The sequence below is a fragment of the Chenopodium album genome, chromosome 12 (assembly GCF_948465745.1).
Source record: "Chenopodium album chromosome 12, dcCheAlbu1.1, whole genome shotgun sequence".
NCBI lineage: Eukaryota > Viridiplantae > Streptophyta > Magnoliopsida > Caryophyllales > Amaranthaceae > Chenopodium > Chenopodium album.
Genome location: NC_137845.1, coordinates 3,697,142 through 3,840,863, shown reverse-complemented (window position 1 = coordinate 3,840,863; position 143,722 = coordinate 3,697,142). Strand labels below are relative to the sequence as shown.

The 143,722-nt window shown below is 34.6% G+C and overlaps 13 protein-coding genes, 1 long non-coding RNA gene, 3 other non-coding genes and 1 pseudogene across 27 annotated transcripts; 11 read left to right on the top strand and 7 right to left on the bottom strand.

Moving 5' to 3' along the window:
* Window positions 1-25,069: 25,069 nt before the first annotated feature.
* Window positions 25,070-28,234, top strand: LOC145570080 (uncharacterized). The gene is made up of 2 exons (XM_081629074.1): window positions 25,070-26,797; window positions 27,358-28,234. Exons 1-2 carry the CDS (start codon window positions 25,524-25,526, stop codon window positions 27,599-27,601), a joined length of 1,518 nt encoding a protein of 505 aa, XP_081485200.1. The 5' UTR covers window positions 25,070-25,523; the 3' UTR covers window positions 27,602-28,234.
* A 12,343-nt stretch (window positions 28,235-40,577) lies between these two features.
* LOC145571660 (GDP-mannose transporter GONST2-like) lies at window positions 40,578-47,176 on the bottom strand. The gene is made up of 10 exons (XM_081630686.1): window positions 46,960-47,176; window positions 45,574-45,777; window positions 44,676-44,889; window positions 44,347-44,486; window positions 44,034-44,163; window positions 43,355-43,453; window positions 43,058-43,212; window positions 42,836-42,952; window positions 41,132-41,229; window positions 40,578-41,045 (listed from the first exon to the last, which is right to left on the bottom strand). Exons 2-10 carry the CDS (start codon window positions 45,765-45,767, stop codon window positions 41,002-41,004), a joined length of 1,191 nt encoding a protein of 396 aa, XP_081486812.1. The 5' UTR covers window positions 45,768-45,777; window positions 46,960-47,176; the 3' UTR covers window positions 40,578-41,001.
* A 1,977-nt stretch (window positions 47,177-49,153) lies between these two features.
* LOC145571659 (uncharacterized) lies at window positions 49,154-52,358 on the top strand. 2 transcript variants are annotated; one of them, XM_081630684.1, is made up of 4 exons: window positions 49,154-49,378; window positions 49,767-49,840; window positions 50,943-51,006; window positions 51,149-52,358. In XM_081630684.1, exon 4 carries the CDS (start codon window positions 51,152-51,154, stop codon window positions 52,109-52,111), a length of 960 nt encoding a protein of 319 aa, XP_081486810.1. In that variant the 5' UTR covers window positions 49,154-49,378; window positions 49,767-49,840; window positions 50,943-51,006; window positions 51,149-51,151; the 3' UTR covers window positions 52,112-52,358. The 2 variants fall into 2 exon arrangements, with proteins under 2 accessions (XP_081486810.1, XP_081486811.1); XM_081630685.1 differs by having other exon boundaries at window positions 49,154-49,676.
* A 662-nt stretch (window positions 52,359-53,020) lies between these two features.
* LOC145570685 (uncharacterized) lies at window positions 53,021-57,957 on the top strand. Its single transcript, XM_081629847.1, has 6 exons — window positions 53,021-53,024; window positions 53,151-53,241; window positions 53,317-53,381; window positions 53,477-53,548; window positions 53,642-54,523; window positions 54,632-57,957. The coding sequence occupies exons 1-6, from the start codon at window positions 53,021-53,023 to the stop codon at window positions 57,955-57,957; spliced, it is 4,440 nt and encodes a 1,479-aa protein (XP_081485973.1).
* Window positions 57,958-61,573: 3,616 nt separating this feature from the next.
* On the top strand, window positions 61,574-63,982 carry LOC145571658 (uncharacterized). Its single transcript, XM_081630683.1, has 5 exons — window positions 61,574-61,807; window positions 61,886-61,997; window positions 62,099-62,277; window positions 62,358-62,478; window positions 62,990-63,982. The coding sequence occupies exons 1-5, from the start codon at window positions 61,737-61,739 to the stop codon at window positions 63,575-63,577; spliced, it is 1,071 nt and encodes a 356-aa protein (XP_081486809.1). The 5' UTR covers window positions 61,574-61,736; the 3' UTR covers window positions 63,578-63,982.
* A 6,815-nt stretch (window positions 63,983-70,797) lies between these two features.
* On the bottom strand, window positions 70,798-72,582 carry LOC145571657 (uncharacterized). Its single transcript, XM_081630682.1, has one exon. The coding sequence runs from the start codon at window positions 72,397-72,399 to the stop codon at window positions 71,203-71,205; it is 1,197 nt and encodes a 398-aa protein (XP_081486808.1). The 5' UTR covers window positions 72,400-72,582; the 3' UTR covers window positions 70,798-71,202.
* A 6,689-nt stretch (window positions 72,583-79,271) lies between these two features.
* LOC145570079 (sodium-dependent phosphate transport protein 1, chloroplastic-like) lies at window positions 79,272-84,775 on the top strand. The gene is made up of 10 exons (XM_081629073.1): window positions 79,272-79,778; window positions 80,655-80,762; window positions 81,018-81,173; window positions 81,250-81,465; window positions 81,596-81,805; window positions 82,751-82,888; window positions 83,137-83,238; window positions 83,649-83,714; window positions 83,862-83,946; window positions 84,215-84,775. The coding sequence occupies exons 1-10, from the start codon at window positions 79,386-79,388 to the stop codon at window positions 84,310-84,312; spliced, it is 1,572 nt and encodes a 523-aa protein (XP_081485199.1). The 5' UTR covers window positions 79,272-79,385; the 3' UTR covers window positions 84,313-84,775.
* A 1,288-nt stretch (window positions 84,776-86,063) lies between these two features.
* On the bottom strand, window positions 86,064-87,997 carry LOC145571656 (cytochrome P450 86A1-like). Its single transcript, XM_081630681.1, has one exon. The coding sequence runs from the start codon at window positions 87,896-87,898 to the stop codon at window positions 86,312-86,314; it is 1,587 nt and encodes a 528-aa protein (XP_081486807.1). The 5' UTR covers window positions 87,899-87,997; the 3' UTR covers window positions 86,064-86,311.
* A 4,327-nt stretch (window positions 87,998-92,324) lies between these two features.
* On the bottom strand, window positions 92,325-99,153 carry LOC145571654 (uncharacterized). 3 transcript variants are annotated; one of them, XR_014096605.1, is made up of 9 exons: window positions 98,314-99,153; window positions 97,697-97,777; window positions 97,299-97,383; window positions 96,915-96,996; window positions 96,543-96,708; window positions 95,383-95,452; window positions 95,173-95,210; window positions 95,003-95,053; window positions 92,325-92,927 (listed from the first exon to the last, which is right to left on the bottom strand). It is a non-coding gene; the product is annotated as an uncharacterized LOC145571654 (long non-coding RNA). The 3 variants fall into 3 exon arrangements; XR_014096607.1 differs by having other exon boundaries at window positions 95,383-95,434; XR_014096606.1 differs by lacking the exon at window positions 92,325-92,927 and adding an exon at window positions 94,003-94,074.
* Window positions 99,154-100,581: 1,428 nt separating this feature from the next.
* LOC145571653 (eukaryotic translation initiation factor 3 subunit F-like) lies at window positions 100,582-104,987 on the top strand. Its single transcript, XM_081630679.1, has 6 exons — window positions 100,582-100,901; window positions 103,056-103,135; window positions 103,759-103,988; window positions 104,119-104,240; window positions 104,335-104,448; window positions 104,667-104,987. Exons 1-6 carry the CDS (start codon window positions 100,683-100,685, stop codon window positions 104,754-104,756), a joined length of 855 nt encoding a protein of 284 aa, XP_081486805.1. The 5' UTR covers window positions 100,582-100,682; the 3' UTR covers window positions 104,757-104,987.
* Window positions 104,988-105,840: 853 nt separating this feature from the next.
* Window positions 105,841-106,499, top strand: LOC145570078 (uncharacterized). The gene has a single exon (XM_081629072.1). It carries the CDS (start codon window positions 106,003-106,005, stop codon window positions 106,309-106,311), a length of 309 nt encoding a protein of 102 aa, XP_081485198.1. The 5' UTR covers window positions 105,841-106,002; the 3' UTR covers window positions 106,312-106,499.
* Window positions 106,500-107,117: 618 nt separating this feature from the next.
* On the bottom strand, window positions 107,118-109,921 carry LOC145570076 (josephin-like protein). Of its 3 annotated transcripts, XR_014096378.1 has the most exons (3): window positions 109,753-109,921; window positions 108,767-109,611; window positions 107,118-107,756 (listed from the first exon to the last, which is right to left on the bottom strand). XR_014096378.1 is itself a non-coding variant. In XM_081629070.1 (2 exons), exons 1-2 carry the CDS (start codon window positions 109,837-109,839, stop codon window positions 109,135-109,137), a joined length of 564 nt encoding a protein of 187 aa, XP_081485196.1. In that variant the 5' UTR covers window positions 109,840-109,921; the 3' UTR covers window positions 108,641-109,134. The 3 variants fall into 3 exon arrangements, 2 of the variants coding, with proteins under 2 accessions (XP_081485196.1, XP_081485197.1); XM_081629070.1 differs by lacking the exon at window positions 107,118-107,756 and having other exon boundaries at window positions 108,641-109,611; XM_081629071.1 differs by lacking the exon at window positions 107,118-107,756 and having other exon boundaries at window positions 108,641-109,594; window positions 109,753-109,885.
* Window positions 109,922-111,859: 1,938 nt separating this feature from the next.
* LOC145570075 (large ribosomal subunit protein uL4c-like) lies at window positions 111,860-114,592 on the top strand. 2 transcript variants are annotated; one of them, XM_081629069.1, is made up of 2 exons: window positions 111,860-112,824; window positions 114,290-114,592. In XM_081629069.1, the coding sequence occupies exons 1-2, from the start codon at window positions 111,966-111,968 to the stop codon at window positions 114,313-114,315; spliced, it is 885 nt and encodes a 294-aa protein (XP_081485195.1). In that variant the 5' UTR covers window positions 111,860-111,965; the 3' UTR covers window positions 114,316-114,592. The 2 variants fall into 2 exon arrangements, with proteins under 2 accessions (XP_081485195.1, XP_081485194.1); XM_081629068.1 differs by having other exon boundaries at window positions 114,287-114,592.
* A 699-nt stretch (window positions 114,593-115,291) lies between these two features.
* Window positions 115,292-115,371, top strand: TRNAL-UAG (transfer RNA leucine (anticodon UAG)). The gene has a single exon. It is a non-coding gene; the product is annotated as a tRNA-Leu (tRNA).
* A 79-nt stretch (window positions 115,372-115,450) lies between these two features.
* Window positions 115,451-115,522, top strand: TRNAP-UGG (transfer RNA proline (anticodon UGG)). Its single transcript has one exon. It is a non-coding gene; the product is annotated as a tRNA-Pro (tRNA).
* A 356-nt stretch (window positions 115,523-115,878) lies between these two features.
* On the top strand, window positions 115,879-115,950 carry TRNAP-AGG (transfer RNA proline (anticodon AGG)). Its single transcript has one exon. It is a non-coding gene; the product is annotated as a tRNA-Pro (tRNA).
* A 530-nt stretch (window positions 115,951-116,480) lies between these two features.
* Window positions 116,481-134,309, bottom strand: LOC145570074 (phosphomethylpyrimidine synthase, chloroplastic-like; annotated as a pseudogene). Its single transcript, XR_014096377.1, has 15 exons — window positions 133,151-134,309; window positions 131,539-131,604; window positions 131,302-131,436; window positions 131,154-131,219; window positions 130,358-130,543; window positions 130,194-130,280; window positions 130,002-130,115; window positions 129,780-129,904; window positions 129,584-129,696; window positions 119,749-120,061; window positions 119,352-119,479; window positions 118,197-119,023; window positions 117,375-118,051; window positions 117,169-117,279; window positions 116,481-117,002 (listed from the first exon to the last, which is right to left on the bottom strand). The product of XR_014096377.1 is annotated as a phosphomethylpyrimidine synthase, chloroplastic-like (transcript).
* Window positions 134,310-137,658: 3,349 nt separating this feature from the next.
* Window positions 137,659-141,458, bottom strand: LOC145571651 (superoxide dismutase [Fe] 3, chloroplastic-like). 4 transcript variants are annotated; one of them, XM_081630676.1, is made up of 9 exons: window positions 141,347-141,458; window positions 141,081-141,203; window positions 140,277-140,357; window positions 139,455-139,646; window positions 138,803-138,974; window positions 138,550-138,623; window positions 138,423-138,449; window positions 138,163-138,186; window positions 137,659-138,077 (listed from the first exon to the last, which is right to left on the bottom strand). In XM_081630676.1, exons 2-9 carry the CDS (start codon window positions 141,171-141,173, stop codon window positions 137,952-137,954), a joined length of 789 nt encoding a protein of 262 aa, XP_081486802.1. In that variant the 5' UTR covers window positions 141,174-141,203; window positions 141,347-141,458; the 3' UTR covers window positions 137,659-137,951. The 4 variants fall into 4 exon arrangements, with proteins under 4 accessions (XP_081486802.1, XP_081486804.1, XP_081486801.1 ...); XM_081630678.1 differs by having other exon boundaries at window positions 140,277-140,354; XM_081630675.1 differs by having other exon boundaries at window positions 141,081-141,232; window positions 141,347-141,417.
* Between the last annotated feature and the right edge of the window lie 2,264 nt (window positions 141,459-143,722).

Genomic DNA, 143,722 nt, shown 5'->3' with positions numbered 1-143,722 from the left:
AGTTAATGGAGGTAGTATATATACGAAGTAGATTATATAATATATACATCGAAATTTAATTTTCGAAATTTTTTCCTTCATTTATTTCTGTGTTATACACTTATACATTAATATATATCCTCCATATATGTATACATAATCAACAATAATACCATCAAATCAATTGAAAACGAATGTTCCATAGATATACTACCTCAGTTACACATTAGTTGCAACTTTGGGGTAATATTTGTGAGATACAAAATATTCCAAAGTTACAACTAATATGTAACGGATCGGAGGTAGTATATACCATATCTACATTGGCCTCAGCTTGATGTCCATGCAATTGATGCATCAACATCAAGGGTTACAACAATGTAGGGTTAAGAGATAGAGAGAAAGTGTGACTTGTGTGTATGTGATTAACGAGAATTTTATTTTATTTTTATTTTTTAGAGAACGACGGATGTGAAATTAGTTTGTTTTAACTAGCTAGCTACAATTTTTTCATTTTCTAAAGCGATGTTATGTATTCAATTCTAAAATAATAAATTAAACAAGAAGTTAACAAAGAAGTGTGGTATATGATGATTATGTAGATCGACGACTAGACGTTTTAACATATAGTCATCCGATAGACCGACAATGCCATCTTAATTACAAATTTACAACATGACATACAAATATACAATACACATTTTGATAAATTTTAAAATGTAACGTAAGTAAACATTTTATTCGTCGAAATAAAATTGCAAGACACCCATCTCATGAGATTACGAGCTGAAGAGTCATATGCTAGCTATAGAATATAGAAAGATAGAATCATAGGAGTGTAGAATGCATGTGAACGTCGAACTCATTAGAACGGTACGTTTTATTTTGGAACGTTAATGTCCCTATAATTCATCTAAATTTTCAGCCTCAAACTAAAAGGAAAATAATACAATCCAATAATGTGTTGAAACAAAATCGAATTTGTAACTCACTAATAATTATTCTCCGCATAATCTATAAATATAACTAAAGTAATTACCGCTGATGTCATTACTTTCCACATGTCAACTTCTTATAAAAAGTTTTCCCGCCAAAACTAATAATGACATCATTATTTTTTTTCAACATAAATTTTTTTTTTTTTTTTTTGAGGAAAAATATAAATTTGAAAATGCTAAATATTTTTCTAATAGATTTTATAAATTAAAGAAAGGTCGGACTATTTCATTTTCTTAAAAACATTATCTTTTTCTCCTACTACGTATATTTTATACATATTATATGAATTGGGGTGTCTATTCTTTATTAATTTATCAATTTATTAGATTTTTCTTAAATTATTTCTACTACATACATATTACACACAAATAAGCTAAAAAATATAGTTAAAATCGTAAATAATTGTTAAAATCGTGCATTGCACGAGCCTAAGCTAGTAAGTTAATAAATAATTGAACTTCGTTACTATAAGCTAAATGAAATTTGCTGTGGTCCAAATTTCATAATGACGAATATAATGTGCTGCACGAACCAAGATAGAACTTACTACGTGTATACGATAGAGCTGAGCATACTACGTGTGTAATCCAAGTAAGAAGGAGAACAGGAGAGAAAATTGATTTTGCTGCCACTTAGTAAAGCAGTAAATCAATTTTTTTTAATAAATAAATAAATTTGGCGGCATCTGTAATGTGATTCACGTTTTGCTACTGTTTGGCTTCGTGAGTTTGCTTATTAGAGGTAGAAAGTTGAAGTGATTTTAAAGAAAGTGGGAAGTGTGCTTTAAGAAAGTGGATTAATTAGCAACATTATCATAACAATAATTATGTCAAATCCTTGATTTCAATAGTCGTAGGACATACTCACATACTTCGTATCATACGGGGCATTGGGGCCGAAAAGAAAGTGGGTACTCCGTATTATACTTCCTTTGTCTCTTATTGATATATAATCCTTACGGGTAATTTTCACGGGAATTAATAACATAAATAAGAAGTACAGTAATATTGTACATTGAAAAAGTAAATTTACATTGCGTATGTAAAAAAGTAGATAGAGAAAGTAATAAAAATGCACGGAAAAGCAAAATTTAGATGGAAAAATTAAATTTGCACAAATATTATTGCAAATTAAAGTGAACTTTAGTAAAAAAAATTAAAATTCATTGTACTTGAAACAAGCAAATGGGACTATTATTTTGGGATTTAAAATTGGCCATAAAAGACTATCAATATGAAACGGAGAGAGTATTTATTTTTGTTTAAAATAAATTTAATTAAAATAAACTCGTACATAGTAAAAAATAACTCAATTTGAAAATGTATTAATAAATCCGTTAATGTACCAATATAATGTTCGTTCTCGGCCCAGACAACATTTAAAAAAATTAAAAACAAAAATCGTAATTGTCTATTACTACGTAGTAGTGAAATAGTGCATGAACACCACCCTAATTCTTACATATTTTTTCTTTTAAATACGAAGTCTACTAGTCTGTTAGTACTGCATATAATAAATTTAATAAAATTTAAAGTCATTCTGAGTATAGGTTGCATAAAGTGAGATTGGTCATGTAATTGAATAACTGTGTACTGTATTGCTCAATATTCTTCTGGTCTTATTCAATCACAACATCCCCTCACTCAGCTCATTATAAAGTCATAGCCCACCTGATCTCCATACCGAATCCCTGACCACAAGAAGTCAAGGTTTATTTGTATATCATACTATCATTCATTTTACAGCTTGTTTATATATTAACCAATAACAAGAACTATACTTGAGCAAACAACTCCGTAGTATTTAATTCAGTAACATTTCGGCAATTATTAAGGAAATTGATTTTGATACACCTTTAATTGATTTAAACACACTGTATTATATGCACATGCTGGTCTTAAGAGTATATCATAGTAAAATATTTTCATACAATAGGTATGCCTAAATAATTTCTCAATAGATATGCCTCCGTTTTTAAATACTTAGGCCCTGTTCTTTTGAGCTTATGGGCAGAGCAGAGCAGATTTCAGCAGTGTAGAGCAGATTGAAGCAGAACAGTGTCGAGCCAAGCAGAGCAAATTTCATTATTATTATTAGCAGAGCAGATTTCATTATTATTATTATTATTATTATTATTATTATTATTATTACTACTACTACTACTACTACTACTACTACTACTACTACCACCACCACCACCACCACCACCACTACTACTACCACTACTACTACTACTACCACTACCACCACTACCACTACCACCACTACCACTACCACCACCACTACCACCACTACCACTACCACCACTACCACCACCACCACTACCACCACTACCACTACCACTACCACTACCACTACCACTACTACTATTATTATTAGTACTACTACTACTATTATTACTGTTATTAATATTATCGCATTATTATTATAATTATTAAATATTATTTAATTATTATTTTTATTATTATTATTAAAAATTAATAATTAGTATTATATTTAAATATTAGTTATTATCTTTAAATATTAATTTATATTATAAAAAATCAATTATTATTATTATTATAATAAGTATTATTATTACTATTATTCTCATTATTTTTTTTTGAGAAAATATTATTATTATTATCATTATTGTTATTATTTATTATTATTATTAAAAATTAATTATTATTATTATTATTATAATTATTAATTATTTATTATTAAATATTAATTTTTAATAATATTATTATTATTAAATATTATTTATTTATTTATTATTATTATTAAATATTAATTATTATTATAATAATTCAATATTAAGTATTATTTTTAAGCAGAGCAGCTGTAAAAAAACGGAGCCTTACTCCCTTTCTCAATTTCAGCAAGTATCCATAAGAATATAATATTATTTTGTATATAAATTACAAACTTTAGTCAAACTAGAATCAATAGTACAAAAACTAAAAATGAAACAAGGAGGATTTAAAAACGTACAAAAAGTAATTTTTAATGCAAAGAGGAGTACCTAAAATAAACGACGACAAAAACACTGAAAATGCAATCCACACTTGGTTAAAAATGATGGGCTTGAAATACGCATCAAATAAATACACCATACACAGCTTAAGAACACGCCGTGTGGGCCCGGTCCCAAGCTTAATTATATGTCCCTTTGCGTCAAAAATGATAGGGAGTTTAAATTTTTATTGACGGTCCAAATTCATAAGCACCATGTGAACTCTGCAACCTCCCCATACTCGTGGATCCATTTCAACTACTTTCTTGTATTAGGTATGTAACTATGTATTCGTGCATGCCTTCATATTTTGTTCTTTTTTGGCTTATTTTACAAGTGTACGTACTTCATCAATTATGCACTCATATATAGTTTCAGCAAACTTCCATATGAAACATATGGTTTTTCATGCACTTTTCATGCCACGTATCGTAATTTAAACCCTAGATATTTTCTCCGTCTAAAAGTAGATCGTGAAATTTAATTATTTCAAGAGCTAGTATTGTCAACGTTAATTAAAAATTTGCTTAGCAAACTAGTAAATCAAGCAAACACGTTATATATCTTTATTTATTTATGACAATAACTATATATACATTGTATGTTCTAAAGTATAAATCATTCTTTAATCATCCAATTTATGATTTGTCCCACATGATTAATTCACGGTCGTTTGTACTTAATATAAATAGGAAATTTTCTGTAATAAAGCAAAGATAAGATAAGTTATTTGTTTTTTTTTTTTTTTTTTTTTGGTGCAAAGGAGGGCCAAGCCCAATACAAACTAAAATTAAATAACAAAACGAGGAGTAGTAACTCCTAAACAGTCCTCCCTAAGGGTCTCACGTATTTCGATCGGGGGGGCATCAAAATACATGGTTCCCTCAATTCGGACGACACCTACATTAGCCAACCTATCGGCTACTTTATTACCCTCTCTATAACAATGAAAAATACTAATATTACTACCAAAGGAGCTGATAATGTTTCTGCAAACACTCAGCAAGTGGACACATTCTCCACCTAGAAGTTGGTCATTTAGAAGAGCTTCAATACAGGCCTTGTTATCCATCTGAAGTACTAGCTTGGTTATGCCTTGCTGTTGTGCTAGTCGAAGTCCCAGTTCCAGAGCTAAAACCTCAGCTCTGTAAGCATTGCAGCGACCAAAGTTTGCAGCAAATCCCTTGATGAAAACACCTCTGCAGTCTCTTAATACCCCTCCTCCACCAGCTAGCCCAGGTGACCCACGTGCTGCACCATCCGTATTCAAGGCAACCCATCCAAATGGGGGGGCTTTCCAGCAAATAAGCACCTCCCTTCTGGCAGAAATGTGGGAGTTAAGCACATCAGAATCATCTTCCCCCATAAATGCCTTCCAAGTTTCTTCAACTTTGGCTTTCAAGTACCCAGCAGTGTCAATTGGAATTTCAGCATTTCTACCAAATGTTGCAAAGTTTCGCCATCTCCATATCCACCATAATGTGACAGCAAAAGTAGTCGACCATTTTTCAGAAAAAATCAGGCCATCAGCTTTGAGATTACGAGTGATCCAGCTCTGCAAATCTCCCTGGTAAAAAGATAGATAAAATGCAGTCCCACCTACACTTCTCCGGATGCTTCTTGCTATGGGGCAGTCACGAAATAAATGCAGCAGCGTTTCTTCATGATTTTTTGCACATCTCAAACATCTAGGGTCATCAGTGAGGTGCCTTAGAAGCTTATTAGCATTACATAGAACCCTGTTGTGCAGCATTAGCCAAAGAAAGACACGGACTCGTTGCTGAACTGGAGCAGTCCATGCTAAGTCCCATTTGGGGTCCTTTTCAATATGCTCATCATTTTTCATTATAGACAGAGCATATTTGATAGAGAAGCCCCCTGTTTTTGATCCTTTCCAGTAGCGGAGATCCCCCAAATTAGAATTTTCCATTACCTTGTGAGCTGCTATGAGTTGAAGGGCGTTTGGTGGGAGCAAATCTGCAAAGCTATCCCATTTCCACCCTGCCCCTGGTTCCCAAAGCTCCTCAACAGTTGCTCCATCTAACACTTCAGGAATGCTGCTGATTGTGAGCTCTCGAAGTGGCACCTCAGATGCCCAGCAATGATCCCAAAAAAGCGTGCGCTTCCCATCTCCAATAGCAACAGCAGACCCCTTTGCAACCCACTTAGCATTTTCTGTAATTCCCCTCCAAACATTCGACATGCTTGAGGATGGTTCAAACATGTCGATATCACACCTTCCCTTACAATACTTGTATCGAAGAACACGAGACCACAAAGAATTTGGCTCCGTAAGCACCCTCCACCCCAACTTTGTAAGGAAAGCCGAATTGGCTTGACGAGTCGATCTAATTCCAATGCCACCCTTATTTCTAGGAAGTTGCAGAGTTTCCCAAGAGATAAGATGAATTCGAGCTCTCTCCTCATCCCCTCCCCAAATGAAACGCCTTGCCTTTCTATCAATGTTGTCGCATATCAGACGAGGGATCTTTGCTGTCTGCATAGAGTAATTAGCAATAGAAGTAAGAGTGGATTTTTCCAAAGTTATTCTACCCGCAAGTGAGAGATACTTGGTTTTCCACCCCGTAAGCCTCCTGTCAATTTTCTCACAAAGGTAAGCATAGGTTTCCTTTGTGACTCGGCTTGTAATCGTAGGCATCCCTAAGTACAACCCCAAGTCCTGAGTTGACTCCATTCCCAACACTGTATTGATATCAAGCTGATGTTGTTCTGTCACATTGGAAGAATAATACACTCTTGATTTTTGTAGAGAAACTTTCTGTCCCGAAGCTGCACAAAAACGCTCCAAACAATCTCTGACCACCGTGGCTTGTTCTAGGGAAGCCTCTGCAAATAGAATCAAATCGTCGGCGAAAAATAAATTTGATAGTAGAGGGCCACCTCTACTAGCATAAATTGGTTTCCACCTCCCATTAAAGATTGCCTCCTCAATTACTTGATTTAAACGCTCCATACAAAGAACGAACAAATATGGTGATAGGGGGTCTCCTTGTCGAATGCCACGAGAGGGAGAGAAAGGTGTTGTCTTTTCCCCATTCCATAGGACTTGCATTGTGGGAGAGGTGACACATTGCATTATCACTTCAATCATCAAATCTGGGAAATTCATCTCTAGGAGGGTATCTCGTATAAAGTTCCACTTAAGGCGATCATACGCCTTTTCGAAGTCGATCTTAATAGTCATATACCCCTTGCCACTCCTTTTTCTCTTCATTGTGTGTAGCACTTCTTGCACGATAACTATATTGTCAGTTATTTGCCGGCCTGGAACAAAACTTGACTGGGATTGCGAGATAACCAAAGGCAGTAAAGGCTTGAGACGATTTACTATAGCCTTAGTGATTATTTTATATGAAACATTGCACAATCCTATGGGTCGGAATTGAGATGGGAGTTCTGGATTATCAACTTTAGGGATGAGAACTAAGTAAGTTTCATTCAAAGAATCAGGTAAGCCTTTACCTTCTAGCACCGAAAGCACCATCTCATACACCTTAGGAGCAACTACCTCCCAATTTTTCTGGTAAAATAGTGCTTGAAATCCATCGGGTCCTGGGGCTTTGAGGGACCCCATATCTTTAATTACCAGATCAATGTCACTGCGAGTGTAGGGTCTGCTCAGTTTATTTCGATCAGCAATAGACAATTCAGTGCAAACCCGCGAAGGAATATCATATTCACACTCAATACCATCATCAGTGAATAAATTTTGGAAGTAACCTGATACCAAGTTCTTGACTTGCTCCTTATCATGAGTCCATTGACCATCTTGCTGTTTTATTGCCACAATTCTATTCTTCCACCTACGAACAATAGTACTAAGGTGGAAAAACGTTGTGTTCCTATCACCATGTTGCAGCCAATCTACTCTGGCTTTTTGATACCAGAGTAATTCTTCTTGTTTAAGTACTACATCAAGCTCTTTGCGCAATTTCGCTTCCAATTTAATCAACCCCGAGTCACGTCTAGTTGAGAGCGAAGTCTGGACACCTTTGATTCGAGCCATCAATCTCCTTTTTTCACGAAAGATGTTGTGAAAAACCTCCCTATTCCAAGATTGAAGGTCTTCAGAGAACGAGTGCAGCAGAGGAATGAGAGGAGTGTTCGAATCCCATTTATCATGGAGGAACTCAGAAAATTTTTCGTGGGATAACCAAGCAGCTTGGAAGCGAAAGGGACGATCCAAGGAGTCCAAAGGAGCAAACCCATTAGAGGAGATAAGAATAGGGCAGTGATCCGATTGAAGAGCAGGGAGGTGTTTAACTCTAGCCTTGTCAAAGTTTAAACTCCAATCCGAGTTACAGAGGGCACGATCAAGTCTTTCACTTTTCCTAGTTGCAACAGAATTTCCCCTAGCCCAAGTATGAGAAGGACCCGAGAATTCCACTTCTATGAGTTGGTTGCTTTCCACCCAGTCATTGAATTTCTCACTTCTTCTTCTAGTGACATTAAAACTTGAACTCCGCTCCCAATTGAACCTTGTTTCATTAAAATCCCCTGCTAGCAACCAGGGTTTGTTGTTGTTTGCAGCAAAATTGGTGAGATCTCTCCAAAGTTCTTGACGTTTGGAAGGGTCGGGGCTAGCATAGACTGTAGTAAAATACCAAGGAACCTCTCCCACTCGAGAGATCGTCATAGTAATGTATTGGTTTGATTTTACAATCGGATCGATTGTAACTAACTCGGGTTTCCAATACACCCATATCCCACCACTAAATCCTTGGGCATCTACTCGAACATGACCATTATAGGCTAAGATCGAAGCAATTTTCTGGGCTTGTTCTCCCCCCATATGTGTCTCAACAAGTGCAAACACACAAGGTTTGTGAATTCTGATAATTTCCTTCAAAACAGATAAGAAATCATTACTCCCTGCACCCTGAGCATTCCAAACCATGCAAGTGATGGGGAATGTTTTGAGGTTGAGATTTTGTGTATTATTCATAAAATCAGTAAAGGTTGGATAAATTGCTTCATATGCACTTGAGATGATCCTCAGCAATTGCATAATTTCATGTGGTAGCTTCAATGTGATCACTAGCTCTGGTGCTTCCATCCTCGGAGCTAGCCATGAGTGAATCTCCATTATCATCTTGTGTGTCAGGGGGTTTGCTGTGCCTAAGTATGGATCCTCCATCGGATAGTTGGCACATATGATCTTCTCCGGTAGGATTAGCAACATGATTGGTGATGGGATCAGGTGAGACATGGTTGAGTGAGCTAGAAATTTGGCTTAGTGATTTTTGCTTGGAGAGGTCAGTGAGAAAGGTCGTAGAATTGGCTTGGTTGGATGCTTGGGGTACGGCTTGATTAGTAGCTTGGTTTACGGCTTGGAAACTTCCAGGAATATTCTCTTTGCCTATTATGTCGGTTTGCACGATTCTAGGAGGTGTACTAATTTCCAGCTCATTTGATGTATCTTTTAGGATGGATTTGGGAAGGGAATTATTCTGTTTCCTTTGATCACGACCTTTTTTAGCTCCAAAAGATTGCGAAATCTTTTTTGAATTGATCGTATCTTTTCCAGAATTGAATTTCAAAATTCTGGTAACTTCCTCTGGATTTTGGGAAGATTTTCCCAAGTCAACAGTTTCCACGTGAGATGCGGAAATTTCCAAATTGTTTCCTTCCAAATCTATCAACGGAATATCACCCTTAACAAAATTTCCCTGATTTTCCTCTGTTTCCAAGATTGCAAATCTTGAACCTCCAGTTCTCCCGTTTTGACCTTGGTCAATTTTTGAATTTTTTCCCTGGTGATCCTTCCCCGCAGCCTGTACTCCTTTTTCCGGCCTCGGCGGTCGTTTCCTTGGTGGTGGTTTCTGGACAACCATCCAATCCCCATAGTCCTGTTTCTCTACTGTTGACATGATTTTTACATTGGCATTACCTTGAGGATTTCCATGGATAGTAGAGTCAGAAAGGTCCATGTCTTCCTTTTCTTTTCTCGGGCACTTGTCATCCTGGTGACCAATTTTCCCGCAATGAAAGCATATCATTCGTATTCCTTCATATTGAATTCGCCACACATGACCTTTCAGCCAAAACTTCGAAAGCAGAGGTTTTGTGAGATAAGGTTCCACACTCAACCTGGTGAATTGTCCCCGTTGAGCTAAAGCAGTGTTATTGTCTACTCTTACCACCTTTCCAATCTTACTTCCTAGACTATGTAGAAATTCCTTGTCGAAATATTCTACTGATAGGTGAGGGATACGAATCCAAGCAGTGAGGTACCTCAGTGGGGCATCATCTGGGATGAAGTTAGGAATCCATTTGCGAATAGTTAGATAGTTATCATCTAACATCCAAGGGCCTTGTGTAAGGACATGATTGTAATCAGCAATATTGGAGAACCTAGCTATGAAGTAATCATGTCCAATATCAGTTAGGACTAGGCCTGTACAAAACTATTCGAGAACCCGAAAATCTGAAAATCCGATCCGCAACCGATCCGAATTTTAGGATATCCGATCCGAGTTTTTCATTTCGGATCGGATATCCGATCCGAAAAATCGGATATCGGATACGGATTCGGATACTGGTTTTCAAATTTTCGGATATCCGATATCCGAAAATTTTCGGGTATCGGATATTGGATATCGGATATCCGAACTAATATCCGAAATTAAAACTTAGGTGGTCTTTTGATAATTTAATTTGCAAAAAAAGACTACAATGCTCATATATATTGTATAGGAACGTCAGGAAGGCTTAATGTTACAAAATTGATATAATTAATGAGATTTATTAGATAAGCATAATCAACTTTTTAATATTATTGGATAATGGATATCCGAAATATCCGATCCGAATGATTTCGGATATCGGATATCGGATATCCGAAATATTCGGATCGGATTCGGATATCAATTTTAGATATCCGAAGCTTCGGATATCCGATCCGAAATCCCATTTCGGATCGGATATCCGATCCGTGAACAGGCCTAGTTAGGACTAGACCTCCAGCTAATTCCCATTTCTTCTTGAGTCTTTTCATGAGTGACATGTATCCAATTTTGCTATTAAACATCTTAATAATAAGAGTGTGTTTCCAAGGGCGCCTTAGCCTTTGTTTTTCTTCTTTTGACAGTAAAATAACAGGGCATTTTGGATCATCAACCATTCCCTCTGGCATTTCATCATCATCAGATAACTCATCTTCTTCTTCTATTGACTGATTAATGCCTACATTGCCTAGCATCTGGGTAGAATTAACCATATCCTTAAAGGAGAAGTTGTTAGGGATCGCAGTATTCCCATTCTTGTTTGGCAGAGGAGGAAATTGTTGTTGCTCCTGTGAATCAGGAACAATTTCTCCATTGTCTTTTGAAAAGATTAAGTGGGTAATTTTGCGTTTGGTCTTCTTAGTTGAATGATCATATTGATTTTTGGATTGTATTTGGGGGTCATAGTTGCGAGCGTTGAGAGGATTTTGAGAGAGCATTTTTTAGTGGGGTAGGTTGTCTCTCTCTTAGATAAGTTATTTGTTAGGTATCATAAATGTAATATTTTTCTTTCTCTTAATTAAGTGAAAAAATAATAATTACTACAGCTTATATCCTTTAATAAAAAGAGGTATGCTTTGTATTACGGAACAGATATTAGTGTTTTAATTTTTATTTTATTTTATTTTATTTTTTACTAGTAAAGTGCACGGGGGAGCCCCCTCCTATCACAGGAGAGGGGGATGAGGTTTGAACCCCAGTTACTCCGAGGGGGGGGGGGGTGGAGGGACTAATTATCCCTTCATCTCCTAGATCCTAAGTTAGAGTTTCAAGTGACAAAAGTCCAATAACATACTTTTCAATTCGTTAATAATTTTGATAGGAGACAGAGTATCGAGCACAATTTTAGCAATGTAGTATAAAATTACGATTAACAAATTGAGCAACTAATGTTACTATTGCAAGAGGTTGCGCAAGATTTGACCCTAACAAAAGTGGGGACAATTGGACAAATGATGAAAACTATATAGTGCAATAATTGTTCATAAATTGCTATTACAACGACATTACACAACAAGTTGTAACAAAATAATCACCAATACTAAGTAGAAATGCAGAATATCTGAAATAGGAACATGGCCCAAAACATTGTTTGAAATTGACGTCTTATAAAGGGGAAACCGTAGATGTAACACTCAATTCACAAGCAAATGGTGATATAACAACATCATCAATCGTTCGTTGTGCTTGTGCACGCAACTGACCATCATACTAAGGGACCTCTTAAGTCTTAAGCATAATTAGTGATGCCTGACTGTTCCCACTGCCTTAGGTTAGGTATTATTGATATCGTACTATGATTTAACCCGTCTAATAATTTCAAACATTAATATTCAAAAATCGATAATTATTACTTTTTATGCACTTGAATTACCTAGATCGGATATTAGAGTGTAAATACGAGGTAATATAGAGTATAGATTGGCTAATAAGTATGTAATTTTAATTTAAAAGTGGGTGAAATGAGCCTTATTAGTCTTCTCAATTCATTAATATCTAACTTGACGACTACAAGTGTTTAGTAAACTTAAAACGGAATACATTGCTTAAATTTTCAAGCTATATGTGTTTAAGTGATTGGCTAAAATTTGTAGCTTTAAATTTTATGGTGTTATCATTGCTATAATGTAATTCTTAAGAAATCAAGAATTTCAGCATAGTAAAAGTACATATAACACCTTAAAATTAAATAAATGACAGATTTGATTAACAATTGCCTTATAAAAAAACTTCATATGAAGTAATACAATATGTGAGTTAGTACTAATTTGACTTGAAATTTACTGATGCATAGTCGTTTGAGTAAAAATACTCACGAGGTCCTCTATATTCTTATGGAGATCATAAAACCCTAAATCTATCTTCGATCAATTCTGCCATACAAACAACAAAAAATGAAACTAAACACAAGTGAAAAATCATCATCTTAATGATGAGGCCTATTTATTGAAAGCAATTTAAAGATTTTTGGGATTTACCACCGATAAGAACACCAGTGAAAGCCCCGACAAAGATTCAAAACTAAGACAAAGAGGAAAAGAGATGGTAGGTATGGAGAGAACAGGAATAAAAGAGAAGAAAAACCTTTAAAAAATTAGAAAAAAACCTAATAATGAAAGTTAGGAAAACCCTCTCAAAGAAGAAACCCTAAAAGGAACCATATATAGCTTTACTCAAGCAATTAAACATTATGGTTACAAAAATTGTGATTTTTTTACTTAAAAATACAAGTAATATATCTAAATACAGAGTAACTAAATAGCTTTACACTAAGACAAATTGGTAGATAGAAAATTAGAAAATACGTTGTAGATCATTACTAACCCTAAATTTGAATGGAATATAAATCGAATCAATTCCTCTAATCTCCGAGTCCGATGTGGCAAAAGGATCTGCACAAGTGAGAAGTGATCACTTAATTCCGTTACTTCACTACTTTAGTCACATGATGTCAACATGCTCATAGCCTCATAGGTCATCAACTCATCACTCACTTAGCTAGCTACACGCCTGACTAACCAAGTTAAAATTTCTTCTTTATTACTTTCTATGTTTTTTAATACTTGCAACACTTTCCTAAAATAAAAATATCACAATACTTACAACACACTATAAATGAAAAGTTAGTTTAGAGAGAAACTATACTATTTCCCTTATTTAAAGCACATGATCCACTAAATTACACTCCTAACATATACTCATCTCATTTTAAAGTATATTATATCATGTGAACCCCACATTTCTTAAATACCGTGAAAAACTGTGTGTTGCAACTATTAAAAAACGAAGAAAGTGTTATTTTTGTTTTAAAAAATTGTTTTTATTAATGTATATAAAAATACAGTATAATTATATAGATATACTACCTCCATTTCATATTTTTTGTAAAGTTAAAATACTCTATATCTTACAAATAATACCTCAAAATTGCAAAAAATATGAAATCGAGGTGTAGTAGTAGCTTTTTTTTTTTTGTGGGCATGGTTACATCATGTGACCTCTTTTAAATGAATTGAACAACGTAACTCTTATAATATTGACCGATTAATCACTTATAACACTAACAAAGTAACCCATACAACGCTGACCAAGTAATTCTTATTTTTGACATCTTGTAATTTGTATGAACAACGTAACACTAATCAAATAATTCTTATAATACTGATAAAGTAACTCCGATCCTGTAAGTCTGTAACGCTGACATAGTAATTATTATACTTATAACTTTAAATACTCTATAAGTAACATCCATGACAGTTGGCCACACCATGTGACTAGCCACATAAACAATTTCTGTATAATTATTGTTAATTATTTGTTATATTTATCTTCATGTGTATTCATATAATACCCATTAATTTTTTTTAATTTTAATATGAAGTGATAGAGTATGTAAATTAACCTGGATTTGATGTGTGGATGCAGCATCAGCCCACTTCATACCTTACACTTACAAAGTCAAAATAAGAAGGAAAAAAAAAAAAAGTACTCATATATACGTATTTTAATAGAATTATGCAGAGTAATTTAATTTATTTATTGATTTGTACTGTGCTCAGTTGCTCAATATGTTTGGTTGAAAGTTTTAGCCCCACGACCCAGACCCTGACATACCAGTTACAAATTAATTCTCCACCGTTAGTTCCTTAGCAGCCAGCTGCTTAGATTTTATTTTAGTACGTACTGTCTTTTATGACTGCCTAACATTGCGTATATTTCGTCAGAGGAATACCAAGACAAAAATATAAATGGGAGGTTTGGAACGAATACATTTAAGATTCTTGCCTTTTTTTATGTTTCTTTTTTTTGTTTCTTATTATTTTTTTAGTTATATACACTCAAATAATTTTTTTTTTTTTTTGAAAACCGCGGGAAAATATTATTAAAGATCAAGATCCGCCAAAGTTTGAAAACTTTGGGGAAAAAAGCTCATACATATACGTTCCATATTAGTACCCGGATCCCATCTAGCCACATAATGGGCAACCGTATTTCCCCCCCCCCCTTCTAACATGATTGCAATCAAAAAACGTAAATGAATTCGACATCCTATGAATATCCTCATACAGGAGATAAATAGGAGCTGCACCTTCCTGCTTGCCTTTGATAGCTCGAACAACATTGATAGCATCAACTTCAAGCACTACCCTTTCATAGCCCATCCTCGTTGCAATTTCAACCCCAAAACGAGCAGCTGCTGCTTCTGCCACCTCAGATGACCACGCTGCACCTGCGTTCCTCACTGCAATGAGCAGCAAAGAACCTTGATCATCCCTCACTACCACCCCCAATCTGACAGAACCTTCAGCGGGCACATAAGCATCAAAATTTATCTTCACACAGACACTCCTAGGGGCACTCCAACTCCTACTTGACGGTACAGCAGATGCACCAACACACCCCCCAACCTTCGCATTATATGTGATATAATCCTCACACATACGCACATAACCAGCAGCCAGACCAACAACATCCAAGCTATCCACACCATCGAAAATCTTCTTGTTTCTACAGGACCAAGCAGCCCACACTAAACATGAGAAAGTTAAAAGCTGTTTGCTATCCAATTTACTCGCCATCCATTGGAAGAGATCCCTAAAAGAAGCTTTTGGGGCATCATTAATAACATCACAGAAGGTACTCTGCTGCCAAATATCAGAAGCAAACTTGCAAAAGAAAAGGGAGTGGATAATTGTCTCCCTGTCACTCCCACAAACAGTGCAGGTGGAGGAATTGCGTATATGCCTAGAGAAGAGGACATCCATCACCCTCAGAGAATTCTTGCAAGCTCTCCATAAAAAGTGACATAATTTTGGCGGGCCTCCCAACCCCCAAACTCCTTTCCAAATATCCTCTTCCCCTTCTTCATGATATAATCTCCAAGCATTCACACACCCCAACCTACCAAGCCAATATGCCGATCGCACAGTAAATAAACCATCCGAGGTCGGCCACCAAAATCTCCTATCACAAACTGCTTCATTTGACAGTGGGATATTAAGGATTTTATCACGATCCTCCATCCCAAAATTCGCTTCCACGACCCCACTGTTCCAGCTCATAGTCTCAAAATCAATAAGGTCGCAAACACGCAGCTCTGCATCATGATTCAGCAAAGGTGTTGGAACAAAATGCGTCCCTTCCCCAGGCAACCATGCGTCTTCCCATACCTTAATCAAGCTTCCATTCCCAACCCTCCACTTTAACCCCTCTAAAAGCAAGGACTTTGCCCCCCAAATACCTCTCCATGAGTAGCTCGGATCGAAACCTCTAGCAGCCCCACAAAAACCAGAATTCTTGTTGTACTTTGCCTTCAAAACCTGTTGCAACAACGAATTATTCCCATTGCACAACCTCCACCCTTGCTTTGCTAGTAAGGCTTGATTGAAACATTTAAGCTCTCTAAACCCCATTCCACCCATGGATTTGGGTAAACAAAGAAGGTCCCATATGTGCCAATGAATCTTTCTTTCCGAACCCCTTGCTCCCCACCAAAACCGGGCTAAAATTGCTTGAATTTCATCAATTAAACCCTCCGGAATTTTGAAAATGCTCATCATGTAAGTAGGAATTGCTTGGGCAACGACTTTGATGAGTACCTCTTTCCCGGGACGAGAGAGCAATTTTTCCTTCCACCCAGTTAATTTCTTCCAAATACGCTCCTTCAAACAAGTAAACACAGCTTTTTTGATCTCCCAATCAGAGTAGGAAGACCAAGGTACTTCTCATGCCTATCTACCTCCCTAACACCAAGAGTTTCCACAATCACCTTCCTTCTTTCCGAATCGACACTTTTGCTAAAATTAAAGCCACTTCAGTTTTGCCTAGATTGACTTTCTGACCGGAAGCTCTCTCATACGTACTGATTATATCAGCAATTTTAGAGCATTCTTGCAAATTAGCTCTAGCAAATAAAATGCTATCATTCGCAAAAAACAGGTGAGAAATTCTTGGTGCTCCTCTACATACCCGCGCCCCATGAATCAGTTTCTCATTTGCCGCCTTTGTTATCATACTAGAAAAAGCCTCGGCACAAATCAGAAACAAATATGGTGAGATAGGATCCCCTTGCCGGAGGCCTCTGGAGGGAATCAAAGAACCTGATATCTCACCATTATATTTAAAAGAAAATGAGACACTAGACAAGCATCTCATAATCCGATCCACCCATGCTACACGGAAGCCCATCTGTAACATCACCTTTTCAATAAACACCCATTCAACTCTATCGTACGCCTTGCTCATATCCAGTTTTAGAGCCACATTACCATCCTTACACTCACCCCCTCTTTTCATCCAGTGGAAAATTTCGAAAGCAATAAGGGCATTGTCAGTAATCAACCTTTTCGGAACAAAAGCACTCTGATTTTCCGAAATAATAGAGCATAAGGAGGGTTTTAGTTTATTTGCAAGTGTTTTAGATATTATTTTATAAAGCACATTGCATAAACTAATAGGCCGAAATTCAGACATACGATGGGGAAAATCACACTTTGGGATCAAAACAATGCAAGTACGGTTTACCTGTGCCAAATCAATTTCCCCACGCCGCCAACCTTTCACAAAACTGATCACATCATTACCTAGAATTCCCCAAAAATTTTGGAAAAATAAGGCATGCATTCCATCCGGACCCGGCGCCTTGTTTGGGTGCATTTGGAAAAGCGCCTCCTTTATTTCTTCCCCCGCCGGCTCCTGGTCAAGACAATCACCCATCTCTTCAGTAACTCTCACATTGATCCCCCTCAAGAGCGCTATCAAAATCTGTCGGGGAACTAGTAGCAAAGAGTTCCCCGAAATAATTCGAGATAATCCCATTCATCTCCGCCCTCGAGCTTTTCCATACCTCCTGATCATCATAAAGACCTCGGATTTCATTTCGTGCTTTTCTTTGGCTAGCTTTGTGATGGAAATATTTAGTATTTTTATCGCCATCCCGAAGCTCATTCGCCCTTGACCTTGCGTGCCAGTATGATTCCTCAAGCATTCGAAGTTCCTCAAGCTTGTGTGCAATATCATTGCACATTTTCAGCCTTGCTGCATCTAACCGTTGCCCTTGAACTTCTCTAAGGCGACTTTCTGCTTTTTTAATTTTCTTTTTTAAAGCACCAAAGGTGCTGGCAGCCCACGAAGTCAGACCTTCTGCCACTCTCGCAATTCTCTCATGCATTTGTTCATTACTGCTCACACACCAAGCATCAGATACTACTTGGCCACACTCCTCCCGTGACAACCACAATGCCTCGAATCTAAACACCTTTTCATGTTTTTTCTTCACCTCCTTATCCCCAAACTTTTGAAGAATTGGGGCGTGGTCAGAGTAACATAGTGGCAAATGTAGAACTTCCGATTGTCAAAACATAGCACACCAGCCACCGTTTGCAACATATCGATCAAGACGTTCCCGTACAACCGTGTCCATCGAGTTGCCTCTTTGCCAAGTATGAATATTTCCTTTGTAACCCAAGTCACAACAAGCACAATCATCCAAAGCCTCACGAAAATCATCAATCTGTCTTTCCCCTCGAACAGCCCCACCTTCCTTCTCGTGCATCCCAAGGATATCATTAAAATCTCCAAACATCAAAAGAGGGAGGGAAGAGGATGCATTTAAATTTCTCATAAGATCCCAAGTGAGATGCTTATTTGAAGCCTCCGGCCATCCATAAATCCCCACCGCTCTCCAAATTGGGGTGTCATTATTATCAAGAACCTCTCCATCAATATGGTGAGCCGAGAAAGATCGCACCCGAACAACTATATCCTTCCACCAAAACCCCAAACCACCCGACCGCCCCTCACTACTAACACATACACCATTAGCATAGCCACACCGATTCCTTATCAACTCAAGTCTTTGTGCATCGATTTTTGTTTCCATTATGAAAACAATATTTGGCCGATCCCCCCAACATAAATCTTGGAGGGCATTCACTCGCAATGGGTTGCCAAGCCCATTGCAATTCCATGCTAAGGTTTTCATTGTTGTTTGCGGGGTTGGTGTACTCCAACCTCCGCTACTTCATTTTCAAGAGCAAAATCCGACATCACACCACCAAACTTCATTTTTTTCACATCCCCTTCACCCTCCACACCATCCCATATCGCACCAGGCCCTCTGCCCTTCCTCTTAACCCCACTCATATCATCAACAAACATAGCATTATCAGGCACTTTATTAACTAAGGGAGGTTTGACTTTCTTTTTTATTTTTTTCCCCTGCATATTTTTTTGTTGTCCTTCCCATCCCATACTAAAACTGATGGAAGCATCAGCCCCACCATTATGTACAAACCCCTCACTCACTCCCTGCAAACCCACACTACAATTATTTCCACTCACAATAATCCTATCATCAGTTTAAACACCCACGCCTTCTTCAATAGGTGGCCCATCCTCACTACATTCTCTAGTCATGATCTGCCTCCTGATATCAATCGTTCCAGAGTCATTCTCTTTGGTTACCTCACTAATCCCCTGCTCCCCATCCTCATCAGAAATTTGCTTCGTTACAAAAGTAATCTTCCTCGCCGACTTAAGGACAAGCAGCTCCTCAGTATCCTGCTTCTTGCCCCTCATAGGTGAGGCTTTCAGCCAAGTCCCCCATCCCATCCCTCTACTCTGCACATCCTCCGGAACATTGATACAATCCTTCTCACTATGTCCCATCACACCACACATAAAGCAAAAGAAAGGTAGGCGTTCATATTTGAGGGCAATTTTAACAACATTCCCCTCCCTGTTTCTCACACTCTGAAATCTGCGTAAAGGTTTACCCACATCCAGTAACACCTTCACTCGCCGATTTTTCCCAATCCCCAAAACATCATCTTCCAATTCAATAACCTCACCAATTTTCTCCGCAATTGCAGTCACATGAGCATTGGTTCTACAATTAAACGACAAGTTCTCTAATCGAACCCAAAAAGGTGAATGAGTAAGTTTTACCTCGTTTGGTTGTTCGTTACCAGAAATACTGTTAAGAATCAGAAGATTCTGTTCAAAGCACCATGGACGGCCAGTCATCACTTTCTCCATATCTTTCCAGTGAAAAAATTGGAAGACAAACAAATTTGCCCCAATTCCACGAATAACCACTTTCCCTTTCATCATCCATGATTGAGTCATTGTGCGTCTAAACGCATCCAGATTAACACCTCTGTCCGTTAATAGTCTCCCCACCAACATCAGAGAAACCCTAGCATCCTGTTCGGTAGAGTCCACGGTACCAAATTCTACAATTTCGCCTTCCTCCTCTTCAATGTTTAGGTTAGAGTATTTTTCAATTAGGTCATCAGCCATGGCGGCCGGAGAAAAACCACGATAGCAGTGGTAGTTCGCCCTTTCTCTCGAGGTAGTTCGCCCTTTCTTTCAAGGGAGTATGGGGTTTTTTGTTTGCTACTAATAAGATTTTTATCTTATACTTTACACTCAAATAATTAATGTAATGTTTCCTCAAAAAATAAAATAAAAATAAAATACTGTAATAAAATGTAGAATTGATAAGAGAAATCAATAAAATTGACCCATATATATATATATATATATATATATATATATATATATATATATATATATATATATATATATATATATATATATATATATATATATATATATATATATATATATATATACTCTACTACTTCAATTCAATCAAAATTAATTTCATTAAATGTCTAAAGGTGGTATATACCATATAAGTACGTCTCTAGAGTTGATTACTAGCTACCAATAACAATGACTATTCTGTAGCAAAGCAAACTACTATTAATTGGTGTTAATTACTAATTAGTGATTATTAAGTACCTATTCCTAACCGTTAAAGATGTGATTTAAAGTGTAATTAAGTTCTTGTATGTTAACATTATGAAAAAGGGCCAATGATCATTCCTAATTTAGGAGAGTTACATTTTTATGGTTGTGATTATATAAGATCAACTCAATCTCTCCCAAAACAGGAAAAGAAACAATCGTTTTGCAAAAAGAGAGATCAGAATCAAGCAAGAAAAGTAGAAAACTAATATACGTCGGACAAGTTTATTTCCCATGTTTTAGCTAAACAAAACCAAATTGAAGTGGAAATCACACTAGATTGCAGAATCAGACTTCAACAACAGAGAATCAAAGCCATATGCAACGTTAACATGGTTAATTATTCTTCACTTACATGTACAACATTAAGGCTATGTTTAATTCGCCCTTTACTTTCGTATAATATTAAGGCTATGTTCAGTACTTCCTTTGTCCCTTATTTACATTCTTACTTCCAGCATTTATTCCTCACGCAATAGAGAGAAATAGAAATCTAATTAAGGAACGGAGAGAGTACAACATTAAAGATGTGTATTGGATCAGGCGTGATAAACTTTAGTGTATTATCATAATGATTTACATAAATATATTTAATTGTATTAATATTAAATTCTACGAAGTAAAAGTTAATTTTCACTTGCATTTAATATCTTATTTATGTTAATGGAAATATATACAAGTATAATATGCGTGCAAAGGTCAATATGAAAAAAATAGAAAAATAAAACAAAGAGAGTATTCATTAGACCACTACCGATCTGGTAAGGTGATACGACACTTGATAAAATGAGAACGACAGGGCTCTTCGACCTGTAAGCGTGTTACTTTATTTCTGGACAGAGGCCTTAATATGTGTGTGTTGACTTGCCAGTATCTTCTTCCTTTAACACAATATGGGTTGTCTAACTTCATACCTGGTCGTGTTGTGTTGGTTGTGGCTAAACGGAAGCAGGATAAGTATGAGGCACGTTGTACGGATATGTTTTTCTTCCTTTCTCCTTTTCTTCATTGGGGGAATTAGAGAATGAGGCTGTTGCATTAGTAAAGTGAGTTCAGGCGTTCGCTAGGAATCAGGATATTGGTGCTCTTGCAGCTGCTCACATTTTCAGCAGGATCGGGTTCGCTATAGCTAATTAGAGGGGTGGGGGCCCACATTGTCTCTTGACTCCCACACTAATTTATTGTAAATTGGTTGACTTTGTAGGTTTTTGTTATTTATAATAATAATAATAATAAATAAATAAATAATAATAATAATAATTCATATCCTACTTTTTAAAAAGTCTGAAATAGCTCTTATAAACCGTGTTTGAACAATTATACCCTCAAAAATGTTTATTTATTTATTTATGTGTCTTCATTATGTTAATTATTTATTTTACTTTTAAGAATAATGTGCATATATTTATACCAGTAAGATATTTATTTACATATTTTCCCGCGTTAGGCACCCTAGTAATAATAATATAATAATCATGAGTTGACGCCAACTTAACTTAAATTAAACATGAAAAGATTGCCTTTGGATCAATTAAAAAACTTGGATATATTAACTATAGAGGGTAGGGACATAACCAGTAATCACATACAGTAGTTAATAATTATACAATAGTCCAAAATTATTTGACGAAGACAACCAAGGATAATAGTACCACATAAAAAATGAAAATTCTAAACATATCTCATGTCATTCCACTCCGTATTATGTTTAGCATAATTTCTTAAATGTAAAAATTGCAAAAAAACATTTCATTATCTCTATCAATATAGAGGAATTTCTAAAAAAAAAGGATTTCGTGATAATGGAACTTGAAATATGATATATAATGGAACTTGAAATATTCTAGATCAATTATCTTGTATAATTATGCAAAAAATATAATTACGTGATTATATTATTTTTATACATAACACATACGAAGGAAATAACTTCCGTCTACATATAAAAAAGAAAGCAAGAAGTATAAAAGACTAAAAGTGCATATGAACCCAAGGGTTAGAAGTTCCACAAGGATGAGGTTGCATGCATTGATGCAATGATGCATGAAAATAATTGGAAGTTGGAACAAGCTAAGCATTAGCAAAGAACAAGGTCGGTAAAATTTTTGTATGTAAACCGCCGTTTGTATTTTATACCAACAAATTATGCACATACATACACTTCAATTGGTAACTCATGTATGACTAGATCCATGCATGGCTAATTCCGTCTTTATTGTGATAACCTTTGACGAGTTATTACAACATAATCTAGTTAACCGATTATGAAGACATGCACTTATACTATCTTTGTCTAGAAATAATAATGAATAATCATGTATACTCTTAGTTATCTCATTTTCAAATTTTATTTCAATGATTTGGAATTGATTTTTCTAATTAGAAAAATATAATAAAATTAAAAGATCAAACATAGGCCCATATATTTTTTTTTTACTTGAGCTTGTTGGTATGTACTCCATTATATATGTTTGATATGAACACAATAATTATTAGAAGAAACAAAAAAAAAATAAAAAAAAATAAAAGGAGGGAAGGTGGAAAATAGGTATACCCCAAAAGAAACTTGAGATGTATGAATCTTAATATCTATTTTCTTTTTTGTGTCTTGCTTGCAACTTTTTTTTTTTTTTTTATGAGAAGTTGTGTAAAGTAATAAAAGGCTGAAAAATCTCTAGAGTTTATTTTTTTTGGCTTCAATGCCTTGGTATCCTCTCCCATCTCTAACCTCCTTATGTGTAAAATGATTAACATCATTAATACTTTGTTATTCAAACGTAATTTTGCTAATCAAAACTTATTTAAATAAGGATCTTGCTAACGAACGCCCTGGGGCTTTAGATAAACATTTAAAATGTTACCTAAATTGATATTAATTTGGGAAAGTATGACAAAATCACACGTCGATCGGTGTAATTAATGTTAATTTTAATTTAATCTTTCTAATTTTAGTTAGCTTATCCAACGCCCTCGGAATGTTCATTAGCTTTTGCCTATAAATAAAGGGGAAAACTGCAAGATATATTTTATGGAGTACAATTGCTTATTACTTAGTATAAAATATGATTCAATCTTAAATTTGTTGAATGGGATTATTGACTTTTACTAATGTATTAACTTATTTATATTAAATAGAGTTGCAATATACATAAATTTTCGTACGTTAATATATTTGAAAAAATATAGTTATGTGAGATCTTGTTGTAAGCGTTTTAACTAATGTATACATATATTTTTTAACGCTCAATTTTTTTGATTAAATAAAAGTATTGAAATGTATATATTCGCAATTTAAATTATAACTTAGGTACAAATTAAAGTTAATTGGAACAATCTTTAAGGGATAAACAAAATATAATAAATTTATTGTAAAGTAATAAGTTTAAGAGAACATAACTACAAAGAAGTCTAATAGCAATTTCAAAGAAAAAAATGGAGTAGGTAATTTTAGGCCACCTTTTTTAGCAACAAAATTTGTGAATTTGAGCATTCATATTAGCACTTGATAGCTACTCCACCAATCTTGCATTTGATTTTTCCAAATATACTTATTAACAAATAGTACAAATACAATTAATTTGACAAACAAGTCAATAAAATCATAAAATATACGGAGTATATATGTAACAACAATGATTAAGTAGAACCATCAAATATTGTTCCAAAACAATTTTCAAGAAGCACTACAATATTGAGTGTATTTAATAGAGATGTTTTACCTTAATTTTTACCTTGAATAAGATCCCTAATCCACCCTCCTCTTCATCTTAAGAACCTAACCTGTGTAGTTATGCAGATTCATCTAAAAAGGTGTCGATTTACTATAATCGTTCTTACTTAAAAAGAAAAGACACTTCTTAAAAAATTTAAAAAAAAAAAAAAGACATGTGTAACTTGGTAGATTCATCTACTACGTATTAAAGTTGTTGATTCATTAAAATTGTTCTTACAATAAAAAAAAAAAAAAAAAAAAAAAAAAAAAACAATATAAAAAATACACCCATACACTTTACCAGTTTGCCTATGCTGTACGGTATGGTCGGTATCAAAATACGGAGTACAAAACCTTATACACATCCTTCTACGTACTCCGTAGACAACACTTTGTCCTTTTTTTCATTTAATCATTTATTTACTTACGTAATTAATTTAAATAATTTATTCCCCTTTATATTTTATTCTTCGAAGATTTTTATTTATTTCGTCTGTATGTTTGATATACCCGGATACCCCCCTATAAATACCACTCAAAGATTCCTCTCTCACTCCAAAGTGTTCATAAATAAAAATTAAATTAAAAAGAGAAAGATCCTCTCTCTCTCTTCCCTTTCACTCTCTCGCCGGGAAATTCTCACCGACTTTTACCTTTCGCCGACTTTCCATCTTCTTCTCTCCTCTCAAACTCAAAAATCATAAATTAATTTCAAACAATTCAAATCTCAATTTTAATCTCATATTTTAATTTTATTTTCGATTTGTGAACCGCATTGAACTGCGTTTTTCGATCCGATTTTCCTGGCTTAACTAATGATTAAAGTGCCAGCATAATTTTTTAATTTTTATCGATAATCTTACTCTTTAATTTTGTATATTATTCCGATTTTTCTTTCTCAAATTTATTTGATTTTTAAGTTTTTTTTTTTTTTTTTTTTTTAATCAGCTTGATAAATATTGTTATTGGTTGAGAGAGAAAATTTACGGCGGAGATGGCGGTGGCGACGCCATATCTGCAATTTCCACACTCACCGAGAAAACTAACATCATCAAACGACGCCGTTTTGCTATTCCGATCTACCTTTCTCGGAACGACGTCGTCTTCTTCAAAAATATACAGAACACGTTCTTTTGAGTTCAAACCAAAACAGAGACCTTCTCTTCCTACAATCCGTCGAGCTTGTAGCGCAAACTTCGATACATTTTCCGACGAAGATTTCTCCCGGAAAATCCAGGAATTAGCCAAAAGTTTTCAAATCTCCGACGAAAATTTCGCCGAATCTCAAACAAATTTTAATTTAAACGATGATGAAGAAGATGACGAAAAATCGTTGTTGAAATCGCCATTAATGGAGATCCAAAGCGTCGAAATGAAGGCGAAAAGCTTAGATCTACCTCTATCTCTTCGGATGATTAAGAGGAAGAAGAAGCAATTGGAGGATAGTTTGATACAAGCTGGAGAATCAGCTTATTGTTCGGTGAAAACAGCGTTTTCATCAATGGTGTTTATCATTAGAGAGCTCCATAGTTATACTCTTCAGATGAGAGAGATTTTGTATTTTGAAGATTTACAAGGTATTTTAGGGAGAGTTCAGAGTGAAATGCATGCTTCATTTGTATGGCTATTCCAACAAGTATTCTCTCATACTCCTACTTTAATGGTGTATGTCATGATATTGCTTGCGAATTTCACTGTTCACTCTACGTCTACCTCCGCCGCCATTGCCGTTTCTCCTCCGGCTCCGGTTGCCACCGTGGAGGAGAGAGAATTCAGCGGCGGCGGTAGTCGTTTCGAGTTTGACGGTCTTACGACAAAGAGTTTTACAGTTGGTTCATCTTCTAAGACGACAGCGGTTGGCGGGAACAATGGTGGTGGGAATACCGTGAGGCCGGTAGGGAGTGGGATGGACGGTGATAGTTGGATGAATAACAATTCGGGGATTGTACACCGTCCGATTGTTCCTGATGGCGTGTCCTCCTCCGTGAGTACGCGGGAGGACACGCGGCGGAACGAGGATGAGACTTGGAATAGGATTGTTGATGAAGCTTCAAGAATGCAGAGTGGATTGAGAGATGAGTCTCTTGATAATGAGACTATGCAGATGTTTGTTTCTCCGGTTTTGGCCAAAATTGAAGCCGATGATTATGTCGATTACTTCAAAACTGAGCTTCATTATCAGAGTATTGTTGCTCAAGACCCTACTAATGCTTTGATCTTGGCCAATTATGCTCAGTTTCTCTATCTCGTTGTTCATGACTTTGACAGGTAAAAATTCTAATCCCTCTAGTATGTTCGGATTTGATTTACTATTTCTTGATTTAGATATGTTTTGTTTAATTTGTTTGTTCTTTAGTCAAATTCGACGATGGCATGTACAACAACATAGCGTAGATTAGTGGAAATTTCACGGTAGTAGAACAATGTTAAAAGTTAAAACGTCAGCTAATTGTGAGGTTTTTGTGTGAATCGACGTGATTAAGTCATGGTAATTCATTACTTTGGTGTGATGATTGTATTGATGAATGTAAAGTGTTTGAATTTTGTACCAAGTGTTTTATATACAATTACAAAAGTTATAATTGTAGTGTGAAAGTAGGGTACAAAAGTAGAAATAATTTGTCGCATACTATATACGGCTGGAAAAAAAACCAACTTTATTATGGTATGAATTGGTATCTATGTATGATAAAAGGTTAAATTTGAATGAATGTGGACATAAAAGTAGCTTGGTTTCTTATTTAAATGTTTGCAACAAAATCTGTACAGTACTAAATTGAACTAGTAAAATAACAAATGTGCACATTTTTGGTGTTTGTTTGTAACAGAGCTGAGGAATACTTCAAAAGGGCTACAAAGGTGGAGCCAAAAGATGCCGATGCACATAACAGATATGCACATTTCTTGTGGCAAGTAAGGAACGACTTATGGGCTGCTGAAGAGACCTTCTTAGAGGCTATTTCTGCTGATCCTGGTAACTCTTTCTATGCTGGTAGTTATGCCAGTTTCCTGTGGAACACCGGCGGTGAGGACACATGTTTTCCTCTCGATGATGAAACCCTCGACGAGTAGAAAACAGTAGATAAAATCACGATTGGGTTGAACTTGGAAAAATAAAGGACGAGGGGGATAGTAAATTAGTAATAGTAAGAGGTATAGGCACAACACAATGTGTAGATTTACATTCGAACATCTTTTGGAAGCTTCTAGAGCGGACTGTGTTGGGTTTGTTTGACCTCGTTACAGTAGTAGTGGGCGATAGTAAGGTGATCGCATTGCCTAGGCGCCCACCATTTATTGACATGATTGAAATTCCTCCATTTGGTAACTAATGTTCATTTGGAAGGTGATAAAAGTTGTTGGAAGAATTGAGAGGAAGAAGAGAGAAAATATGGGTGAACAATTGCAAATGGCGAAAAAGTTGGGATATAAACATGCGACATAAAGATGGCAATCGTCAGTGTTCGAAGAAACTCTAGCCTCAGAGTAAAAAGAGGGCCAATTTTTAATGCACATAAACCTTTTCCTTTAGACATCATATATGTTCAATAGTGGACATGTAACTAGATTTTCTTTTGTTTTTGTTCATAGGATACTATATGTAATGACATAATATTCTGCTAATCAGAAACAATGTTAATTAATTACGAAGTTGTATAATAAAATAGAGAAATTGAATAAATAGTAAAAAAAGGAGTTTTGGAACATGGGAACTATATGCTCTATAAGAGAATTGTCTTTTTTTTTTTTTTTTGACACATGAATTGTCTCTTAATTTTATGCTTTTGTTTTGGACTTTGCTTTTAATTAATGCTTAGTGGCGTGGTTTGATTTTTCGTATGGCAACTTGCAATTTGTTTGATAGCTCTAGTTTTGTGATATTTTGTAATTTGTACTTGGTTATTAGTTGAAAGAACACTACACTATAGTCCTGTCAAAACTTTGTAAAAAAAAAAGGGAAAAAAAAAAATAGTCCTGTCAAAGAAAAAAAAAAAAAAAAAGTACACTATGACTATACTACTATTCCACAAGTTGAACTTTCATTTTGACTTGTAGTACTTGACGCCTCGAGAAACCCGTGATTGAAGGGATCTTTTTGTAACTTGATTGGTGTTACCCGTGTATAATTTTATTTGGGAGATGCAAATTTTTTCAGTAGTATAGAAACATTTAGTTTTCTTTTTTAATTCTTCGATATATGTATATGTATATGCAAGTATTTTTGAAAGGCAAATTTTGAGGGTATACATAGATAATTAGATACATAGTTGAGTGTCATGGTTATGGAATATGGAGTAGAAGGTACAAAGGACAAATTATTGTGTAAAATTGGTTAATACTATACACTAATATTGCTTTGAGGAAGTAAGAGATAGCTCAAGTTCTTAGAGTTTTCCTATTAATTTCAGAAAATTCTAAGATTGATTCTCATCACCTATCTTTGTTGCTCTTTAAACACCAAAATAATAAAAATAAAATCTTAAAGCTCAATTATTTTTTACATAGTATTTGTAACATACATAGTCTCTCAATTACCTATGTATTATTGATACTTCTATTATCAAAAAAATTACTCCGAGATGTTACTTATAACAAGTGTCATTGTAGAGTCACGCCCATAAATTAGAAAATGCATTAATGCTTATTTGGTTAAATGAGTAAATACCTTTAAAGATAAGGGTAGGCGTAAAATTGATTTATCAAATGTGTAGGCATAGAGCCATAGAGTACTTTCTACAAATTTGGTATGGAACGTTGAAATTTTCAAAATATTGGTAAATAGTTAAATACAAGTCACAATCTTGTAGAATTAGCAAACCTAGCTTATAGAATATATCCTTATAATCCGTCCATGTACACAATTGTTATTGACATTTGACAACACCACACCATAGAGCTAGTACTTACTTCAATCAAGCCCTATTCAACGCTAATATGCTATAGATTGTCGATTACGGAGTAATATTTTCATACTTCGACTCTTGATGTAATTCATTTAAGCTTGGAACATTCGAAAAAATTTTGATAGTTTTAAGATTTTTCTCGTGAGATTGATTGGTTCATCAATATGCGGCTTATTCTCCTTTACCTAAAAAAAATAGTCAGTCAATTAGTTGCGTGTATTGCTAGATCAATATCACTATCTCACCAATGCTCCACAGAAGTAGGATGCTACTCTTATATGTTTCTCTTGGCAAAATCACACTTAAATTCAACCAAAAAAAATCTGAAACAAGCATGTTATTGGAGCATGATTAGTCGAAAATTTTGACAGTATTAATTGTGATTGAGACCTTAATTGTTTGGAGGTTTAATCTTGTCTAATCAAAATTTTTTTTACATAAAATTATTATTATTGGTAGTAAAATGTGACAGGGACTATTTTGAGGTTGTCAAGTTGTACATGGAATTTGGTGGCAGTAAAATACACACTATACTACTGTTGTTATTATTATCTCTTAGCTGTCTCTTAGCTTATCGCATCCAATAATACTAGAGTTCTTGTATAAAATCGAACAAGAAGAATTATTTAATTGATATAATATACAAACTAGTTGTTGCCGTAATTGTTACCTATTTAAGTACTGCTCAATCGATTATAGTAGGAGTAACAAATCAAGAAGATACACTTCGTTTAAATTAAACTACGGGTAATCAACAAGTTAGTTAGAATTAGGGGTGTCAATTTAGATGATCGGATCAGGTCTGATATGGTCGGGTTGGGTCAATTTTTAAAGTTAAGTCATATTAAATTGTTATGTCCATGCAATTTAAAATCTAAATCGGATATTTTTCGGATCGAATCGGGTATTCTTTTGACACCTCTAGTTGGAATTGACAAAATAATAGAACACGTAATATAATCAAGCTACAAGTATAAAGTAAGGGCCTGTTTTGATTGACTGAACTGAGCTGAACTGAACTGAACTAAACTCATTAGAGCTGAGCTGAACTGAATTGAACTGAAATGAATATTTTATAAGAGAAGGAAATTATGAGCTGAATTAAACTGAACTGAACTTATTAGAGCTGAACTGAACTTATTAGAGCTGAATTGAAACTGAACTGAACTTATTAGAGCTGAACTGAACTGAACTTATTAAAGGTGAACTGAAACTGAACTGAACTGAACTGAAATGAAATGAAAATAATCGTATCAAAACAGGCCCTTAGTTATACTATATTTTGTGAGGGAAAGTAAACCATAGTACTTAAAAAAAAAAAAAAATGCGCCAACGAGAGAACGATGCGTTATCACGTGTCACCATTCTTCCTCCATGCTTGATTGCTACCGTTTTCTCTCCTCTTTATTTTATTTGACTTGTTAGTGAGTCAAACGTACATTGGATTATCTTAGTATAAGGTCAGTTGTTATCGTTGATGTCATAAATACACCAACGAGGTTGTGAAAAAAGAATATGTGTTTCGTATTTGATTTCGAGTTTTGAAGTATCTAGCACTTTGAGAGCCACAGAATAGAATTATATTGTTATTAGTACAACTCAAATTCTTATACATGGTTGATCACACCGTGTGACCAACCATAATGGGAATTACTTTGTTAGTGTTATTGCAGTTACTTCATCAGTATTCTAGAGGTTATTCGATCAGTATTATAGGGATTACTCAGTCAGTATTACAGGGCTAACTCTCATTTTTTACAGCCAGCCACCACATAGTGTGGCCAACCCACACAAAACGGACTGTTAATACAATAGAAGTAGCAAGATTTTTCTATCTTTTTTAGTTTTTTACAATCACAATTCTTATTAACTATGGTTCTATAGTTATATAAGGGAGGGCATGTTCACTTCAGCTTAATTTAAGTTCAGTTCAGTTCCAATCAGTTCAGTTCAGTTCAGTTCAGTTCCAATCAGTTCAGTTCAGCTCCAATCAGTTCAGTTCATGTCAGTTCAGTTCAGCTCCAATCACTTCAGTTCAGCTCATTTCAGTAAATGTGAACAGACCCTAAGGGATGGGGCTCTCCCTTATTCATTTGTTGATCCCCACTTTAAGGGTACGGTGTGAACAAATGTGGATTGAATATACTTGTATTAGTTCAATCACAAATCTTTATCCCTACAATAGTAAGATGAGATTAATTGCAAATGAAAAAAAAAACATAAGTTCAATAAAAAAATATTTTAATTTTATTATAAATAGTTTTAATTATTAAAATTAAGCTGAAAAGAACATGACCTAAGTCATATAAAAAAGACCGAAATTTATAAGGGAATTTTTCCTCATAAAAGGAGGGTTCAAATGTGATTTTAGTAATTAAAAATGAATATTTAAGTGCAAAAATAAGGTTAAATTAGGTTATAATCACTTTTATTTAGTTTGATTTGGCTAAATATTGAGAAATTAACTTTTGCACTAAAAAGGGTAAAAATGGAATTTTAAAAAACAAAGAAATTATTTATAAAATATACAAAAATAATTTAGTAATATTTATAATATATTGAAAATTTAAGTAAATGGCATACATTGTTTTGGAAAAAATTTTGAAGCATAAAATGTTACTTCCTTTATTTCAAAATGTTAGTCCCATTTACATATATCGCAGATATCTTTAATCTCACGCTAATAAAAATTATAAAAATTAGATATTAATAATGTACTCATCGAGATGAATAAAATTATATGATTATGTTTGTTCTTATACATAGAGAGAAATTTAGTTCACTCTAATTTTTAATAGTTAAAGATTTTCAATGGGATTAACATTATAAAATGGAAAGAGTATAGTAGAAAAAAGAAAATTTTGGAAACATTAAAAGTCATTTAATTAACTTTTCTCAAAAAAAAAAAAAAAAGAAACATATACTTTGTACAATATTCGATTAGAAATGCCTGTAAAAAAATATTGTTAATGAAATTGGGTTTGCAAAAAAAAAAAAAAAACCCCATTTAGGCCACGGTTGGATCCAAAACTGCGGCCCATAGAATAATAACATAACAGTGTTATGCAAGGGATATGCAATTATGCAGATATCTAGTACTCCCTCTGTTTTTTTTTCATTTGTATCAATTTAATTAGTATGTTTACCGAGATACAACTTTAACCATTAATATCTTTTATTGTCTATTAGTAAAAACTATAACAAAAATTATATTATGAAACTACACATTATGACTAATCTAATGATATATAATAACATTTTTTTATTTTATGGAGGTGAAAAAATTAAGTCAACCGTGGTATGTAAATAGTGCAAAAATCAAAGTGATACATTTAAAAAAAACGGAGGGAGTATTTACAAAGAGAAAATCTAAAGTATCACAAAATCTTACTGTAAACAATACACCAAACAGTGTTAAATGCTTTTGTTAATTCTATTTTTCACAATTGTTTCCGTAAATTGCTAAATGTCCCTCGTATTTTTATCATTAACGTCCATATTTTAGGGTGGACACGTCATTTCTCAAAATGATAAAAACTAGGACCATGATTTTATATGTGGCCAAAGTCACTTTATTTTAATTGGTATTATATATTAGTTAATCATAAGGAGCCATTTGGTTGGGGTTAATCATCAAGGGGAATGGGAATCAACTGCCCTCATTCCCTTTGTTGTTGTTTGTTAGACCATTTTTCCCATTCCTTTTACCCTTTTCATTCCCCCAAATCCCTCTAACTTCATTCCCCACCCTACCTAGGTATTTCCATTCCCATTCCCTACCCACCTTCACACCACCACATCACCACCTTCACACCTACCAACACCATTGGAAAACCAACCCACCTTCATACCTGACCACCGCCGCCCCTACCCTGACCACCGCTGCCCCTCCCCCGACCCTCGCCACCCTCCCCTCCCTCGCAAAAACATCTCATAGCCCCCACAAAACCCTAGGGTTTCGAGGGTGGTGGGAGGGCTGGGCGACGGTTTTACGGGGATAGGGAGGGGTTTCTAGGGTTTTGTGGGGGCTGTGGGATGTTTTTGCGGGGGAGGGGAGATGTGTGAGGGCGCGAGGAGCTGCGGTGAGGGGCGGGGGAGGTGCGGCGGTGGTCGGCGAGTGGTGGAGGAGGCGAGGCGGTGGTCGGCGAGTGGTGGAGGAGGCGCGGCGAGTGATGGAGTGGCTGGGTGGTGGCTGGAAATTGTGGGAAGTGAAGCAATGTGGTGGTGGTGTGGTGGTTGGATTGGTGGTTGTGTTTCCTTTGTTATTCAAAACAAACAACACACCAAATTTGGGGGATTTTTACTCCATTCCGATTCTTTACCTTTGTTTATTCCATTCCGATTACCCTCTGCGCACCAAACGACCCCTAAATATGTATATAAGTAGATATACTAAATGTGTTGATAATTGATTATTGTCGAATAAGTTGCATTGTGTGTGCCATTGTGATCATGGGGCATTATACAAAAAAGCCATCCATGGTATTGGGTTTGCTCACTTGGAGCTCCATCGAATAGACCCGGATGCATGGTGCCGTAGTTCCTGGAGGGAGTGAGACCGGGGCGGATTCACGAACGTAGCTACCTACTAGGGGACCTGTTGCTCCTTTTTCTACTGTGATACCTTGGACATTGAGATGAGAAAAGACGTTGGCTTTCCCCTAGCTTAGTCGAAGTCTAACTGTCTAGGCAAAACCAGAATTCCAACAATGCTAAGCTAGTAGGGTTTCCGATATGATCCTCTTGGATAGGAAAGCCTAGATAAGCTATCCAATCAGTAGACAGGCCATTTCTGCCAGAAAATGGGTTTAGGACGTACCTTTCCTACCTCCTTCGATAAGGAAAGTATCCTCTTCTTCAAGGTTTTGCTAAATAGCTTTTGTGAATTCCTTGAATTTAAAGCTTCAAAAACTGTGAATGTATGACAATGTACCAAATAATTTTCTGAAATTTCACTTGGAGATCACTTAGCATGGGTACAACTTATTGTATAATAGAAATTATCACATTTTATTTATATACTCACATATTTAACATTTAATACTTAGTAAAGTAGAGGACACGTCATCAAATCAAGAAAGATAGGTATTGTGAAAAGGGTACAATTAGACAATTAGTTATGGAAGAATATCATGGTTATTAACTGAAATAAGGAAAAATATCAGGTAAAATTGAAACAAATTAATTGAGATTTAAATAGATTAGATATTTCATTAATTGAGAGTATTAATTTTTTTTTTAATAATATAAGAAATCTTAAACACCTTTTGCATGTCCTTCATTGCAATAACTCTTGATATTGAAAACATTTAATTATGCTTAATTAATTAGCAACATAAGGCGCATGTTTTTAACATAAATTTCCAACTTAATAATTAGAAACGTTACATAAATAATGAGCTTTTAAAATGCTTAGGGATATTATTTTATCAAAATCCTTCTAGATATATATTAGAAAGCATTGCATATGTATGTCAATTATCGAAACAAAGGCTATCATGTACCTGAGTGTACTAACAAAAATTGCTTTGAGTGCACCTAGAGTTTAGAAAAATAGAAATAGGGTGTGCATTGAATATTTCAAAAAAAAAAGAAGAAGAAAAAAATTAAACATGATACATTTCAACATTATAGATTTAAAACTTCATGTAAGGCCGACCCTGTTTAGTTTGCTTGATTTTTACTAATTGATTTTTATTTTATTTTATTAATTGAGTTATTATCTATTTATTAGTGTGATTAGAAGTTCTGATCACACAAAATAAGTTCAGATAAGTTATAATATTAATAAGGTATGCTTAAGTTTCATTTACAACTAAAAACAGTTCTCATAAGTTGCCTTTAAAAAAAAGAAAAAAAGTTCTCTTAAGTTCTAATAAGTCTAGATTTGTGAAAGTCACGTGGATAGAATGCACCTTTAATTATAGCTTAATTTATTTTCAAGAAGGCCATTAAATTTTTCAAAATTATAGCAAGAAAAATAATTGATCAATTACCTCCTTAATTTTTTTTTTCTTCTATATATATTTTTCTTGCAAGGAACATGATGAGTGCAGTAAGTTGATGACAGATAATCACCAACCATTGGTCTAACTTCTGTATAAAAGATCAATGAGTATCACAAACTTACTACAACCCTAAAAATTAGCTTTTCAACCTTGATTTTCCCCTTCCTTCAATCTTGCACCTTAGGAACTTGTCTTTTGGGAAAAAAAAAAAAATCATCATTTTAAGTTTGGTTTCTCTAAAGTCTAAATCAAAATCTTTAACAACAATTTTCATATGCATGATGGGAAATGAAGGAGAGTTATGGAGAAGCATTTTTTAGACTCATCTATTTTTCCTAATTTTTAATTTTCCGCATTATTCTTCTGGTTTTACTCAAAGTAAATTAAAAATAAGAACAACCACCACCACCATCACTGACGATATGACCAACACCATATCACTAATCCAAAATCATGATTGCCCTAGTATGAATCCTAATTTTTCGTGCGGTGTTGGGAACCCATCTATATACGAAGAGGAGCTTTCCTTCGCCTCCCAAGGCAGGATATATGAAAAAAATAACAAAAGGACTTATGTGAGAAGTAAATGGAATAGTGATGACAATAGGTTTGTGCCAATTTCTTTTTGTTAGTCAATACATTTTTTTTTTTTTTTGAAAACAAAAAAAATAACTGAATGTATTTTCTTTTTGTAATTTCTTCTTTGATTATTTACGTTTTAAAATAAAGACTTATTGAATAGGTGAATAGAATATTCATATACCTTCTTAATGTTAAATTAATAATATTTATTTTATTATGATGAAGAAAATGATTGTTGCTTGTTTTTGTACGTGATTTTTGTAACGAAGCCTTCTCATGAGCTTGTTATCGACAAATGAAAAAAAAAGTTGGGATTCAATTGGACTGAAGATGAAGGGGAAAGTAGGGAAGCAATGTCGTGAACGGTGGTTTAACCATTTACGACCATTTCTCAAGGTAATTAATTTAACGATTGTAGGTTTATTTTATTATTTATTTATTTTTATTTTATATATATATATATATATATATATATATATATATATATATATATATATATATATATATATATATATATATATATATATATATATATATATTTTATTTTTTAAAAAGACTCATATTTTTTCACTTAGTTTTTATCGTATCTTAGATATTTATTGTACATTTGCCTATTTACATAGTTTATTATCTTTATAGTCAAAAGCACTTTAGTTTTATTAACTATAACAAGAGCTCTCATTAACCATTTTCTCCATTTTGGGTAAATTAACAATGGTCCTTTTATTTTTTTCTTCAGATCTTGAGGAAAAGGAAATAATCAAGAAAGTTATTAATTTTTAATTAAAATATCAGATATAAAAGTAGCAAAATAATAAAACGCATTAAAATCATTTGGGTCAACGCCTTTTAATACTATTCTGATACACAATTATTTCTTTTCATATAAGGCCCTGTTCACATCACCTTAAAAAAAAATAATATTCAGTAAAAATAATTTCGGTTCAGTAAAAATAAGTTCAGTTCAGCAAAAATAATTTAAGTTTAGTAAAAATAATTTTAGTTCAGCAAAATTAGTTTCACTTCATTAAAAATAATTTAAGTCAGCAAAAATAATTTCAGTTCAGTAAAAATAATTTCAGTTCAACAAAAATAAGGTGAAGTGAACGAGGCCTAATTCAACCCTTGTATATAATGTGTTTTGCTCCCCCCACCTCACCCTCCGCAAAAAAAAAGGTTGCTATAATCTCTTCAATTCGTGTCTTCTTTGTTTCTCTGCCACCCTTATGTCATTTACAATATTTTTTTTAGAAAAATATATAAGCATTAGATATATACTTGTATATTTTTAAATTTAAATAGAATAATAGATTCCAAAAGAAAGGAAAGAAAAAAAAAACACAAATTTTAATTACTTCATTTTTTCTGTTTCAAAGTAGATGACACATTTTAACCATATTTACAAATTTACTTTGACTAACTTTTGTGATATATATATATATATATATATATATATAAGCATAGTCATGGGATCTTGTTAGATATATTTAGGGCCTGTTCTGTTTGACTGAACTGAACTGAACTGAGCTGAACTGAACTGAACTTATTAATTAGTGATTTTTAACTACGGATTAGTGGTCTTTGATTATATATTACTATACCTATGTGTATATACAAATGTACTATTTCATATGACATAATTATAAAATTTATAATATAATTATAAATTTATGGAAAATATATTAAAAACTTGAAACCTCTAAATATTTTAAACACATATACTATTTAATTTCAGATATGGGAGTCAGTTCAGAGGAATGCCGAGGTAATGGAGGAGCTTGGTGGACAAGAAGAAGACGAAGAACTAACTGACTATGAAAATTAGTTTAAGTTGTGTAGTACTCTAATTTTCTCAATAAGATTAACAATAGAAATGTGTATCAAAAAAATAGAACCATTTGAACAATGAATTGTATCGATATTATTATTATTATTATTATTATTATTATTATTATTATTAATTATTGTTATTATTATTATTATTATAATTAATTATTGATTATTATTATTAGTATTATTGTTATTATTATTATTATTATTTATTCATGATTATTATTATTATTTATTGATAATAATAACAATTATTATTATTATTATTATTATTATTATTTGTTGCGTCGTTGTAATAAGAGCTTAAAAGAATGAAATTTGGCTTTATATCATTAGCAATATCATTAGACATAAGAGCTGAACTGAACTGAACTGAATTTCAACGGAAGAGAACAGGCCCTTAATGTGTACAAAGTATTTTCAAAACATCAATTTTTATAATTTAAATTATTGATAATTAGAGATATTTATAAATTAATTTTTGAATTGACACATGTGATAAATGAAACATAACGGAAAAAATATTTGATAATAACAACGAGCGCATATGAAAATTTAAGTGTAACTTTCTTCCTATACAATTTTTTTTTTGTATGAAATAATAGAAGGATGCTTGGGACGAAAAAGAAGACGAGATCTTGGTGGAATATCATAAGATATATGGCAATCAATGGGCAAAGATCTCTCAGTTTATTCAAGGAAGAACAGATAATGCTATCAAGAATCATTTCAATGCTGCCAAAAGTAAGCTTTTTATGAACAAGTATAGTCACAAAGCCGGAAATCAACCATTTCCTGTTTTACAAGATTACTTAAGAAGCCTGTTTGAACGCAACACCACCTCCTCCTCCATTGCCCCCTTGGCCGCCTCGCTTAGCTCGGCATCCTTACGTACCTTTCCAAATATTGTTGAAAGCTCAAACGCACACCAATTTCAGGATGTTGCTTCATCCAATGAGTCTTCGCCATCAACCGTAGTAAGCTCAAGCCATGATGACGAGTTTATCAACAACGTCTGCCAATATGTTGATCAAATGAAGGAGAGTTTTGATTGGATGGAAGATGTGTAGTATTACTCAGCTTAAAGAAGGAAGACAATTATGGAGATTACAATGATGAATTTGAATGACTAATGTCTTAATTACAATGATGAATTTCTGTAAGTTAGTTGACAATTGCTTTATTTTTGTTGTTAATTTTATGTTACTCCTTTAATCATACCATAGTTATGTTTTGCATTAATAGAATTCTCCTTTCAAGTTAATTGAAATTGTCAAGAAGGCTGATATAAGATTTTTTTATTTATTATATTATTATTTTTTTTTTCTTTGCGATTTAAAAATCACAATGTATCCTTATAAATTTTAAAATTATTCGGACATCTCTATCCACCAAATGTTTCAATTCACATATTCTTTGCATACTATTTTTTTTTTCTTTGCATACTATTTTGTCCAATTCACATACCCCATATTCTATCAACAGATGCTTTGCTCTCTTCTCCACTACTTTCGTCCCTCCAAAAAAAATCACCTAAACAGTTGTATATGCCACATGGTACAACACCCTTCCATTCCACCACATCTCTACTTCCAACTCCATAAATGTAATAATTGGGTTAATAAAGAAAAAATTTATGTAACTCCATAAACTCAAAGCAAGAATTTTGCATCAAAATAAACTCAAAGCAAGAAAACCTTCATGTGAAATATTCAGAAGTAATAGGAGCCTTATTAGAGCACTCACAACAATGATCATTTTTTTGTTTTTTCATTCTCTATCTACCCACTTTCTCTCTCCTTCAATCTTATTTTCTCATAAGCATTTTTGGTGGTCGTATTTTATCCCACCAATGATCAAAATAATTTTACTCATCATTTCTCTCCTACTTTTTTCAATACCCCACAAACATTAATTCTCTCTCTTACACATCACAGTATTCATATTTAATAATTTTTTGATTAATGAATTTCAACATTGGCCCACTAGTACTATTCATGTAAAATTTTGCTCATAATATGAGCATTTTAACTTATGCTCATTGATGAGATGAAGCATTTTATACCTTTTGCTCACCAAAATGCTCATGAGCATATTTTTGCTCACTGTCATGAGTGCTTTTACATCTGAATTTTTCACATACACAGAACACATTCATATTTCTATGTGATCAAATGGCATAATCAGCCTCTGCAAAAACTTATCCAATAGAGTACCTCTCATTCTTCATTGTTCTCAAAATACGACATCAAGATTTCTATCTCGGTATCGAAAACTACAGGAGACTGTATTGGCAAGTTCCAACAGTGAACAGAGCCTAAAAGAAAAATTCGACAAAGAAAAATATAAATTCAAAATTGTACCATCTATGTTGCAAATTTACAGAACGAACACACCATTTCAATACAAGGAACCTCATCACTCAAGATTGCCCGCAATGTGACGAACAAGCTTCTACTAGCTTCATTGTATCATATTGATCGATCATAGCGATGTAACTATTGCAGGCAACTTGTGCTTTCTGGGAAGGGTCTGCTGATCCATTAAGAAGCACCCTGCAGGTGATAAAACTACCAGTGGATTGGGATAGACTTGGATTTTCCAATAGGACTATAGCTTTCAGAGTTTCACCACACTCTTTTCAATTCGTTTGCTAAATACTTCATACATAAAACGAAACAAATTATCCAAATTTAAGCGGGAACTATATAAAAAATTTCAACTTCAAATAATTAATGGTACAAATTAACCAAAATTTTTTATGGAAGAAAAACGAAACAAACCAAGACTATCAGCCAACTTTTTAAATATGAAGTAATACAACTGTTTTCTTGCAAAACTATGCGAAAGGGGTTAAAAAAGCTTTTTGGATTATGAAAGTAATATTATATAGATCTGCATTGCCAATCCAAGTGACAAAAATGATGGATCACCTTGTAGAATACTACCTCTGACTGAACCAGGTTTAGTTGCACTTTACTAATCCAAATTACACTATTCACGAGACAATGAATAGAATATCGAAGTGAGGAAGTATTCGCAGCTGTGCTGCAGTATGATGCACTGAACTACTGCGGAATTGTTCCTACAGAAGATACGAAGTTATGATGTATCTCTATCCTATGAGTAATCCAACATAACCTGAGAATCAGGACATCTTGGCTCTAGCAAAAAATACCCCAGCAAATAGACCTGTAACATGGAAGAAATTTCATCAAGCTAAAAACTAAAGGTCAAAAAAGTTGGTGGAAGAGAGTAGATTAGGCTGTCATTCTCACCAAATAATATGCTGAAAAGATTCGGTATGCTAAGTGGAACATTGAACAACACTAATCCAGCAAGTGACATAGGTATCTTGTTTAAGGAACCGACCAAGCTGTAAAATATACATCAACAGGATGTTACAATAAGAAAGACGACTGCCTCAGCAAAATATACCAATTTCTGTACACTAGCTAAGTTGGTTATATTTTAAAAATAAATATAAAGGAAGAGATACCACATTCCTCCCTTTGTCACCCTCCTATCCTCCCATTCCAAACCCTCAATATTCCTTATTCCTTCTCTATCAGGTATTCAGGTTAACATAGGAAGGTGAAGTTTAAATCCCAATTTCTGTTGAAAACAATCTTCATTTCAAGAAATTTCCTTTAAACGTTGACCCAAAACACAGCCTAAAATTAATTACATGTGAACTGGAACTAGGTTGTATAATTAAGAAATCCCAAACATGTCCCTAAAACACCTATGTTTTCGTTAAATGAGGGTAGCAATTAGCATCTGCCTTTGGTGCAAAAAAAAAAACAAATGCTAAGTATGAGAGAGGGCCACTGCTGCCGACCTACCGCTGCCCATGCAAGGCACACCAAGGCCTAGGTGCTGATGAAACATGGGGGCTGGATGCTGCTGCCCAACTCAAGCTCAAGGCATGCTATGGCTTAGGCAAGGGGCAACTGCGCAAGGCATGGGGACGAGGACAAGACATTAACACATCATCCTTATTAAAACCTATTGTTGGCAGGGTAGCATCTTGGCTTGCCATAGGGTCAACACAAGACCAACTCAAGGAAAGGCAAGGCAACAAGGTCATGGCGAATTGGCAAGGCATGAAGAAAGGGGTGGGCTAAGGCATGAATGGGATGATTCGTGGCATGATGTAGGCAGTAGGCCTCCCGAGGCCCATTGGAAAGGGCGGGAAACACCTCGATGCAAACCTTGTTGAGTAAAAAAATTATCTTCTGAGGCCAAATTCAAAGGATTGTTAGTAGAGATTTTGGGCTCGATGTCGAAAGTCGAGTGATGCCAATAGAGGTATCCCAATGTCATATAATGTGCTGTTTGGAACCATATACAAGCACTAGTTGGTCATATAAAGCCCTATGGTGGCTTAAATTAATGAAGGTAGATGTGTACATAACTAGCTAAATTGACAATTTAAAGAGAGAGTTTATGTTTCTAACCACCCAAATGGCTTACCGGGTCTTAGTGGGGTCCATGGGAAGCACCCCAATCTCATTCCTTTGGGAGTTCGAATATTTCGAAAATTGTCTAAAACTGAAGGTTATATTCCATGTCTTTGGGTCAATTTTAGGAAGTTTTACCAAAATGAAGTGAATATCGGGGTTATCCCCAGAGTCGCACAAGTTGGTTTGAAACCATAACAGACCTACCATTTGGTCTATAAAGTCTTAGAAATTGATTTGGTTTAATTATATGGCGGCTACTTTGACAGTTGAATTAGCAATCAAAAGATTTAAGAGATGGTTCTTATCACTAATTTGACATCCTAGGTCTGATCCCCTTATGGTGGTGGGATTCCTTCATTGGTCATCAAACCCAAACTCCCACTACTTACCATATGGTTGATGGATGCACTACATGGGTTTCTTATTACCTGATCATGACCACTTTGATTAGCCTTGTCTTGTTGTAACTCAGCGCTAAAATTGCATCTAGAAAGGTCAGAGAAAAAAGAACATTACCTATAAGTTGTAGGGCTGGTTTGTCCTAAAAACCACATCGAAGTAAAGCTGATAGCAAGTCCCAATAATCCACTAAGTGTTGCTGCAGCCCAAAACATTGGCATTGTAATAACATTGCTGCAAATACATGAATACACTTGAGGAAATAATTTTCTTATTCTACTGAATTTACTACCAACTAAAAGACTAATCAAAGCATTTAAGATCTAAATATGTACTTACACGTTTATGACATATTTCCATTCGTCAAATATAAGAATCAAAACCAGTCCAAATGGTAATGACAATGCATTGTTTAACAACACCATTGAAACTTCATTTAGAGATCCTGATTTTGTCAGCTGTTTTGCTTTTTCCATGACCATTCTCAGTGTAAGCTGTCAAAATGCACACTTGTCTCAACTTCATGGTAACATAAGTGCAAAAAGAGAACAGAATGAAGCTCTATTGACATGATGTATAACATTATAGCAACATAGGCGACAATAAAATGGCCATATATGAGAAAAAAATACATACTGAATAGCTTGCTGTTAGAACACAGTTTATAAGTTGCCAAGCATATCCTGTAGCATCAAAAGAAAGATCCGTGACGCCACCGCTTACAGCAGATATTATCTGTCATTTAGAATGAAGAACTCAGAATTCTAAATAGCAAAGCAAATAGTATAACACACAAGTTGCTGAACAAGTTATTTCTGGAGCTTATACAATCCCTGTGTCTGTAAATAATAGGCCAAATTTATTTGCCAAAACATCCAAAAATATAGTCTACTTTCTAATTTTAGAATACTAATGTTAACACTATCCTTTATTACCGTTAGATATATTGATATGATGGATATGTTAGGTATTTTAACTCAATTTCTTAAGGGGAGGAAGGAGTAACAAAGAGGAGCTGAACACCAAATAGTGATTAGTCCTTGCAGAGACTGTGTATGAACACTTCTACAAAGTATAACTAAGAAGCATATTTTCTGAGACAAAAGTCTCTATAATCCAGACCAAATTTATATAGTTACAGAATTTACTTAAGCACAGTCCAACAAAAAGAAAGGTACCAACATAAACGGACTAGAGTATTTTAGCCAGTACCAACATTCATTATCAAAGCTCATATAGCGAGATATTCAGAGATGATACTTCACACACATGTATTCAAGTTTAACCAAGCGCAACATAACTATGTAGTATGTACCATCAAAAACATTGCAGTCCACACTTTCTGATTCTGGTGTCTCCGGAATAAATAATAATCACCAACTGCTGTCATAATATTCGTCACATTCTTCAAAATCGTCACCATTGCAACATTTATGTACTTCAAACTGCAAGAATTTTGCCACAGGGATATTCAGTAATAGAATTATACTTCCATTGAACTTATGAGGGAAAAAAACATGGATTGTTTGCATTATGCCACATTGTCAAAAGGATGTTCAATTTTATATTGCCCACATGAACAGAAATCACAATGCCACAATCATTATCCATCACAGAGTTTTGAGTACCTGTACATGCCTGATACAAGCATACCCACAAAGATAATGTTGACAGGTAGCCAAACCCGAATGAGCTTCCAGCTGAGCTTTTCTACTGATACAACCCCACATATACTCAAAATAGCAACGATTACAGTGCTGATTAAATTCTGCATTAAGAACATAAGGCTAAATTTTTAAAAAAGGTTGATACATATACCTTTATATGATTAAATTAAGAAACAAAATAAATCCTTTGAGATGAGAGAATGAACTACCAACCACAGGTTATACAGGAAAAGAAAATAATAGAAGAAATGCCAACATCATATACACACTGTATCAATGATTACACAAACCTGATAAAACATCAAAGATATCCCAGCGTTGAAATTGAATGTTGAGAGAACTACTTTGTTTAGCAATATCATGCTACAAGAGGAAAGACAGTAAGCAGCACCAGACACAAGTGGACCAGCAGGTTTTTTTACAGTTTTGAGCTCCCTATCTTCTTCCTCTTGATCTACATGGCTGCCAATGCTGTTTTGTATGGTTCGATTGGGACGAAGAAGCCTATTCAGAGGACTTGACAGGATCAGTCATGCAGTAATAAATGTATGCATTTTATCAAATTAAGCATAAAGACAGGAAAGATTTGCAAACAAATAACCCCTATTTGGGAAAATGTCCTACCTCCCAATAAATACATTAGACTCAGGTTCCCTAAAAAGGGTTCTAAGACCGTCACTTGGAGAATATCTAACATCACTTCCTAATAGTAATCCAAGTTTCTAATACACCAAACAATTCATTTACAGTCAACAAGACACGCCATCAACAAACATAGAGTCTGGACTCCAGATCATCACATATCAGAAATATTTGTACAGAAGCATTACATAACAAATAACATATCATCCACCTCCCCTTCCCCGATAACAAGTAGCAGGCCATATCAACAACCTACTTGGAATCAGAGAGTCGGAGATAAACACAGATCACAAGAATTACTTTAGGTCATACACTAATAATTATAATTCATGGATAACTGCAGATCAAGTTCAGCTTTGATTGATCAAATGACTTATTGTGAGACACATTTCCCAAAGTATGATCAAAACTATATAAAAGTTTGCATTAGAGAACCAGAATATTCTTTTCTCATCAGAAGCGACAGAACAAACACACACACACACACATCATCAGCAACAAACAGTTTTTAATATAAGCATATTACAGTGGAAATCTAAGTCTCACCTGTCACCTAATGATCTGCGCTCCCTTGGTGATGTAATGTCACTAATTGACTTCTTCCCTTGATGGTAGTTGTCAAGGGTATTGTAGATTCCGTTGGTCCCAATGGCCATAGTATCATTCTCGTGTAGAGGACCTCCTTCTGATTCATAATGATCATAGTTGTTCCCTATGTCCACCTTGATTTCTGATGACATCTGATTAAGGCTGCATATGATGGTACATAAGAAGAAAAAAAGAATAAAAATCGTAGGACACTGCACAGTGCAGGAAGTGACATTTACTTGAGAAGAACCAAAAAAGGCCAATAGCTTGTCACAAGTTCTCAATGCTAAATCTCTAACCAACATTCAAGCACAATTGCAATTCATTCATTAACAAAAAAATCTAATAGCACTTATTATACGGCTATTGAGAAGTCGAGCAGAGAAACTGAAAGCTTGTTATTAATTTAAAAACCTCACCCATTCTACCAGTAATAAGTAAATAATCATATTCAAAAAAACCTCCTAAGAAAACTGTCTTGAAGGAAAGAACAGCTATCCTAATTAAGCTTCTGATGATTCTTCTATGGATTACTCATACAATGAGTTCTTACCAAAAAATAAGCTTCAACATATCAAATAAATCTCCTTAAAAACACTTCAAATCAAAATGCTCAATACATTTCTAAACAGTAAGAAAAACACTCATGCGATAGTTTTATCAATAATTTAACTCGATCTAGTAACGTGACAACTAAATCCAAATAGATGTACTACTTCAGTTCATATAATGGAACTTTTAGCTCCAAAGACTAACATATCCACCATTCTCATTCTCGCTTTCAGAAACACAATCACCATCGTAATAATCAATTACTTTAATAATTCGCGCTCATAGGAGCATACCACCAATCCACCATACATAACTTGTTACTACATTAACACATTTGGTCTATTCACAAATACTAAAAAATCAAGTTAATAAATAGCAACAAAATGTAGAAACTCACCAATTTCAACTTGAACCTTGTATTTGACTTAATCTCAACGACCTACAACACTAATTAACCTCCCTAAATTGTGACCTATATATCAATTTAGTCAGACATTTCACGAACATAAATCACCAAATAAAATTAATATTAAAAAAAAAAAAAAATAATAATAATAATTACTACGTAAAATCTTGAATATGATAGTACGAATTCCCAGCACACAGAAATGCAATAGAAAGATGAAAAAGAAAGTGAAGTGATGAAAAATACATGAAATGAACGTGTTTTTATGATCAACTTTTTATATGACACGCAAAGGAGAATAGTTCCTCAAAATAAGCATCACATAAATATTAATTAATCAAAAAATGTTTATAAAAGTGGAGGAGAGAGAAAATGAAGAAGTGTACCATTGAAGGAAGGAGCAGCGAGATTGGAGGAGAGAGAAAATGACAACAAATGCAGCTGATTCACCACCATTTTTGGCTTCATTTTCGAGAAATTAACCAGAAAGGTCAACTGATTTGCTGAAATTCATATAACTTATAATTTTGTTTCTGGAATTTGTGAATATTTTTGTGTTGCTTGAAGAAGACGAAGGAAGAAGAAAGAATATGGTGGCGTTACTGTATACTGAAGCAAAGGCGTTAATTTGAAAATTGAGGTTTCGTTATTGGGCTTTTTTAATCGTTTTTTGCTAAATATGGGCTAAAATGTTTGTGTGTTTCGTTATTGGGCTTTTATATTTTTAATTGGATAGTTGTGTCAAAACATGGGCCTTGGTCCATTGATTTGCTAAATTGTAATTTGATGTTTTATTTGAAGCTTGTTTCTTTTACTAAGGGCCTGTTTTGATTGATTGAAATGAGCTGAATTGAACTGAATATTTTATGAGAGAAGGAAATTAAGAACTAAACTGAACCGAACTAAACTGAACCGAACTAAACTGAACTGAAAATAATCTGAAGAGAACAGGCCCTAACATTTGTGGAAAGGTGAAATCTAGAAAGTTATTATCAAACATTTGAGGATAAAGAACTAGAGGTGATCAAATATCGGGTCGGACCGGGCATTAACAAGCGGGTTTTTCGTGTCGGGTTTGAGCTTTTTAACTAAAACTATATTTTTTTTATGTTTGTCCAAACCCGTCCTATTTTCGAACCAAATTGGGTCGGATCAATGTTGATCACCTCTATAAAGAACATTTTACTTTGTTTTAATCCCTTTGTTCTAGTTTCGTTGTCAAATTCTTCATTTGCAATTTTTGTTTGGATGTGAAGTTTTCAATAATAAACAAGAAAATCATATAATGTTTCACTAGAAGTTAGTTTTTGTTGTTCAGATATAATCTAAAATGTAAGAAACATTACAATAAGTTAGGGATTTCAATAGTGATTTGAAATATTGAAGATTCAAGTCTGACAACTGTATTTAACAGCTAGAATGGGACATAATGTGTAAATGTATACGTAGTAATTGAAATTCTATTATAATAACGAAATCATATTAGCTTGGGGAATAACGACAATTAGATATGAAGAACCTTTGCAGTTTCATGATATCATTAATGAATCAACTAGTGATTATCTGAATATCAATACATGAAATCGTTAAGGGAATCCAAAATCAAAATTTGGGCCATCTAGGGTTTCGCCCACAATACAGCCCAAAATAACATATCTGTATACTACTTCCTCCGTTTCTTTTTAATTGACACGTTTCTTTAGTCACGTGTGCCAATACACAAATTCAACCATTAATATCTTTAATTACCGATAAACAAAAATTATGAAAAGTTGAGATTTTAAAAATAAATATCAAGACGAATCTAACAAGATCTCACATGACTATATTTTTTATTACATATAAAGCACAAAATACGGTCAAATAAAAGTGTGTAAATAGTGCTAAAGTCAAAACATGTCAACTAATAAAAAACGGACTTAGTATCTATAACCCTTATAAAAGCCCCAACCACCCTTACTATTCCAAATTTACTGTTCCTTATGAACAGGAAATTGACTTTTCTGCCCTCCCCTGCCCTTACCACCCTTCCCTGATTGCCAAAATTGCCAGGGGTGGTTCGGTCTTTTCGCTTTGCCATTCCAGCTGTTGTGAGTGAGCTGACGCGTGGCATTCATCCTGTTTGATTAGCTTTGTATTCTTTCTTTTTTCATTGTTCCATCCTGATTTTTGCTTTCTTTTTCCATTTCGTTTTTGTTTTTCCTTCTTGATTTTAAATGGGTGTTGCAGTGATTAGTTCGATGGCGAGGTTTCATGGAGCTGCTGGTGGTGTGGCTTTGGATGTCGTTGTTGCTTGCTGTAATTGCCGGTGCTATTTTAGTCTGAATGAGCTGAAGCGTGAAATCAAACAAATGAGGGAAGCAATCTGATCCCGATCAATAATTGTTCGATGAGTGCCATCAACAACTAAAAAATCTGCATTAATTATGTAAAAATTATTACCATTTTTAGAATGGCGACCTCGAGGCTCATCTCCGGCCACCTCCGCCGCACTCATTTCTCTCTCCTCCGCCCATTCCTACTTTCTCTCTCCTCTTCTCCGCCATTGCCGATCCCCTCCGATCACACTCCCTCCTTCTTTTCCCCCTCCACGACGTCGTTTCGCTACTTCTCCTCTCAACCTTCTGACTCGGACTTCACTCACCATCTCAACTCGGTCACTGAATCGGAGCTTCGTAGATTAGGGTTTATCGACGGTTCTCAGATTTCTGATGTTGTTAATCGCCTTCTAGATGATTCTGCTCTTCCGATTCGTTATTTTGTCTCTGCTCTTGATGGTTTCCATGACCTCACTGGTCTTCCTTGGTAATTCGATTAAATTTATAAGATTTTTTTGTTTTAATGTTAAAATATCAATTTTGTTGATTAACATTGGTTAATGTTTATTCAATTTGTAGAATTATGATTGTAATTATGTTTATTGATTTCAATTTGATGGAACTTTATAGTATTGGGTAATTTCTGTGATAAATTATGCATATTATTCATATAAATTGATGTACTTTTATCACTTTGTATATTTTTATTTGTGTTAGTGGATGAAATTTTCATGTTGGGATGAGTATAAGGTATTAAGGTGATGTTCTCTAATGTGCTTTGTAAGGTATATGGCTTTGTTTTAAAATTTAACAATTTTTTCCCCGCTTCTTGTTGTTAATTGTAAATAGATAATAGTGTTTTTTTGTTTTGGCAGCTGTTAATTTCATGGAGTGGTTTGATGGAGCTTCTTTGGTCGCAGCTGTGGATCTGGTTATTGCTATGTGTGAGGTGTGGTTAGTTATTGTTTCGCATTTTTTGGCGAATTTTAGTTTAATTATTGTTGAGTTTGATGAGTAATGTGATTTGGTTGATTTAATTAATTAATTAGTTCATTGCTATGTTGTTTTAGTTTAGTTAGTTAATTAGTTCATTAGCCTAATTAAGTATGTTATGTTTTAGCTTTAGCTAATAAAATTGTGAACAAAAATTAATTTCCTGTAGATTTCTATTATGAATTAATTAGAGATTAACTTAGCCTCATTAAGTATGTTAATAAAAATTTGGCTTTGGAGGTTACAGTGGGAAAGGAAATTTGCTTTGGAGACTACACTGTTTAGATACAGTATTTATACAGGGAATTGTCTGGTACTGTATTGTGTATGTGTATATAAAATTTGACAGAGGGGTTTTAGTGTGTGCTTATTGTCTTTTTTTTTCCCCCGAGGAGATTTAAAGATGGTTGTTTTTTGGTTATAATAATAGAAATATATTTAATATGTCCTTTTAAGTTGCATATCTATTATTTAATAGTTTTTAGAGGAGAGATATTTGTTTGTGGTGTACTGGATCAATTTATATGGTGTAGCTTTTTTGGCTAATAAAATATAATGGATATGTCCTTTGCTTTCAAATTCTATATTTATATGTGCTGCATATTTGGTTTGCCTTTTATTTCTTTTTGATTTCTGGCTTGCTTCTTCTTTATCTTGTGAGAAAAGAAGGTTGGTTTCTGAAACCTTGCTGCGGTGATTGTTTAGCTTGTAAATTTCTCATAAAAATGTAATATGCTTGCTGAAATTCCATATGGATGTCAATTGTACAGACAACATTGGATATTGACTTAATGAATCTTGAACTTTTACTCTACATGATCACCTGGACATATATTGATCTACAATTACTCACTTTACAATTATGATGTTCTTACAAATAATCTACAACGATTAATTGAAATTGGCTGTTTATGCATTTGTGTTATTTAAAGTTAATTTATGGAACCTTGGATTTGGTTAGATAGCTTATGTTTTTAATTTTCTGTGTTTTCTGTTTTCTCCTTTTTCTTTTCCTTTTTTTCCCCCTTTTTTGAAAAATAAATGAAAAAAAAAAACAGAAATATTGTAGGACTGTGCAGTTGGAGCTGGCTGTGGTGTTAAAATTGCTTGCTGCTATTGTTGGTAAGTTTGCTGAGTTCTTTTAAATTGAGATTTTACAAGGTGACTTAGTTTTCTTAGATATGCTAACTTAGCTGTAATTTGATTGTGGTTTTGGTTTAGTGGATGTGTATGTTTGTTTAATTTTAGTTTTTGCCGGTTACAGGTTATGACTATTCAGTCAAGCAAAATTGCCATTCCATTTCGACCTCTTTTAGGTCAATTGGTTGAGTGTTTAAATTTTCCTAAACCAATTTATGGTTTTATAGATAAGGATAGGAACAATGCCTGCGTTCGTATTAAAACTGAATGTGGGAAGTCTGAATTTGTATTTTTCGGTGGGGAGGCTAATACAGTTCAGGAGTCACAAGAAAGGGCTGCTCAAAAAGCAGTGCAAAAATTGATGAGCCAGTTTGGGGTGAAGGTGAGTGATTTTTCATCTGATAGAGAAAGGATGTATCAGCTATGCAGTAAGCTTTTTAAGCATAAGGTTGTTGAGTTATGTCGTGAGAAAGGAATAGAAATGCCTGTTGCACAGAAGAATTTGGGCAAAAAACCATCTGATGATGTTGTCCATGTGACGATTGATTTTGTGGGCTTTTTAGGAGTTGTTGTTACAAGGACTGGGGCAGAGGTGAGTCCATTAGAGACTATTTGGGTTGAAGATTTGGGTTTCGTGTCTTGGCTGACAGTGTCTTGCCCACATAATGGAGCTGAAATGGAATGCATCTATAGTGATCCTTGTCCTGAGGTAACTGGTGCAAAGGAAAAGGCTGCTAAAAGAGCTATACATTACCTGGTGACTAAGTATAGCCTGGAAATTGTCGATGCTAATTATGGTGCAGTTTCGGAGAAGAGTGTTGCTTGTAATGCTTTAAAGAGTAGGTTTTACCAGTTAAAGGAGCACTTGGCTGCCAGAGAAGAAAACTTTGCTGGTGATGAATGCTTGACTCCCACTTCTGAAAGGTTTCAGATACCTAAGGTTGGTTTGCCTCCACCTGCTCCAATGAAAAGACGCTCTGCTACACCATTAGATGCTGCATCTTCTTCTACTGTTAGAGTTTCGGAGCCTTTGGTTTCTGGCATACCTGAACTAGAGACTGTTTGGAAGCGCACGAAGTTTGCTTAGGCTATTTGGAGTCTTAGTTTAGTATTTTGGGTAGCAAGATGTTTGCCTGATTAAAGGTGTTTAGGTTTAGCATTGACATATGCTTAGTATTATTTAGATTTCTATCTTTCCTTTTGTTTTATTTAGTGCTTAAGTCTATGAATAGTTATGGCTGAAATATTTCATTACAAAATAGACTTGTATGCTGTAACTGAAATCTAATGTAATGTGTATTTCGAGTAATAAATGGACGAACTTTTGATTTGTATGTTGGTTCTAGAATATTTTATAATTTTATTGTTTATTGTATGGCTTCTTAATTTAATAATGCTCTTTCATGTTTGATGAATATGTTTAGCTTTCTGTTTTTAGAAGCAATATGAAATGTTTAAATATGGACTAGATTTATGCATTTCCTTTTCTCTTTGTAGTTTAAAAAATGTAAATTGGAATAGGTAAGATTAAACTTAGAAGAGGTAACAGGATGGGAAGGTGACGAATTTTAGAGGTTTTATAAAATGTCGAAAGGAAAATATTGTTAGTGATATGCAGAATTTCTTAAAAAGAAAAAAAGCAATGTAGTAGATTAATAGTATTCATTTTGTTTTGTTTTATGGCATTGAAAATAGGGGGCTTGATCACATTCAGGAATTATTGTATTGATGCTGCCTTGATCACAGGATGTTATGCAAAACAAATACTAGAACAGGTAAACATCTAGGTTGATGTATCAGGTTGTTGGAACTTTTGTAGATTTAATTTGCAGAACCTTTTAAATACCTGCTCGTTTTACAGACCCAAAAACATCTTCTGAATTGCAACTACGGAGAATTTAATATGTTTTCTTTTTACAGTAAATGACATAAACAGGAATCATCAGTATCTTGTGCACATTCTATGTTGAGATAGCTTGATCTGCACCAAAGTAATATGGGTATGTCTCAAAATTGACATGATGTTTAGGATGGATTTTTTTACGTATGCTCATTGCTATACTTATTTATGGTGTTTGTTTAGTGTCTAATTTGCTGAGTTACTGCTTTAAATATTTATATGATAGCTGAAGCACCTGTTAATTTTAAGAGACCATCAAGTAAAGGGCGGAAATCAAAGCGAATGAGTGATTTGATATCAGCTTATAATTCTTCTAGGTAAAATAGATGACTTATAATAATGGATTTTATTTTTTGCGAAGAAAATTCATAAATTTTTTATGCTTTCCACAGTCAAGCAGAACAATCAAATTCCAAAAAGGCGAAATCAAGGCCTTCAACATACACTGTACTTGAAAGTGGGTATTTTGCCTTGGTTTAGGTTTATAAAGTAGATATATATGTGGTGCTTTTTAATCGGACCTGGCGTAATTTTCTCTTTGTACTGCTACAGAAAGACCCGTGTCTCTTAAAATTGCACCATCAAATGCACAGAGTTTAAAGCAGCTAAGGGATGCTGCTAAAAGTAAGCCTTAGCCGTGATTTCAGTTAATAGAGTTAACACATATATGTTGTTGCACAATACAGTTATTCTAGATATCCTTTTATATTATTGCAGAAATCCCTGCGGCTACTATAGGAAAACCATTACCTACGCAACCCCTAGAATTATCTCCGCCTACCTACTGTGCTAAATGCGGGGCTAAAAAGTTTGCGTTTGAAACCTTGCATTTCTGTTGTGGCAATGGTGATATTAAAATAGCTGCAAATGAATATCACCCTGAATTAGCGAGACTTTTTACTTCAAGGGATGAAGATGCTGTGCATTTTAGAAAGTATGCTCGATTATACAATAACTTATTTGCCTTTAGTTCCATTGGAGGTAAGACTGATAGAGAAACATATAAAGGTATATATGTCTTTAAATTACATGGCCAAATATATCATTCTGTACCAGAATTAATACCAGATGAGGATGGTCCAAAGTATCTGCAGCTTTATTTCTATGATGGCCAAAACGAATTGAAACACAGAACAAATTGCTTTCCTGAATTAAGACAGGATGTTATAGACAAATTAATGCAAATAACTAAAGATAATCCATATGCAAGATTTTTCAGATCTTTGAGAGAAGTAAATGTTGATGAAAGTACTAACATTATAATAAATTCAAACACTGTGCCAGATCAAAGGGTGTATAATGCTCCCACTTCAGATGAAGTTGCTGTTATCTGGCCTGATAGTGTTTCATCGAGTCAGAGTTCATGGCCACATATTCTTGTGACAGCAAAATCTGCAAAATCCCATCGAGTTGCCCATTTTTATGGGTGCTATGATCCTTTACAGTATCCACTGCTCTTTCCAAGAGGCGAATGCGGTTGGCATCAGGGTCTTAAAAAAACTTCTTATGGTGGAGATAGGCAAGTGGCAGCAGAACCTGATCCTATTCATTCATGTGCAGTGCACACTCCGGCAGATTTCCTGGATGCAGAAGCTGCTCGTAAGTCCCTAACAAGTCTATGGGATTTTTTGGGTTAATTACTTCTTTGCCTATGTTTCCTTAGAATTTGCTTAGTTTGGATTTTTTCTTGGATTTTAATGTATATAGGTGCTTCCGGAAGACATACCAAAGCTGATAAGAATATCTCCGCAAGGGAGTACTATGCTTATAAGCTTCAAATTAGACCAGGAAACATGCTGTTAAGAGCTGGGCGTGCATTTCTGCAATATATCACAGACATGTATATCAAGGTTGAAAATACAAGGTTAGATTTTTTCCGGCAAAATCAAGATACAATAAGAGCCGATCTTTATAAAGGAATTCTTGACACAGTGGAGAGCGGACAGACAAGTGCGGCTGATGTTGGTCATAAGTTCATTTTGCCACCATCATTTATAGGAGGCCCTCGTGATATGAAAAGGAGATATCTGAATGCAATGGCTCTTGTGCAGAAATACGGGAAACCTGATCTCTTTGTCACTATGACATGCAATGCAAATTGGCCTGAGATAAAAGCCGAACTAGAGCCTGGTGAGACTGCACAAGACCGACCGGATTTAGTAGCTCGTATATTTCGGGCAAAGTTAATTGCTCTGAAAAAAAAAATCAAGGAAGACATGGTATTTGGTAAAGTGGCAGCGATGATATATGTTGTAGAATTTCAAAAAAGAGGATTGCCACATGCTCATTTCCTGTTGATTCTGGAACAGCAACATAAGATGAAATCTCCTGCTGATTATGATAAGTATGTTTGTGCAGAGATACCTCCTGTGACTCAGCCTGAACTGCGTAAGATTGTAGTAAGGCATATGATGCATGGACCATGTGGCCAATTAAATCCAGAGTGCCCTTGTATGAGAAAGAAGGATAATCACTTTTCTTGTAAAAATGGATATCCAAAGCAATTCACCGTACAAACAACAACAAATAAAGATGGTTATCCTTGTTATAAGAGAACTGATACCGGAGAACGAGTGAAGGTCAGAAATGCTGAGTTAGATAATCGATGGGTTGTACCTTATAACCCTTACCTCACAGCACTCTTTGATTGTCATTTAAATGTAGAAGTTTGTTCAACTATAAAAGCGGTGAAATACTTATATAAATATGTCTACAAAGGGCATGATCGAGTGGCCTTCAATATTTCGGCTGAGGATAGAAATTCTGGAGATGAAATTGCTCAGTTTCAGTCAGGACGGTGGGTGTCACCGTGTGAAGCGGCTTGGAGAATTTTCGGGTTTGATTTATTTGAAATGTATTCACCAGTCTTACCTCTGTCTGTTCATATTCCAGACATGAATACTGTATGTGTACGCTCGTATGAACGTCTGGATGTAGGTATTGCAAGCGGTGTTTATGCTAGGACTCAATTAACAGAGTTCTTCCGTATGAATGCAGCTACTGATAATGGTCTTGGTTACTTATATGGAGAATTTCCAGAACATTATAAGTGGGATGCTTCAGCAAAATCATGGTCCAACCGACAAAATAAAAAAAAGATGGTTGGGCGATTAGCTTTTGTGTCTCCTTCTGAAGGTGAACGCTTTTACCTTCGACTGCTATTACTGCATGTCAGGAGTCCAAAATCTTTTACAGACTTACGCACAGTTCAAGGTTATGTATGTGCAACTTTCAAGGAAGCATGTCTTAAAGCTGGCATTTTAGAAGAGGATGATGCTGCAAGCATTTGTTTGGCTGAAGCAACTGAAATTCAGCTCCCTGAGGCTCTACGCCGGCTATTTGCAACTGTTCTTATATTTTGTCAGCCGAGTGATCCTGAAGAACTGTGGCGCAAATATTATTCTGCATTGTCAGAAGATTTTGCACAAAAAAACTCTGGTGCAGAAGCCAAAATTAAAAAACTAACTATCAGATCAGTGGAGCAACATCTAGAGGCTATGGGGAAGTCATTATCTGCCTGTGGTCTGGCTGTTTTAATGGATGACGATGATAGCCAGATTAATAGAACAAAAGACATTCAAGATGCCTTAGATGCTCCAATTCCTCAGGCTTGTATAGACAGCTGTGGCCTACTAAATACAGCGCAGAAAGAAATTTTTACATGTATTATGCAGCATATAGTGGAAGGAAAACCAGGGGCATTTTTCGTAGATGGTCCTGGTGGAACCGGCAAAACTTTCTTATATAATGCGCTGTATGCTGAGATCCGCCTTATGAATAAGATTGTTTTACCTACCGCTACATCTGGAATAGCTGCAGCAAATATTCCCTCAGGTAGAACAGCACACTCAAGATTTAAGATTCCAATGGACAGCGATACTTCATTAGCCTGCAGCGTCTCTAAGCAAAGTAGCTTAGCAGCGTTAATAAAAGAAACAGCTCTTATAATATGGGATGAAGCATCAATGGCAAACAAGCAAAATCTAGAATCTCTAGACCTTTTATTACAAGACATATGTGATAGTGATGTGATATTTGGTGGGAAAGTAATTGTCTTCGGTGGAGACTTTCGACAAGTGTTGCCTGTTGTTCCTAACAAGACTCAGAGAGAAGCAGTCGAAGCAAGTGTAGTGAGTTCTTATATATGGCAGCATTTGAGGAGATTCAGGTTAACTGAAAATCTAAGAGCTAGGGAAGATCCTTCATTCTGTCAGTTTTTACTTGCACTGGGAAACGGTGAACTGCAGACCAAGGAAAGTGATTTTGTTGAGTTGCCGCCTCAGATAGTGCAGACTTTCCAACCTGATGCTGATCCAATAGAGAAGTTACTTGAATCTTCTTTTCCAGAACTTGGTTCAGGTGCTCTGGATCCTCAAATCTTTTCAAGAAGGGCTGTTCTAACACCTATAAACGACGATGTTGACACTATAAATTCGTTCATGATTGAGAGATTCCCAGGACAAGCCATATCTTATACAAGCTATGACAGTATTCTAGATGATTGTGGCAGTGTATATCCTACGGAATTCCTGAATAAACTATGTCCGGGTGGAATGAGCCCTCACAATCTTGTGCTCAAAGAAAACTGCCCAGTAATATTACTTAGAAACCTCCTGCCGTCTTCTGGTTTATGCAATGGAACACGCCTTATATGTAAAAGGTTTTTCCCTAATTTAATTGAGTGCGTGATTTCTGTCGGACAATATCAAGGAGAACATGTATTTATACCCAGAATTAAACTCAGACCATCAAGTTCTCAAAAATATCCTTTCCAATTTCAGAGGAACCAATTTCCTATCAAGCTGAGCTTTGCAATGACTATTAACAAGTCACAGGGTCAAACTTTAGATCAAGTGTTAATCTATCTCCCTCGTTCGTGTTTTTCACATGGTCAGTTATATGTGGCTCTTTCACGTGCACGGTCTGCAGATAAAGTGAGGGTTATATCAGTAGCTCCTACTTTACAGCATTCAGAGAACTCTGTTAAAAATGTCGTATCTTATGCTGTCCTAAAGCTAGCAGGAGTAATCTAGGTGATTATACACCAACCAAGCTTAGTAAGTTGATTTTTCTCCGTGTCTAACTTTACTACATTGCAGGGCAAAAAATTTCAAGAGAAAGTTAGACAAACAAATTACTAATAAGATAAGCATTAAAGAGCATACATTTATAGGTAAACTAAGGTGATTTGAAGAGTTTCTTATATGTGATAAATAAAGACTGAAATTGTTTTAAAATTAATACTTGGTTACTTGGTCTTTGTGTTGCACTGTAAATTGTTCTTGATTAAAAGAATGATTAGACAATGGTAGGTGTAAGGTGCTACTCCACTACTCCATGACATTTTTTATGGGTAATTTGTCCAAATTTATCGAATTTGTTTGCCTATTAGTTATTGTACTATGTTACTTTGTGTTTTATGGTAAATGAAGCAAATTGTAATTTTGTATATGTATGCTGTCAATTACTGTAAGATACTTAGATGTGGGTAAAATGGATTTTTTCAAAGAGCTTGTCTTGTTGATTTGAAACTCAACCAAGTTTATTTAACTATATTTCAATTTCAGGTCCTTCAAAAGTTCAGAAGCGGCTCCAGAGCAATTTTGTGAGCATGGTTTTGTCATAGCTAAAGCACCCTGAGTTGAGAAATGCAGCTTAGAAGTTGTTTAGAAAGCCAGAACTTAATTCTAGACCTAATGTTTTCTTTCGAGAGTGTTGAAGCTGCAATAAAGTTTGTTCTTGCCAATGGTGAAGAGCCCGGTATAATATTGCACATGCAGTGACAAGCCAGGTATCATATTGCACATGTCATATATAAACATTTTGTGCGCTTCGAACCTCCTAAGGTTCGATAAAGAGCCTGAGTTTCATAAAGCCTGATAGAGATTATTAGCTTTGCCTCTATTTCCTATACACAGCTAATTTCCAGAATACGTCTCTGTCCTCTCACTCTCTCCTCTATTGTGGTGCACTCCGAGTTTCGCATTGAACCGTTATCTAAGCTTCCTACATTGAAACTTCTTGTGATTTGAGGTAAATTTTTATCCTTCTTTATAACCATTGAGTATGAATTTGACAATCTACGGTTTAATTTTACTCATATTTTCATTTAGTTGTCAGTATAATCAATATAGGTTTAATCTACGGTAAATTTTTATCCTTCTTTATGACCATTGAGTTTGAATTTGACAATCTACGATTTGAGGTAAACTTCATCCGCATTTACATTCAATGTAATGCATCTAAGATCTAAAAAAGCTATACTTTTGTGCTCAAGGAAAAACAGGATATTTGTTAATCTTTAAGATATATATTAGGATTGTCATAGAGTCTGCATTTAAAAGCCCAAAAATTATTGAAATGTATAAATTTTGTATTCAAACATGAAATAGAAATTGATATTAAGAGCTGTGGAGTGTGTATATATATATGTGTGTGTGTGTGTGTGTGTGTGTGTGTGTGTGTGTGTGTGTGTGTGTGTATGTGTGTGTGTGAAAGAAATGCTATGAAATATAGGTCTGCTTTGATTATGACAGATTGTAAAAGCCACTCCCTTAAAAAAAGGAAGATTGTAGGTCTGCTTTGATTATGACAGATTGTAAAAGCCACTCCCTTAAAAAAAGGAAGATTGTACTGCAATATTTTTACTACAATATGACTGTCTATTATATAAAAATAACATATTATTATTCTATTACTTATAAAGACAGTAAACTTTTGCAAGCTTTAAAAGCTAATTCAAAAGTACAGTAGGGAGCTGGAATTCTTTACCTAAAGTATGGAATGAACAGTACAAACAGTAAGAAGAATAAAAAATTAACATTTGCTATTCTGAACACTGTAACCAGAAGCTTCCCCAATTACTGTGTTCTATTCTCTATTTTAAAAATCTGTCCTGACTCATATAAAGGTATTTGCTCTTTTGCCTTTCGTTTTTTTTTTCACAGAAGATATCAAACAAAGTAGCAGTGCCTTGCTCAGCCATGGCAGGTATGGTCTCTTCTTTTACAGCTTGCTTACATTATCCTTTAGCTCAATTAATCTTAAAATTTAATTTTAAATGTTATAAAATTTAACATCATTAACTAAAACTACTACTATACAAAATAATATGAAACCATTTATACACACAGATCAAAAATACAAAACGGCTAGACAGAAGCCAGAGTATGTGTACTTGAATCAGTTAAATGCAGCAAGCAAGGCTTATATAGTAAGGGTAGTTGTTGCTGAAAAGGGGAGGGACACACTATCTTCCAAAAAAACAGTTAGATTCCAAACTTTACTTCTAAAGGATGAAAAGGTATGTATTTATTACTTCTCATACTAACTCTATTACAGTTATGATAGAATTAAAAGAATATTCCTGAGTATAGTCTAAATTATGTCAAGCATTATGGTAGGCTGTACAAAAATTAGACAAGCATATAGTGTAAATAGTTATGGTGGGCTATAGACAAATTATATCAACTACTTTTATAATAATCATGCTTATGCTATAATCATGCTTTTACTTATGCTATAATCATGTTCAGCTTAAGATGCAATTAAATAAAGTACACTTAAAGCTAAAGCATGAGTCAGGTGAACTTCAGTTTTATAATTATATCATCAAGCATTCAAGGTAATTAGATTATATCATCAAGCATGAGTCAGGTGAACTTTAGTTTTATAATTATATCATCATGTTCAAATTATATCATCAAGCATTCAAGGTATTTTTTTTTAAAAACTATATCGATTTACCTTACAATAAAATCTCAAAACATCTTCTAAATATGCTATTCTACAAAGCTTAATATAGTTAGATATTTTGAGTAACCTTCTTTTTGTCTTTTATAATGTAAAGTACATAAGTGCTAAAATCACTTTGTTTTAGCAAAAATTATGTTACAGAAAGAACGTGTTCTGTGCACTTTAAATCTCAAACATAAAAAGACTTATTCTACATGTAAAATATCAAAGCATGTATAGTTAATAATTTTAAGGAAGTTTATAATATAGTTATTAGGCACACTTACTTCATTATCATTTTCTGCTTTATAGGGTAATAGGATGCGAGGTACTTTATTCGGCGATCAAATTGAAGCATTTGAAGAAGCATTACAGTACCTAGGTGAATACGACATTTCTGCTGCACCTATTAAGTTCATTGACGAAAAATGGAGAACTGAACTTGATCAATTTCCCTACCAAATGACTTTTGGTAGTAGAACTGTGATCCAACCAGTTCATCCAGAGCTCGGACCAATTCTGCCTAACTATCAACCAATAGCGAGTATACCTCGTGCAATTGATCTTGATGAGAAATGCGGTATATTACACTCACATAACAGTTTCACAAAAAAATAAAATTAACAGAACATTAACAAACTTGTCTGAATTTACAGATGTGATGGGTGTGGTGTTATATGTGGAAGAAGAAGCAAGGAAAGTTGAAGCCAGAGATGGAAAGCGAGAAAGCTTCGTGCGAGAAATAGTCATTACTGATCAAAGGTTAAAATAAAAACAGCTAAATGTTTAGGCATACTCAAAATATTATTGGATACATGTTACAAATTGAAATCACTAACAATAACCATTTCATGTAACAGTTGTGATCAGCCGCTCACCATCTCACTGTGGAATGATCTAACTGCACCAAAATACTTTGACAAGTTAACTAATTGGGCAGAAGCATTCCAGGTTATAGGTTTCAGGGCTCTTAAACCACATACTCGCCGTAGTAAGACAAAAGCTACTGTACTTTAGTTCTTTGAATGATCTGTTGCTATGAGTAAATAAACACTATCTATTTTATTTAGGATTTTCAATGAATTCTGGTATGTCCACTCGAATAATCTATGAACCTGAAGGAGATCGTGCACGTGAGCTATCTGACTGGTAATCTCCAAAACTTAGCTAAGCAAAAACAACAACCTTTATAGTATGCTGATGGTCTCTATAATTAACAATGTGCAGGGCTAACCTCTTTCACCAGAAGGTATTAGATAGACAGGCTAGAATATTGGATGTTAAGTACCCAAGTGAAAACAAGAAAGTTGTTTCAATCGCTGAGCTGCGGCAGAAAAAGGTAAAAAATAGTTCATTACAGCCTCTCAGAAGTTCACAACTCAGTGGTACTTAAGTGTGCATGCTCTAACTGATATTCTGTAACTTATAATAAATTTGTAGCCAAGCAACACCATACAAGAAGAACTTCTATGGATAGAGGTAACTATTCAGAATGCAGAATTAGAAAAGGTGAATGCATATACAGGCTGTTCGAATTGCTGGAAACGCACCAACCTTCCACTGCAGAAGCGTTATTCTTGCACTTCTTGTTATAAAAAAGAATGCATCTGCACTGAGAGGTATAACAAATACTCTTTTTTAAAGCCAACCGTATCTGTTAATATTGTACCTAACAAAAATTACTTTGAATTTATGCCAGGACTACCTTTAAGTTTGAGGCTAGCGATGGCACAGGAACTATGGCATTCACCACATTCAACGATGACACTGAAAGACTGTTTAAGAGAAGTGCAGCTGAAATCTACGCCATAAAAGAAGCGGTAAATTACACTTACCATGTACCTAGCTTCTAATTTTCAAAACAGTTTATATATGCTTTGTAAAATTCCAAAGAATGCTCGAACGTTCAAACTTTATAAAATTATAATTAAAAGCAAGAAAATTGATAAGCTTAAAATTAACCAAATTCAATTTAACCAAACAAGAGCATAGTTAAACATAAGATAAATAAAGAATATAGATTTTTGAATAAGCAATCAGCCTTGACATGTCTAACGATCCAGTAAAGTTCAAAATGCCAAGCACACTTATCTTATACCATAGTAACATAGAACACAATCCCTTAATTAAGCATGAATTGTAGAATAACCCTGCTAATCAGTCTCACCTAAAGAGATATCAAAAAAAAAAGGAAGTAAAAATAGAGTAGAGAAGAAATATAGTCATCTAAGTAGATAATATTAGCATAATAAACAACCAAAGATATATATTATAACGGTTACAAGTTTGAAGTTAATACTAATGCTTGACATGATGATAAACACAATGCAGGATGATCACGATGCATTCAGGCCAATTCAAGACATGCTTAGCAACAAGCCGTTCTTCATTAAAGTAGGCCCCACATTGCATTTAGGCCAAAACAATGTCCTGGAATGGACTCTCAAGAGTATTGAGCTGAAGGAAGATCTTGAGACACAAGAAGTTCTGCAACCATTTGATAGCAGCTCCAACCAAGCAAAAGATGCCAATGAAAAAGCTAAACAGCAGACAATGCAACTAGCAAATCCTGAACCAGTCATTCCAACCCCAAACATGAAGGATTCTTCAGAAAAGCATACACAAGAACGACATTTCACTGAAACGTTGGAGTCACCTCAGCAAGATATTGAATCACTTAAGCGCAAGAAATCTTTAGGGAAAAGCCCTGTGCAATTCCAAGGTGACGAAAATGAGTCCCAGCCACCGCTATCACAAGTCCGTGCAAAGAAGAAACTTTGCTTTGGCGGAATGACTCCAGAGAAGCACAACCCAGAGATATCACCAGAAAAGGATCAAGCTCAAGATGTACCTGTGCCTCTGGAAACTGAGAAAAAGCAAGCCAAGCCTGTAATTGTGAAGACTGAGAAACTGAAATAATCTTCCATCAAATCTGCCACGAACAATGATCGTCTCTAGACTACAAAAAAATATATAGTAGCCTAATGAAGTACTGCAGAACAGAAATTTAAGGTGCACTACCTACACATCCTCTAAATATTAAATCTTTTGCTAGACTATAAATATATGGGCAACTATAAGAACTTTGCTTTTGCTAAATACTAAGCACAGTAAATAGTTGCCCAGGTATTTTATATAAAACTCCAGCATCATGTAGTACTTAATCTACAGCTTAGGTTCATAATTTCATGTATATAGGAGTAGAATGCTGTAGCAGTTAATCTTTTGAGGGTTTCCCAGGAACAGTAACAGCAGTTGTTGTTCCAGGGAAACACCGTACCAGGATAATGATCTGATGTATTGCTAAATTAAAGCAGATGTTAAATTATATTTATAAATATATAGTAGATTATATATGTTGCTTATATTCAATTTATTATTACACTCTTTTTCAAAGAACTGCATAAAATTATAAGAAATAGTCATTAATACAAATAATTCACATTAACAATAAACTTCAACAATTTTGAAAGCAGCACCTCCATAAGGTATTATGATACTGCAGCACAAAAAAGAAGCATGCATGACACTTATTCAGAGAGGACAGCCATTGCAATTTATCATCCACCATTCGTTTAAAGCTGTAACCATTCGTTTAAAGCTGTACCCATGACACTCTGCTAGCTTCTTTATATGAATACAGATATTAGTGAAGGACAAATGAATTCAGATTTCAAGGACAATATACTTGGTTTATTGATTTTATTTTGTGAACTGTAGCCATGTGAACTACAACATAAAGTAAGTTACTTATCAGCATTGATGTATCAATGTAGAGAAGACAAAAAAATAACAGAAGAAATTTCTCAAGTTTGGGCTCAAAGTTCTACCTTCCTCAAGTTGAATTTTACGATTTAATTGGGGTTAATGTGGGTATGATTGGGTTTTTTTTTTTAACATTTTAAATTAATGGATCATTTTGTTTTTTTGATAATTTAGGTGGTTTTGCTGGGGGTGGGAGTGGGAGTAGGTTGGGGAAGGAGTATGGGTTGGTTTGTCAGTTGTGAACGCAATTAAGCATTCAAAGATAGAATAAAGAGCTTGTCCATTGCTATATGCAATTATGCTGATAATCAATTTAATGATGATCACAAGTTGATTCATAGAAACTGAATTGGTCGTAGCTTTCATATAAATTTATTGGATAATCCATATAGTCTATTATATCACATTGCATTCATAGAAACTGAATTGGTCGTAGCTTTCAGTGAGTAGTAATTTTAATGACAAATCAATAAGAGTTGTCATTCATACCCACTGAACAACAAAGCAATAAAGATAAGCATGCAAATGAACAATGTCGACAGCAAGAATAAATTTTCAGCTTATAATATCCAATAAAAGCAAATAGATAAAGATGAATTTCTTCACATATTGTCAGCCTTAACAATGCATCATATATTTATAGCCTGAAACAAATATAAACGAGAACATGGAAAAAAAAAGGACACTTCAGCATGTCTAAAATCAGTAATCATACAATTTATTTGTACATATAGACATAGGATTCCAATTTTATCAATAAGACAAAAAATAAAAAAAAAGCATAGAGATATATTATAACACTACAAACATATATACACCTTTTTTATGGATATAAACTTCCTAAATATTTCATAGAACTACCTACGTGCAATGCATGCAATTGCAATTCACATTATTTTTTTTTAACAAAAAGAAAAAAAAAAAACAAAAAAGATTGTGTGTATAAATATAGAGCTATTGCTTTGCAATTCACATAACAAAAACAAAAAAAAACAGAAACAATCCTCTACCAAGTATAATACACCCATCTCACAAAATGCTTCAAAAAATAATGCAAGATCACACTAGCTTTCACCTTCCTCTTATTAGCCAAAAAAAATACCGGCTTACCTCAAAATACCATTCTATATATCGAATTACTAAAAATCAACACCAAAGTTAATGGTAAATAAGGGAATCAACTCCAAAGTTAATGGTAATGTATTCCCTAATAATAAACTTTACTGCAATTACGTTGTTTTCAGTTGAATTCACTGCGTAGGCTACGTAATTGTAATAGAATTCATTAACGGCTATTTAGGTAATTTGTCAATAGAAAAACCTATGTAAATATTGGCAATTACATACCTAAATAGCACCCAAATTACGTGTTGAAGCCAATGATTTGGGTCTTACAACGAAAAAAAAACACCGTGCAATCCGTTCGGTTCAACAATTTCCTACGAATAACTTAAGAGAAGTGTGCCAATATGAAAGATTCACAAAGGCGACTGATTATGGATGCCGGGGTAAAAAAAAAAAATAAACATTTCTACGATTTCAAGCATTAGTACTTTAGATGCTCTCACAAATTAGCCGACATTACTTTCTATGTATTCTAGGATTAATGTAATTTAAATATTGTTTCAATAAAGCAATAGAATTATTATTAACTTTGCAAATCTGTTTTTATGTGGTTGTTTATTGTTTTAGTTGGGTGATTTGATGGATTTTTTTTTATTTTTTCTATACACGGTAGTTCTCAAGCCATGTTCAATTTTTTGGAATCATTAATAGTTCTTGTAATTGAAATGCAGAAATCTTTATAAAACTACTCAGTCATAATAATGTATAAATAAATAAGTTTCTAAGCAAATTAATGATTTTATACAAAAAAAAAAAAAAAAAAAAAAAAAAAAAAAAAAACAAACGGTTGGCTTTAAAAAGTGTTTCTTTGCTTTATCAATAGAACGATTAAGTAGGATATACATTGCATATTCCTTCTGTGGAAGGGAAAAGAGAACGGTTGTTCCCGATAACCACTTTTTATGATTGGGCTTAGAAAATGCTTTTTTTAACCCATTTTATAAACTTTGTACATCGCTTACTTGAATAACAGTTCTAATGCGTTCTATGAGGACTATATATTATGAGAGTGAGTTTAGGAAGTAGAAGTAAGACTTAGCTTAATTGGGTCCAATTAATCTATTACACTACTACTAATTAAAATATAAACACTAAATTAATTGATTTTCTTTCTTCGTTAATATCTTAATTTCTTTCTGCCTACTTTCCTTTTTTGCCCTTTAAGAAATTAAAAAGCTACATTTTCACATGTAAATTTTTGGACGGTTGTGATTGAGTTGATGGGAACCAAGTGTGGGCCACGTGGGTATATCCGACAAATAATAGTTGTCTGAGTGGGGCACTTAAATCTACTCATGGGGGTATTTTAGATGCTATACTTAAAAATGGGCCCTCTCTTATTTCTTTCTCTATCTTGATCTGGCTATAAATATAGCACTTGAACTTCTCATTTACAACAACAATAACACAACAATATCATTCACCGTCTCTCATCTACAAAATGGCTCAAAAAACAACCCAAAAAAATAATACATTCCTCCCTCCTCTCATCAATCTAAAATCACTAATAGCTTTCCTAAGGATACCTCTACACACAAAAGGTTAGACATGCTCAACCCCAAAGTTGATGGTAAAAAGGGAGTTATCGCCAGAGCTTGTGATAGCGTATTCCCTTAAAATATTCTTTAATACAATTATGTCACCAACGGCTTAATCAACACCGTCGGCACCATACTTGTATTAAAGTTTATTAATAACGCCCAAGTTATGCGTTGAAGCAAATGGTATTGGTGTTTACAAGAAAGAAATGGAAAAATCTTTCACCGGATAAACCCAACACCTACTAACTAACTTGGGACAACGACGTCTACATATAAAATCCTTTAATTTAAGGAAATTTGTATGTTAGGCGAAAATGAAATAGATTTCTTATGTAATAATTTTAGAAAAACAAATGTACAATCAATATAAGTTTGTATGTCGTACTTAATGTATTTTCGCATTGCAAAAAAAAAAAAAACAAATATTCTTCCTATCAATAATATTCAATAATTCCAAGATAGTTTCATTTGCTCGTTAATCTTAGTTAGCTATAGATAGATTAATTTATTAGGATGGTTTCATTCCAATAAGCAAAAAAAGTTGGAGTAAAAAGGTTTCTCATGGAATTGTTATATAGTAAGGTAATAATCAAAGAGAACATCAGTAAAAAAAAATTGTTACTACTCATATCCTTGTAAGACCTGAAAGAAGACTTTTCTACTCTCTTCGGTTCATATACTTATTGTTTTAACCAATTTTGTCTACAAAAAAAAAAAAATTAAAAAATAAAAAAAATAAATAAAAATAAATAAATAAAAAATAACATAAAATGGGGAGAGCATAACATTTTGGGCTAGATCCTCAAAATGGGGACAAATTCCTCAAGGGTTCAAACCAAGTCCAGTAGAGCCTTGGCTTTATCCAGATAGGCCCAATTGTTGAGGCTACACCGACCCATCAGAATCTAAAGCTCATAGAAGCACAATATTTTGTTGATTACTGTGAAATTTACATTGATATACAAACAATTAGAGTCCCCATCTATAGCATGATCATCAAAGTTAAATAGTCTAGGAAACTACACCTTCGAATTATACAGAACTCATAATCAATCAAAGCATGCAACAAAACAATCGAAATATGGCGAATTACATTAAAGGATACACAACAGGTAATTAGACACTAATCACAGAAGCAGGATCACCGTTGAGGGACCGCGCGCGTAGCGCGCGGGCCAACAACTAGTTTAATAAAAAAAGGCCCAACAAAAAAATAAGAAACGAAGCTAGTTAAGCAGCCCAATGTTCTTTCTCGCTCAATTAAATGTCTCGAATGTCTAATGATGATCGAGCTTACGGCCCCACACAAACTTCCCGCAAGATTTAATGATCATCTTGCTGCCATTAAACCAAAGCATGTTATTATACTTCGTAAAAGTTTGTTGAACTGTAAAGATGTTGTACGAACTTTCTGCAGCTTACTAACTTTTACAACTTTTTCCCCAATCAGCAAGTTTTAACTCATACCTAATCTTGGTTGATGTAGAATGTTTAGGAATAATTATTTCATGGAGTTCAAAATTGTTGAGGTTAATAAACAATTGCAATTTTTGGCAATAAAACTTATACAACACTCAACCACACCTGTCACAACCGTTCAAGAAGGTTCCACCTTAAAACCATATGACAATAAGGGGAGTAATCCCTTACCCTTATAAAGTGGACATAACTTTCTTATTTTTTCAAGCTGATGGTTGAGGCCTAGGAATATGTTTTATACTCTATCACTCCCCCTCACATGAAAGGCCCTTTGTGCTTGAAATGTGGATGCAACACAGGCCCACCCATACCTGGTGCGAATTAATTCCACTTTGAAGGAGGGGCGGATGAGATTCGAACTCGTGACCTTTGTGTCACGCTGGCTCTGGCACCATGTTAAAGGACCAACTCAACCAAAAGTTTAAGCTGATGGTTGAGGTCCAGAAATATGTTTTATACTCTATCAGTGGGATACACATCCCAATACAAACTCTCACTTATAAACTCAATTAATGTGGAACAACACACCACTCACATGTGGGTTTTCTCATGGGCTCAACACCATTCGATACAGATAACCCTGAATCACTTACATATTTACACACATACTTAGTGTTAGAATTTAGTCAACTTTGTCACTGGTGGTAGTAAAAAAGACGTAGCTCACGGATTAAAGTACTGGTGGTGAAACTGACTACAATTCAAACTACTTTATTATGTGTAAAATAATGGAGTGCGGTGTGTCTCTTCTGCTAATGGTTATTGTAGCCTTGTATGGAATCAGGTGTAGGCCCGGTGGGCCGGGAAGCCCAATTTACGGTGAATTTCTGTTTTATTGTTCATTTTATATCTTTATTTTTTTGTTTTTCCAGTCAAAGTAGATAAAGTAAGGTGAATGAAATCAATATAATGGCCCCATAAGTTAGTAATTAGCGTTGATTTTGGCTACTTTTTCTTCTGCTCATGACTCATTTAGTCATATGGTTGTATACTTTCCATTTACTACTGTGCTTTTGTCCTGCTTAAGTACGTATATAGTTGAACTGTTTTACAGATTAGTTAGAATGTATTTAATTGATTCAAGGTAATAAATTATCATTTGATGGCCGGTTCTAGCATTCTAGGATCATGATATTTTAGGTCTTAAATTGATGTATTGTTTAAATCTTACTGGCATATGAGATGTACACACTCATATGTAGTGTATTATGCTTAATTATGAACTTGTAAGATAAATACAGATTATTATGAAATCGAAATAAGTATTCACATGATTCATGATTGAAGCGTTGTTACATTATATTGGAAACACTCCTTTTATGCTACTAGTCCTACTACTACTAATAATAATAATAGTAAACCCATGCTCGACAAGTTAATAATTTCTTGTTTCCTCAAGCTTGGAGAGTTGTAGGAAGTTGGGGAAATAATCCCAACAGAGTGAATATTGACTTTTAAAAAAGGATTGTTGATGTACTGAAACATGTTTGATTTATCCTAGAAGTATGATGAAAAACAGAGGATTTAGTACTAGTCACTACTTTTAATCAATGTTAAATTCTTTTCATGCTGGATCTGGTTGGGAGATTCTTGATTTCTTGATCTTCCAAGTAAAGAATTTTAGAGTGTTATTATTACCTACTGAAACTATCAAAACTGATATATACTTCTCTTAATTAGCTAATGAAATGATCATAATTTGTACTTTTGTATACTCCAATGCTTAATTATATAGTTAAGTTGCATAGATTTGTCTCACCAAGAAAAGAAAAAAAAAAAGTTATTCAGTATCAAAACAAATGTACAATGGAATGATCCTATAATAATCAAATTTGGACCTCGTGTTACTTATGCCTCAACGTATACGTAATGTTAGGTTTCTTGTCTAAGGGAGAAAGTGCAATACACATTCTAGAGTGGGAATAATATATATGGAGTCGTCAATTAGTTTTGTTGTTTAGGGGTAGAGATTCCTTTACCTTCCCCTCTAGTTTTAAATGTTTGAACCCTAATAATAGACCAAACAACCCGTGAGGGTTAATGTTTAGTCAGGATCATGTTTACAATAAATTGCTTAATAGAAAAAGATAAGTTGTGTAAAAGACGTATATAGCAAATTAAAGAACAACAATACAGAGTATATAATATCCGCACATTCACGCCCAGTCATATTTGGGATTGATGGGGAAATTTGTTACACAAACAGTTACTAATTTGCTACAAAGTATATAGTATTGCAAATATTACATTAATTAAAGATCATACATCAACTATCATGACCAAAATTTTACCTTCCAACACATATCAAACATCACTTGAAGGTTTTGACACCTACATCATCTATTTTTCCCTCATCAAAACTATCAAATTTTCTAACTTAGATAAAACAACAGACTCACATGATGATGACACCAGACTAATTAAGTGGTACTAGAAAAATATTTACAAGTTTAATTATGGTTGTCAACCAAAGTTCCAACTACATAAACAAAAACACATGCATGCTTTAATTTATCATCATCCAACGACCAACATGATATTACCTCACGTGTTCTCCACATGATACCATCAGTAAATTTGTCGTTGTAAACCGATTTGAACTGAACCTGACCCAACCCAAATAACTTGATCAGGTCACACCGAATATACAATCACGAAGCAAGGGAGCACCGCTCTCGGGTTAAAAACAAGGAGCTCATCATCATCCATCTTACCCATCCCGGCCGAGCTCCGGCCCACCAACGAGTCAAATCCCGGGTCCTCCTTATCGGCCACCATCGGATCACACCCAACACGACCTGCTACAACCCGACAAACGAGCATAGCCCGCTTCACGTTCATGAACGCGAACTCGGCCTCCACGTCATTAGGGATCGCCTCGTGAGCCCGCCAACTAGTGGCAAAAGTGGAAATTCCATCCAACTTAGGCGAAAACCCTGACCGAATAATTCCACATGCACTACAATAAACCTGGCTACACAAAGCAGAATTACCATGTTGCCCCAAGTTACACAAAAACGTCGTACAATGAAACCTCAACAACTCATTACCGTCCACAATGCACCTCTCGTCCCGCCGCGTTGTAGCCCCACTGGCGGCGCGTGCAACATCACGCGCCGCCTTAGACTTAACTGCCTCGCGAAAATCCTCGAATTTCGCGAGGATCTTTTGGGAGTTATGAATCTTCAAAATACGGTGAATTTTCGGGAGCTTATTTTTATCCGTCCAACCCGTATTAAATATGATCCATACTATATTCTTACCCGAATCACCATCTCGGAGCTCTGAAACAGCGTGTTTAACACTCTGATGCTGTTCTAGAAGGCTCTGCTTCTGGAACACTTCACCACAAGAAGGGCAAGGGAAGATATCATTGCGTAGGGGCAAAAACGGGTTTTCATATAAGTCGAATTCGGACCTTGACTCGGATCGGCGTTTACGCGGGCGAGAGCGGAACTCGTCCGAGTCATGAATGGGTAAAACAATAGAGTGTTGAGACGACCTCGGAGACGAAAACGACGTCGTAGAAGTGGTGGTAGTAGTATTGGTAGGAGTTGAAGGGCGTGTTTGTTGGGTGATACGTTTATTAGAGGAGGTGAAAACGCGCTTTAGAAAACACCAAGAAGATGAAAACGCTCTTTTAGGGGATAGCTTATTGTTAATGTTATTAGAGGATTTTCTTTTCTTTGATTGTAGATAATTGAAATCGTTTTTATTGTTATTATTCTTATTGTTGTAAGAAGAGGAGAAGAAGCAACCAAGATGAATGAAAATAAGGAGGAAAGGGTAAAAGAGCTTGTTGAAGTGAGAAGCTAAGCTTTTGGGTGCCATTTTAATGGAGTTTTTGTAAGTTTGTTAAAGGGTTGTTTGGTTCAGTCCATTGGAGGAGAGAGAAAATGGAAAAATGGATGGAATGAAGAAAGGAGAGGTTAGGTGGTGAGAAAGTTCTTGTAGTAGGGATATAATAGCATCTTATGATGCTACAGTTGGATGATTTTATTGGGAGATTAAGGGAGTATAATCATTGCGATTAATTACTTATTCCCTCCGTGGCTCCGTCCCTAAGCTAGCTTAAGTCTTGTTTCATGAGTTATTTTTTTTACAATCTTGTGTCTAAAATCATTAATATATTTATTTATGGATATTATTCTAAATAAGTACAATAATAGGATTATTAGTTATATTAATATATGAAATAACGGGACAATCTTTTAGGCGATAGAGTAATTAATAAGAAAAAGAAAATATAATTAGTACTATGCTTTTGGGGATAATTGAATCTAATCTTTTGTGTTGTAGTGTGATGATGGAATAGGGTTGAGAATGTGGGGGAGAAGTACAAGGGTGGTGGCAGATATCATGTGACATATGGAAGAGATGAAGAGTATTATTTTCTAAATATGGAATTTAATAAATATTAATTGGAGTGTGGGATTAGAAAGGAATCCTATATGGTTACCCTTTGAAAAAAAATTGCAACTTGATTTCTTGGATGCTTATTATGGTCTTTTGGTGAATAATTGAAAATGCATATCAATGTCAAGTTTTTTCGTTTAATAAAACAAGATAATAAGTACTACGGATTTCATATATTAAGGTTTTTTATACTGATCCGTTATTACTCCGTATTATAACTAGCAATTTTAATTAGTCGATCTTAATTTTTTTTTGCATTTATCAAATTAATTATAATACTCGACCATGATAAAGCGGTAGATATTTCATATGTAGTTAAAATAATCAAATCAAATTAATTATCAAATCTAAAGCGGTAGAAAAGGATTTTGTTTTTTCCCATATCTAACAAAAAAAAAAAAAAAAAAAAGATAGCCTAAGACAAATTCATGCTCCTTGCATATACATAAATATGATGTTAATTAATGGTTAATATATCACTTTGCTTTCAATTATGTGCACAACCACTCATTTCATTTTCAATTGCCATTGACATGACAACAACAAATTTCATGTCTGAAGGTATCACCTACTATAATATATGATAGAAATTTTGGATTATAAGAAGCAAATACAGTAATTAAATATTATTATTGATTACAAAAACTAATTTTAACTTAAATAGATTTTTGGAATTTCATGGGAAAAGGACATGCATGGGTACACACGTGCAATGTTTTCCTAAATGTGACACCTCCCTAACCAACAACATTGATTGAAATCATCAGTTAAAACTTAATCAACCATGTAATATAAGATTATTTATTACGAAGTACTACGTATAAGATTATATTACTATATAGTTGTAAACTTCGAAATTAGGGTTGGTTTTGAGTATCAATCTTGGATTATATGTCTAAATCCAAAGAAAGAATGTATGTATTATGAGTACGTAACGCCAATTATCTTTTCTAACTCAACCTTCAAGGCGAATCCGATGCTTCCTGCATGCATGTATAATCATCTATTTTATTTATTTTTTTAAATTATTTTTTTAATTTTAATTTTTTTTTTTTTTTGAGGAATTTTTAATTTTAATTAAGAATAATACTACGTAATAATTATTGTACACACTGTTGTGTCTCATAATGGATCTGGAAACATACATTTAGGGATTCTCTCTCCCTTTAATTTCATACGAAGTATATTTTACAGTGTATATCACAATTTTTTTAATTTTAGATTATTAAAAATGATAGCATTCTAGTACGGGATATTTTATTTTATTAAATCTAATATGACTTATGAGAGTCATTTTTTAAGTTGTATTAAGTTTCGTCGGTAAATATTAGGCCAAATCTAATACTCCGTAGTTCGTATAAGACTATAATCAATTTTAGGATACTAGAAATACAACTTATTAGAAGACAACTTTTTATTGCACAACCAATTGTATATATAGTCAAGGTTATTTTCATAACCTAGTTTATATGTTTCACTAAACACTTGCTAATAAGAACAATATTTTTTTTTGAGAAACTAATTAAAACAACTACTCATTTAAAAAAACTTCTAAAAAAATCATTAACTTTGTTTTAGTTATTCGAAGTACGTAGTATATATATATAATGACAAACTTTGTGATTAAAATCTGCGAGTAAACCTGACAGTAAAAAAAAATACAAATTATTATGTACTGTGTAAATTTAATTTGTTCAGTGATTATACTATCAAGATGCATCTGAACCCTTAATCCCTTTGGAAATTGGAGTTTAATCTTAATTTAACCGTTGGAATGGATGAGTAAGTGCAGTGAATTAGTTTATAATAAAATTGTGGTGTACACATGATAAAGACAGTATGTTACCGTAATTTAAGGATTATTCACATGATATAATCCTAAATAGCCTTGATTTAATACAACTCCTAATAACTAATCAGGGTTATGGCGGTGATGAAGCACATACATACGCACCGAGTATGTAGTATGTAGTTTAATCGCAAATGTAGTATACCTTTTGTTGCTCACTGATTTCTAGAGAAATGTCATTAATTTTGCATGTTTTTTTTTTTTCCTCAAGGTAAGATGAAGGACCTACAAGACCGGCACCTCTCATAGGTTAAGCCAGTGTAGCTCCGCCGGTCAACGCTTGAGAGTAGAGAGGAGAGGTAATGGAATCCTCCTATTCCCAAACAATGTAGTTGGTGGGGTTCGAACTTGAGGTCACAAGGTGAGTTCTTCACCAACTCCACCAAGCTTGCTTGGTCATTAATTTTGCATGATTATTTCTGAGTTTCTAAAGTATAAAGGATCGGAATGGTAAAGATCGAGACCGAGAGGACTGTACATAGCTAAGAATTAAGAATGTATGTATGATTAACTCACACTGATCTCCTCTATTGAGTAAGAGAAATTAAAACATTTTTTTCAACCTTAATAAATATAGTCAGATCAGTTTCTTCACCCGCCATTTTAATACGTTCATTAACAACTGCATGGAAAATTATGAATTCTACTATGTACTAATTGCATGGAAGACTCACTCCTAATTAGTTTGGTGAGTTGATCTCTGATTTGTCTTTATATAAAGTGTAATGAATGTGCGAAATGTTTTAGCCGCTTCATGGTGTTGTATACACTTGTACTAACATTTTGGAGTTTGACTCTTTTCTACATTAAAAGTGTACATTTGTAATCATGGTTTATTTTTTTTAAGGAAAATATAAGTGGGAAATATTATTGTAAATTAGTAATTAAGTTCACACCAAAGTTGAATATTTTGGGAAATGAATTCAAACGTACACTTTCATCGTTATAACATATATATTTTGTAGAATGATACATACTCCACATCAATTAATGTCAAAGTTAACATTATGGCATAACATATCCGTTATATGACCTATTATTATTATTATTATTGGCTCACCATAATGAACATTTTTATTCGTTGTTTTTTTTTTTTTTTTTTTTTGAAAACTTTTTATTCGTTGTTAATTAACCTTTATGAAGGTCTCATTCTATATTATTACTTGCTTTTACCAAAGGCCAATATATCATATACATGACATTTACAACTTGCAAATTTATTAGCATCCTAAAATAGTAAAAATGTCATCTTTATTTTCTACAAGAATCTAGCTGTACCTAGAATACCAACTCAACGGTCCGTACGCAAATTTTACTTTCTTTGTTTTTGTTTTTTAGAGGTCGGTCCGTAATCTTTACTTTTGATTTTTCTTTAGTTATTAGTCCGTAAACTTTACACCCACTAATTTTCCTAATTAAAATATATTTAATTAATCAGATTTTATTTTACAGGAAGATAACTAAGTGGGCCACATGATGTATGTCTTCTGAGTTCTGACTTAAAAATTACAATAATCCCTTTCTTTACGAATGGGCCAACTCCATGATTTTCTTTTGGGTCCAAATATATTTTTGGAGGCCTATGTGTCTCCCCCGTGCTTTAAACTATGCAAATATTTGGCACCACAAAAACATAAAAAATAAATAAAGTAAATTGATAAATATCAATAATTTGTTCCAATTAAAAAAAAATATGAATAAAGATTTTGATATTGATAATGGCTCTCAATTAGTATTGTTTGCTTTGTGTAAAAGTGTTGAAGCACTAATTAAAAAGTTGCATGTGGGAAGGACGAAGGGTACTTGGGATTATCATTTAATTAAGTGGAATCCATGCTTAATTGTGAGGTTTTTAAAGATTTTGAGTTATTAAACTACTTGTAAGCTTTTGTGGATATTCCCTAACCAAACTTATTTAGGCAAAAGTAAGCAAAATAATGGTTTTGTATGAATGTTGTACATTTATATTTAACCCTTATGTAATGATTTGGTCTAGAGACCTATGTATCAAAATTCGACTACTCAAAATTAATAATTTGTAGGTTATATCAATTTTCGTGACCTGGATTATTTGATTGTATTTGAACCCTATAAACTTCTTATCTACCAAACCGACCCATAAACTATTTCATTTATTGATTGCAATCAAATGAAATATTGAGTTAATACTTAATAGTTAATACATGTTGTCCTAGTGACCAAAACCATGGCCAATTTCGAATAAAGCCATCGGATGAACCACATTTTTGAGCCGATATATTGAGTTGAGCTAAGGCAATTCGAATGAGCCAAAGGTCAAAATGACCTAAACATAGGATAGCCATATTTTGGGATCAAAATAATTACGAAATTAAACACGTAGGTCAGATCTGTTGGGTCAACTTAGATTTTTTTTTATTATTTATATTTCCGTGGTTCAAAAAGGAAATACAAAAATTTATGGGTTTGATTCCTCAACGTAATCATATACATGCAAGTCGTTGAAGAAGTTTGTTTCGTTACTAGCGGGCAACCAGAAAATTATGATGAAAGTTGAAAAGGATAAATCTACACAGTACATTATATCATACTCGATATGTACAAAAAATGGACTTCTCAGAAGTTAACTTTATGCAATGGATGAGTGATCAGAAACACTTATTCATTCAAGTTATAATATAAAGTTTGCGGGACATATATTGTCTACATTTCTGTCCAACTGAATGGTTTGCCACATGCTTGTCTAACCCTTCAATAATGTTCATTTCTCATGTATTGTTAATTTTTTATACACTTATGGACTTATGGTGCATATACTAGGCCAAAGCAAAATTATCTACTTATATTTGATTGTGATGGTTCCAATTGATTAAAAAAAATCACATGAAATAAATTCTACTTACTTCGTAGAAAGTTCTTTAATTTAATACAATTGCGTTTATTAATGCATAATAGTAATAACCATACAACAAATGACCTCTATCCTTGATAAATGCATCACATCTAATAATACATACCCTCGAGTCACTTTAAATTAGATTGATAGTGGCCTCTCAAGAATCAAGGTCTACTAGCTAGGGCCATCTTCCTTCTAATTTACAGCTCCATTAACAATAATGCAATGATTTTGAGCATAATCAAATCTAATATGTATAGTTTAAGATGGGCTTTGTAGCAAACACAGGAGTCCAAATAGTTGTACAATAACCCACGATCAGTAATGACAACAAAAGTTTTGAAAGCCCATTACTTTGAATCATGGATATATGTCTTATGTTCACGAAACATTAGCTCATCATTTGAATCTCCATGTAACTAAATTATACAAGTAATTTCTTATATGAGACGGTCTAAGCTCTAAATGATTTCTAATTTCTTATTAACCATTCAATCAAGATAAAAAAATGCATATTTTTTTTTTTATTTTAAATTTGGTGTTTAGATAGCAATAGGACAAGTAATGAGAATCGATCTCATATCATCAGAAATCAGGAGGAAAACTTTAACCATTTAAGTTATCTTTCACTATCAAAAAATGCATTGATGATCAAACAATCGTAAGCTTGAAACCCAAATAATATTTAACCGACTGTTTCTTAGTTTTCCTTGGCTCATAAGCCCAATGGGCAATGTGGTTTTGTACTTTTGTTAACCTGGTTTTGGGCCTGTTTATACTATATGGAAGAATTGTGGGTCGTTGGCCTTACTCCAACCAATTTTTTCCTCGTTTCTGGGCTTTAAGAACTCACCAAATAATCTTCATAATCTGACCTCTATATATGAATTTCACAATTTTTTTTGTCCAAATAATTGAAAACTATAAGGTCAAAAGGGTAATATGAACAAATTACAAATGTGGATAGAGAATTTGAATTTAATGTACATGAGCCTTCAATCTGAACAATATGCCAAGATCTCACTGGTTAAATTTCACAATTATTAAGTTGCATAAAAATGGTGATCAAGTACTAATAATTAGTTGTAGCATAATGATCATATTGCTCAAAGATTATTAACATACTTTGTACATATATATTGTACATTAAAATTTTTGAATTATGCATTTGTTAAGTTGAAAAGTACGGTGTAAATCATATAAATACTACCTGATCATAAATTTTATTGATATAAACTAAAAGTTCTGAACTATTTGTCCACTCGAGAACACAAATCAAGAATGTAGGATAAAATTCTCATAAATTGCACCATAGTATTCATTAGATTAGATTTGAACACCCAACTATTAAACCTTAAAATCACCAAAAAAAAAAAAAACAATTTGCTTATACGTCATCATAACCCGCGCTAGGTGAAGCAAAATTCGGAATTCCGTTAAGGAATAGCACTCCTACAAATAACGACTAGCCTCGCAATTTCCACCATCTAATCTATTCTCTATGCCACGTGTCACAAAGATAACCGGTTAGCAAATAAAATATCAGCTCAAAATAAGATCTTCCAGATAAAACCCAAATAAAGTAAAAAATTAATAAAAATTAAAATTTAAAAAAAGAAAAAAATTCCTCTTCACTGAAGAATTGTACAGTACTTGTGAGAGTTTCCGGCGCTTCCGATGAACGCCGAAACGTTTCTCATCACAAATTCACTTTCTCTCTCCTCTTCTTTAACTTCTCCGAAGCTTCCAGAATCTATATGTCGCCGTCGATTTTCTTTCCGGTTACTCTGGTCGGAGATTCATCGGTCTCCATCGAATTTCCGGCGGGATTTAGAGACCGCAGAATTTCGAAACGTTTCGGGGAAAAGAAGAAGTTTCGGGAAAGTTTGGGCTGACGTAAAGCCGAAGCCATTTGAGGTGACCGTTGACTCGGTTTCTACTGAGTCAGTGAAGTTCCGTGACTCGTTAAACGATGTCGTTTTGGAGGAGAAATGGTGGGAGCAGTTTCCTAAACGGTGGATTATTGTGATTCTATGTTTCTCCGCTTTTCTTCTTTGTAATATGGATCGAGTAAGCTTTACTAATTTTTTAATCCTAATTTTATTTTATTTTTCTGTTAATTATTTATTTTATTACTATTAATTTACCTAAAGTTTAGGGTTTGATTTCGATTATTTATAATCTAGACATGGGGTTTTTATCATTAATAGATTGTAGAATTACACTATCAATGTGACAAATAATTTTGAATGAACGGAATTTACAGTAATGTAGTTGAAGTTTGACTGACTTGACTTGATGAACACTAAGCCATTTTTAGTATAGTAACAAGAATAACAACTACCTCCGTAACAACCAATTAATTGCAATTATTATGTGTCATTTTGCTAATATTATCCCTCCATTAAAAAATGTGTTTGTTAATACGTACGAATTCGTAATAGTGACTAGGCCATATAGATGTCTTGTTATTAGAATGATAGATGAAGATGTTTTAAAAGAAGGAAATTGTATTTGCAAATCCCCCTCTAATTATTTTGGACTGTCGAGTAATTGGAGAGGATCTTGAAACGTACTAATTAGACTCAATGTTCCGTGTATCTTGACATCCTTAAACTTCTTGTGTTGGGACTTGGGACTATTGGGTCATAATTGAATTGTTAATGATGGTTGATGGCACTCAGAGTTGATGTGTTATAAAACAATTTATGAAAGGGGAGGGAAGTTGAGCTTTTCAATGGCTTGCTTCAATTCAAAGTATATATGGAGGTTGTTTGTTGGTCACCTAGCGTATGTACATGTCCATTGCTAAAGCAATCCTTATTTATGATATAATGAAACTTCGAAAGTATGATTTATACTCCATAATTCATAAGCATGTAATGTGCATTCAACTGCAATGGTCTATGCGAGGGTGAGTAACTTTAAACAGATGTTGATTGGCAGGTAAATATGAGCATTGCTATACTTCCAATGTCAGCTGAGTATGGCTGGAATCCAACCACTGTTGGTTTGATACAGTCGTCTTTTTTCTGGGGCTATCTTCTTACACAGGTGACAATTCCTATCCTCCGAATTTTGGGTGTTTTGTGTTCGTTTCTTGTTTCCGCTATGTCTTGTGTCCATCATATGTCTTAGGCTATTCGAGTCAACCTACTTTTAGCTTATATGCTTGTATGTTTATCTCAGGCATCTTTTTAGATTAGCTAGAGAAAACTAATTGCTATAGTTATGGTTTATGGACATGTGGTAGTTTTTGCTTTGTTTGGTTCAAAGTTAAATATGCTAAGTGGCAACTTTGATGTACAGATAGCAGGGGGTATTTGGGCAGATACTCTAGGTGGCAAAGCTGTACTTGGGTTTGCTGTAGTTTGGTGGTCTATCGCTACTGCTCTTACTCCTGTTGCTGCGAAGCTTGGATTGCCATTCTTACTTGTCACTCGTGCTTTCATGGGCATTGGCGAGGTTGAAACTTTTTTTTGTAGATTATTGATGTCCAATATAACATAGTTTAAGTTCTGTTTTCTCTGTAATTCTCCAGGGTGTTGCCATGCCAGCCATGAACAATATGCTCTCAAAATGGGTTCCTGTGTCAGAGAGAAGTAGATCATTGGCATTGGTGTATAGTGGAATGTACCTTGGATCTGTAACAGGCTTGGCATTTTCACCATATTTAATACATACTTATGGTTGGCCTTCAGTTTTTTACTCCTTTGGTTCTTTAGGAACTGTATGGTTTGCAGTGTGGCTGAGTAAGGTAATTTCTTATACTGTATTTCATTGCAATTTCCCTAATCATGGATTTCAGACTCAATATATTTGCTAATTAATATTCTCAACTTGTGTCCTTTTCTATTCTCTCTTTGTGCTGGGCAATAAACACATAGGCAAGTAACTCGCCAATTGAAGATCCTTCATTGCGGCCTGCAGAAAAAAAGTTGATTCTCAGCAGCAGCTTATCCAAAGAGCCAATTAAGAGCATTCCGTGGAAGTTAATTTTGTCAAAAGCACCAGTTTGGGCTCTGATAGTGTCTCATTTCTGTCATAATTGGGGAACATTTATCATTCTTACATGGATGCCAACATATTATCACCAGGTGGGACTTCAATATTCTAGCATAAGCTTACTATACATGTTGCTTTATTCTCAGCTTGATGTGGAAATAACCTCTCTGCAAACTGCAGCCCAAATTTGTAAATATGAAGTACGAAGTATTATTTATGAACTAACGCAAAGATTCTGGACACTTATGTACAGGTCCTCGTCATTTGACTTTTTACACATGTTCAGAAGTGTGATTAATGATTTGTCCCTAGCCAGTAGCGTCTAGCAAGTTGAGTAGAGATATTTGGTGAAAAGTTAAACGATTGGATGAAATCATCTTGTTGAACATAGTGAGCAGTAAATTTAATCTTATGAGACCCCATGGACATCTTTCTTCTATTACTACCTGCTAGTGACTAGTGAGTAACCAAAATGAAGTTTAATACTTTTATTTGTCTAAGGATTGATCACCCCATATGATGCTTATTCTGAGAAAGCTATGCGACTTAAAAGTGATAATTGAATGAAGCCAGCAACACCTTGTGCATGCACTCGTGCCCCTTTGCTCTCATATGATAATCTATCATCACTGGAAATACTTCAGTTAAGACTTAAGATTAACTATTACTCGTACTTATTAGTGAGACAGCCTATAGAATCTGTACTGTGCTACCAATAGACAAGAGTCATCTGCTCTTAAAGAGGTCCTTCCATTTGTTTTATGGTCCCCCCCCCCCCCCCCCTCTCCTGTTCTTACTTGTACGTTTTACCTGTACTTCTTAATCTTCAGTTCAATTCTTGTACCAGAAAGACTGTTGTTGTATTTGATATATATGATTATTAGAGTGACATCCTTTTGTGCTAGCATGGTTGACATCTCTTATAATTGATGTGATTTAGTTGTTCTTCTGAATTATTTAATTTGAGCATCAAATAATAAGAAAAATACTTGAATCATGACATTTTTTTTCCTCCTTTGTACTATGCTGCTCAACAGGTGTTGAAATTTAATCTTTCAGATTCTGGAATGTTATGTGTTGTGCCTTGGCTTACAATGGCAATATCTGCAAATTTCGGTGGTTGGATTGCAGATACTCTTGTGAGTAAAGGTTATTCTGTGACAACAGTTCGTAAGGTAATGTAACTTTTGAGCCTATAATCTTTTAAGTATAACCACTGGTTGATTAAGTTCCTTCTAGTTTACTGCGTTTGAATTTGAAGTCTTGTGTCTGTTACAGTATTCTACGGCAAGCATGTTTATGCTGGCTGTGTATCGTTGATACAGCTAATGGATCTCTTGATCATAAAAGTTTGTGCCAATATTCAATGACAGTAACAAAGTTAAATTGTTTTGTTAACAATACTTGTCTACTCTTTTTGCAGATTATGCAAACTGTTGGTTTTCTTGGACCTGCTTTTTTTCTAACTCAATTGAGCCATGTTGATTCACCTGCAATGGCTGTTCTTTGCATGTCCTGCAGCCAGGTTTGTAATTTTTTCTTTTCATGAGATTGTGAAGGCAGTGCAGACAGTGCTAGCTTAGTGCCTGGTATTAATCAACAGTTTGCATATTACACATGACCACCTTTATCATGTTTTGGTTTGCTGAAGTAAACCTTGTGATATTCTTCGGAAACAAAATCATCTGCACATAGTTTCAGGATCTTTTAGTATGACCTTTTTCACTTATATATACCTACAAACTAATTGTTATATATGACAAATCAATCCTATTGTGTACAAGTTCATTGGTCTAGCCAGAGAATTTCTTTTAAAATTAGATATGTATAAAAAGATCTAGTTACTCGTTGAAATTGTTTGCATTGTTAAATCATGCATGATTCTAGTAATGATCCTAACAACCATTTGTTTCTTCTTTTGTCTGTCATAACTAGGGAACTGATGCGTTCTCACAATCTGGCCTATATTCAAATCATCAAGACATAGCCCCTCGGTACTCTGTGAGTATTTGTAACTTAGTCCCCCCACCCCCAATGTTTATAATAGGCTTCATAAGTTGTAATTACACTGAGTTTGCAGTAGGTAAAAACTTCTTATTCATAATGATGGAATTGTTCCCTTAATCTTTTCTTATGAACTGCCCTCAGGGGATCTTGTTAGGCCTTTCAAACACTGCTGGAGTGCTGGCGGGTGTCCTGGGAACAGCAGCCACCGGCTATATTTTGCAACATGGTTTGTTCTCATACCCTATATTTAAGGTTGTGTCATATTGTGATCAAAGTCAATGAAATTATAGCATGTTGTAGTGAGCTTTGGCTAATCTAGTGTGGGACTGAACCAAAATTCCTTTTTGCATCATAAAGTGATACTGCCATTAATATGACTGCAAATACCATAACTTTGTTGAGGTTGAAAGTGCTGTATGAGACATACATAAAAAAAAACCAGCATTATCTGATGTTGTGCAGCTTTCTGATGATTTTATAATTATTACTCTCAGGTTCTTGGGATAATGTGTTCGAGGTTTCAGTTGGGCTGTATTTGGTTGGAACTGTGGTCTGGAACCTCTTTTCAACAGGTGAAAAGATCTTGGATTAATCCTTTTAAAAATAAATTCTACTTCTGCAAGGCCAGATTGTTTCAAGGAATTGCTAGTCCAAGATATTCAAAAAGAAAGTTCACCATAATATAATGAGAAATCGACAGAGCTTGTTATTAGGCCTTTTTTTTGGCTCAAAAAACTAATGGATGGGTGGTCATCTGATCAACATGAAGCTGAAATGCTGAATGCTGCTTTGAATCAGTACAATGAGAAGATCTGATTCATTACACTAGCAGCTCCCTCGAAGGTCTGTCACTAGCCTAATCACTCTTACAGAATATGTTCTATACCATTTGCAGATGTTCTATTGACACGGCTACTTGTAAATTAGAGTAAATCTTAGATCCACCAATGGCAGGATTCATACAGGCAAGGTGGTTGTTATTGCTGTAAATAACAAAAGAACTAGAATCCATTTTGTGTACTCCCGGTCTATACTTAGTTTGTTACATTACCCAATCTTTTATTATCAAAAAATTGCCATGATTTCATACAATATAATTCTTAAGAATTATATATACGAAGTATAAAAGAAATATGTATACAAAAATCAACCAATTGAATACGTCAAGTCTTGTATCTAATTTCAAATCCTAGCTTCACCCCTACATATACGTAATTACCTTTTGAAGCGTGATGTCGTTGAAGTCAATAGTGCAGTTTGATAATCCAAAAGTAGGAGTTTTGCTTTTTTGGGAGTGGCTTTTCATTAAACACAAGACTAAATTATATTCCATGGGAAAAATGATGCACGGAAAAATAGGCAGGAATTTAAGCTAGTGCTATTGCTCCATTGGTTGGGGCATACATATATAAGATATGGCTTCTGAAGTTGGACTTGTTTTATCAACCCCAGTCTACAAGTCAGCAACTAACTTTTGCACTACCAAGAAATCAACTTTCAGTGTCTTTCTGAAGCTGTTAGTTAGGTGCTTTATTAGTTGCGAAAATTTGACAACTCCAAACTAAAATTATTCTATCTGCTGGTTGGACTAATGAAGTTATGCAGTTGCATAAAAAATTATGCCAAATTATATGGGTGAAGTTGTCCATTGACTTAAACTATGCCTGATTATCATGTTAATTAATGTTACCTTGTGAATTTGCTAACTTCTTCGCAAATTCACATAAAATGGGATTTCCACACCATATCATATTCCGGCAACAACAACAACAAAGCTTTAGTCCCAAAATGATTTGGAGTCAGCTAACGTGAAATTCCGAACCGAGTATTACGTACAGAGTGAGTAAGAAATCCTTTCTGTTCAAGCTCAGATACCTCATCGTATGGGCACTGATGCACCTTTAAGTACCAATGTATGTACCACTAGTCATTTGAAGTACCGTCACAAACGAAAACCATTCAAGGTGTTACTTATTAATGTGATATTACAAAACTTGGAAAATAGCATTACATCTATCCATTGTATCACTGAAACTATGAATTATTGGACTATTTAATTGATTGCGAGTCTCTCGGATCTTTATAAAGTTTTAAGTATGATCTTACTACGTAATACAAAGTATTTGAAAGCATGAGCAAGTTTCAGCCATATTTTTATTTACTTCCTATCATTCATCTGTATCACAAGAGCATCCGAACTCATTTAGAGGGGACATTGTACATCTCCACTCTTTATACTACCTCCGTTGAATGTTATGTGCAATTTTGGAATATTTTATATCTCACAAATAATACCTTAAAGTTGCACATAATAGTTAACGTAGATAGTAAAAGTAATTGTATACGAGTACATTGTATTACATACGAAGTCATCAAAACATATATCCCTTAAACAACAATTTTCTAGATACAAATGAATCTCATTTTAAGAACTTTAATTCAATAGAATAGTAACAACAATAATACAAATCAAAACACTAGTAAACATACACAAATGTAAATATTAAAATTAAAAATGCACATTTTATGAGTATAATGATAAAATGAAACTTCTTTGAACACTTGAAAAGACGAAAATGCCCCCAATATCGCTATGCACAAGTAGCAATGCCACCCGCACCACACTTGAGCTCTCTAGGCTCAACATACACCTTGAGTCCATGTTTCATGAACAAAGTCAAGGACATCTTTTGCTCGACACGATGACCGGGAACCGGCTGTAGCCGGTACCGGAGCAACACAGCAGAAGCCACAGATTTCATCTGTAAGTAAGCCAATTCTTTCCCTAAACAAGTCCTAGGACCCGCATTAAACGCCACAAACTTATAACCATCCTTAGGCGGTTCAAACCGGTATCCAGAACCGGATACCGGTTCACTTAACCACCTTTCAGGTCTGAACTCCATGCAATCCTCTCCCCATATAGTTTTCATTCTTCCTACGGAGTAAATCGAGTACGTCACCGTGGACCCCGCAGGAACAATAGTCCCATCTGGCAATACGTCGTCGTTTACAACGTACTTGAAATCCTCCGGCACAGAAGGGTATAATCGTAAAGTCTCAGCTAACGCTGCTTTAAGATAAACAAGTTTATCAGCCTCATCAAACTCTAGTGGTTCACGAACCCACTTACCCGGATCATCGCCACGTGTCTGATTTAACACCGTCGATATCTCATCGATGATCTTTGCCTCAACCTCAGGGTGATTCATCACTAACCAGAAAAACCAACTCAAGGCCACTGATGATGTGTCACGTCCAGCTAGGACAAAGTTCAAAGCGATGCGTTTTAGCACATCATCAGCAAAAACGTTACCGTTTTGATCTCTCTTATTCATAAACCTTGAAAGTAAATCATCAGAAGGGTTCTCTTTTCTTGCATTGAGTGCACCTGACATGTAATTTTCCACAACTTGTAAACTTTTTTGTAACCTTTTTTCAGCTCCAACTTGAAATACCTTTTTTAACCTCCATAGAAAACCAGGGTATAGTAGCCTCTGGAGGGTAGATTCGGTAGCGGAGTCAAAAGCCGAGGCAAACGGGTTATCGGGTAGACCTGGTGACAAAGTCATCGGGTCTTTCCCAAAAGTCAACCCACAAATATTATCAAAAGTAAGTCTAAGAAGCAAGTCTTGTAAATCAATCGGTTTTTTTTCATCTTCAGCTGTTCCTAGAATCTTCCAAAGCCGGGTTCGGATAGTCCGGTTAACCCACCGGTTCATGGCTTGACGTAGGGTTCTTGTAGTAAACTCAAGAGCAGCAGTTTTACGTTGTAAAAGCCAAGTTTCACCATCACTGTTAAAAATACCTTGGCCTAGTAAATCATGGAAAGCTGCTTGCCATTGTGGGCCCTTAGGGTAATTATCGAACCGGGTTCGGAGGATGTGCTCAATGTTTTTTGGATGACACGTAACCGTGTAGAACCCTTGCTTGTATGCCAAGAAAGGTATGGCTATGGTACATGTTTGGTACGTGGCGGCCCCACTAGTCCGCCGGAGGTTACTCGCAATCCAATCATGGAGTCGATTTCGATTTTTGAACAGATATGGTAGACTTCCTACTAGAGGCAAGAGGTTTGGACCAGTACTTAAACGTCGACACAGCTGAGAGAACCATAACATGTAGACCGATAATATGGCCACCATGCCCAAAAAGATTTGCATTTGCATTGTTTCCATTGTTATGATCTATATATGTGTGGTGGTAATTGTGAAGTTTTAAGTTATGGTTTTTTTCTTTTCTTTTTTTTTTTTTTTTTTTTTTTTTTTTTTTGTGGGGGTTTAAGAAAATAGGGATAGAAGAAGAGTAGATTTGATGAAGTAATGGGTTTGAGGAGAGTGAGAGAAATGGGGTGTTATAATATATAGATGAGGTAAGCGGTGAACCAAAAAGGTGATAAATTTGGTAAAAGGAGTTTAGTAAAAGTTGTTGAGAATTTGTTTTTGTTTATTTTTGGGGGTTTAGGGGTTAGTCACCAGGGCACTACATATTTGCACATGTGTGAGGATATTTCATATGCGTTTTTGGCTTTTGCTACTCGTGTAAGAATAACACAAGTACTCAAAGAAGTGGCATGTGTAAGTTAGATTAGCAATGACGATTATGGTAATGAACTTGCTTTTGGGTGATTATAATATTGAAAATATGTAAAATATATTATTATTATTATTATTATTATTATTATTATTAAAGGTAATTTGGTTTTTGAATTTTGATCATACCTTAATCCTCAACTCATCATGTGAGTAATATTTTTTACTTTGGGTCTAATTTTTACGGGCTAGAATTTTATAAGCAGGGGAATAAGGTAAAGGTACTCCTAAGCTACCTATAAGTAGGTATGATTCATAAGATCTAAGATAAGTCTCTTACAATTATACAAGAGGAGATGTGAAATCGGACGCTGTCACAAAGGGGAGATGGAGAGACTAACCATCTCTTTACTCCTCATTCCTCACTTGCAAAACATAGGTAAGATTCATAAGAATAATGAAATACAAGTATTACACAAAGGAAAAAATTGAATACAATGAGGAAACGAAAAATCAGAAAATAAAAGCAAACGAGAGTCACGGGTGATGATAATGTTTCCCGACATAATCAATATAGTGATGGAAAAAAATACTCCTATAATTGATAATAAAGCAATAAAAATTACTTATGAAGTATAAAAGCAATACAGTAAAAATTATAAATGCAAAAAATCATAAAGCAAATTAATTCATCCTTTCACTCTTCACTCAATCAACCCCTGCTCCTCCCTTAAAAAAATATTAATTCAAGTAGAAGGCAACTCAATATTGCAGTAATTAACAATTCACGGTCCAAAAATCACGGATTAACAAATTAAGCTCCATAAAATCAAGTACAGTGATCATAATTCAAACGTCAAGCAATGCATTATTTCAGTGTATCGCAAAGTAAGAAAGTCTCCAACCCAATCAAGGCGGTGATATTCAAAAAAAGACGTCAAACAAAAACAAAAAGTGATACAAATCAGATTCAATCTTAATACAGATGAAATGGATATGTTCGATTATTGTATGTGTAACATCTGTTGATATATGACAAAGTTGACAATATCGTCCAATTAAACGACTAATGTAGACTTACTATCAGGGAGTAATAATTTATATTCTCTTCTAGACACTATATTAATTAAATCTACCTATGATATTAAGGGCTTATTTTCTTCAGCTTATTTTCAGTTCAGTTTCAATAAGTTCAGTTCAATTCAGTTCAATTCAATTCTTATCTTAATTTCCTTCTCTCATAAAATATTCAATTCAGTTCAGTTCAACTCCAATAAATTCAGTTCAGTTCAGCTCAGTTCAGTCAATTAGAACAGGCCCTTAGATTATTTACTGGCTCAATGGCACTATAGTCGGCTACATGCAACTAAACTATTAATGAAAATATCTTATTTTTCTTGGTTAGTTTACGCAAACCATAGTTTATACATATTTTGTCTGCTTTCCTGTCGTGTACCAATGACTACCAAGTAGCAGGTTCATACTAACACACTATAGTACTAATACAGTAATATTATACGAAGTACGTTGTATTTTATAATATATATTTATACGAAGTACGTTGTATTTTATAATATATATTTATATAATATACGTGAATCGATCGACTAAGTATAGTATCAATTATCATATGATATTAGTTGTTGGTGATACGGCTACTAATTATTGGATAATTTTTAATTAAAAATGTGAGAAATTATACCAGGTAGTTGGAGATGGTGTAACCATGCTAGGAAAGTAAGGTTGATAAAAAGCAAGGAAAAACTTTTGTTCTACAAAAGAAAAAATAGAAGGAAGAGAATGAATAAAAATGGTAATGGGTATTTTTGACCCATTTGAGAAATCAGTTGTTGAGAGTAGAAAAATGATAATTAAATGCAAGTAAGTTTGAAGTAACAAGTTATGCTTGCTATTTTTAATTAGAGGAATTGTCCCACCAAATAAAAGTTAGTAAGACCATATTATAAACTTATTGGCTTATTACTTATTAGCTGTTGGTATTTGTATTAATCTTGCTATTCATTCGTAAAGTCGTAAGCTTATTAATTATCAACTGAAGATCAACAGCTTCTTAGCTAACTTTGTACTCTTGGTATAACGCAACGCATTACATTACTAACAAAGTAGTATTTCTAGAATACTAGTTGTTGGCCCGCGCGCTACGCGCGCGGTCCCCCAATGTGATTTCGTCTCGTGATTAGTGTGTAATTAGTCGTATTTTATGTGTTAATGTATTTTAATTTTGCTAATGATCACTTTAGTTATAGTACATAATGATGCAAACATAGAGGCTAGAGTGGGCAACATCGGATGGCATGCTGAAGGCATATGAGCATGTTATTAAGGGGAATGATTGGCGAGATATTTAGCATTTTGTTATAACAGAAAGATTGTACGAAATGAGTTATTAATATAGTTTTAGCATTGTAATGGCTTTATCATCAACTAATCAAATCATTACAACTGTTCCCTAATATTTTCTTGAATACAGTCTTGTTTTTTTGGTGAACATCCTCGAGTATTCCTTTCTTTCTTTAATCATCAGGCTTGATCCTCATCACCTAAATTGCGCATAACTAATGCTTGAATTAAAACTGGAGTCGCGCAGTCCCCCAATTTGGTGATCTATCCTTGGTGATTAATGTGCAATTATGCGATGATATATGTGTAGATTATTTATAACGTTTTATTATTTGTAACAAGTTAGGTATAGATGTTGGCGTTGATCAAAGTTGAAATATGATAGAATAGATTGTGCTGCTAAGGAATTAATGTAATATATGGGTAAGTTGATTAAAATCATTGAAAAGTACAAATTACATCAATGTGAGCCAGTGAGTGTGTGATTAAAGGATTGGTAAATTAGGTGTTGTGAATGGGGAATTGGCAAACTGGATGATGCGATAAAGGAGATTAGATGATTAACAAACTGGGTGGTGCGATTAGGGCGATTGGAGGATTGGCAAATTGGGTGGTGCAATCAAGGTGATTGGAGGATGGGAAAACTGGGTGGAACGATCAAGGTGATTGGAGGATTGGCAAAATGGGTGGTGCGATCAAGGCAATTGGAGGTTTAAGTGGAGGATTGAAAAACTGGGTGGTGTGATCAAAGTGATGGAAGGATTGACAAACAGGGTGGTGCGATCAAGGCGATTGGAGGATTAGTAAAAGGGAAGTTGCTTGCATCAGTTTAATGTGTTAATACCAACCCTTACTCAAATTAAAATGAACATAGACAAGTGTGGTTAGACTCCTAATTTAAGTATATTGTATATAATACATATACTTATTGAGATTAAGAGAGGGAGGTCGGAAGAAAGATGGAGATAGAGAGAAGCTGAGAGAGACAGAGGGATCAATTACTTCATTCTTTTCTCCTAGACCCTCCCCCCCCCCCTCCCTTCTCAATCTAGCACAATATCTTTGTTAATAGTGCTTTTATATAATTCATGTTCACTATGAGATAATCAATCACAATGAGATAATCAATAAGTTTATTTCAAATAAATCCATCTCCTTCTAATCTCTCCTTTTAGCACTTATTTCAAATAAATCAATCAGTTCAGCTCAACTCAGCTCAGTTCAGCTAAATTCAGTAAATGTGAACATGCTTTACTCTTCTCCCAATCTCTGCTTTTAGCACTTATTTCAAATAAATCCATCTCCTTCTCCTTCTCCTTCTTGCCTTGAATCCTTTTTTTTTTTTTGGAAACCCCTTGAATCCTCTTTTAGATTGACATAATATTCTAACTGTACTATTTCATACTGCAAGATATCTTCAAAAAATGCTTTTGATACTTATTGCAAGCTAATAAATCAGTTGATGATGATGCTAAGTAAATAATTATCTTAGGATATTCATTAATTATAACATGAGTAGTTAGTTGAAATTTAAAAATGATTGATCACATAAAGTTTTTAACATGCTCCGATTAGCAAAATGTGACGGAAGTCATACTTGTTAACAATAATGAATTTATAAATTTTAGGTTGTACTTTTTCCCCCTCCCCCTCTAAATATATTGTGTATTCTTTTATCTTTTATTGTAACTTTTTACATGAATACACATTTTACATTACTTTTTTCCCATCCCTCTCTCAATATATTGTTGAATAACTGATACTTGAATCATTGCAAGTGTTTGGTAGGCTAACAGCCAGGTGAACTGGGAAGAGCACTCGACGAAGCAACCACACTCAACTCCATTATTAGAATTGTCAAATTAGGCTCCAAAAATCATTTGAAGTTCTTGCTTGAAACATCAATTAAGTAACAAATTTACCTGCTAAAAACTCTCATAACTTTAGAATATATGACAAATATTTCAATAACTATGTACTTCGTATTATGTTATTCAGCTCTTAAAAATTAGATTCATGATTTTGAGCCCAAAAAAAAAAAAGAAAAAAAAAACAGAATAAAAGCCTATATCAACACACAAATTTGAGTTTACACCATTTTTCAAGAACCCTACAAAAATACTATTCATAACAGAAAAAATAGGCATAACATACACATAAATGAATGTAAGAACTCGGAATCATGTTGGTGCTAACTCTTACAGCTTTGACTATCCAACCATTCCATTGCAATTCAGCCGTAAAATAAACACATATCTGCAATATTTTCATTTTCTTGAACATTCAACCCCACCATCAGCGCAAACACATAAATCTGCAAGAATTTGGAACTATAAGCACAACAAAGAACAAAAAAAAAACAATTCAAAAACTTTTTGATAGCATAATTTTGGTCTGTACATGAAGAGCTGGCAGGTCACTATTTTTGATAGCATATTTAACCAGATAAAGGTTTAATGGAAGGATACAAGAAGCAAAAATACATGGAATGGATCAACTTATTCTAGTATAGGGTGTGTGTGTGTGTGTTTTTTTTTTTTTTTGAAAAAATTTCTAGTATAGTTAGCTGAACCAAGAGTCTTAAGACTATATTAATTTAAACACCCAGACAAAACTCTATATAATTTCTGAAGTACAAGCTGCTGTAAAATTAGGGTCCTTAAATTTCTGAAGTACAAGCTGCTTTTGCCTCCCCCCCGTTAAATTACCCTAATTTTACATCTTGATATCCATAAAAATGACTTTCTTGAGAAGTAGTAGCTGTGGGCAGATTAAAAATCAGTGATGTAACTTAGATAGCAACTGCGTGATGCTGCCCCCCTACACATGACATGAATTCATCATCTGTATACCGACATGACTAAACTGAGTTTAATTTTACTTGTACTTTAGTAAGCTCAAATTTGTGCTTAATTCAATTAGGCTCCAAAAATCACATAAAATTCTTCACACTTTAAAATATTAATAAATCACTCGTACACTCTTTACAAACTTCATTAATATGATATAGAATATTGGAAGAGTAGATTGTGAAAACAATATAAGGTGATTAACAAAGACATCTTCACATATCACAACTCAAGCCACAGAGCACAAATTATGAAACAATCATCAAACAATACTATAGTACACAACACACAAACAATATAAGTATTAACCCAACTTATTTATGATAATCTTATATCCTTATCATTCAGAAAATATAGGTAATTCAATAATTAAGCTGGGACAGTCAAAAGGGTAAAGGATGTCATCAAACCATCATGAGATTTCAAAATCATCAGGATCCTGCTTCTATAAGAAGTGCAGACAGTACAAAACACACAAACAATATAAGTATTTGACATCAAAGTTGAGAATATAATCCTAAAACTTAAGTCTATCTCTACTTGCTTAGTTTTCCCTTGTTCTTGCAGCTTCCTATATCTTTCATGAGCCCTCTCTGTTTTTCCAATTCCTCCCTAAAAAATGAATACATATGATAGTCATATTATGAATAGTGTCGCCATCTTCACTCAAACTAACTCAAAATCATGCATCAGATATAACCAACTAATAACATCACTTTAAGTTGAGCAGATTTTCTTTCCAACCGATAAATCTAGGCTGGTTGCTGCAAAGTGTTACAAACATGCCAAGCTTCATACACAGGGTGGTATGTAATCCATATCCGACAGCCATCAGTCCAGTTCCTACTTTGTCCAGTATTATTGTAGCCACTCTCTGAAGATCTGTCTTTTGCAAGGAGGATCTTAATTCCTTCTAAGGATTTCTTCTGTTCACTCGAATTCTTTACAAAATGCACATCCTTCCTTTCTTTAGAACTACTGCTGATCAAAGTGCTTCAATTCTCGTCCTTAGAATTATCACCCCCCCCCCCTCATTCTCCCTCTCTCTCAGACTAAGTATGACCCTCCCCCTCTCTTCCCCCTCCCCCCTCTCTTTACCTCTCTCCTCCTTGCCCCTTTATATCTCTCAGCTTCTCTCTATCTTCCTCTTTGCTCAAACCTCACTTTCTTTGTTTTTCCTCCGACCCATCTCTTTCTTTATCACTCTCTCTCTCTCTCGGCCATGTTTTTTCTTTATTACTCTATATATTTCTCTTCTGACCTTTATATATATATATATATATATATATATATATATATATATATATATATATATGTATATATATATATATATATATATATATATATATATATATGTATATGTATATATATATATATATATATATATATATATATATATATATATATATATATATATATACACATTTCTCTCTCCTCCCTAGCCCTTTAAATCTTATTCAATCAATCACAAACAAGGATAGTACGCATACATTACAGAGTTAACTAAAAAAACACAGCAAATAAGGTCTGATAGACCAACCTTTAGCCACAACTCCAAGTCATGAGGATCAGGCACTGCAGTTTTGGGGATCTGCAGGGAATTGACAAACCAAAGATAAATAATCCTGCCATATCATGTCCTAATAATGTATTGAATTCGATATAAGAGAGTTTGAAAACATGAATGTATTTATTCAAATCATATCTTACCATTTCACTGATGGGTGCAAGCGTGTCGAGTCCCTTAGCTAGCAGCCAGAAGAAAATGTGAAACATAAAGTTAGAGCAGCATCTGAAAGTTTGTTACAGAATTTCATGACAGGAACCTTTTATGTTAATATAATTAATTTCCAATCTGATATTTGATAGAAATAGAAGTTGATGTTATAATTAGTTAATGTTAAAAAATGAGTACATTACATTGATAGTAGCTTGGAGTTCCTTTGCTGTCATATCAAGTCCAAGAGCATAACTTGAAAAGTCAAGATCACTGCAATTAGCTTTCTTTCCAAATTAAGAACAATTGTAGTTTTAGATCATTAGGATACTAAAGAAGGATTCTAATTCAAAAGGATGTTGAAAAAGTTTTAAGTGGACTACTTTCACTCTTCCTACGAATTACTCGTATGCTCTTAAATAGTATGTGTATGATGTCACATGTTTCTCGTACCCCTTCCCCAAAAGACAATTATACATGAAAACATACGTAGTACAAGAGATAGTCACGGTATTATGGAGTATGAAATTTCAATTACATTCATAATAACGAACTAAATCAATTGTGATCTAGGAGTATTATTTCGAGTTAGAAAAAATTCAGAGTATTCACCATACAATATTGAGCTTGTCATCAAATCTCATTGCTAATTGCTTTGTGACAGACTTTTTAATAGTGATTCTATATTACTTATTATTGTACATTTAATTTAAAGCTCCAAATGTGTCAAAAAAAAAAAAAAAAAAAATTGAAAGCTCCAAAACAGTGCAAGTAATTTTCTTTAGTCAATTCTCCCACATTTATACTCCTATGGATTAAAAATGGGTTTTGGGCTGCCAATTAACCTGATGGGCCTGAGCACAGTGGTCAGTCCAAAACTCCAAAAAGACCCCAGTCATTTCATGACTTACCAAAATTCATTTTATAAAATTAGATTTAGATCCCAATCAAATGAATCAATTAACATTGATTATTAAACCAGAAATGAAAATTGCATTTTCATTTTGTCAAATGGCTAACAACTATTATCGTTAACTATAATTAAACATTGGTAAAAACTTTTATAGAAATAATAAGTTTTTTTTTTTAATATTATGAAAATTTGTGTTAATATAATGAAAATTTGTGTTAATATCTATTTGAGTCATAATCACTGTTTAAATAAAATAATAAAAAAAAAACTACAGTTAAGTTAATATATAAATCGTGCAAAAAGTCAATGCGTGTCAATTATTCTAAAATAGATAATGGTATAGCAGGTTGCGTTCATTTTCACCATATTTCTCAATGATTAAACTTCAATCAAATGCGGCCTATTATATATAAAGAGAGTAAAAGAGTAAGAAGGCGAAGAGAGACAAACCTCCAACGCAATCCAAGGCCTGAGATCCAGAAACATCGCGAGCTTTCTTGCCAATAACAACAGCAAGCTCAGCTTCATACCAAACTTGCTGCATTGAAGCTGGGATTTCAATGGTTCCTCCATTTTCCAAGTATGATGATGTTGGCTTCAAGAACAACACTGGTTCCTATTCACCCAATAACACAACAAACAAATCAATCCCCCATCACAAAATTATAGTCACGTACTCACGTTACATAACCTTGTTAACATGTCCGGAGACAGTTGTCACATAGATTTACTAAAGGCTAAAATCACAAATATATCAAACTGTGGTTGATTTTATTGTTATACCCTTGCTAAAAAGAACAAAATTCAGAATAATATGCTTACTTGCACTCTGTTATAAGCAGGTCAATAGCTTTGTCCCTTTGTTTCTTGTTTCTGAGCAGATCCTTTGGCACTGCTTCAAGGACTACTCTTCGTAAAATTTACACATCAATAGTCAAAGTTCATTCAAGAAAACAGATCATCCTATTAACTTAGACAATCCAAAAAGAATAAATAAGTGGGGAGAGAATCTACTCACAAAGACAAAGGCAAATAGTATACATGTATATTTCAGTTTCATTATAGTTGCTATAGGCACTTAATTATTAATCCTGATACAAAAAAGTATGCTGGGCGGAAAAGATGAAGTGACATGCAGAAAGAAATTTGAATGCATGACTCTGCAATATGAAATTTTCATCCAAGTACAATAAGCTGGCCTGTTACCTGAGCATTTCCTCTCAATCTAAGCTCAGACATCCATCCTGTATCAGCATTGTGTCTTCCCTCGAGAACTAACTTTGTCCCTTGACTGACCACATGTAAAATAACTTTTTTTTAAAAAAGGTTCAAATACTTACAAAATCATTGTCAACAAGAAGACTCCAAAAAAAAAAAAAAAAAAAAAAAAAAAAAAAAAAAAAATCCTCTCTTTTCCTTTCTCTTCATCTCTTACACACGCAAAAGAGGAAAAAAATGCAGATAAAAACATATAAATTAATTTGTATTGCACCCAAGGAAATCAAAGTATTTAGAAGAGGAAATAATATAAGAGCACAGCAATTGTCATCTATTGAGTATAAGAGCTAGCTTGCAAATTGCAAAATGTGTTCACCAGAGCATACCTCTTAAGATCGTACCATACAGGAGATAGATGTGTAAACTTGTGGCAGAACCTTTTAGCTAGATCATAACCAGCCGAGTCCCTGCACCGTTTGATTAGGTTGCAACTATTAGTGTTGGAAACTGGTTTAGCAAAAACAAAAATTTTGAGAAAGGCTTGATAGAAACCTAAAAGGAAACACACCAATAAGAAATCAAGGCTAACTCAATCAACAATAATAAGGTTTATCATCTAATTGCAAAGTTTGAACTTTAGTTGAGTATAAAAAAAGCTTGAACTTTAGTCCTACATTTGTTAAATAGGTGCTAAATTTGTTGCTTAGACATGTTCCAAACCCCATTCTCCGGAGCATATAGCGTTCTCCCAGAGGTCAGCACTAATCACACCAAAGCTAATATGAAAAACAAGTACTTAAGTTCACGTCTCTTTAGCTCATTGAGCTACCTTTCGGATTAAGCTCGTCTAAATTTTTTTAAAAAAATAAAGAGCCATAACTAACCCAATAATGCAAATAATCCCAAGGTATAATTGAATTACTTGAAAACATTACATATCAATGCAAAAAAACGGCGGTAACTATTGAATAAAACAAATTTAAGATTAGCAAAATGGGGTTACCTGCAGTTGAAACACAGATCAGCAATTTCACCAGATTTCAATTCCCAGCCTTTGCCTTTCTTTCATCAGACTGTAGAATTTGCCCCACAAGACGTGTTCATGCAAATTCTTGACCCCATTAAATTTCAAAAACCCAAAAAAAGCTAGCAAAACTCCACTCCAATTAATCTGCAATATTAAAGATTAAAACTTTAGATTAATAACAAAACGGTGTCGATTTAAGGAAAACAACGATCAATTATCCGAACGCATTTTCAAACAAAAAATACCAAAATTAAAAAAATAAAATAAAATAAAAAAAACACATCACAATTACAAACTTTAGACCCCAAAAACTTTCACAAAAATCCCAAACAGCCCTCTCACACGTCACAATATCTCCCCTGCAACAACATCAGCCCACAAACCTCACCGATCGCGCACCACCATTAATTCTCCACCTACGCCCAACAACAGCCACAAGCAGCCCATCAACCACCATCACCAACACTACAACAGCCACTGCGCATCTCCCCTACTACACAATCGCACACCCCCGCATTTCCCCTGCTACACAACCACATAAACTACTACTACTGCTACTCCTCGCCACTTCACGGTAACATTCTAACCGCAACCAACACAATCTAATGCCAAACAACAGCGGCATCAAGCAACCACCATTCGGCACCTCAAAAGTCTAATTTTATCAACAAAACCCACCTGATTATGAATAAAACCCATCAAAACAAACAGAACTTAAAACCCAAAAAGAATATGAAATTACCTCAGTAATCGAATTTGAGAAAATTACTCCATAAGATCAACCAAAATAAATTGAACATGTACCCTAGATTTTCGAATTGATATTAGATGATTATTAAATTGATAAAAGATCTTACCTCAAGGAGCTGCTGTAATGGAGAAGAGATAAAATACAGAGTACTCTTCGAGCCCTCATTTGAAGCTCGGAGTAAGCTTCAATGGAGGAAAAGGAAAAAGAAAAACGAAAGGGAAAAACTTGATTTAGCTAACCAAAGAGGATGAATGCCACGCGTCAGCTCATTCAGAACAGCATGAATATCAAAGCGAAAAGACCAAAATAGCCCTGTCAATCAGGGAAGGGTGCTAAGGGCAGGGGAGGGCATAAAAGTCAATTCTCTGTTCATAAGGAACAGTAAATTAGGAATAGTAAGGGTGGTTGGGGCTTTTATAAGGGTTATAGAATAGTGTTCACAAGGCAATCATATCATCTGCTTATGTACGTGTAGAACCGTGTTTAATCTGTTTAGTGTTTACCCCCTTCTTCCCTACTTGGAGAGCTGGATCGGAGTATGTAAAATTGCTAATCGTGTCATTCTTAGCTTTAACTTTGTTGCATCAATCGATTCCGGATAGAAGGTATAACAATCTATAAAAGGTATAACTACACAAAGTCAAACCTCATTTTATACGGAGTATTGATTGAAACCTAAAAGTTGATGATCATACCTCATAAATTAAACATACGTTAAAATTCTACGGAATAAAAATTTCAACACCTTTTTACTAAACCTACCCTAGGTTAAAATTCAAAAGATTCCTTGAACTAACAACTTAAATGATTTATGAAGCACCTAGTTATCAATTGTAAGGGTTTACTTTTGCTTGAAATAACATAGCTTCCCTAATCTTATTGTACCTTCTGCGGTATTGGCACCCAACAATATCTACCCATTGAAGAATAATTAAATTAGGGATAGATTAATATTAAAGATCAGGTGATAAAGGTATTATCGATTAGAGACAATTACAATATAGCACGCACTTACCTTGTTTGATCAACCTATCACACTATTAATGGTTGTAAACAACACTTACAAATATATTCAAAAAAAAAAAAAAAAGCTTTTGCACCCAAAACCTAAAATTAAATTGGTTACATAAAGCTTTTTATTTACCAATTGTTACAACTAGGTTAAAATCCCTTGTAATACACGGTTGTTAAATGTTTTGACAATAATATTACAAAATATAAAGTATATAAAAAAATGTTCAAAAATATTTCATTTGAGTATATATGGAACATGATTGCCAAATTGAAAAGAAAATAATTTGATAAATTTTGTTCCTAAAAAAAAAGTTTGATAAGTTTTTGTTGTACAGGTAGAAAAAAAAATTTGTTAAGTTTGATAAAATTGTTACTTGGGCCTTTAGACGAAATAGCAAAACTCTAAGCCCAATAAATCATACGAGTACAATAAAAAAACAATCCAAGTAAATTATACTATCACCCCTCATCAATTTATTTATTATTATTTCCCACAAAACGCAACACCTCTTTCTCTCTCTTTCCGGCGCAAATTCTCTCTCCTCTCAAAAACCAAACCCTAATTCGTTCATCTTCAACAATGGCGCCGGGCGAGAAAACGGTGCTCCAATTCGGAGGTTCGACGTCTTTGAATGTGAAGGTTCATCCTTTGGTGATCTTCAATGTCTGTGATTGCTATGTCCGACGACCCGACCAAGCTGAACGGGTCATCGGAACTCTTCTCGGATCTCTTTTACCCGACGGCACTGTTGATGTTCGTAATTCTTACGCTGTTCCTCACAATGAATTTTCCGATCAGGTATTTCCTTTTTAGATTGTCAAATTTCGTATTTTGTTTGTTTTAGATTGTGGAATTCACACTATTTGTTGAATGTTTGGATTAGTTTGTTCAATCTGGAAATGTAAATAGTGTTAATTTCAACAAATTGGATGCAATTGTTTGATTTGCGTTGTTTAGGTTTTTCGAAGAAATTGTTTCTCTAAGATTAAATAGGATTAGATATTATCAATAAGTTGTTAAGTTCTGTGCGTTAAGTGAGTGTAATTGTCTCAACCTTTCGTAATTAAAGATATAGTATGATTTTGCTATAAGTTGTTAACTATATTTGGCTGAGTACCTCTATTACTTAAACTTAGTGGACTAGTGGAGTTATCTTTGTGAATTTAGCCAAACCAACATTATTTTAAGAAAGGTGACGGAATCTTCTGTCTTTTCAAAGGTTAGTGAATTTGAACTGGAATTTGATTTTTAGACGGAACGGAACGGTCAGATTTTTGGCGAGTATAAGTGCTGGTAGTAGACATGATTGTGTGGGTTATGGTGGACTGATTGGTGGAGTTTCGGATATGTTAATGTCGTTGTTGAGGAGTTCTTATTTCTTGTGAATTCTTTTAAATTTCCAACTGTAGATTGACTTTGATAACACCACCCTAAGGAAGATTAGCAATTTTTGTGTTGATTGTGATAATAGTTAGTAAATTCTAAAATTCCCCCTTGTTAAGTAAATAAGAGGTCGTCAATGGATGCAAAAAGACACAACTTTTAAGTCTTATGTTCAGGGAATTGCTTGTTTGTTTTAAAGAGAATAGGAGCCACAGGAAAGCTAGAATGCCAGTTTTTTTGTTACTCTTGTATCATTGTATACACTATACATGCTTCTATCTTTGCACACTGAGAACTCCTTTGCAGTTGAAAGTGGATGGATATATTTCTCAAGTAAATAGTTTTCTTCTGAGTTTTATGATGTCAATTCTTGAAGAAGCTGAGCACTTGAATATATTATGTTTGTCTCGAGACTTCTTATGGTGTATTGAGAAGGAGGAGTTACTTTATGCACTTGTTGCTACATATTAGCATAAATAAAGAATGCCAAGAAAGACTTCTATTGTTTTTGCTAGTCTTCATTTTGATTTAATCTGTGCTCTTGTGTATGTTTAATATACACCACACTAAATCGATGTTACTTTATGTACAGCAAAGAAATCATAAGCAACCATTCTTGTTGAACCTTGTCATGTTGAGTGTTGAATAGTATGAAGTGGATCTTGGTTGTGTATCTTTACTTTTTTCTAATGTGGAATTGGATTTTTGAAATCTGACATCTAGCAATGCTTAATACCAATGTGGATATGATTGACTTGTTTATTATGTGCTCAAGTATGGTTTATCTCTTAAGCTTCTCAGTTTATTGGGACAGTTGTTTAGACATGCACTGATTTTCTTTTAACATCACCCTGATTCCAGGCATTGTCAGAGGTCTACTGTCAATCCTATGGTAGACCGTTGAATGTCCTGGGAAAGAAATTTATGTGTCCTTCATTGTCCAGTAATATACATTTTTATTACTCGGATTACATTTGGACTCTACATGCATCTTTGGTTTGAATTTCTGGTGAACAACTCATAGGTATTAACTCTTTTGTTGTTTGATGTAGTTATAATCCATGTCACTACTTTTTGGCATGGTAGTACTTATTGGATCATGGTATTGTCTGAAGATCTTTTTAGGTGGTTGTACTTGTTGGATCATATGGTAGGCTGTTGAATGTCCTATGGTATTGATTTATTTTGTAATAGTATCTGACTATGTGGTGTTTGAAATTTGATATTGCTATATTTGATGTCATAGTGGAGAGTTCAGACATAGGTGTCTACTATCAATCTTATGGTAGATCGTTGAACTTTAGTAAAAAAAAAAAAGTAACTTGATGTGCCCATATTGCATAGTGATCAGCAATTTCATCACCCGGTACATTTGGACTCTTCTTCTTTCTTTGATGTGCTATGGTTTGAAATCTAGTGAACAGCTTTTGTTCTTCTGTTCTTCACTGTTCTGTATAATCGAATTTTTTTAATGTGTGTTGTCTTACCACTACTACCAATATTTTAGTGTTGGTTTTTGTCTTATAACAGCACCCTGTAGGAATTAACCTACTTTTTATTTCCTTGCAGGTTGCATTAGACATTGAGTACCACCACAATATGTTGACATCCCATCAAAAAGTGAACCCAAAGGAAGTCATTGTTGGATGGTATAGTCTAAGTCTTTGTAGCTTATATTATCTTTGAACCTTCCAGTAGCTTAATTTGTCATGCCATACTTCTGGAGCATCAGTTACCTAAGAGAATTACCATCTGCTATCAAAGTGCCCAATTGGCATTCTATTTTTTGCTTGGGATAGCCTGATTAAAATTGCTGCTATTGTCTCAAATTATACCTTGATTCAATCTAATTAAGGAATTGCTTGATCCATTAATGGCTAGAGATACTAACTAATTGTAATTATATTGTGTCAGGCACTATGTAGTGTCTAACAGGATTTCCTGTTTGCAGTTTTCATGTATTGCGGTTAGACTGTCTGTTCCCTCTAGTTTTGACAAATTGGTACATTTTAGTTTTGCTTAAAAACATTGGTCTACTTTCTTCCATATTCTTAATACTGTTGCAGTGGTGCTTCATACACTCTAAAATCATGTTTTGGGAATTTTTGAATTGTATTTAATTTGGAGTTCTTAAAACATTGATATGATTTGGCAAAAAATTTAGTGAATTTTATTTTCTAGGTTTTGATGATTACATCCAAGGCTGTAGCTAATGCATGCTTTATTACCATGGTGTCATTGTTGTTTAAACTCCCCATTTTGTGTGCCACAGGTATTCAACCGGATTTGGTGTTACTGGAGGTTCTGCTTTGATCCATGAATTTTACTCTAGAGAGGTTGCAAACCCTGTCCATTTAACAGTGGATACTACATTCAGAAATGGAGAGGCAACAATAAAAGCCTTTGTTTCTGTTAGTTTGTCTCTTGGAGACCAGCCGCTTGCTGCTCAATTTCAGGAAATTCCTGCAGAGCTTCGGATGTCAGAAGCTGAGAGGGTTGGATGTAAGCACAAGCATTTTATACATTTTTTTGTCAAAAATAATTAAACCACCTAATCAACAATGCTAATTTGTATTTACTTGTTATATATTCTAGTTTATTGGAAATTGATTGGCTTTATTGCTGTTGGCAGATGAACTTTTGAAATCAACCGTGGCAGACAAAATTCCAAATGATTTGGAAGGCATGGAAAGTACTCTGGAGAGGTTGCTGGCTTTAATTGATGAAACTTATAAATATGTGGATGATGTTGTGGTGAGAACTCAATTGATGGAGCACTCTTCTTTCGACTATTATTTGGCCCCTTTTTTCCCCTTTAATGAGCTATGTATTTATTATGTATTTCCAGGAGAGTCGTGTTGCCCCTGACAACAAAATTGGGCGGTTCCTTGCAGAGGCAGTATCTTCGCTCCCGAAGTTATCACCTTCCGCTTTTGATAAGCTTGTGAATGACAGCCTACAGGTATATTAATTCTTTCTCAATTCAACACTTCAAAAAATCGTTTCTTCTTTTTATCTAGTTGATTTCAAAAGCTTATAGGCATAGAATGAGCTTGACTGGAAATATGAGGGAATGACCTCTTTTAATTTTGTCTTTTTTGTCGAATTCCTTTTTATTTTATTTTATTTTTAATCTGGTGTTGGTGATAATCTGACTACATGTTTCTTTTGTGTGAACAGGACCAACTTTTGTTAGTATATTTGTCTAGCATCACTCGGACACAGCTGAGTTTAGCAGAGAAGTTGAACACTGCCGCTCAGATTTTGTAATTCTAATTCAAGCAGTTTTACGCATCCAGCTTTGATTCTGCGCCCTGGAATTTAGAGAAGAGTGTGTATTTGATTGATAATCTTCTGGTACTCCTGAGAATAGCCTTTGATAATTTTGTTGTTGCTGAGATATTGTAGCCCGAAAATTTTGACCACTGGATAATGTATTCTCAAGCTTATACAATGCTTTTGATTCTTTCAGTGCTATTATTTGACTGCAGTTTAGGTTTATATCATCCTTCGTACTTTTTTTTCTTTTAGCTATTTGTGTATGACCTCAATTGGCTTTGCTTAGCTGTTATCTCAAAAAATACTGGTAAATGATACTGTCAGACAACTTGAAGATGTATAGACAAATAGAAGCCTCAGAAGCTATGCATAATGGCAATTTTGTGCATTTTACTGTTAAAAAAGGGTGATCTATGGCTTCTTTATCAGAACGACAAATGCTGTTATTACATGACAATCATTTATCATAATAGGTTGGATTATGAAAACTTCTTAGGTGATCTATGGTTTCAGTTCTTCCTCAACTTGTATAGTGATATAGTCATATAGGTGAACTGTATAATTGTGGCACTACGTGTTTTCAGTGATACTTTGAATGACTGTAATGGTATGCCATGGAGGCCCGGAGGAGATGGTTGCGAGTATTGCGATCGTGGTTGAGAATGGCAATGCTCCTAAGGACTCTTGATCCTTGCGCTTGAATTACATGCAAAATTATAAACATACTGGTTACTATTACCGAACTTAAAATGGTACATAATTTTTTTTTCTTTGAACACAATAAATGGTATGTACTCCGTAATTCATTAAAGGTAAATACAGAGTATTTTCAATCTGAAGATTATGGTATACAACAAATTGAGGTGACTAAAAACTTTTGAGCAGAAATTTGTAATATTGATAAGAGGATGGGCCAAAAGCAGCCACGTGTCAAGCACAAGACCATACTCAAGTAAGATGATTTATCATAATTCTCTTGGGAAATTTCACAAATAAAATCCAGGAAAAATAAAATAAAATTAAAGATAAGATTTATAAGACCTTATGGAAAACCCGTGGTGGAAACACTCCTATAACAAATTCCAAATTAAAGAAAAAATCAAAGGCCTGAAAATTTCAGACCCTCCAAGTTGCATATATTATTCAAAGCCTTTGCCACAATAAAACTGTTGGTCTAAGAGCATTTCTTCCCTTAAACCTCCATCACTTAACCCATTTACAACCCAAGAAGAAGATAATGGCATCATTGCCCTCCATATTCGGAGCAGCCGCCAGCGCGAGAGTAGTCAGAGTGTCAGCAGCCAAAGGCGCGGTAGAAACCAAGGAAGAAAAGAGCTTTGTGGACTGGCTTCTAGGCAAAGTAACAAAGGAAGATCAATTCTATGAGACTGACCCAATTCTTCAGAAGGTTGAGGAGAAATCGGGTGGCACCACTAATGGAAGGAAGGGCACGGTTTCAATGAAGGGCACGGTATCAGTGCAGAGCAAGAAGAAGACTGATGGTAATGGAGGTGTCTTTGGTGGTCTATTTGCCAAGAAGGACTAGTTGATCATACATCACACTCTTCACTTTTCAGTTTCCTGCAGTGTTTTATTAGTATATTATTGGATGATTTGAGTTCTGTTAATGTTTTAATCCCATTGTTATCATTCAATCTTCAATTACTACCCTTGGATATGCTTTAGAATACACTCGAAACGTATATATATCTGCCCTCTATTGTTTCTTTATCACATTACTCTTCATTATTTGCATTTGTCGTGCTCATTCTTGTAAAAGATGGTCTAAATTCATACTGCTAAGCTTCCAAGGTGATCCAGCCCCAAAGGGTCACTTTCCGAGGCATTGGATAGCTTGTCCAATCTCGGTGGCATGCTTTGGTTTTCTATAATCTATGAACAATGGTGATATAAATCACCCATCCCAGGGAACTAGGGAAGTGGGAAGGAGTTCCTCTGTAAGATGGAGTTGTTTTAGTTTACGCAACTATTTTACATAGACTGGCATTATGGATAATTTCAAACTACATACAAAGATCAATAACCATTAATCTTTTCTAATGAAGAATTTGTAACTGTTAATAAAGGATGATTTCGTGAATCAGACTGCCTTTCTAAGGGGCTGAGAGACGCATCACAGTTTTACAGCAAGACACACAATTGATTGGCCATGATTTTGCATGAAATACCTAACTGATTGTCCATGATTAACACAGAATGAGACTGCTTAGTGTGATAAGTGTCAACTATTCTTGCTTCAAATCAATGAATTTTACGAATAAAGTATCAAAAAAAAAAAAAAATGGTTCACAGAGAAATCTGAAACCTGGTGTGCATAATTTGGGAGAGAGCTCAGAGAAGTGATTAATAAAATTTCAAAAGTCCCAAACATAACAATAATTCAGGCATAAATTGTGGTTACAGGAAAATTTCAGATGCAACAAAATAAGAGGGTGTGGGGGATGAAGAAAGGCAGAACAATGGCTCCGTGAAAGTCGGGGAGTGAAAAGGGGGGAGGGAGGGCTGAATAGCTTACTGATGAAACCATTTCCAGAACTTTGGATATCTGCATAATTTTGGAACCATTTCTTCTCAACTGCAACCAGCAATCAGCATCATGTTTTTTAACTAGATACTACAGCTCCGATCAATATTTTTTGACGGGGGAGATGGAGAACATGACTTAATATAATCGATGCAATCATCAATAGCTTCTCTTGAATGAGCTTCTATCACATCTATTGATTTTGTGCACCCTAGAGTTGATTTCTTAGACGAACAGGTTTTTTTATCGGTAACAATTCTTAAGGTATTTCTGATGCCTGTACCAAAACACTTCAAGAACTGCAAAGGTGAAAATGCATTCTTGATATTCTTCGAAAAGGATGCCCCATGACCAGAAACACTCTTACTTGAGTTCTGCCTCTTAATTATAAGATCATTGCCTACTTGTCTGGTAAAAGTTTGTGTTTGAGTATCACCTCTTGACATCTGAACAGAGCAACAGTTCTTAGAGAGAAACAGAGACAGAGGATGAAGTTTTAGACAGTGGATGGGTAAAGTCAATAAAGCTCTCTGAAATTTTTAAGGAAATATTTATAATTCAAAGTATAAAAGTTTATTGATACATTATTGATATTACCTGGCAGCTAATCAAAGGAGCAAATAATCACCAAAATGTAAGCATTAATGGAAAAAATATCTTCAAACAGATATGTTTCCTAAAATGAATAACTAAAGTTTGCAACAAATCACCTTTTTCTCCTAGTTTAAGTAAAGGAGAAGGGAGCAATATGACAAGTCCAAGCCACTCAAGTTCCTTTGACAGTCCTCTATATCTCACTATAGTCACCCATCCACATACAAGTCACTCGTAAAAGTTACCTACGTTCTCACCGAACACATATATCATGCAAGACTTATAAAAACGAGATGCAATAACGCAGATTTCCTTGAGAATGTATTTTCTCATTGTAAAAAGAAAAAACCATGTATAGAACAACCTTCCACTCAACGTTACAGGAACACAAGGTTGAACCTTTGTTGTGTTTAGGCTGTCTAGAAATCCTTTAATTTGTAAAGTCGTATAAAAGAAACAAAAGCAGCCCACTCTTTAAATCACGGTGATATAATGAATAATGATAATTGATAAATTCCTCTTTATATTATGCTATGAGGAAAATGAATGAACAAAACCTCAAAAATAATTTTCACACAACCAAAAGGCAGATTGCTGGCATAATTCAGCCAGGCAAACATAAAGTATATAGACTTAAGCTATAAATGAACTCAGAGCAGAAGCTTTTTTGCACAATCATGAAATCTTATACTTTTCACCATTCACACTTGAACAAAATATGCTAAAAGAATTCCTGTAAGAAAACACATGTACCCATAAACTATATACTCATGTAAAACTATACAATAACTTGTATTTGTGTTCTTTATGCAGCAATGTAGTACATCAATGGACAGTGAAGAAAGGAGAACAAAGCACTAACCAGCACGGCACAAATAGAGCTGTACCACTGCAGAGAAAATCTCTCATAATAGAAGCTAGAAGTATGACGATCATGATAGTCTTCAGCATCCCGCCTTCCAGACTATCACCTACTTTGACAGAGCTCAAAACCATGAATCTTGTCATCAGACATTTCATTCACCAACTAGGAAAAAAAAAATCACAACATATGAGCATCATCCATTCTTTACCTCCTTCCTTAATCCCCTTGAAACAACAGACCTCATGTATCACATAACAGCCGAAGCATCCACCTTCGTTCCAAGAATCCCAAAGATCTCGAAGCTGACTTCATCAATTGACCATGTATTCGACAACATTGATTTGAACAAAACAATCGCCACGCATTCAATCCTGTTGTTTACCATTCATAACAAGTAGAATTTCACCACCAGCAAGAATAACATTATTCAAGAACACTCTAACTTCATCGACATCCCCGAAAGCGATAGGAGCCTTAAGATCACTATCCAAATTATACCAAACCCCATTAATCTTTCTCAAACTAACCCAATGCCTATTCTTCCAAAGGCCACCATACCTTTTCACAGGAATATTCAACACAATCCCCATTAACCCATTATCTTCAGACCCATCAAGAGCAGCAATTGAACCGGCCCCATTTCGCCGATCATGCCACACTATGTTCTTCCCTCTTCTTTCAATGGCAGCAATCAAAACATTTACATCATAATTCCCAGTAAACAAATTATGGTGAGGCTTAAAAACAACAGAAATAGGGTTCCATTTTACTGGGGTAGGATCATCCAAATTGAGTTCTTCAGCAATTCCATCCAAATCTGTTCGGCTAAATGCATCTTTCTCCTAAATTAATTCAAACCCCTAAATCAATTCAGCAAGATTGAACTTCAAAGATACATCTAATTTTCATTTTTTAAGAAAAAATAATTTATTGTTTTGGAATAAACTACTGTGCCAAATTAAGAAAGGGGGAAAGTGGTTTACCTGAAAGAGATTGTTGAGGGCATGAAGGAGGCAAAACTGCAATCTTTGACGTTCATGGTAAATTCCCGACTTGATTTGCTCTTCCATAACGAACCCAGAACTTTAAATTTCCATAGAAATGATCAGATTTGAACGCTTAGAATAAAATTACAAGCAATTTGGCGAAAAATACAAGTTAATCCTTTATCATTGACCAAAAAAAATTGTTGATATAGTGGGTAGTAGACCTGGCAATCCTAATCAGACCCGATGATCCAATCCGAATAACGCGATCCATGACCCGAAAACAGTGACCTAAAATTGACCTAAAACCCGAATCAATCCGACCCGACCCGTACCCGACCCGAAGTAAAATTGACCTGACCTTGACCCGAAACCCGAAATGACCCGATCCGAAGTTGACCCGAGACCCGAACTGACCTGAGACCCGAAGTTGATCCGACCCAAAGTGACATGACCTTTAACTTGAATTAATTGACCCAAATAGACTCAAAACCCAAAATTATCTTATACCTTAAATGACTAGAATCTATTTAAGCTAAAGACTTGACCTGAGCAAACCAACGCGAAATAGAAAAAACCGCAATCAAATTGACTTAATTTTTTTTTTATTAATTTGTAATGTGTAACAGTGTAAGTAATTTACATATTTTGAACATTACTTTTCTCGATTTCTTCAGCCTTTTATCTCTATAAGTTATTAAAATTTCGTGAAAAGATTGAAATTTAACGACTATTCTGCGGAGTTTGTCCATAAGATTAAAAAATTAACTAATAAAGCTCGAAATAAAAGTCACAATTCTCACAAGTCTAAAAAAAAAAAAAAATAGTACAGTAATAATGCGTACATAACATAATGTTCAATACCAAATGAAATTACAAAATATTATATAGTCAAACAATTACTACATTTCATGACAAAAGTAGCCTTAATAAATATAGTGAGTTTCTCATCAAAAAATAAATAAATATATATACATAGCTGAATTTAGCCCAATGCATCGGCCCAAATGTGACCCGACCCGAATTTGACCTGACCCGAAGTTGACCCGAAAATTGGATCCGAAGATTGACCCGACCCAAAATGTTGACCCGATACCCGATCCAACCCGATTATCAGTCAAGGAGAAACCTGAAATGACCCGACCCGAACTTGACTTGATAACTTTTTGACCCGAACTTGACCCGACCCAAATAACCCATTTGCCAGGTCTAGTGGGCAGTGGCAAAGACGTAAATAAGTGTAATTTTTTTTACATTGTTCACAGCCGACTTTGTATCAAAACTGCTACTGTTCGTGTTCGTTTTTTTTTTTTTTTAATTGTGTTTTCTATTTTTTTTAAAAAAAACAAACAAATACGGGGTAACAGAAAACTAGTAAAAAGTTTCTTTAAAAAAAAAGAAAATTAGTAAAAAGTGTTTTTACTTTTTTTATTGTAAGTTTTCAAAATTATCATGTTTTCAATATTTTTTACTAATTTCTTATTCATTATATGACTAATGACTTACATTATAATTATAAAAGGGAAATTTTGACAATTACCACCTACTATTCTTTTCATTTTAGCAATTATCACCTACTATTATTTTTTTTGAAAATTACCACCACCATAATTAATAGAAGGAAATTTTGAATTTGTTACTCGACGAGTTGTGGCTGATGCAGCTCATCGGAACCGGGTTAAGTACGAAGCTCGTTGTAAGGCGAATGGATATGGTTTCATTCCCTTCTCCTTTTCTTCTCTTGGGGAATTAGAGAAGGAGGTTGTTGCATTGCTGAAACAGGTTCAAAGGTTCTCGACGACACAAGATATTGGGGCTCGTGCAGTAGCTCATATCGTCACTAGAGTAGGCTTTGTTATAGCTTGAGGAGTGGGAGCCCAGATTGTATCTCGGCTTCCACTAATTTATTATAGGTTGTATGACTTTTGTTTTTGAGTTATAATAATAATAATAATAATTTTTATTTGATGTGAACTTATTTTTTCTGATCTGATCAGAAGTTATTATTTCAGAAATAAGTAAAAATAAGGTGAACTAACAAGCCTTATAGTAGTTTACTTTATTTATTTTTTTTCTTTGGTAATAAATCACTAGTTGTCTAGTACGCTACTACGCTGTAAGCCTACTCCATCTCTTTCTACTCTCTGTCCAACGGATAAGCATAACCACCATTTCTCATCCCCTCAATAAACCTCACTCTTCCTTCAACAATGGCGACTTCAACGTCATCCTCTCTTTCTCTCTCCTTCTTCTCTTCCTCCCTTTTCTCCACTAAATCCCACCATTTTTCTTCCAAACCCATTCTCAAACTCCCCTCCTTTTCCCCTTCCCAAACCCCACTTTCTCTCTCCATCAAATCCGAACTCACCCCTCTTCCAATCCTCAATTTCTCCGGCGAAAAAGTCGGCGAAACGTTTCTCAACCTCAAAACCGCCCCATCCGAAACGGCCCGTGCCGTCGTTCACCGCGGCCTCATCACCCAACTCCAGAACAAACGCCGTGGGACTGCCTCTACTCTCACACGTGCGGAAGTTCGTGGTGGTGGTCGGAAACCCTACCCACAAAAGAAAACGGGTCGGGCCCGACGTGGGTCACAGAGGTCTCCTCTCAGGCCCGGTGGTGGGGTTGTTTTTGGGCCGAAGCCCAGAGATTGGTCCATTAAGATGAACAAGAAGGAGAAGAGGCTTGCGCTTTCGACCGCCATTGCTAGTGCTGCTGAGAACTCGATTGTTGTGGAAGAATTTGCGGAGAATTTTGGGAAGCCTAAAACCAAGGATTTTATTGCGGCAATGCAGAGGTGGGGGCTTGACCCAGCTGAGAAATCGATGTTCTTTTTGACGGAATTAGAAGAAAATGTGGAGAAATCTGGGAGGAATATTAGGACTTTAAAGTTATTGACTCCAAGAAGTTTGAATTTATTTGACGTTTTGAATGCTGAGAAGCTGGTTTTTACTCAAGGGGCTGTGGATTATTTGAATCAAATGTATGGGGTTGATTCTGTGGATGATGAAGACGAAGACGACGAGGATGAGGAAGAGGAAGGAGAAGATGTTGGTGATGGTGAGGAAGGTAATGATAATTTATAATCTAGTGCTTTGTTTTTTCTTTTGTTTTTTTTTTTTTTAGTTTTGATGCAACATGATTTGTGGATAAAGTGGCAATTGGTAGTATAAATTACCCTATAATTTAATTACATTGATGTTATTATGTGGCAATCCATGTTGAATTGGTATGGTAGAATGGCTTATGTTTGAAATTAAAGAGAAATTGGTGAAATATGTATGACTCAATTTTGAAACTAAAGAGTGATTAGTAGTATATTTTGCAGTTGCATCATCCATTGGTTGTGTTGTCTGTTTGATTATGGTATGAGCTTGCTGGTTAATGTATTCGGAAACTTGATGTGTATTAGTGTAATGGAATTATCGAATTACTTACAGTAGAAGGATCAGTAGGAAGATCATGGAGAGAAGGAAGATATAGGAGGTTTTATTTTGACATGATCGTGCTGATCATGTTGTAATTGTACGTGTGTTATTCTTGTATGGAGGAGATTTTGCGAAACTGTGGGTGTGTTTAATGAGACGATGATTAGTATTCAAAGATTGTATCATGCATTTGATGGTGTGAGCTTGGTATTTCAAAGTCGATTTTTAAGAGAGGAGGAAGGGGTGGGTTTGGGAGGCGGGGGGATTCACTCCACGTGTTCACACGAATTGGAGCAGTGTCTTGATACGGTGGTGTGTTTGTTCGAATAAATGTCGCTGAGTTTAAGTACAAGAATGATTAGTGCTCTTATACGCCCTAGTGAGCCTTGGCTTCTCATGGCTATTAGTAGTTAGCAACATTTTTACATTAGTCAGCTAAACCTTAGTTTCCCTATCTGAATTTGAAATACTTAATTGCTTGTTTAAGGGCCATCGATTGTTCTGCCTGATGGATCATGGTTCTAATTATTAATAAGCTCCCTTGATGGCTTCCCTGATACAGGCTTCTGACAAGATCATATTCTGTATGCACATATTAAGCGAATTTCTGTAATTATAAAAGTGGATTTAGTTCAGTATTGGAATTTTTTTCTTCTGTAAAAGTTTTAGAGAGCCTCCCTATTCTTTTTAGTATTGGTGCAACTTAAGGATTTAGGATCAAGATACTATGAGCTTGCCTACATTGTTAGATTCCATCAGCCCCAAGAAGCCTAAGATTATAAGTGAGGGCATTACAAATTGAACCAGTGGGGGATGATGGTTGTCTTGCGAGTTCTATGTCATTTGAGCTATATACTTCTTGAGGGTTGAGAGAAAATCCTCATGAAGTGGGTTCATTCTTAAGAGATGGAACAGGCACTTTACGTTGTTTTTTCTGTCTATTGCCTTTGATGTTCACTGATATGTAATATCATTGTGCTTAAGATTCACTTAAATCACTGGTCTCCCCTGTGGAGGACACTTTACTTTAATATTTTAGTGTCTGTCTATTTGAGACTGAGTAAGGAGTAATTTTCTTACCTTGTTTTATTTTGGTGTTGTAGCAGATGGCACTCCTGAAGCTGCCGAGTAAACAGGCAAACTGAGATTTTAGCTAAGAGGAATGTTAATCGTAGGGAGATCAGCAGACCCTGACTTAATACATGCTGCAAGTGCAAAGATTTTGGTACATGTGTTGTATTTGATGAGTTTTTAAATGAAATATTTATTCATTGTATTCAATGGTCATTTTGTAATGGAGATATATGTTTTTCTTGTTCATATCCACGTGTAGTAACTAGTAAGAGTTCCATTTGTTGTATACAATGTTCCTCTATATAAAATGCAGGGAAAATTTAGTTTTGCTTGTCCATGAGACCATGACTGATGAATAGCAAGACCTTCATTCAACATCAGGTTCAATCTTATCGAGTACCCAGATTCTGATTAGCGATGGAATCAGAATTCAGAAGATTAGCCATTGTAGGAAAGTGAAAGTCGAATATCAGGATTTGGCATCAGTGTGGCCGAACCATTTTACTGGTGCACAGGGAGTATTTTTTTTTTATTAATATTATTATCTATCATTTTGAGATTTTGAGGAGATTATATGAGGAGTGCTGATCAAAAGCCTTGGCGCTTCTGATAGAGTGACATTAGACGATTATTCTTTCAGCATATCAACACTGATTCTTCCTTGGTTTAAGCCATGGCCTATGATCACATTGACCAGACTTCTTAGCTCAGGTGGTTAGTTGGGCGGTAGAGGATGATTAACTTCAAGTCTTCAATGCTTACATAAATGACACTGTAAGAGGCCGCTGCTAACAGACACCAGTCGAGTGTGTAAATATTATATTGGTGGGTAAAAGGTTAGCTCTAATTACTGGTCAAGAACAATTGCTGGAGGTCAAGATCAATTACTGGAGGTCAGTTTGCTCTAATAATAAATATTGAATTTTCAATATTGGAAATTAGTTTGTTAAACCAAAACACATCTTTCTAGTATTGGTTATTGAAATTTGTAAAATTGGTTGTATCATTAAATTAGGATTGAATAACATCGTCAAGACGGTTTGGCCGAGTGGTCTAAGGCGCCAGATTTAGGCTCTGGTCCGAAAGGGCGTGGGTTCAAATCCCACAGCCGTCATATTTTTTATTTTATTTTATTTTTAATTTCTAAAGTTAATTGAGACATGATTTAAAATGAACAAAGATTACCATAGCATGGGCATTTGGTCTAGTGGTATGATTCTCGCTTTGGGTGCGAGAGGTCCCGAGTTCGATTCTCGGAATGCCCCTCTCATTTAATAATATTTTTGTTTGAGTGCAATTATTTTTGTTTGTTGAAAGAGGCATAAAAGGCAAATACTACTTCGTATAAGATTTGAATGTCACTCGACCTCAATAATTTGATCATTCGTCGGATACCATCTTGAGAGACCAACTGAGATATAATTTTATGACATCCACACAAAATACAGAGTAGTCTATACATCTTAATTCGTGATTGTTTTCTTCCCTTAATTTGAGAAGCAATTTTTCCTTTTTCCCTGTACTCTTGTACCCAAAAATCGTCCTGAAGTAGACTCAAGATTGTTTTGTACAGCCATGTATTTTGATAATTAAGAGTATACAGTAGTTTTGTAACATGATTGGGCATTTGGTCTAGTGGTATGATTCTCGCTTAGGGTGTGAGAGGTCCCGAGTTCAATTCTCGGAATGCCCCTATATCATTTTTGTAACCCCACAAATGCCGCTTGCTCTCAGCTCCTTAGGAAATCACTCTTTTATCTATTATATATACATCATTTTTTTGGAAGGCTCATTGGGGTATTAAGCCAATTTTTATATGATCCAATACATTATTCAATTCACATAGTTTGGGACAAGGTCACAAGGATATATATATGTTTCACTCTTCAGACAAGGAGTGAGGAAATATATTTCACTCTTTGGACAATATCATAAACGAGAATCAACTTAAATACGTCACAGGTACAATGGCTCTCTTATTCGTTCCTACATCCGTGACCATCTATACAGGTAAGTATCTCAAATTGGATTAACATCGTACAACTGATGCATAATGAATGTCTTTCTTTGCAGTAAGCAACAAGAAATAAAGTGATACCTTTCTCGGCCTTTTGGCTAAGATTAATTGAAATATAGAGTCACGAAGGGGAGGAGAAACATCAAACACGACTAGGAACGATATGAATGATCAGTTGATCACTGATCAGTATTTCTTCAGTACTATTTTTTTTTTCCTGAAATAGAAGGCAACTCAACGGCAACTTAATCATCCTACGTCTAGAATGAATATACAGCTGCAGGTAGCATCTCTAACAAATAAGAAGCTTTCACAAACAACTTTTACATGATGTGCACTTATTTCATCTAGAGAAGATCTACTGTTCTAGTGTTAATACAGATCATAATATTGCATATATAAAGCCAATTTATTTAATTACGTAGTATGAAGTATCATTTAGTCAAAAGAGAGCAAGGGAAGCAACATTTATTTTAGCTAACATTAAGTTGCTACCCACCGGATATCAGAGATGGGCATGGTCAAGATACCGAACCAGCTAACCAGATCAAGCTGCCCCATATACAGGAAGCTCTGTCCCTGTTAGCATGCAAAGGAAAAAACGAAAAAGAAAATGCACACTCCCTACGCAGGCATTATCCTGTTCAGGTTCAAAGGGACTTTCTCAGCCTGTCTCGCCAGCATCTTCTGTCAAAACAGATGAGATGCTGTAGCAGAGACAAACACCCCTGGTGCCTTTCTTGTGTCAATAAATGTAAAATATGAACGAAAAAAAAAAACTATAAGTCGAAATAGATCACAACAAAGGGAAAGGAGTTTCATTGAGCCATAGTTTCAAACAAGCTTATGGATGAACTAGTCTATTCTTTATTTATACATCAACCTTGAACTTACCACCTCAGGGCAAAAAAAAGTCCATGCTTATATTAATCTGCATCCACTGAGGCTTCAAGGAGGGCTAAGCTCAGCTACGCCACTGCCTCGACTTCAAGTGTAGATTTCTACCTGCAACGGTCAAGAGATCAAGAAGTTTAGAAGGATATAATAAATTCTTTTGCTAAGAGGTAACCAGCTATATGGAGTGTAATATGCTATTTTACCTCTTCAAAGAATCTACATAACTCTGAGGCAAGTAGATCTCTCCCCCGGCTTCACCATGTTGTTCTCCGCTGATAGTTTTCTTAGCAGCCAGAAACTGAGCGCTCATAGCTTCCATCCCTTCTCGTACAGCTTCCTCAGCATCACCATAACCATGCTCCTCAGCATACTTGCGGACATCCTCAGTTATCTTCATAGAGCAGAATTTAGGCCCACACATAGAGCAAAAATGTGCAACCTTGGCACCCTCTGATGGCAAGGTTTCATCATGGAAGGACATGGCAGTCATAGGGTCTAGTGACAGGGCAAATTGATCCATCCATCGGAACTCAAATCTAGCTTTGCTCAATGCATCATCCCATGCTTGAGCTTGTGGGTGGCATTTAGCCAGATCAGCAGCATGAGCAGCAATTTTGTATGCTATTACCCCAGCTTTCACATCATCCCTATTTGGCAATCCAAGATGTTCTTTTGGTGTCACATAGCATAAAAGTGCAGTACCAAGGGCTCCAATATTGGCAGCACCTATGGCCGAGGTTATGTGATCGTAACCAGGAGCAATATCAGTTGTTAGTGGACCAAGAGTGTAGAATGGAGCTTCATTGCACCATTCCAGCTGTTTTTGCATGTTTTCAGGTATCTTGTGCATTGGAATGTGTCCAGGCCCCTCATTCATCACCTAAAGTCACAATAGCACATACTTAACATGTAAAGCGACGATTAAAACTGATGATTACAGTGAAAAATAAGCCATAGTAACAAGGAAATTAAACTTAAGCATAAAATACATGTAAACCTAGCACAATTCATAAGGTTGTATGTACCTGCACATCTTTTTCCCAGGCTCGGCGCGTAAGTTCTCCTTGGGTCAAGAGCTCTGCAAACTGGGCAGAGTCATTGGCATCATATATCGACCCAGGCCTGAGGCCATCCCCAATTGATAATGCTATATCATATTGGTTACAGATATCGAGAATATCATCCCAGTGTTCATAAGCAAAGTTCTCTTTGTGGTAGGCTAAACACCACTTTGCATGAATGGATCCTCCCCGGGATACAATCCCAGTCATGCGTTTGGCTGTTAGAGGAATATACCTTAGCAGAACACCTGCATGGATGGTGAAGTAATCAACACCTTGCTCTGCTTGTTCAATCAGGGTTTCCCTGAAAACCTCCCATGTGAGATTCTCAGCAATGCCATTCACCTTCTCAAGTGCTTGGTAGATAGGGACCGTACCAACTGGTACAGCAGAGTTCCGTAGGATCCACTCACGTGTCTCATGAATATGGCGACCTGTTGACAGATCCATAATTGTGTCTGCACCCCACATTGTTGCCCACTGAAGCTTATGGACTTCCTCTTCAATTGAGCTAACAACAGCAGAATTTCCAATGTTTGCATTAACTTTGACCAAAAAATTTCTTCCAACTATCATGGGCTCCAACTCTAAGTGCTTCTTGTTGGAAGGGATAATTGCACGTCCACGAGCAACCTCTGACCTCACAAATTCAGGATCAAGGTTCTCACGAGCAGCACAGAACAACATCTCTTCAGTTATCATTCCTTGCTTAGCATAGAACATCTGAGTGTATCGAGGCAGACCTAACTTCTCCCTCCTGTCAACCCAATCCTTGCGCAACTTAGGGAGACCTGTATTATAATAGCATAAATGACCAAGTAAGTTACATGAAAGTTAAAATTCAATCTTAACTCAATCAATGCTGCTGAATAAAAAGCTCATAGAACAAGAATGGTCTCAATTCCTTCCCTCAGATAAGCTTATGTGTGAGATAGGATCTAATAGCTCTACAATTACTCAAGCAGAGAATTGTCAAAGATATTGCAAATGAAGGAGAAAGGAAAAGAACCGAGGTAATAGGAGAATAAACAATTAAGCAAACAATGACTGCATTGTACTAATTTAGAATTTTGTATGTAGTGAGAAAGGGGGGGGGGGGGGGGGGAAAGGGATCCATACCAATCCTTGGACTAATATCCTGAGGACCACTGGTGTCATAGGTGTCAAAATGGGGTTCATCTCCAGAAAGATGGATGCGCCGAAAGGGAACCTTGAGCACATGTCCTGATTCCTCGTGAGTAACTTCCCTGTATATTATAAGCATAAACCATTATACAATGAAGACAGCGGTACATTTGCAACCAAACTGATAAAGCCGCTCTGACATAAACAAACAATCAGAAGATACAGAAGGATTTTGATGATGATCATTGTATTATTAACAATAAAATAAGTAATATTCACATGAATAAGCAATATAAAGATATTATTCAAATGAAAATGTTATAAATTTTTGAAGAAGGTTGTGCTCCTGTAAGAAACTGGAAGTATAAAGTTTAGGCATGAAAACAAGTACCTGCATTCTTTTGTGCTCTTTGGAAAACATTGCTCGAAAGATGGGAGTGGAAGAAAGTCGGGGGCTGAAGGGTCAACTGTATGTTTAATTTGTTTGGATTTTTTTTCATTTGTGGCTGGTGGATCAAAGGTCAAAGTGGCCTGAGTACCCGAACTCAAGGCACTAAAATGAAATTCCTTGGCATTAGCAGCAGCAGCATTTCCCAGCGTATCGAATCTAGGCAAGAAAGAAGTCTTGGGCAGCATGGACGGGGTAGAGTGGTTATCATTTTTGCACCAGATTGTTGTCAAAGTAGCTTGAAGTGAAGCCATTCCTGAAAATTATGAGATTATGCATTGAAACAATGACATTAGTGAAACAGAAGGATATCTGAAGTCAAAAAGTCACAATAATCTATGGCTCATTTCCACAGCTAATGGTAGCCGCTTTTGAGGCCAAAATTGCAAAAGGCACAAAATTCTCAAAGATTAAAGCAAAATACCACTCCTTTGCCTTTCCATATCAGAAACTAAAAGACTCCGGATAGCTTAATGTACCGAAGATCAGTTAGCTTTTTTTTTTTTTTTTGGGTGGCAATTCTAGTTAGCCTTACATTGCTGGCTATGCTAAATTGCTAAGGATTACTACATGCTAGCATACTCGAGACGAACAGTCAGATACTAATTACAAAAGCAAATCAATCAAAGGGTCAGAACACCCCTAGAATTATTTTCAGGAAGTAGTTTTAATTTGCAGTGTTCATGCCATTAACATATTAAGACATTTAATGTAATCATAAACCACAGTTAGTTACCTAAAAAAACACAAACCATAGCTAACACAAGACCAGTGACATCTTTTTCCAGACATCCCAAAATTGAACACGGTCATTAATATATCCAAATAAAAGGGTACATCTAATGCAAATAGTGAGGTTGAAAGAATAGCCCAAATAACATTACTCAATAATTCAGGCTAACCCATTTTCATTTTTATTAAACAGGGGAATTCAATCTAAAGCACCTGAATCAAGAAAGATCCAACAAAGTTCAATTTTTTTTTATTGTTTATAATCATTAATTATAAAACAAAACGATAACCAAGATAAATCTTCTTATAAACATCCCATTTCATTTTTAAATATACACCAAAAAAAAATAATTAATTTATTCATTATTTAGAAAAATGAAAGCCCATTTTGTCATTAAAAATTCGGGAATTATCCTACATCATAACATCAGAATTTCAAGAGAGAAAGAGCTTGACACTTTTTATTGATTTAGAGAAGGCATATGACAAGGTGCCAAGAGAGATACTTTGGTGGGCAATGTTGAAGAAAGGTATCCCACGAAGGTATGTAGACCTAGTTAAGGATATGTATCGGGATGTGTCAACAAATGTGAGGACATGCGGAGGGTTGACAAAAGATTTCCCTATTACAATCGGATTGCATCAAGGGTCTGCATTAAGCCCTTTTCTTTTTGCAACGGTTCTAGATGAATTAACTAGACCAATTCAAGATGAGGTTCCATGGTGTATGCTGTTCGCAGATGATATCGTTTTGGTGGATGAGACTAAGGATGGGGTTAATGTCAAGTTGGAGCAATGGAGGCAAAGGTTGGAATCTAGAGGGTTTAAGCTAAGTCGGAGTAAGACTGAATATTTGGTATGTCGTTTTGGCACTCAGAGGGGGACACGCAATGAAGTGGTGAGTTTGGATGGAAAGGATTTGACCATGAGTGAATGTTTTAAGTACCTAGGGTCGATCATCCAGAAGAATGGTGACATTGATCAAGACGTGACCCACAGGATTAAGTCAGGGTGGCTTAAATGGAGAGCGGCCACGGGAGTGTTATGCGACCGCAGCATTCCCTTAAAGTTGAAGGGAAAATTCTACAGGACTGCCATACGACCAGTGTTGCTCTATGGTACAGAATGTTGGGCTTCTAAGAAAGAGCATATTAAAAAGATGGAGGTTACGGAAATGCGCATGTTAAGGTGGATGTGTGGAAACACTTTAAGAGATAGAATCAGAAATGAGGTTATTCGCAAGAAAGTAGGTGTGGCGGGCATTGTAGATAAACTAAGGGAAAATCGTCTGCGTTGGTTTGGACATGTAAGACGGAGACCCGAGGGTGCACCGGTGCGAAGAGTGGAAGAGTGGGACCATGGAGGGATTAAACGAGGAAGAGGGAGACCAAAGATGACTTGGTTGGAAGGAGTGAGGAAGGATATGAAGTGCATGGATTTACGTGAGGATGAAGTTTTGGATCGTAAGGGATGGAGGAGAAAGATTTATGTTGATGACTACACGGAATAATCAAATTTGGTTCATGTTAGCCGACCCCACTTTTGGGATTAAGGCTTTGATTGATTGATAACATCAGAATTTCAATAAACAAAAAGAACAAAGATTCAAGTCTCAAAATTCCAGAAAAATATCAAATTTACTGTAATTGCAATTAACATAACAATAAACCATCATTTTCATACAAAATTTTATCAACAAGTTGCATGCATGTCGTCGATTAATCATAAACACAAATAAGAAATTAATAACAGAAAAACAGATTAAAAATAAAGTTGAGATTAACTCACCGAAACTGAGGAGAGAGAGAGAAATAAGAAGTGGAGTGAAGAGTGTAGCTTTACAAAGAAGAAGGATGGTAGAATCTCGTGATTACGAGGATGTTTTTGTTATACAGTGTAAGTGAGTAACAACTAACTCCGAAAATTAATTTTAAAAAAATCATAAGTTATAAAGTCTACTTTTTAGATATTTATTTATAATTATTACCTCTAAAATCACAAATATGATGTGCTCCACAATTTTTGTTTGGAAATGTGATCTTCCAATTCAAAATTAGTGTGAGATGATGATTACAACTTCCATTCTTTTTAATTTTGTGTATGGTTAGCCACACTAGGGTTATGATTACTTATTTAAGGATTATTCGGTCGATCAAGAACTCAGGGGTTATTTGGTCAGAGACTCAGGGACTACTCGGTCAGTCAGGAGTTACTTGATGAGGTGTTACTTGGTCGGTCAGGAGTTACTCGGTTAATATTTTGGTGTATGAGGTGTTACTATTTGCATGCTCTTCTTTAACGATTTATTATGATTTATACATTAGGAGAATATATTCTTGTGAGATCTTAATTATAACATAGGTTGTATGAACATATCTTATCTACTATTTTACCTACTGTGTATTTGATATTGTGTAGTCTCTTACATGTCAACTCAGCCTAAGTCTAAATAAGAGAATCTTTATCACTAAATTACTTTTAATGAAGATTGATTTCACTACCTCATAACTGTAAGCTTGAATGATAATTGAAAGATAATGATATAGAGTATAAAACATATTCTTGGGGTTCAATCATTAGTTTAAGTTTTTGGTTGAGTTGGTCCTTTAACATGGTATTAAAGTTAGTGTGATATAAAAGTCACGAATTTTATTTTTGAGCTTCAACCATCAGATTAAGGTTTTGATTGAGTTGGTCCTTTAACAAATAATAATCCTTTTTTACAAAACAAATAATAATCCTTACCACTTCACAAATACTAATTTATAGAATATCTTTTCTTGTTCAAAAGTAATTCATAAATAATTTGTGTGGCACCATACACCACTAGGATGATAAGTTATTGGAGAAAAAGAGGACATGACATAAGTTTAAAGCCTTAAAGGTGCACTATATTATTAGTTTTGTGAAAAGTTGTCAAACAAAATAATTTGGGTTGCACTTGTCAATTGGCCTTGTAATCGAGATATTTAAATTTATGGTTGAGCAGCAATTTTTATAGTTTTAAAAGATATATTCATAGTGCTATCAAGAATATACCATTTATGCTATCAAGACTCGAGAGAATCAACAAAATAAATAAGTTTGCACAAAAAAAACAAATAAATAAGTACGTTGTTACAAAAAAATAAATAAATGAAAATAGTGACAATAAAACATTTGCTATTGGTCAACAATATTTGTCAAAAAATTATTATGTGAAGTGAATATTTTGTCAAAATAAAATATTTTATGAAGTAATTATTTGGTGAATATTGTCTAACTTTTGTACTATGAATGAGCAAAATATCAGCAAAAATAATTTCGATTAGATTATTACTATTGTTTTTAATATTTTATCCTCTCATCTTGAAAAGTACTGCACAAGAAAAGGGTGCTGATATTGCCAAGGCAAAAAAAACCATTTCCAAGGCAACGTATCTACCCGCTACTCGTAATATTTGAGAATCAAAAAATGTCAAACTTATTAATTCAATAATATACTTTGCAATATTTTATTGCCTATAATTTTAGTAGCTAAATATTCCAATTAAAATCTTTCCAACTTCAACTACTAATTATTCTCATCAAAATCTACAATTAATTAAATTATTCATCACCATACACTCACTAAATTTAACATTTTATTGGGAGAAACACCATTATCAAAGCTTTACAGGTATTAGCTACCTCTAAACTTGTTTATTAATTAATTTTATTTATTTATTAAGTGCTTAATTAATTTATAAATGACTATTAGTATAAGTGTTTTCATGTCAACATTATACGTATAAATGTTCATGTTCTACTCTTATTATAAAATTTTCCATTGAAACCAAAAAAAAAAAAAAAAGCATTATGTTTGTATATTAACGTGGGATACTTCATTCTTCAAACTCTAATTAAAATCTGATTGTTGGGCATTCAATCTTAAGGATTGGTAGACAAAGATTTTCTAAACATTGCATCTTAATTATTTATCTATTTCTTTGACAGATTATTGCTAATCATAGGCAATAAAATATTACAAAATATATTAATGAATTAATATATTTGACATATTTAAATTCTCAAATATTACGGGCAGCGGGTAGATAATTTGTCTTGGAAATGGTTTTTTTTGCCTTGGCAATATCAGCGCCCCAAGAAAAAGAAGAGGCAATCAAATAAGAAGAACATGAGCATGACAATATTAATGGATTTAGGTAACCCATGACAAGTGGCAATTACCTCTAGCCATCTAGTCCACTAGTTGCATCACTAAATCCAAAAACATCACAACCACATTTGATGCTGACATAGATTTTTCTAACTTCATAAAAAAATATCAGCCTCCCAAAATCATGATTAATCAAATATTTTTACATTCATCCAAATTCCATGATCCTCCTTTTGTCCCTCAATAATCTTTCTGTTACAAAGTAAATTATAGTGACGTGAAGAAAAGTAGTTAACCCTTAGAGTAAACACAATGGTTGTGGTAACCATTGTGGTTATCACTTATTTAATTAATTTCTCTATCTTGCATCTCATTTATAATCACTCTTATATCCACTTAATAACCAATGTAGTCCAATGGTTGACCATGGTTACACATCTTATCCTCTCTTATTTTTACCCAACCCCACCACACAATCTCTCTCTTTCACTCAATGACCAAGCAAATTGGCCCTACTATTTCACTCAATAACCAAGCTTTAGAACCTGGTTATTTCCACAACCAGGTTATTGCTTTTTGTTCCCAAAAATTTCTCTCTCTTTATTTTTTTAATACTTTTTCACTTTCTCTCCCCCCATAACCAAGCCAATTGATTAATGGCTGGCTTTGCTCTTAGCGCATAGCTCCTATTAGTTTAGCAAACATATACGGTGAAAAATGTATTATTATATGCATAATACTTTGTAGGTGACAGGTGGTAAGTATTTTGGGCGAAAATATTCAACCTATAGGATGGTAAAAAGTACCACTACACGCATAATAGTATACAAAAGTACTATTTAGATAACTTATACTTTAGTGGTACATTATACATACATAATAGTATATAATGGTACATTATAATGTACCACTGTAGAGTTAGCTTTTTACAAAAATTTGCCAAATTTGTCCTCCTATATGTTTGATAAATGCATAGGAACTATGCACTGAGATGCACTCAAGAAAAGTATCGTCCCTCAATAACAAATTAACAATATAGCTTCTAGTATACATAGTACTCCTATATAGCTAGAAAAACATCAAGGGTATATGAGTAATTACTCGTAAATGCATATTCTGAATTTAATTCGGATGACTTTGTATACCTATAAGTAGCCCAATTAATATTACAAACCAACTTTTATGACCCAAGAGGACACCCTATACATTCGTTTCAATTTTGAAAAAAAATCTCATAATTGATTGGAAAGCATAGATTATAGCCAAGCTTTGGATAATTTTCGACTTTTCGGGCTCCAAAGAGGAAAGAGGTTAGAGTGCTTCCCATGGACCGTACGAGACACCAGGAGGCCACTTGGATGGTTGGTGTTGTCTACTTTAAATTTAAACTTTACATCTAGCTAGCTAAGTACATCTCACCCTTCGTTAACTCAAGGCCACCACATGGCTTTATGTGAATAAATATGACCATATATAGTTCCCAACAATGGTATAACTCTAGGGTGCATCCCTTACAATCACTTGAGTATTCGTGGTCAGGTCCCAAAATCTTCGAAAATGGCTTGATATCATGAATTATAGCCTTCAAATAATCAAATTTGGCTGAGCATTTTTGAACTTGACTTGTTTATACATCGAGGTGCTCTCCATGGTATCCAAAGGGCCTCTAAAGGCCCACTTGGTGCTCAAAACTATCTTATATACGTAGTATGTCTTTGTTCACCTCTTGTTATCAGGTTTTCAGACATCGTGCCTTGTTCTTCACTTGTTTGCAAATGACTTGCTTTTAAAAGAGCTGGATCAGGCTTTTATTTTCATGATTCAGTAAGTTTGATATCCATGGGATTGGGTTGCTAATTGTACCCTACAAAAATACAACCAGTTATGCCAAAAGAATTATTCAAAATAAAAAATAAAAAATAAAAAATTATAATGATAAAGTGATAGGTGGGGGTATTACTTTATGTGAACCAGTACACCAATGAAAGAGTGTGTAAATTCAAGCAAAGGAAAAACAAAAGATGTGAAACTGATTTATGATTGATATATGCATGGATGGGGCCGTTATATACAAATAAGCATAAGTTACAATCACTATATATTTCCTGAAATAATGATTACATGTACAGAAGAATTTAGATATTATACAAAGCTGGTATTTCTTGTGATTAAGATAGCAGCACTGTGACAGTAGATTTTACACCTTCCAATTTCATCCCTTTCATTATCTATTCTATCGTCGGTGCTTCAAATCCTCCATTTTTCACCTCTGATTGTCAACAGTGGTAAGTAGCTGTCAGGTTTAAAGATGATTAAGCTGAAATATGAAGTTCCCTGCAATCAGGGAAAGGACACGAGAAAAATGGCACACGAAGTGTCTGATAAAAATCTATTTCAAGGAACTCTTGCCATCCAATATTCTCCTAGAATGTCGGATGCCAAATAGTACGCTATATAGTTTTCATTCTGGGACTCGTTGTAGTTGGAGAAAAGCCTCTTGCTTGCCTTGAACAAAGACTGAGAGTTCGGCAGGTGCAACCACCAGTTTTAACCATTTCTGTAGCTCCTCACCTTCCACCTTCTCTGTCTCTACACAAGGAAACACAATGTTTTAACCATCATGTGCAGACATACGTGATGCTTAGCCTACATAACACTCCACTAGGTATTAATGGCCAACAATTACAAATTTGTTAGGCCCCGAGATTCAATACTGCCAATCTTTTGGCAGCTTCAGACTAGATAGAAGGCAGTAAGATGACAATTTAACAAAACCATGGTTTGAGAGATCTCTTACAGAATATCATTCAAAAGTGTTCAATTTAAGAGAAAACAAATCAATGAGCGAAAAACCTCAGAGTTAATATAACATACGGAAGATTAAAAAAAAACAATCACATGATTTAATAACCTATAACATGCATAATATTTTAGGCTCTGTTGCTAAAGTGTTGATGTTTAGGCTGTATATTCAGAAAGAGGAATGTAGACTTTCACTCTACTTGGAGTCCCAATGAAAACTATGAACTCAAACCTCTCACACAAAACACAATGAGAAACGAGTAAAAGAGATGCTGGAAAAAATTGTATTTGTTCAGGATTATAGAATTTAGATATAAGAGGGAGAAAAAAAAGTCTTTAATCCTTGTGCAATAAGCTAACATAAATTACTTTAAAAAAGAGGGAATGTTAAGGAGCCAGCAAGATGAATTTTGATAATACAAAGGGCAAACACTATCACCAGAAGTTGATAGATAACTCAAAACCAGAGAAATAAATATCACAGATATCAAAGAGAATACCTTCTAAATGAGCACCCAGACCTTCCAAAACGTTGGGATTAGCACGTACAACACATAATGCCACCTCAAGTGCTGACTGCAGGAGTGCTTTAACCTCTCCTTGAACAAGATCAACAAGATGTCCCTGTTTTACAATCTCAAGTTAATGCAACAGCAGTTAGACAAAAAATTTACAACTTAAAAGAGGAAAGTACTGGAAACCTGATCCCTTCCCCAAGGAGCAGCCCCCGATTCATCAATCCCACCAGCAGAGAGTGTTGCTAAAGATACAGGGCCAATGGTTTGACTAAGGCCATACTCTGCTATTGCTTTGTATGCCATATCAGTTGCTCTCCTTATGTCATCAAGTGCTCCTGTTGAAACACGTCCTGCATAAGTAACTTCCTCTGCAGCACGCCCTCCAAGAAGTGTAACAAGTCGTCCACGTAGCTCATCCACAAAAAGAAGGTATCTGTCTTCATTTGTGGGAGGGGTGTAAGTAAAGCCCAATGCACCTCCAGACCTGGGCAATATACTCAATTTCTGCAAACAAAAACCCCAGAAAGTATACAACTTTATCATGATAGAACCTCCTTTTGCAGTTGATGTAGATTTATAATCAATCAAGTAGCTTTCATTTTAACAGAAAAGCGCAACTGAAAACAGATAGACTTCAGAATCTCAATCAAGACATCATTGAAATATGACATATCCTAGAGTCTAATGAATACTTACTATCCTACTTGATATCTTAAAGCAGAGTACTTCAACACCTACTATCCTCTTGATATCTTAAAGTACAGCTGTACAGTACTTTACCTCAACTCGAGGTTGACCTGAAAGAAGATTTGCAACAGCAGTCCCTACAACTGCATGACCAGCCTCATGACGAGCAACAACAGCCTTCTCATTTCCCTGTAATTTGGCGGTTTTCTTCTCTATCCCCTGCAACATACGAAAAAATATAAATCCTCAAGCTCATTAGAATCAAGCATACACACATATAGCTTTTCATACGACACATTAAATTGCAGAAAGCAGAATTTTAAAATGAACATGCAAAACCTGAACATAAGGTTATAAACTATTAGGTATTGAGGCCCTGAAAGAACATATAACTTCAAAGGCATTTTCACTCATACATAGCAACATAAGATTTATTATCTATCCCCTAAGCAAAGGAATGTACTCCCTACAACTACTATCTCATATAAATGTTCCTACTTTGTCATGTCCCATACTTCAATTTCCCTACCATTTTGCATACAACCACCCTCAATTTAGTGCACCATTAAGTGGCCCTTCATTTTAATAATTACACCAAGGTTATTTATTTGTGCATTTAGTTGATGGGGAACGCTTGTCAAGGAAAGATTGAGTAAATTATGGTATTTTCAGACTGGGACAGGAGGTTAATGGATGATAACTACTACTAATTTTATAAGATCAGCCCATGAATAACAGCAATTCTTGAAGTAAGATAATCGATGAATATTGTGAACTTGCATTCTACAGAAGTAGCAATAACTTCAGACATCATAGGCCATTTTAACAGGATTTATATCAGACCCTCGGGCACCCAAGCAAGCATACACATAAAGAAACACAAGCTAGCAGAAGAACAGACATACTGCAATTGATCTCTCCACTGCTTGAATAAAATCTATTTTCTCCACAATAGCTTTATTCAGTCTACCAGCCAACAGGGCAGCTTCATTTACCAAATTAGCAAGGTCTGCCCTGCAATGTGTATCATAAGAATGCATTAAAAAAAAGGACATAAATAGATAATAAGTGAGATTGGAGACAAGGCATGTGTATACCCTGTAAAACCTGTAGTCATACGAGCAATATCACTAAGATCAACATCATCTCCAAGAGGAAGTTCTTTCTTTGAAACATGCACTTTTAGTATAGATTCCCTTCCAATCTTATCCGGCGTTTCCACCTACAGAGAAAAACATATGATATAGGTAAATCTTGAAGGCCAATAATCTTCTAGCATAACAGTGTTATGACCTAAGCAAGAAGGATCAAACACGGACCATAACCACTCTATCAAATCTACCAGGCCTACGGAGAGCAGGATCTAAGACATCAGCACGGTTAGTTGCTCCAAGGACGATAACAGCAGAATTGCTATCAAATCCATCCATCTCCTGCAAGATCAACACTTGTTAGCCAATTGATGACGCAATTAGAGTTGCAAAAACTAGAAAAGGTCTGTAAAATTTTACAGTTAGCAGCTGATTTAATGTCTGCTCTCGCTCATCATTGCTCACAATGCGAAATTTTCCATCCCGACTTTTTGCAACTGCATCTATCTGTAAAGAACCACAATATCAACTACTTAGTCTCACCAATTCCAAATTCTATTACTTGATTGTGCAGTCAATCTAACCTCATCGATAAATATGATTGATGGTGCTTCTTTCTTTGCTCGAGCAAAAAGATCTCGCACCCGTGATGCTCCCATACCAACATAGAGTTCAACAAACTCACTAGCAGAACAACTAATGAACGGAACTTCTGCTTCCCCGGCAACAGCCTTTGCCAAAAGAGTCTTGCCAGTCCCTGGAAGACCAACCTTCAGGGCAAACAAAACCGATCTTCAATCAACAAGACCAAAACAAAAATGATGAGCATTTTTATATACTATACCTAGTACCACCAAGTGTATTAAAGACACATAATTCAGGATGAAAAGAGCACATTAAAATAGAAGGGCAATAGAGAATTCCAGGCACAAAATTTATTATTTTTTTAAAAAAAAAAAAAATTGAGATACTAAACAACATGATGTAAGCAAACAAGGAATATAATGTGACATAAGGCATGAAAGAACAGCTCAATTGATAATATACGGCAGTAATTTAGCTTTAAAATCTAATTTTACAGCAGTAATTTAGCCTTAATACCTTATCTTACAGCAGTAACTTAGCTTAAACATCTAACTTTCAAGAATAGCACTGGCAAGTGCTTTCTCAAGGAACACACATAAATAAAGTATAACAACAAAGCAGGTGATTTTGTTAAGTCAGACTGCAAGCCAATATTCACACAAACTGATGGTGCTTGAAAGAATATTTCCTAGTACAATATATCATCTTTCTTTAAGCAGTCTAATATTGCATTTTTTTTAAGATTAAGACTCTCATATATACTTCGTATTATCTTAAACATCAAAGCATACTCACCAGTAAAACACCACGAGGAGGACGTGCTCCAAGTCGTACATACCTATCTGGGTTCCTTAGAAATTCCTAACCATTAAGCAGAAATAAGTATACCATTTTCATATTAAACACAAACTGACAATTTCAAACCTAAGGCCAAGACAGGTACCACAATTTCTTCTAATTCCTCCTTAGCCTCATCAACACCTGCCACATCTGCAAAAGTGACAGTTTCTCCTTGCTCGGTTACTTTAGTACCACCAGAGCTCCCAGATTTACGGTTTCTAAGCTGCCCCGGTGCATTCTGTACATATCAGAGCCAGTAAATAAGCAGAAAAGGTGTGTTCCTAAATCCTAAGGAAAAAGCCTTTTGCAATGAAGAGGAAGAGGGAGGAAAATTGCACACCTGTGAAAAGTTGACTGGGAACCGCTGGAGGAGTCCAGCTAGAACAGCAACATAAAACAAGGTTATCTGCAAATAAATAAATTAATTAATAAATAAATAAATAAATAAAATAATACAAATAAAATAAAATCAGAAGCATGCAAATGCAATTGTCTAACTTCAGACAACCCAACATACACGTGTAGTGAAACTAGAAAGTAGAAAAGGAGAAGACCGTTTATGAAGCATGGAAAAGGAAACAAAAACAGAAACTAGAAATGTAGAAACAGGGAAACACGAGAACACAATTTTCAAGTTTTCAACCAATCAAGGAACTAGGATATGCCAGAAGTGAAACTAAGCTATAATAAATAGATGAGAAAATGTATTAGAAAAACTTTGGAGTGTGGAGAGAGGAAGAGAGAGAGGATGAACTTGCTAGCCATCTTAAATCCCAATTTCCCAAGAGTTTCAACAAGCTTCAGAACGAGGAACTTGCTCACCATGAGAATGCGTACAGCAAAGAAACTCATTAGTATAGCTGAAAATAGGTCACCTTGACAGAAATGGTAGAAGTAAAAAAAAGCCATACTGCCCACCAAAAGAAAGAACAGGGAACTGTTGAGCATCCTGACTCCATAAGACTGAGCCCAAGACAATGAATGTCTACAAATCCCTCCATAAAATAGATGTAAAATATTCTTGCAGTTTTCTATATACCTACCTAGTAACACCTAGCAGTAATGTGACTTCTGATACGATTTCTTGGTTGATAACATGGAAAGCAAATCAAGGACTACCAGCTCAGACAAACTTAAAATTTGAACCAATCTGAGAAAATTAAAATTAAGTATTACATCTTTCAGCAGAAACTTTACTAGGGATGAACATTGTTCATCTATAACAGTTTCAAGGGTCATATACTTCTTAACCCAATTGATGAGATGCTCTCTCTTTCACACTTGAAGGTCTGTAATTTAAGTACATTATTCATTATTTCCGTTCCCATTTACAAAAACATTTACCCAGCTTTGTTTCCTCATCCTTCCATTGCATCTAAATGAATGTGACAACCCCAATTAGAAATAGCTCTAAGAAGGGGAAATCCTATAAAGTGCACTTGAGTGCATATATACCCCCAAGTGACATGACAAGAATTCAGGGGGGAAAGATTATCTTCCTTAATGTCTCCTTGGGTTGTTGCCACATCATTTGAAAGCACCACTAGGAGATCCACCAGAATATATTTCCTTATATGAATTAGCATGAAAAACAACATAAAAATTGCAACTTGGAATGGACTTGCACATTGGGAAAGGGTAATACAGAGCAATCAGTTATATCCAATTCAGTGTTGAATCAAACATGTTTCATATCACACACTTTACAATGAATAACAGATAGTTCAAGTTGCCAACAGACTGCTTAAAGTCATATACTACCTCTGTTTCATGTTTTTTGCAACTTTGGGCATTATTTGTGAGATATAAAACATTCCAAAGTTGCAAAAAACATGAAACGGAGGTAGTACATAGTTTTTGTTCTCAATTTCTAATGCAAAATATATACTGCCCAAAAATAGTTTGCACATTTATCATTAAGCATATGAATCAAACCCAATTCATCAACTTACCAATGCTGAATTCAAAAACCCGCCTGATCGCTTATCCGGTGAGCCAAATTCAACATGATTCTCAAGCATTTTCTCATAAGGGGTCTTTATATCAACAGGCCTAGTTGTAGTATATACAATCCTCTTCGTCGGCGCCACGCTCCTCAACAACGACTCCGAATCCTGCAAATTACTCCCACTGCCCCTCATTTCACCCTCCATAACACCACTTCCACCTTCATTCTTCAACTTAAACATTATATGAACTCCATCAACCTCAACTTTCTGAACCTGATTACCATTAATCTTACTCAAGAACTCACTATAAGGTACACTTACAAATGTCGTCGGAGGCCTCGGTTCGGAACCCGGTAACGGAATCCCAGGCCTAAGAAGCCTCATAACAAACATCACAATCCCTAATTGCAAAAGCAAAACCCCAATTTCTTGAGCTTGAATCAATGGCTGCCACCGCCATTTCCCACCAGAACCTTTAAACCAACTCTTACCCTCTTTCTCTCTCCTCGACGAAGAAGAAGAAGAAGACGATGAAGGTTGCGACGACGAGCTCGAATTCGACGCCCCTTTGCTCCCCTGTTTCGCGTCGTTTTTCTCTGACGAAGAAGAAGAAGATGAATTGGGTGTAGTTGAATCAGTATCTTGCTCGCAAGAACTATTAGCTCGAATTCTGGTACTACCCTTCCACAAATTAGAGGAATTGCAGAAATCCCTAGAAATTGAAACCCTAAATTGTCGATAAGAATTGTTGAATAATCGAGAATGTGTCGACGAATTCCGGATGAAATTGGTTAAAGAAACCCTAGAAGAAGATGGACAACAAAAGTAGCTTAATCCATGGCAATAATAACTGGGTTTATAGCAATGATTTGAGGTATGAATTAAAGGTCTATCTACAATTGCTGACATTTCTGAATAAATTATAGAACCCTAAAAATTTGGGAATTTGATGAAATCTTCAATTGTTTGAGGAATCATATGAAAACTTGAAGCTTTTTTTTTTTTTTTTTTTTTTAAATTTCAGAAAGATTACTTTCTTCTTCAATGGATGTTGCAAAGGTTGAGTCTTTGGACTGACTTAAATTCTTCTAATAATGACCGTCCGATCCGATTTTTTTTGGGTTGGAGAGGATGTTTGGACCGTCAATTTCCTTTGTTGTTTAATCCACTTATCTAAGACAAAAACACCTTAGGTAAAGATCTAAAGATTGCAATAGATCGAAACGGCTAAACTTAAGACTTGAGACATGATAATAAAAAAGGCATGTCACGGTAAGATGGGTATGACAAATATAGAATAAATTATCCAAATTAGGGTTTTAACCGTGATATAATGGGCAATTCTTTGTAAAATATGCTACTCCGTACAACACAATATGATTTATGGCTACCAAACCTTGTTATGGACTTGATATGATTATATGAAGTATATGAGTTTTTCATTTTTAAACCTACAATGCAACAATATTTAAGGTGAATATCAAATGGATAAGCTACAAAACTTAGAGATAACATCTTACGAATAAAGTAAGAAATCAATTAATCACAATTAAATTTTACTTCGTCGTCTAAGACATTTAACTTTTATTTTAATTAGGGGAGCCTACGCGCGCGACATAATAGATGTTTATTGTCTAGTTGTAATAACTTGTCATGACGCCCAAAACTTAATGGCTAGGCTTTTGAACGCATATACTAAAAAATAAATTGTTGACAATCATATCCTTGCGTAAGTACGGAAATATAACACTTGAAAATATATATACACTATTCACTTTTTAGTTGTAAGCTTTTTATGGTGCAGTATGGCTTTTGTTGTGAATTATAATATACATCATCATCCGTTACTTTTAGTTGCAACATTTGAAAATATATATACATTTTTCATTTTTATAATTGATCTTAATTTTTATTGAGTTTTTTTGTTGGGCAAAATAGTCATGTAGGATCTTATTAGATTCATCTCGATTTATATATATGTTTTAAATATTTAATCTTTAGATTTTTTTACATGTCTATAATCTGAATACAAGAGATTGAAATTATGTATTGATAAGTGTGAAAGTTAAAATGTTGCAACTAAAAGTTAACGGAGAAAGTTTCAAAAGAAAAATGTCTAATTAGGTGATGAAGGAATTAATTTCGGTGGGTTTGTGTGTGTGGGTGTGTGTTTTTATTATTATTTTTTTATTATGAAAATAGTAACAAAGTGGATTATATCCAGCCTATTCCCCCACCCCTTGAAAAGAACTATTATCAGGTTAAATTATTTTGCCTTCTAACATTAGAAGAAAAATAACTTTGGGCGTTGGAAGGGAAGGAATACTAAAGAAACTAAGAGAAATAAATACGGGAAGCATAAGAGTTAATATGACATAAATGGAGTATATGGGTAAATAAACATTTTTAGGGGTAAAAAAGTTATCACACTATTTATAAGAGTTATTTTGAACTTTTTATAAGATAGGAATAGGAAATTGTCAATCCTAATATTATGTACTCCGTATTTATATACTCTTTGTCACTATATAGGAGATAAATAGGTTATATGGTTATCCTTTAAATATCTATTCTATCTTCATTTTACGCACATTATTCATTCAAATTCAAATGCCATTTATGCACATCTCATTGATTGAATTTGTAGTAGTAGAACAAAACAATTGGCTTTGAGCCATTAATATTCGATTATCCTTTGATTCTTGTATAATTGTATTGTGTCTATCCAAAATGATGTGAAAAGGTTGATAATGCGGGGCCCATTCTTACATTTGATGGTTTCATGAAGGTTAACTGAAATTGCCAGCGTGTACCTTTAAATTATTTTGAGGTTGTGATTGCTTCATATAGTAATAGTTTTGGTGGACCATTTTCGAAGATTGCCCGAGTTGTGTCTTCAACTCTTCATTTGCTACACGCCTACACTATCCTAGGCCATGTAATATAATTGTGGGGTGCAAAATTAGAAAAAAGTAATGGGTCTGTGTTATATTTACTGGATTAAGTTGAATTGAATTGAATTGAATTGAACTGATTGGAGCTGAATTGAACTGAACTGAGTTGAAATGAATATTTTATGAGAGAAGAAAATTAAAAGCTGAACTGAACTGATTGGAGCTAAACTGAAATTAAGTAAATGTGAACAGGTCGTAAGTGTAGTTAAGTTATTTAATCGCAAAAATAAAATGATTGGCAGATTTAATACTATTGTTATTCTTAAATTTAATATCTATATAAGCTAACATCGATCATATTAGATTTGCTAATATCGATCAAATTGGATTGAGTGACCAAATTTGATCATAAATTAAACTTTATCGTGTACGTAAAGATATAACTTCTACTGCATGTGACAAGTCACAAGCTTCATAACTAATGACATTTTTCATTTGAGCTTCATAACTAAGGGCCTGTTCACATTTACTTAATTTCAATTCAGCTCCAATCAGTTTAGTTCAGTTCAGCTCTTAATTTCCCTCTCTCATAAAATATTCATTTCAACTCAGTTCAATTCAGCTCCAATCAGTTCAGTTCAGCTCAGCTCCAATCATTTTAGTTCAGTTCAATTCAGTTCAGTAAATATAAACAGGCCCTAAGTACATAAAACTATAAAAGTATATAACACCCATAAGATTGGATAATTGTGAGAAGGGGTGTGCACAATCCAATTTGTACCGAAACCAAACCTTCCCTTGAAAAACTTTGATTTGGTGTGTACTTGTACTAATATTAAAATTTACTCCTTATATTATTGAATCTCAAATTTCATGTGTATTATAAAGACATTTTTTTTTTTTTTTTCAATTCCGTTAAAAAAATGTGCAAAAACCCCTTTAGTAATCCCTATTGAATATTGACTAGACCATCTTGAACTTCAATCAAGCTTTTTTAGTAAACCCCAAACCCTATAGAATTTGTTATATACACCTGAATATACCGTATACTCAACTAACCCAAGGTTAGTTTTTTACTCTTAATTTGATGATTAAATGAAAAACAATCATCAAAATGAGTAAAAAATACCCATGAGTGTACGATACACTTGGGTGTATATAACAATTTCTCCAAACCCTTCGCTCGCACCTACTATTTTGCAAACCCGTTCAACTTAGGCAAAGCAATTAATTGACACTACTAATTCTCCCTTAATAAACCATATCCAAATCACAAATGATATGAATTTACAAAAGAAAAAAGAAAGAAAAACGTTAGTAATACATTTGTCTCCATCTATCTGAATGATTCATAATAGGGACATGCCATTCATATGGGCCATACGTCCATGCCCTGCCTTTTTTTTTTTTTTTTTTTTATCGCATAATCTCACCAATTATATTATTGTCTTAGGAAGAAACTCAATAATAGATATTGGACAAATATTCCACTCTAAAAAAAATAATAATAATAATAAAGATAATGCTACCTTAATTTATATCACAGAAATTCATTTCTTTACTGTTTACCTTAATTTACCATTAAGGGCAATAACATACAATCACTCCATTATTCAATAATATTAACCCATTTCACTATCATTTAGATCACAAAAATAGCCCTACAATTTACCTAATCATTCATGCTCATATTAGTCTCACACTAAGACTCTAAAGTTACTCTTTCTAATATACTTAAGCTACTTAGATGGGAAATTTTGGGTTGATTTAGTGTTTAAAGCCTTACAGGTAATACTAACGCGCTAAAGTGGCAAGAGAGATGCATACTCAAGCTAAGCTAACAAACAAGCATACATTCAGAAGTAACCAGAGGAAGAGAGGGAAGAGAGTTTATGTGAAGCAATATCATTTCAAGCAACTGGAATTTTAGGTTCTCCAAGATTCACAAAGGCCTGTGCTCGAGCAAGGCGTGCTGTTGCAGCATGCCATGATACAAGGTGGTCCATGAACACATTTACATACTTCGCTTTATCATTCTGTTTGCAGAGAGGAAGAAAAATTAGCAACATGACAACTATAATATAAACACTTTTGAAAACATGAAGCATGTTGGTCTCTTACCTTATAATCCATGTAGTAAGCATGCTGCAAGATAGAAGGGATGTAGTTAGATTTTGTTCAATTTGAAAGAATCGATATTCCACCATCTCTAAATAATAGGCATATTTCTACTCTAAGATGCCCCGATATAATAGGCTACATTTAAAATTTTAGTAACTTGGAATTTCAGCTTCTCACAAAATGTAGCCTATCATTTAGGGATGGGAGAAATAGTATTATGCAAGAACATTAACAGAGATCAAGAGAAAAGCAAGAAATACCTCCCACACATCCAAGCATAAGATGGGCTGCGGAAAAAAGAAATTTGAAGTGAGTCACGTAAGATTATAGAAGTAAGTTTTTCCTCACAGAATCCAAAATGAAAGATCTTCAAGGAGAATATCTTACAATATCATCCCAGACAATAGGAGTGACAGCATTTGATGTCTTGACCACTGCTAGTTGCTTCTCCTTCTTCTTCACTAGAAATCCATAGATAAGTAGACATATAAGCAACTAATGATTAAAGCACGGAAAAAAAAAACTACAATATGCTGTTTAAGTACATAATGAGACTTAATCTTGAGCCTGCGTGAACGATTTTCAAATGGAGGTGACTAACGCCCAAAGAAGTGAAGCATTAGTATGTTAAGGGACTTACAAACCAGCCAAACCCAACCAGAACCAAAGAGTGTCATAGCTGCTTCTATAAATTTCTCTTTAAAGTTAGGAAAAGAACCAAAATCTTTTTCGATCTGCTGAAGTAGACCGAGTGTTGGAGACTCCCCACCTCCAGGTTGCATGGATTCCCAGAAAAAGTCATGATTCCAGACCTGCAAATGTTTACATTCATAAGACAAATTCCACAGCTCAAAACATCTACATTATCTTCAAATTTAAGTTAAGAATCACACCTAGAATTAAATCTGTCCTACAAAATACAGATTCAAGTCACAGAAAAACCTCTTAAAGGATAACCTATGCCAGGTATTTAGCTGTTGAAATGGTTTTTCGAAATGTCAACCAATAAAATACCTAAGCAATACAACAAAGCAAACTTTTATTGTAATAGTGGAAGTAGGAATCCATGATGCAGGCACAAGTCCTGTAGGAAGACCGTGCACATGAAATATTCAATCCATAGGTCCAGGAAATAGTTTGAATTTTTTTTTTTAACATAAACATTCACATGTACACCAGTATACCTTACAAATAGGCAAGACATAAACCTGGCCTTCAATACCCTAAATGAAATCATCTAGTTTAGGCAGAATTCAAAAACAATGAGAGACTACATCAATATCTAAACACACCTGTGCAGCATCATTGAATTCGGGTAAGGGGTTTCCATAATTGTACGTTACTTTCACAAGTTCATCCATAGTATAGCCATACAGTATATCACTCTTACTCAAATGTCTATTCAAAGCATCCAGGTAACCTTTAGGATGCTCTCCCCAATGTGACTCCAGAGTTTTTTGGCTCATATATGGTTCTAGTGCATCCTGCAGTTGATAAGGGATAAAGAAGGAACTTGAAGAAGATATAAAGAAACTTATGAAACATTAACAGAAAATTATAAGGTATACAGAGAAAGAAAAGAGCATATATTTTTTCCTTCTTTAAGATTTTTTTTAAAAAAAATTTCTAAACCTTAGTGTAGCGAAAATTTATTAGTTACATCTTACAATACTAACCTCACATGTAACATCATTCATGAACATAAAAATTTGTAAATTAATGATATTGACATATTGGTAACTCGAGTTATATATATATATATATATATATATATATATATATATATATATATATATATATATATATATATATATATATATATATATATATATATATATATATATATATATATATATATATTAATTTAAAAATCGAACAGAAGTGGTATAGAAAAAGTAAGGGTTATAGGAGAAGGCATCAAGGCAAACTCGGCACATTGGAATATGAAGTTTATTAATAGAATCTCTTGCACGATACAATTACATGAATTCATAATAGAAGTTGGTGAAGCGAATTGGACTTAAGTTTATGTCTTCCTACTTCATTGCCACTTGCTAGAAGAGGCAAACATGAAAAGTTCATACATAGGAAGCAGATTCCACAGGATAACTTACAAGGTTATAAGGAGGCTTTTTAAGCCCATAATATGCAACAACACCGGACTTTCTTCTCAGTCCTTCATGTCTTCTTTTCTGCTGCAGGGAATCACAACAATTACAAATGCAAAGATACATGTTAAAAGTTATTACAACTTCATAGGTATTATCTCTGTCCAGAAAGCAGATATCAATTGCCAATTCGATAGTCAAAGAACGAAAAGAATAATTCAATACAGGCTGAAATCAAAACAATTAATCCATACAATGTCAAGTAACCATATAATTTATCTTTAAATTAGACTGTCATGTTCATCGGAAAACCCCTTCATTAGATATTAAAGCCACTTCTTGAGTTAAGCACAATATTACCATCTTTGCGAGTACACCGGCTACACCCTGATACCCACCAATATGCTAAACAACTTCTAATTAACACTTCATAGCAACATCAAATTCAAATACAAAAATTGAAGCATATGTACACAATACTCAAAATCTAAAGAAATGAAAACCAAACAAGCCAACAAGAAGAGAATCAAAGAGCTCATAACATTAAATGGACTGCACAAGCATACAGCACCAATACATGCCCAAATTTTGCATATGTTCGTCTAAATTGAAGTTTTCGGTATCATAGTATGTCAAGTATCCGACACGAGCACTTCGAGGTAAAATAATTAGTAACAACACCCAAATTCCAACAATGCTTAAATGCCCAGGAAAATGTAAGAAAAAACAAATTTCTCAAAATTGAATAATTAAGGATAAAATTCAACAACAAGAACAATTTAAAATAATAAAAACTAATGTAGTTGTTACCTGATATGACATATTAAGACATTTAATCCTGGACGACAAGTGATTGGCATGAAGAAATGAACTAACAGGCGTTATTGCAGCAAAACTCCCCATTTTTTTAATTGAATTTTCAATTCCTGCGAGCTAAATTTGCATCCCTAGTCAATATAAATCTAACACCCAGAAAAAAAAATTAATCAAAATTTACCAATTACTTGAAAAAATCCAGCAAAACTAAGTGCAATTTTCTGGGTAAAGAAAGTATAAGAATGAAAAGATGAGCTTACCAGTTTTGGGGTTTAGGGATTCAAATTTTAGGACAGAGGAGTTTTTTTTTTTTTTTTTTGGGATTTGGCGCCTGTGTAATTCCTAATTTGTTATAAGAGGATATGTCCTAATTAGTGCTGTCAAATTTCAAACCGAAACCGTTTAACTGCCCGAAACCGACCGACCCAAATGAGAACCGAACCGGTTAAAAATCGATTTTTTTGAAACCGAAAACCGACCCGAACCGTATTTTAGTAAACCCGAAATCGAATCGACCCGAATAATGTTAAACCGTATAAGAACCGAACCCGTTAACAAACCGAACCAAATATAAACCGAACTGAAAGAAAACCGAACCGAAAAAGAACCAAACCGTATCTAACCCGAAATCGGTTCCAACCCGAAACCGTTTAAACTGGCAAAAAAACCGCTTACACCGAACCGTTAGCAAATTGCTACCCGTTTGCACCGAACCATTTAAAAACCGAACTGTTTGTAAACCGAACTAGTTATAAACCGAACCGTTTATGAACCAAACCGCTTACACCGAACCGTTAGCAAATTGCTACCCGTTTGCACCGAACCATTTAAAAACCGAACTGTTTGTAAACCGAACTAGTTATAAACCGAACCGTTTATGAACCAAACCGCTTTTAAATCGAATCGTTTACAAACTTTTTTATATAATTAAATGGATTTTTTTTTACGGGAATATAATTAAATGGATTAAATATTAAAAATCTTAGAATATTTTTTTTAAAATAGCAAGGCAAATCATTCATTAAGGATAATCAGTGTTCACAAACAAGAGCAAAACAAGCAGGCTCAGGCCCTGCCTCAAACTATCAGCAACACTACTGCCTCTAGTCATGATATAAATGATTAAATAAGAAGCATATAATAACCTAATTGTAAACACAATAATACATTAATACACTAACTCTTATAATCTACTTCGTAATAAACTAGTAAGATCAGTATGACTAAACTTGAAACAGAACATAATATGTATTTATAAAATCAATGAGAATTTGTTTATAATATGATGCCTAAATAATAAATATGAAATGATTCGCGACTTTATATAAAACTTGTGAACGCAAAAGGTTAGCAAGTACTATCAAATTTCAAACCAAAACCATTTAACTGCCCGAATCCAAACAACTCGATAAACAATTTATTTTTTGAAACCGAAAACCGACCCGAACCGTAATTTAGTAAACTTGAAATGGAACTGATATGAATAACGTTAAAGTGGTTAAACCATCGAAGAACCGAACCAGTTATAAACTGTACCGAAAAAGAACCGAACCAGTTAAAAACTGAACCGAAAAAGAACCAAACCAGTTATAAACTGAACCAAAAAAGAACCGAACTGTTTCTAACCCGAAACCGTTTCCAACCCGAAATTGTTTGAACCGGGATAAAACCGTTTACACCGCACCGTTAACAAACTGCAACCCGTCTGCACCGAACCGTTTACTACCCGGACTGTTTACAACCCGAACCGAATTAAAACCGCTTAAGAATAAACCGAAACCGAATCGAACCGATAACTATTTAAACCGAACCAAAACCGACCCGTGAGACAATTAAACCGATTCCAAACCGACCCGATAGAACACCGAACCGATTTCAAACCGAATCGAAACCGAACTGTCAAACCGTTTTGACAGTGCTAGTCCTAATAGGAAGGTCCAAATTGTTGTTTTGAATAGGCCCAACGTTACTACAAGTCTACAACACAACAATTGATTCAAAAATCAAAACTACTCGTAGTATTTAAGCTCGCCGTATCATAAGTTAGTTTAGGAAAATTTACAAATTGCACTCATTTTTTATAAAAATAACAAATTATAGACCAAAAGTTGTTATAAATTATAAATTGCAACCTAATTCAGTTTTTTCATCAATTTGCGTGTCAAAAAATGTTCAAACCATGACCCCTAAAACCTTTAACTAACATTTTTTAACACGTAAATCGATGAAAAAATTGAATTAGGTTGCAATTTATAATTTATAACAACTTTTGGGCTGCAATTTGCATTTTTTTTAAAATGCCTGTAATTTGCAAAATACCAACTTTAAATGACTATAATTTGCAAATTTTCCGTTAGTTTAACCCTACATATAGTTATAAAAAAATTAATTTTTGCAAAATTAGATGATTATTTTGTAATCACACATAAAGAAAATAATATCATTCAAAGAAAACAGAGAATATTCCTCCACAACTAATAGAAATTGATGACTATTAGTAGCATCACACATTCACACCCTCACAAAGTCTCAAGTACTCTTCTATACCCCAATATTTTTGATGACTAGGGTTGACTCTCGCAGTCTCACGCGTGGCATAATTAGTCATTGCAAAAAAAAACCAATAGAATTCAGGT

Excerpts from the sequence above, each read along its gene's own strand:
- LOC145571658 (XM_081630683.1), top strand. The coding sequence starts at position 61,737 with ATGAATTCTGGTATGTCCACTCGAATAATCTATGAACCTGAAGGAGAT. Across the intron at positions 61,998-62,098 it reads CTGAGCTGCGGCAGAAAAAG|CCAAGCAACACCATACAAGA; the intron begins GTAAAAAATAGT and ends ATAAATTTGTAG. Across the intron at positions 62,479-62,989 it reads TCTACGCCATAAAAGAAGCG|GATGATCACGATGCATTCAG; the intron begins GTAAATTACACT and ends AACACAATGCAG.
- LOC145570078 (XM_081629072.1), top strand. The coding sequence starts at position 106,003 with ATGGCATCATTGCCCTCCATATTCGGAGCAGCCGCCAGCGCGAGAGTA.
- LOC145571659 (XM_081630684.1), top strand. The coding sequence starts at position 51,152 with ATGACTATTCAGTCAAGCAAAATTGCCATTCCATTTCGACCTCTTTTA.
- LOC145571657 (XM_081630682.1), bottom strand. The coding sequence starts at position 72,399 with ATGGCACCCAAAAGCTTAGCTTCTCACTTCAACAAGCTCTTTTACCCT.
- LOC145571660 (XM_081630686.1), bottom strand. The coding sequence starts at position 45,767 with ATGTCATCAGAAATCAAGGTGGACATAGGGAACAACTATGATCATTAT. Across the intron at positions 44,164-44,346 it reads CTTGTATCAGGCATGTACAG|TTTGAAGTACATAAATGTTG; the intron begins GTACTCAAAACT and ends AAATTCTTGCAG. Across the intron at positions 43,454-44,033 it reads GGACTGCAATGTTTTTGATG|ATAATATCTGCTGTAAGCGG; the intron begins GTACATACTACA and ends TCTAAATGACAG.
- LOC145570076 (XM_081629070.1), bottom strand. The coding sequence starts at position 109,839 with ATGGAAGAGCAAATCAAGTCGGGAATTTACCATGAACGTCAAAGATTG. Across the intron at positions 109,612-109,752 it reads CCCTCAACAATCTCTTTCAG|GAGAAAGATGCATTTAGCCG; the intron begins GTAAACCACTTT and ends GAATTAATTTAG.
- LOC145570080 (XM_081629074.1), top strand. The coding sequence starts at position 25,524 with ATGGCGGTGGCGACGCCATATCTGCAATTTCCACACTCACCGAGAAAA. Across the intron at positions 26,798-27,357 it reads GTTGTTCATGACTTTGACAG|AGCTGAGGAATACTTCAAAA; the intron begins GTAAAAATTCTA and ends TGTTTGTAACAG.
- LOC145570685 (XM_081629847.1), top strand. Across the intron at positions 53,242-53,316 it reads TCAGCTTATAATTCTTCTAG|TCAAGCAGAACAATCAAATT; the intron begins GTAAAATAGATG and ends TGCTTTCCACAG. Across the intron at positions 53,549-53,641 it reads GCTAAGGGATGCTGCTAAAA|AAATCCCTGCGGCTACTATA; the intron begins GTAAGCCTTAGC and ends ATATTATTGCAG.
- LOC145570079 (XM_081629073.1), top strand. The coding sequence starts at position 79,386 with ATGAACGCCGAAACGTTTCTCATCACAAATTCACTTTCTCTCTCCTCT. Across the intron at positions 80,763-81,017 it reads GGGGCTATCTTCTTACACAG|ATAGCAGGGGGTATTTGGGC; the intron begins GTGACAATTCCT and ends TTTGATGTACAG. Across the intron at positions 83,947-84,214 it reads CGGCTATATTTTGCAACATG|GTTCTTGGGATAATGTGTTC; the intron begins GTTTGTTCTCAT and ends TATTACTCTCAG.
- LOC145571651 (XM_081630676.1), bottom strand. The coding sequence starts at position 141,173 with ATGGGGAGTTTTGCTGCAATAACGCCTGTTAGTTCATTTCTTCATGCC. Across the intron at positions 138,624-138,802 it reads TGGTTGGGTTTGGCTGGTTT|TGAAGAAGAAGGAGAAGCAA; the intron begins GTAAGTCCCTTA and ends ATGGATTTCTAG. Across the intron at positions 138,078-138,162 it reads CTTACTACATGGATTATAAG|AATGATAAAGCGAAGTATGT; the intron begins GTAAGAGACCAA and ends CTCTGCAAACAG.
- LOC145571653 (XM_081630679.1), top strand. The coding sequence starts at position 100,683 with ATGGCGCCGGGCGAGAAAACGGTGCTCCAATTCGGAGGTTCGACGTCT. Across the intron at positions 100,902-103,055 it reads ACAATGAATTTTCCGATCAG|GTTGCATTAGACATTGAGTA; the intron begins GTATTTCCTTTT and ends ATTTCCTTGCAG. Across the intron at positions 103,989-104,118 it reads AGAAGCTGAGAGGGTTGGAT|ATGAACTTTTGAAATCAACC; the intron begins GTAAGCACAAGC and ends TGCTGTTGGCAG.
- LOC145571656 (XM_081630681.1), bottom strand. The coding sequence starts at position 87,898 with ATGGAAACAATGCAAATGCAAATCTTTTTGGGCATGGTGGCCATATTA.
- LOC145570075 (XM_081629068.1), top strand. The coding sequence starts at position 111,966 with ATGGCGACTTCAACGTCATCCTCTCTTTCTCTCTCCTTCTTCTCTTCC. Across the intron at positions 112,825-114,286 it reads TGTTGGTGATGGTGAGGAAG|CAGATGGCACTCCTGAAGCT; the intron begins GTAATGATAATT and ends TTGGTGTTGTAG.